Source organism: Rhopalosiphum maidis, chromosome 1 (assembly GCF_003676215.2).
Source record: "Rhopalosiphum maidis isolate BTI-1 chromosome 1, ASM367621v3, whole genome shotgun sequence".
NCBI classification, from domain to species: Eukaryota; Metazoa; Arthropoda; class Insecta; order Hemiptera; family Aphididae; genus Rhopalosiphum; species Rhopalosiphum maidis.
Window position 1 is genome coordinate 73,353,536 of NC_040877.1, and position 132,615 is coordinate 73,486,150.

At 29.4% G+C, this 132,615-nt stretch overlaps 6 protein-coding genes across 9 annotated transcripts; 1 reads left to right on the top strand and 5 right to left on the bottom strand.

Annotated features, from left to right (window-relative positions):
• Window positions 1-1,703: 1,703 nt before the first annotated feature.
• LOC113549182 lies at window positions 1,704-3,490 on the bottom strand. The gene is made up of 2 exons (XM_026950365.1): window positions 3,213-3,490; window positions 1,704-2,251 (listed from the first exon to the last, which is right to left on the bottom strand). The coding sequence occupies exons 1-2, from the start codon at window positions 3,271-3,273 to the stop codon at window positions 1,797-1,799; spliced, it is 516 nt and encodes a 171-aa protein (XP_026806166.1). The 5' UTR covers window positions 3,274-3,490; the 3' UTR covers window positions 1,704-1,796.
• An 813-nt stretch (window positions 3,491-4,303) lies between these two features.
• LOC113549530 lies at window positions 4,304-6,164 on the bottom strand. The gene is made up of 3 exons (XM_026950878.1): window positions 5,952-6,164; window positions 5,385-5,450; window positions 4,304-4,983 (listed from the first exon to the last, which is right to left on the bottom strand). The coding sequence occupies exons 2-3, from the start codon at window positions 5,437-5,439 to the stop codon at window positions 4,688-4,690; spliced, it is 351 nt and encodes a 116-aa protein (XP_026806679.1). The 5' UTR covers window positions 5,440-5,450; window positions 5,952-6,164; the 3' UTR covers window positions 4,304-4,687.
• A 2,459-nt stretch (window positions 6,165-8,623) lies between these two features.
• LOC113550163 (flocculation protein FLO11-like) lies at window positions 8,624-11,621 on the bottom strand. The gene is made up of 2 exons (XM_026951853.1): window positions 11,423-11,621; window positions 8,624-10,643 (listed from the first exon to the last, which is right to left on the bottom strand). Exons 1-2 carry the CDS (start codon window positions 11,481-11,483, stop codon window positions 8,935-8,937), a joined length of 1,770 nt encoding a protein of 589 aa, XP_026807654.1. The 5' UTR covers window positions 11,484-11,621; the 3' UTR covers window positions 8,624-8,934.
• A 237-nt stretch (window positions 11,622-11,858) lies between these two features.
• On the top strand, window positions 11,859-22,885 carry LOC113550164. 3 transcript variants are annotated; one of them, XM_026951857.1, is made up of 3 exons: window positions 11,859-12,076; window positions 13,048-13,103; window positions 22,149-22,885. In XM_026951857.1, exons 1-3 carry the CDS (start codon window positions 12,028-12,030, stop codon window positions 22,557-22,559), a joined length of 516 nt encoding a protein of 171 aa, XP_026807658.1. In that variant the 5' UTR covers window positions 11,859-12,027; the 3' UTR covers window positions 22,560-22,885. The 3 variants fall into 3 exon arrangements, with proteins under 3 accessions (XP_026807658.1, XP_026807655.1, XP_026807656.1); XM_026951854.1 differs by lacking the exons at window positions 11,859-12,076; window positions 22,149-22,885 and adding exons at window positions 12,512-12,891; window positions 18,558-20,415; XM_026951855.1 differs by lacking the exon at window positions 11,859-12,076 and adding an exon at window positions 12,513-12,891.
• Window positions 22,886-22,895: 10 nt separating this feature from the next.
• Window positions 22,896-35,092, bottom strand: LOC113550162 (serine proteinase stubble-like). Of its 2 annotated transcripts, none has more exons than XM_026951852.1 (10): window positions 34,755-35,092; window positions 29,318-29,531; window positions 28,972-29,187; window positions 28,218-28,401; window positions 26,005-26,671; window positions 25,236-25,426; window positions 24,445-24,566; window positions 24,183-24,350; window positions 23,710-23,866; window positions 22,896-23,145 (listed from the first exon to the last, which is right to left on the bottom strand). In XM_026951852.1, the coding sequence occupies exons 2-10, from the start codon at window positions 29,318-29,320 to the stop codon at window positions 22,958-22,960; spliced, it is 1,896 nt and encodes a 631-aa protein (XP_026807653.1). In that variant the 5' UTR covers window positions 29,321-29,531; window positions 34,755-35,092; the 3' UTR covers window positions 22,896-22,957. The 2 variants fall into 2 exon arrangements, with proteins under 2 accessions (XP_026807653.1, XP_026807652.1); XM_026951851.1 differs by having other exon boundaries at window positions 28,969-29,187.
• Window positions 35,093-37,754: 2,662 nt separating this feature from the next.
• LOC113547920 (dymeclin) lies at window positions 37,755-41,754 on the bottom strand. The gene is made up of 12 exons (XM_026948510.1): window positions 41,231-41,754; window positions 41,001-41,144; window positions 40,809-40,924; window positions 39,944-40,064; window positions 39,770-39,874; window positions 39,588-39,703; window positions 39,359-39,526; window positions 39,122-39,267; window positions 38,814-39,053; window positions 38,600-38,743; window positions 38,196-38,492; window positions 37,755-38,113 (listed from the first exon to the last, which is right to left on the bottom strand). The coding sequence occupies exons 1-12, from the start codon at window positions 41,365-41,367 to the stop codon at window positions 37,982-37,984; spliced, it is 1,866 nt and encodes a 621-aa protein (XP_026804311.1). The 5' UTR covers window positions 41,368-41,754; the 3' UTR covers window positions 37,755-37,981.
• Between the last annotated feature and the right edge of the window lie 90,861 nt (window positions 41,755-132,615).

Here is a 132,615-nt window from a genome sequence, read left to right on the forward strand (position 1 = left end):
TTGTACGTATATCGATGCCATTTATACATATGCGTATTTCGCTATTGTTAGTTATAATAATAATAATTACATTCGTACAGTATACCATTATATAATATTATTGGTTTGTAATGTATAAATTCGCATTTTTCTTAACAGATTTATAATTTAGAGATTATAAATTATACAATCATATTATTATACATTTAAGATATATAATTTGACACATTTCTAAACAAAATATTACGAAAAGCACTGACATTTGAAAAAATCTATTATCCCATCAATAGGTACAGTTTTATTTAAAACACAAACAACAATATATAACATAATATTGCACTACCGAGACAAAGTTTCAAAGAAATCTGTTGTACAACTCCAAACAAGCTAATAATTTAAAAACAATAATACCTAGCTATACACTTTAATAAAATATATTATTGTCCATAAGAAATTTAGAATGAAATTTAATAGTATTGTGTTATTCCTATATTAACTATACATTAATCCGTAAAACGTTTCGTGTTTCTAGAAACAAAACAGGCGTTATTTTCAGCACAATAATGTGGAAAAACCACGCGCACATAATGAATCATAATGACACTAACTGTCAAAAAATATAATTCATATGATTTTTTTTTAAGTTTATTATAAAAAAATAAAAAGATCATCAAAGTAGTTGACACGCGAGGAAAATAAAATCTAACCAAATTTTTTGCATTTGATACATAGATAAGGAAAAGTTCACCACATATTTTCTATAGTGTTTATAGTGTTTTCAATTTGTAACTCAAAAAAGTTAGAAACATTTAAATATATTACACTAATATACTAACCAAATAGCACATGCTAAGATATATGGAAATCATTAATGATTGAAACAGATTTCAAGAAGAGAGGAAGAACCCTAACGTCCCTAACTATCATTGTTTATTAGATAAACATTTAATTTAATTTATTAAAACCGATATTTAATGATTGAACACTCAATTTTTTCAAAATTTGAATTTCAAACGTTTCTAAAAAATCATATAGTGTGGTTTTATGTTGAACTTTTCTTTATTCCAATAAAAAACAGCTTACTTGTATCAGGAATTTTATATTTTAAGTTAATAACTTTTTAACTATCTACCTATAAAATTATTTGTAAATGTATGTTATTTTTATAAACATTGTAAAATGTATAACTTAAATTTCTCGTAAAGAAAAATGTGATTTTAGTTTTACGATATTTGATGAACAATAAATATTTTATTGAAAATACTAATAATAATATTTTTGAAAATTTCAATTATCTACGACTAAATATTTTCGAATAACAAAAAATAAATAAATAAAAACGATTTTGTAAAAAAAAAACTGGATTTTCGTAGTATTTTTTTGCTTTTCTGGCAATATGAGTAATAAATATTTATAATAATATTTTTTTAAATTATTTTTGAAATTACTAAAAATGTTTACTTTTAACTTACTTCAAAGTACAACATTTTAATCATAAATCAATATCAATGATGGAACAGCAAACATTCTGTACATAAAGACCAATACCTATATACATTCAACACTGACACTCAACTTAGTATCTAAAACTCAGATACCTAATCAATCATTTTATTGTATAATTTAAAACATAATATATATATATATGTCTTTATAATATAATGTTGATTACTTTCGATAGAATTTTGATAATGTGGATTTTATTCTATAATTTATTATTCAAGTAAAAATTCAGATTTGTTTATTTTTCTGTATACATTTTTTTTTCGAAATTATCTTTATCTTATCAATGTTTATTTGATGTATGTCGACATTTTTTATCGACCTTGACCTGTATTTGATCCACCTGCAGAATTGGAATTCAAGTAATGAGCTGGGTTTATCGATTGAGGTATTTGGTTCTGGTACTGGCTAAATTGACTTGGGTTGGGAATTTGATTTTGATATTGACTTAATTGACTCGGCATGTAATTTGTATAGGATGGGAATTCAGTCGATGAAGTGCTTCCGTCTCTAGCAATTATGGAAGGCTGTACCTTAGTTTCTTCCGGTTCAGGCCCAGCTGCGGTCTCTTGTTGATTTGATGTTAATAAATCTGGCTGGTATGATGTTGATGAATCTGGCTGATGTGTTGGTGTTGAAGACGATTGTGATTGAGATGTAGAGCCAAATGATCCATATCCTTGTATCTGGCTAAGAAATTCTTTAATTCTATTGATCCTAGGCTCATCTTCGTTGCTAATTTCTCTAACGAATCGATGCGTTGGTTTACCTAGGAATAAAATTTAATTCGATGGAGTTTATTAAATTAATATTTTTTAGTTATTACTAGAGAGAGAAATTCCATATATTTACATATTTTTGTGGTTAAATTTATCGTATGCTTGCTAAGTACAATTTTATTATAATATATTTTGTTAAATACAATTCACAACTGTCAACTGTTATGAACAGATTTAAAATGTTTTACACATATTATTACAAATATCAACTTTTTTAGGTTGAATAATGTCGTGTATTTTATATTTTCATATGCATATATTATATTACGGGTATATCTTGATTTTTTTTTAGTGAATAATTTTAATGATTATAGACAATCAATCATTCTAGTAAATATTTTTCGTTAACCACAGTCAACTATTTTTTAATTAAGCTGTGAATTAAGTATAAAAAAATAAGACTCATGTCTATCCAAATAGTCAGTGAGTAGTTTAGAATGTTTAGATTATAGTATTTTGCAACACAAAATATACCAAATTATATTATTATATTAATTAATTATGAAGTTCTGTTCAATTTTGTGGATATTATAATATAGCAATGGTATAACAATTATTTAATTGTAGTTTTTTTTATTTGTAGTCTATATTTAACCACATATTATACTAAATCGATGCATAAGTGCATATGTTTAAATGATACATTTTTGATGCTTATAGTCTTTGCATTAGTTATAATTTACTATTATTGGTTATATTTTATTCATTTTTTTTTTTATTATTTTTTTTTAAATATTTTAACTGTTACATCATGTAATCAAGTTATAGTGAACAATTTTATTTTTGTGAATTGAACGAAGTTTAAGATAAATAAATAAATAATGTTTGTATAGGTCAATAATTGACAGGTTTATATTTAAGGTGTAACGAATGGTTAACAGTTATTATTTTCTACTAAATATTAATCTCGATTGAACAATATAATATCTAAGCAATATGTGATATACTTACAATGGGAATGCTGGAGAAACATCGCAACTACGAACAATACGACTGAACCATTAACGATCATTTTGACTCGCTGGTACAAAAACGGGAAAAAATCTTCTTATAAAATAACACGTAGTCGTCGCCGGGGTTATAAAATGACACCAAAGATAATTCTGAATCACCGGCGGGCTACTGATGTTCGGTGGATCGCGGGGTTAATGATTTATAGAGGTGGGAACGTTTACGCCCCTTCGTAGAAATTTACATACTTCGCGGTTAACCGGTGATTAACAAAGCACAATAAAGTTGCCAAAAAAGATAGTCATTGTTGCGTACAGCCATCATATTTGCATTCGATTCCCTTGGCCGATTACTGCGCAAGGTAAATACGGTTTGTCCTCTATTCGTCTTTGCGATCGTGCGTGTCCCACCGAGTCACCAAAGTCATTAACACGCATAGGAATAACGACTATAAAATTAGGGCGATTAGACAATAATCCGCCGGAAACGGTCACATACGATTTTCAAAAAACATAAACCTCCGACCGACTATTACGGTTAGGTAGGTACTCATCTCGCCATTTGCTCTGTTCAGCACAGGAATATTCTGTGGTGTAGTATTACGTTTAAGACCTCGTCATTGCATTCGATTGGTTAGTGCATTTGTTTGAAACTGTTATGTTATCTGTATATTAACGTATTAATGGGCTATTTACTTTTTAACGTATACGAGTAAACTATCTAAAACGGTATTAATTTCTGTTTCGTCACTTAGTCGTTTTCCGATTTAGGGCCTATTATTGATTGTTGTATTACAATCATATAGTGTTAAAATATTAATTTATGATTTTGTAAAATTACATCATGTAATGATGATATTTTTCGAAAGTTTCTATAGTTACTATAATATTCTCTTAATATTAAATTCTCGTATTTACTTATCTTAATAATAATAACCGTATCATTTCAAAAAACGATCAATTTTACCTCCATTTAAATTTTACCTTATAAGAAAAACGCTAAAACTACGATATTAGTGATTTAAAATAATGATTTACTAAACCAATAAAAATCTTACAAAGTACTATGTTTCGTGGTATAATATAATTTGGTTTAAAAACATGATTAATAATCGCGTTAAAAAAAACGATTCTGAACGGTACTAAATTTGGTTAAAGCCTCATTCAACTTCAAAAAGTAAACTACTACTACTGGGTACTGAAAAAATGGAAAAATTAAGTTTCTTCGAATAGGTAGTATATAATATATACGGTCTTATATGGAATATATGGTGCATATTTAGATTCTATGTACAATCGATAAAGTGTTGTTGGATAATGTAAAATAAATTTTGTCCTCTAGTTTAGACAAAATTAAATAAAAAAATAGTACTTTTATTATTTATTTACACACAATAGGTTTTATTTCCGGGTGTTTAGTGACGTTTTTACGAAAACTAAGAAAGAATTCAATCGCGATGACAAAAATGGCCATCATCAACCTTGACAAATGTCACTAATACTACACAAACAGCTACACGTGTTTTGTTCATATGTCTCCGATGGCTGATTTGGCTCACTACCCGTAGTAACTGGTTCTGCGGTGGTTATTAGTAATTCTGATTGTGGTACGGTCGTTGACGACCCTGCAGGTTTCACTACCGGATTCTCGTGCCCAGAGTTTGACTCCGCGGTAATAGATTGCCCACCGACACCGGAAACGGACTGTATAACTTCCCTTACTCTGTCAACAGTTGGTTTCACGTTGATCCTACTATTGTCAACCGTGGTGCCTATAATTGCAGAATAATAATATTGAAAAGTTGAATGAGTTATAGGTATTGAAGTTTGGTATGTGTAAATGAGACATTATATAATGGTGGCTCTAAATTTTCATGTACTATTGTTCAACAAATAAATATGGTGCTTAATAACTATATTTTTCATGACAAATTAGTTAAGATTTATAATCATTTATCGAAGATAATTTATAATTTTTAGTATTTCAACGATTTTATTTTTATATTATTATCTATAAAATATAAGATAAAAGATAATTCATGATCATAAATATTCAACTTAATACTAGTACTATGCAAATTGAATTTTTTTATTTCAAATAAATTTAAATTTCTTAGATAAATAAATTATAAAAAAAAGTATTTATTTTAGCTTATGATGCAATCATACTTACAATGATAAAGATGGATGTAAGCTAACATAATAGCTGCAACTGATTTCATATACATTTTTAATAGATCTGAAAAATGTAATTTAAATCATAGCTTTATTAATTCGAAATGATAATCTATAAATTATAAATTGAAATTAAAAAAAAAAAAATTCATAAAAAGGCAAACTAAATAGGTTTTAAATCTGAGACAATATCATTTATATCAATTACTACCATATTGTGTATCATAAAATATAACAATAATGTGTTACATGTCAAAGTTGCACTTGATTTTACTAAAACCTGTCAATTTGGTGTGGAGTTTCACATATAAGATCCTCAAAATATTTTGAGATTATTTATTTATGTATAATTATAATGGATTTTTCATACCAAAATCTCGTAAAACCTTAAGTATCATATTTAAGTCCGAGTTCATAAAACCATTGAATGCATATAAAATAATAATCGTGGAAACATTCGTGACGAAATCAGTGAAATTTGTCAGTTAACTTGGTATTAACAGAATGTTTAAATTAGCCAAGTACAACAATAAAATATACCGCAAATAGCGATGCGAAAACTTACCTTTATTGTTGAATAAAGATTCAGGAAAACTAACTGGCGAATGTGGTTCACTTGTATTCAATATTAAATTTGATACCACTATAAACGTGTTGATTGTAGCCGAAACAAAAAAAAAAAAATGTTTTCATACGCAGTATCAAAATTCTGTATGTAGAATATAGAATATAATAATAACTAATTTCCTAAAAGAGAATTTTGAATGGACTTCTTATTTTTTCAAATTACGCGTAATAATACAGCGTCCGAATAACAAAAACAATGCGGCTCTATATGGGGGCTCCCCCTCTAGATCGGTGTGTTTCCCACTTTTACCAAATAATATTACGTACACGTAGAAACGCAACTTGTTTGGATTGCAATTGGATAATTGACGTAGGTACTGTGATATAATAATAACACCATACTGGACTACATCACAGCTATAGGGTGTTCAAAAAAAAACATAGATAATCGTAAATGGATTTTTCCGAGAATTTACATTAGCTATTCTAAATTAATTTGAAGGGGACATTTTGGATTTGATTCCATTTATATCAAAATAGCTTTTATGAACAGTTCAGCGATTAAATACAATTTATTGTCGATAAGAATGACTTTTTTTTGTATAATATTAAAGACGCTATACATTTTACTGTTTGATTATTTAGGTATAAATTATAATATAATATATAAACGATTACGATACAAATAATTTGACTCTTTTTTAATACTTCTGTGATAATAGGAAATACTTAATCGAAATTGTTCATCATTTCTAAGCTATTATTTTAAGAGATATGAAAATAATACTTGTAATCGTGTATACAGGATAGCTGCACAATTTTTTACAATTTTTTTACTTTTAAAAAAATATATTATTATTTATATTTGTAAAAATGTTTAATAGAAACAATCAACTTTAGTACTATTACTTACCTAGTTAATTATAATAAAATTATGAAAATATAGCTGGTATACGATTACATTGTAAATTATAATATATAATTTTGTGTACACATTACACACTGTAGAGATAATATACAATATATAGGCAAGCCACTATGACTATACAACAATTAGATAGTATTATGTACATAAATATTCCGACATATCACTTTAAACTATTTAGCGACTTATTGCATATAGATGACGTTTGATTACTTTAATTTATACGTTTCCCCTTAGTGTGTTTACTATTACTAGCCTGATAGAAGTCTTACTAAAAACACTTATGAAAGTTTTTATTTTGAATTCAACAAATTTTACAGTCGTTATCCTAGTGTATCTAAAATAATTTAAGTTTTAAAAATGTTTCAAACAAATACATTTATCAAAAAAATGAGATAAATCAGACATAAAAATAAGCCTCAAAAGATCAAATAGAGTCAAGTCGCGATAACTCGAAGCTGAAGGGTGATAAAAATTCGCTTCGCGATATCTAACTCGAATTTATATTAATTTATATATAAATTATATTTCTAGGGGAATAAAAAAAAAAAATCGTGTTGTCAAGTTTTTCGAGCTATCGCGACTCGACTGTACAACGACTCTGAAATAAAATATCACAATTAAAACCAAAATAACAACACAGTATGAATGTATGGCTATATTTACAAGGCTATTACAGTAAGCCACGTTCAATTTAAATTTAAATTATTTTTATACATTTTATATAATGTATAATCTGAAATTAATAAATTTTTACCAATTAAATCAAAAACTGGGTTTTTGTACCACACGAAAAACAATTTTAAATATTATACTAACAACATTAAGTGTGTCAGTCCTACATCTGAATAAAGTAGAGTTCAAATATGTTATAGCTTTACCGATATATTGATTTCTATAACACATAATAGGTTAATCGGTTAACAGTTATAACTTTACATGAAACCCTTATTAGTACAGATGAGAACTTAATTGAACAAGAAACAATGAAACCTATTGCAAAAATTCGGGTGTCTGAAAAATGAATACATAATTTCTAACTTAACAAGGAAACTGGCAGATGTGATGTACTGATGTCACTTTTACCCCTCGTATCTTTCAATAACCAAACATTTGTATGTATCTGCCAGATAACAATTATAGATATAACCTAACCTAACCTAATAGTAATGCCCTCATCGAATTTAACTAATGTGATTGATTTGTTCTTTTACCGACCATACTTTTTTTTTATTATTATAGTGAATTTCATAATTATATAGTATTCATATAAATGTATTATTTAAATTAATATTGGCCTAGTATCAAAATACTATGCATATATTTATATTTAATATTATTATAAATGTTGTTGTTTTTATAGTTATTTAAATACTAATAAATATTTAGTTCCAATTAATGAACATTTTTTTAATGGCTTAGTTCATACAATAATAATAACAATGTTATTCATTTTTTATTGTTTTTTTACGTAAATAGCCTGTGTAATATATATATATATATAAATGAAATTATCGAGTAAAAAAAAAAAGTTTCAACATTTCATTTAAAGTACAATAAATAATTGTATTAACACTACGTATCTTTAAATCTGTATTTCTCAACCAATGTTCCGCAGCACATAAGTGTGCCCCGAACTAGCTGTAGGTGTGCCATGAGTCGCGACCGTGCTACACGCGTATAGTATTACTTTATTACTATTATAGTAATCGTGTTACCTGTTCTTATTACCTAATTGGGTCAAGTCAATAGACAAATATTACATATATTTTGAGTAAGACACATTATTAATTATTAATACAATATTATAGAAACACCTTAACTATAAAACTCTATTTATTTCCAGAATTTACAATATGTAAAAAATAATATTAACGATAAACAGTAAAAAAAAAAATATGAATTGAGATATTTTTAAATTTTTTAATAAAGTTAAAATAATATTACACACATTTAATATTATAAACGCGTCGGTACATATGTTGCGGTAAATTAAATATGTCCTTAAACCTATAGGGTGCCAGCTGATTTTCTTTGACCTACACCACTATTCACTTTATGCACCAGTAGGTTTTGAATTAAAGTATTGACCAGGGTTCATCGATTGAGGAATTTGGTTCTGGTACTGGCTAAACTGACTTGGGTTCGGGAAGTTGTTCTGGTATTGACTTAATTGACTCGGCATGTAGTCTGTGTAGGATGGGAATCCGGATGAAGATGTGCTCCCTTCTTTAGCGGCTATTGCAGCTTGTGGTTCGGATGCGGCTCCGGCAGTACCAGCGGCGGCACCAGAACTACCAGAATTGGAATTGAAGTATTGGCTGAACTGACTTGGGTTAGGGATTTGGTTCTGGTACTGGCTAAACTGACTTGGGTTCGGGAAGCTGTTCTGGTATTGACTTAATTGACTCGGCATGTAGTCTGTGTAGGATGGGAATCCGGATGAAGATGTGCTCCCTTCTTTGGCGGCTATTGCAGCTTGTGGTTCGGATGCGGCTCCGGCAGTACCAGCGGCGGCACCAGAACTACCAGAATTGGAATTGAAGTATTGGCTGAACTGACTTGGATTAGGGATTTGGTTCTGGTACTGGCTAAACTGACTTGGGTTCGGGAAGCTGTTTTGGTATTGACTTAATTGACTCGGCATGTAGTCTGTGTAAGATGGGAATCCGGATGAAGATGTGCTCCCTTCTTTGGCGGCTATTGCAGCTTGTGGTTCGGATGCGGCTCCGGCAGTACCAGCGGCGGCACCAGAACTACCAGAATTGGAATTGAAGTATTGGCTGAACTGACTTGGGTTAGGGATTTGGTTCTGGTACTGGCTAAACTGACTTGGATTGGGGAAGCTGTTTTGGTATTGACTTAATTGACTCGGCATATAATCGGTGTAAGATGGGAATCCGGATGAGGATGTGCTTCCTTCTTTAGCGGCTATTGCAGCTTGTGGTTCGGATGCGGCTCCAGCAGTACCAGCAGCAGCGCCGGAACTGCTTGGTTTGGAGTTGAAATATTGGCTAAACTGACTTGGGTTCGGGAAGCTGTTCTGGTATTGACTTAATTGACTCGGCATGTAGTCTGTGTAAGATGGGAATCCGGATGAGGATGTGCTTCCTTCTTTAGCGGCTATTGCAGCTTGTGGTTCAGATGCGGCTCCGGCAGTACCAGCAGCAGCGCCGGAACTGCTTGGTTTGGAGTTGAAATATTGGCTAAACTGACTTGGGTTCGGGAAGCTGTTCTGGTATTGACTTAATTGACTCGGCATGTAGTCTGTGTAAGATGGGAATCCGGATGAGGATGTGCTTCCTTCTTTAGCGGCTATTGCAGCTTGTGGTTCGGATGCGGCTCCGGCAGTACCAGCGGCGGTACCAGAACTACCAGAATTGGAATTTAAGTATTGGCTGAATTGGCTTGGGTTGGGGAATTGATTCTGATATTGACTAAATTGACTTGGATTAGGGAAGCTGTTCTGGTATTGGCTTAATTGACTTGGCATGTAATCTGTGTATGATGGGAAACCAGATGAAGGAGTGGAGCCTTCTTTAGTTGCGACTGAAGAATGTATCTCGGATGCAGCAGATTCAGTTCCTGCAGTGGCACCTTGCTCATACGATGATGAGTCTGGCTGACTTGTTGATGATGACGGTGATTGTGATTCAGAAGATGATGATCCGTAGCCTGGAATCTTGTTTAAGTATTCTTTGATTCTAGTTGTCCAATCTTGTCCTTCTCTACCAGTTTCTCTAACATAACGATGCGTTGGTATACCTAATAATGTATAATTTATTAAATTAATGAAATAACACAATTATTAATAAGTTTATTCTATAATAATTTATTTTCTTAAACACATAAAGTAAATAAAATATATTTTTTTTTATTGAATCTGGCTTTAAATACTATAAATATAAACTCTACTATTTATAAAACATGAAAATAAAACCAAACTCGGTAGGTATGAATATAGTTAAATTTAAATTAAAACAAATTAAATATCTATCCTTAATCCAACCTAATTTACTACATAAACAGTAAGTTCTTGCTTGAATAACTATGTCTATGTTTAATTATTTTTTGAACCAAAATGTCTGTTTGGGAAAAGACGGAAAAAAAATAGTTCACGTGCTTATACTCTCCCTTAAATTTTAAAATGAGTATATTTCTTATCGAATTAAATAAAACGTATATAAACTGGCTATGTGAAGTTTATTCATAACATTTTTATTTTAGGTATTTTTGTAAAAATTGGATATTTTTTTTTTATTATTAGAATAGTTAATTAAAATTTAAAATCATTTATAGCTCGTAAATCATAATACAAGTAAATATATACGGTAAAAATAAAAATATTACTGCCATAGAATAATTTTAAAGAAAACTACATACTTTATTAAATCATTAATATATTTTTACTATTTGGCCTACCTCAACCATAATAATGTATTAACAGTTACCTATAACTAATGAAAATGAGCAAAACGTTTACCGTTAAATCAAAAGAACACGTCCTGCACCAGGATATTTTTGCGATTAATTAATGTACTTACAGTGAGATTGCTGAAGTAGCGTCGCCACTGCGAACAGGACGACTGCAATGTTCACGTGCATGTCAGATGTCTTAACCGGACTCGAATATAAATAAATCGTATTGCTCGGGACTAGTCACTGTGATGACGATTCGAATTGAGATTGTAATAATTTCGGCTCGTAGACCACTCACGACTGATGTTCGGTTGGCCGGTCGTTTTGGATTTATAAAGTAGCCAAATGCCAATGTCCGTTTCCCACTGGCGGCCCGCGAAGAATTTGCATAGTCGTCTGGGGGTTAACCGACCGGGTCCATTAACGTTGTACACAATAATAATTGGCGAAGCAGATAAGACCCGGGCGGATTTGCATTCGTTCGCCCCGGCCCCGATTGCGGTGAGGGTCGTGCGAGCGGGAAACGGTCGCAATAAATTAGAACGATTACCGTAGCCCATCACCGGAAACGCTCGTGGTCGCCGCTATCAGAAAAGCAATTTATAAGCGACTGGGCGTTTGCGACTCGCCACTGTACACGGTGTACATTACACTCCTTGCGATCCAAACGCGTATCATACTTTGCATTATTATTGTTATATTTTCGTCGTCGTATTGTACCGCAGCCGTCATGTCGCCCAAGAATTTCGCGCTGATCGTGTTGGCGTGCCTCGTCAAGGGTAAGTCCGAACAAACGCCGCGTAGGTATATCTCGAAGCAATAATAATTACAAGCGCACTATCGTATAGCTGTATAGGTATCATATATTATTATAATAACACTCCATTACGTTTACGACCGTAATTAATTAATGGTATAATATTATTGTACTACTGCAGCCCGCGACGTTACACTGATAAAATTTAAAAGCGTCCGTACGAATTTTAATTTCGATTAAAAACAATACGCGGTCACAAGCACCAAGTCCGTTTCCGAATTTCATTCACTATATTATTATTTTGTTATTATTATCTGTATCTGGATGTTTTCACTAAACTGGCGGTCAATCGTTACGACCGAACACTCGTTATCATACAGAAACCGAAGAATATTCTAATTTTATTAACTTTTTTAAGTAATTACACGCGTTTGTTTGTATTGATTACATTGCTCGATCGACCGACTAATCGTGTCAGTTAGTACACGTAGTGTTTATCACATCAACGTGTTTCTATTACTATTTAAACATTTTTTTTTTTTTAATTTTTAAATTTTAATTATTTAAAACAATACCAAAAGTTAAAATCCTGAACTTTCGACATTCGTACAACTTTGACGTGCAACACATACTAAATCATTTTAGTGATGCATTTTAAAACGTTTACGTTTAAACGTATTACATTTAAATCAATACTCGTACATTTGTTTCAATCTTAGTCGATATATTTTTTTTTATAATAATCGGTTTAAGATTATAATATTATACTCTGAAAAATGTCGAAAGTCATACTGGTTATGGCATTCATTCACGCAGTACTGTATAGTATGCAAAAAAGTAAAATATCGTCACTAAATAATAATATTTATATAATTTTAACCGCACTGAAAAGTTTTCGTTCTCGATTATTAATCATGCGTGTTTTTGCGTCGCTGTAAATAATCATATTATTTAACTATATTTTTAGATAATTATATTTTTCATTTTTTTCAGATGCTTTTCATCATGTGGATGCCGCTCCATCAATCACACGCGACGATTTAACTGCTGTAAGTATATACTCAATATTAAAATATTCTTCAGTGACTTTAATAATATGTACATTTATTGACTATTATATTTCGTTAAGTAAAACGATTTAGAGGAGGTGATTCCCCCCCTTATACGAATAATAAAAGTGTATTTAAATATTTTAAAATTTATCTATATGTACGTTGTTTGGTAAAAAATAATAACAGGTTTTGATTGTATAATTTAATATACCAACTTAAAGATTTTTAAATTTTGTGATCTATGAATTGTGTCAAATTAAGTCGTCAAATCAGTATGCCAAAAGGTAGTCCGTAGTTTACGCGTGTTTCAGTTACTCAGGTAAATATATAAGTTTAATATATATTTTATCTTTAGATTTTTTATTTATCGTATTTAAAATACTTCTAAATTTATTTTCGTTATATATATTGCTTAACTGCTTGAGCATAATTTAATATATCATGTACGTATTCATTAATTTCGGGTCCGCTAAAACACAATAGTTAATAAATATATTAATATTTTAACATATTATACAATATGCGAGACGAATAAAACTGTTTTTGATACATGTAAATCGTTATTTTCTTTTTTTGTTTCTCGAGATAATAAAAAATAAATAATATAACAATTTATGTTATTGTTTATTTTTTTACACAAAATAAATTAATTTTACCAACGTTTTGAACAGGCAAATTACCACTACTTAATATAATTGCACTAACCCATTTTTACCACCAATTATTTTTCTTCATTAACTTTTATTAATGTAAGTGATCGAATCAATTTTTAAATTAAAAAAATGTTTGAGCTACAGCATTTTAAATGTTGAAAATTATTTGTGCGAAAGATATGTGTTAAATTACTGTTATTAATCAGTTGTGTTTGAGCTGTATGAAATTAGTCTTTCATTAATGTCTTAATCTTCTCCTATAATTTTGTTTTTACTATATAACGTATGATTAAACATATTTGATAATTATATGCTTTTTAAAAGTTAATAATAATGTACATCATACAGATAAAATAAAATATAATTATGAGACTAAAAATTCTAGATAAAAATAATATTGGCGGCATTGAATAGAATTAGTTACCTATTAGAATACTATTAAATAGTTTTTAGCTATTAAGATAAATTTAAAAATGTATTAGTAGGAAGCTCAAACTTTATACATTCAGCTCAAAAATTATAGATAAATAATAATAATTTCACACGTTGCACATGTAAATATTATCCAACATTTAAAATATCATTGCTTAGCTATTTTTCAACAAAAATAAAAATAAATAAAATAGTCAATGATAAAAACAAAGAGCTGCTTTTGAAAAAATAGTAGTTATGAAAAGTAATTTTATAAAAAAAAAAACAATTCTAAAAAAATTTATACTTAGAACAACGACGAACAAAAAAATAATGATTAGGTATAATAAAAATAAAACGACTGTAATATGCTTAAGATATTGAGTGTTTTCAATTATCGTGGGACTATCTTTTAAATATTATATAATGAGGGTATTACTAAAATGTATTTTTATAATTCTGACTACAATCAAATATAATTATAGAACTATTTGAAAAAAAAAATATTGACGTTGGTTTCTAAAATTATTAGCTGCAAAAATTATTTAAATTATTTATTTGATATACTGGATAAATATATACGTACTATATAATGCATAATATTATAAACATAAATGCCAACTAAAAGCACACTATACGAGTTTCCAATAATTGTCCATTAAAGTTCATCGCTGTTTGTAGTCCAAATACCACATTAAAAGTTTATCGTAAAATACAAAGTCGTTATATTTCAAAACTAATATAATTTAAATTATAAAATATCAGAGTAAGATTGATTCAGTCAAATCCGTGTTCGAATACTGGCGAGAGAACCAATCGTATCCGTCATAGTCTTCAGTATTTACAATCAGATAAAAGATACATTTAAAATAACTATTGCAATCAAATTATCTTATTCGACAATAAATAACTTTGCTTACATAAAATTTGAGTAAAAAAAAACAATAAAAGCGTAATAATATATAATGTAATAATCATAAATTACGTTTGGCGGTGGGTGAAATAACAACAGAATGTATCATAAATTACAATGATATGTTTATATTATGTTATATCAATCGCCTATTGTTTTAAATCATATAATTAATTGCATACTAATAAAACATTATACTTGTGCCATAGTAGAAAAAAAATCATTTTCGAATACCATGGTAATTGCAAAAACGGTTTTAATTCATAATAACGCCGGTAAAATGTGACAAAAAATAATATATTAAATACCTATCAATATAATTTTGTTTTAAAATACAACGTTGGTAACTAGAGCAGAAAACATTTCTGAAAGAAAAATAAAGGAATTCATTAAAAGAATAATTAATTCTTTAATCGTTAAACATACCAATCGCTATCGTCGATCATAAGATAATATATTCTAACCGGTATTGTAACAAATGTGTATCACTCAATCATAAAAGGAACGTTCCGGAGCAGTACACATGACAAACAAGTAAAATAGCCGATTATGCATAATGCAATAGTTCTGGGTGAACGCCTACCCCAAGTACACCCAAACAGACTTACGTGTATCATATTTCACCTATCGCTGTAGTTAATTTTATCGTGTGCAATTAATATGGATGAAGGTACCTACTACGATAATCAAACGAAGTTTTTAACGAATACAAACGTAAAACGATTTGCCGTTTTATAATATGATTATATTTTGTCCTCATATTATGTATTATTTTATAGTATTTTAATACTCGGAGTATGCTCACACATTGTTTTGATTAGCAACCAACGATAACGTTTTTTTGTCTTAATGGTGTACTCTGACTACAACATTGTAAATGTAATAAGCAAGTCAAAGAAAAATATTAACTTTAACTTGAGCTAGTATTTTTAAACGCTAACTTAAGTTTTACTGATGTAAATGAGCATTGAGAACGTTAAATTATAATTCAATAGTGATTATTAAGATGAATAACAACTTAACTTACAGTTAAATAATTTGTTTTTAATTATCACCCGCATCATGCATAAAGACTTTGAAAATTTACATCAATTTTAATTTTAATTTTGTAATAAAAGAAGCTTTTACTTCACCACTTATTGTTATTACGCCGCCGTTTATCTGCAATGTTTTAGGCAATCGCTTATTTGCGTCAACTAAATTATTAATTCAGTTTGTTTGTTTATTTCTTACTTAAAATCCTAACAGCAAACAGCGTGATCGAATGAAAAATAATTTTTTATTAAATTTAAACACATTAATGATATAATATATAATCATAAAAGCAAAATATAAAGCAATGTAAAATTTGAATACAAACAAAGTGTTCAATAAGTGTGGAAAACAGTCATTACTCGTCAGACTAATATTATTGGGATTGATAAACAATAATATGGTATATTTAGTGAGGTTATTAAATATTTTACATTAAAAATGTACATCAGAGTTATCTGTTATTGATCCGTGTAGGTATTAAATTATGCATACAGTAACTAAGAGTTTCCAAACTTTTTGAACGCCTGGTATACTTAAACATGATTTTGACTTGGAGTGTTATTTTTTATATCAACGGAAATAATCTCAATAGTTATCATAATGGATAACACTGACTATAGCTCAGTATATAAATTAAAAAATTTAATGACTTGCTAAGTTTAAAAATCTAAAAATGTAATATTAATTCACCATGCAACTATGTTTAATATATTACTATAAATTTATAAATATATGTATTTTTATGTGTGTGTGTGTGTGTATGCGTGTGTATGTGTGTATGGATTTATAATTAAAACTTCTACGATCGTACGATTAATTATGCGCGAAAAATGTTTTGAATCCAATATGACGGCAGGCCGCTATTTCCGCGGATTCCGCGGTATCCGAACATCCACAAGATCTTGGTAACGCAAAAGGATTCTCACGTCAGATCCGTCTCATGTACAGCTAAAAAATAACGATAGAAACAATTTCCCGCGTTGTGCATGCAAATAATATATATATAACATTCAAAATGAATTTACCCGGTCAATTTTCAATAATATTACTTTATGACAATAAATAAAATCGTTAGATACTAATAACCAGTTATCTCGCATATACATATTTAAGTTATTACCGTTAAAGATTTGGTGCACAAAATAACTTATACCTGGAAAATATGTGCAGAATACAAAATTCCATATGATTCGGGTAAAAACAATCATTTATACTTCCAAGAGGCCATAATGTTACGCTCGTCATTGGTCGTATCCTAATTTATACGAGACATGATCGGATGATTGTCGACCGATGTAGTTCGGAACCCATGATTTCGACTAAGGTACAATTAGGTTATAATTTTTTTAAATATTAATATACACTATGTATTTTCTCTTTCAATTTATATTCGTGAGAAAAAAATAGTTTATCGCTTGTTATTGTAGATGGCTAAATATTTATGTAATTTACAATACAAATAACAACTTGAAATTAATATATAAAACGATAAAAAACAATGTTCAATAATTTTACCTGTCATCAAAAATTACTGAAATTTTATATTTGGAATTGGACGTAAAATATCAAATATTTATTTAATTGTATCTGCCACTTAATGCCACTGTGAAATCTGTAAAAATGTATTTAATAATGTCTGAATCTTATTTATTGAAATAATATCGAAAATTTATATTTTATAACCCCTTTGATGCATAAATATTATAACAAAATTAACAAAATGGATTAGGTACCTGTAGTTTTCAAGCAGTTCATAGTAGAAAATACATATTAATTATATTCTTAATTGCGTGCTTGTCAAAGAAATGTTGTTTAAATTTTGTGTATGTACACATACAACTTGTCCGTAATAGTCATAACACTCATAACATTATTTAATCATTTTTTCCCGAACGACATCGTAAATATCTTACAAAATTCGAATTTTATAAATCAAATTACGCGTAATAGAAAATATTCAACTTCGGAGTATGAATATATGTTGTCTTTTTAAAAAGTGAAAAACTTAAAAAAAAAAAAAAAAGAATAAACGTAAAAATTATAAAAAAAAATATCGGTTTTTTTTTCAAAAATTACATACAAATTATATTTTCAAAAAATTTAAAACTAATTCGAAATAATCAGTGTAAGCACTTAAATTGATCGCCTTATACATAATATTGTATGCCGTGCGTGACTGTGTCTTACAAAACAGTATACACGCATATGTAGGATCTCAAATCACACTCGTACAAATCGAAATAAACCGACCGGACAAATGTCCAACAATGTCCTACATTGCGGCACTGATACGTTTTCTAAACGCACGCGTCCCCCCCAATAACCCTCGAACACACATGGTAGGTATACTATACCACACACTTACGCACGCGCACACGCGCCCACAAACGCACAAACAAACAAACACGCACACAAACACTAGTGGTGTATTGGCCGCAGGTGTTGCCCGGTTCGCTGGCCGAGCTGTTTGACTCGGAAGCGTTCGAACGGATCTGGCGGAAGGCGGCCGCCGATCAGATGGTCAAGCGGTTTGGGGACGGCGCCGGACGTGACGACGGCGCGACGACGCGCAACATGGTCGGCGACTACATGATGTCGGACGAGTTCCACCAAGCCGTGTGCAAGGGCGGCGGCCAGGGCATGTCATCCATGGGCGGCATGATGGGCAACGCGCCGCCCCCGTGGTCGTACATGGGCACGTTCATCGGTTCCGACAAGTTCCAGCACGGTACGTGCGACATGATGTCGCAGGGAATGATCCAGTTCGGCGAGGGCATGAACGGATGGTTCCGGTCGGCCGACGCCGCCGACGCCACCGCGGCGGCCCGGGACCCGCTGCGGGCGGTCGACGCGTTCTTCCGGTCCGAGCACTACGGCAACGCCCGGCAAAAGCTGCGCGATATGTTCTCAGACGTCCGGTTCTGATCCACCGGAATTCGCCGCGGATCTACTGCAATTTAATCTTACACGATATTATTACGCAATGTATTATGATGGACCGTTGTCAATATTTATATCGTCGTCGTCGTCATCGCCGCCACCGCGACAATATTACAAAACATAACGCGTTTCGTCAATAGTTAATTTTCATACGCACTATTTTATACGTCGCACGACAATATTGTTATTATTTCGTCGATGATCGCAAACGTTATGATTTGATACACCTGTCGGTCGTTCTTTTACGACCATTTTAATGTTACACATACACACACGTGTTCACTAAAATTGGGACCAAATGTCATACATTTAATTTTTTTGTTTATATAATATTAATGCTTACAGCTTACAACTTACCGTAGCCTCGCGTAGGTCGTCTAACTTCGATCACACGAACGCGCATAAAGCGTCTAAGTCTCTGCCGTTTCTCGTACGAAACACAACATTACGTTCGCACCGTCTGCAATGATCCATGAATACTTGTAATTAAAATAAGCGCACACGTTAATTTGTTTTATTTATAATAAGTCACAACATTCAGAAACATCCAGTGATGAGTTCAGTGAGTTCAATGTTTCTAGTTAAATACCTTTTTAATTTTATTATTGTACACTTAAATATCGACAGCATTATTTTTCAATAGTTATAAAAATAGTAAAAATGCATATTTATATATTCCTGATCATATCTCAACAATCTAAATACTTGTAGAAGAATAATTTACGAAATTGACTACGTATTTCTATGGGTACGTCATATAAAATGGAATATTAGATTTAATAATGTTTCCGTGCACCTATATATTTAATAATATTTGTAAGTGATGTGTATGAATTTAGATAATTAAATTTAATCAATTAATTTACTCACGTTGAATATTTTCTTCGAAAAAATTTAGTCCGAAAATAAATAAACACGCCTAATATACATTATAATTCCTTCAACATCTAATACAGCTATATCCAATAATACAGTACAGACTCTGTCATTTTTATATTACAAACATATCGTGTTCCTATTCCAACCAGTTTATACAATATTATATTCTCAATCATCAGTGTTATTATATTTATATTGAGTAGGTATTCAAATGATATAATCTCATTAACTGAGATTCTGTATTATCATAATAAGTCCTCCTATAACAGTATATTACCATTTAACTATAACAAGACATAATGTGTAATATTATCATATATCTTATACCAATAAGGGAACATGGGGTAAAACCAACTAAAAAATGTATACCCTCAACGTTATTCAGAATCTGAAAAAATACTTTATCTATATTTGCGCAGTTATATTAAATAACTTCTTGTCTAAAATATTGAATAAGTACTTTAAATTTGAGACTTGTTTAAAAATTGTAATAAACTTGTAATACAGTGAATATTATTTATATTTATATTTTAGAAATTCAAACAGTCTTTAATATGTTATCGGTTTTGTAATAAGACCAATGCATGGTAAAACACTGGTATAGAAAATATACTTAAATAATTATGGAGAAAAATATAATAGGTATTAATTTTTTTCCCTAAAGATTTACAAAACCAAATACAAAAAACGACTGTATTTAAGCATTGTAACTATCATAATTTAAGTTTCATAAATTACCAATATATTTTAAAACGTAAATAACTTAATTAAAATTCAATAAAACCAAAATAAAAATAAATTTTAACAATAAAAGATACTTTGATCAATATTGATAGTTTTATTAAACTTAATAAAATAAATATTCAACAATGACAAAAACAAAATAACTTTTTAAGTAATATTTATGACCTTATAAAAATGTACCCACTAAAATTTACTATTACTTTTAGGAATTTATTATTGAAAATAATTAAAAACATTTACGTACGAGTTACGAATTTATACTAGGTAGATGCTATGATAATTCTTGTATAATTTTATCATAGTTATGAGTTTTGTATCTTATGTTCAAAATGTGTAAAATAATAATAATTACCTTCAAAATGTTTATTTTCGAATAACAATTCAAATCAAAACGTTTCAGTCGATGTTAACAGCGATAGCATCATGGTTTTTTCAATAAGGAATGAAATAAATAAAAAGCTAATAATTTTCTTCCATAGACTAGTGCGTGTCGCGTAATAGACAATATCGGTTTACCCCCGTTTCGGTTTTATCCCGTGTTCCCCTCAAGGTCATTGAATGCAATTTAATTATATGTATTATAATAATATCCTTTATTACAATTAATGCTTTAATGCAAGCACCTATCCGACGAAATAATTATTGTACTATTAACGGTAAAACCAAATAGTTTTTTTTTCATTGTGACAACCGTTAAATACATATTTTTATAATATATTATGCCTGTATTATTGCGGTCATCGCGATTTTGGAGCTATACAGTTCATATAGTGTCTCGTTATACTACGCATAGGTAGTGTTTTAATAACAATATACCGATGGATATCTATTATAATGAATTTTTACTAAATTATAGGCTTCTAAAAATGTCGAAATCGAAAACAGAATACTGACAAAAGACGATAACGAAAATGAAATCGACGAACCAGAGAGAACCCCGTTTGAAAACTTTATTCAAGGGTTGCACAACATTGACTCTGCAATGGAAGCTATGATCGATAACTACACAGATGGGGTCGAGCATCTGAGCGAAGAAAACGGATTGCAGGATAAAGACGCTTCGATATTCGACAAGATCAAACACGAACGCGAGGATAAATTGGCGATCGACGTCTGATAACTTTCTTGATAGTCACAATACAAGCAACGATTAAACAAATTTAATTATATATATATATATACGTCACTATAAATATTATATGTATTATGTAAAATATTCGTACTAATAATATACACACATTTTCACGAATAATCGCTTTGTACATTTTGTCGTCGACCGTGTTTAGTTCACATCTACAGAGTATAATAACATAATTATTACAATAATATAACAATAGATATAGTAAAATCATCCAAATTTCATTATTATTATTATCATAATGTGTGCAACGATTTGAGATTTTTTTTTCGTCCATTTTATCATTCGCACCGTATTATTGCAATGCCAACGTATAATATTGTTTTCAGGAAACTGCGGAAGACCTGAAGCTGAACCCGACGGTTGGCCAAATCGAAACGCCACTGATTGACGGCACGCGTTCCACCTCGACCACGGAACACGAAATGTTGGCCAAAGGTCCGCTTTCCAGTATCGTATCCGGCGGCGGCAGCGGCGAAACAACATCGACCGCGCCCGCCACCGATTTTGGGGGATCGACACTACCGTTCGGGGGCTTGCCAACCGGGATTCCCGGGACTGGGGCGCTGTCTCCGTCGACCCTGCAGGGAAACGGCGGCGGTCAGAGCCCGACGCTAATTTTAGGAGGGTTTTCCGCTATTGTCGTACCTATGCGTGGCATGAACATGGCAAACATGGCGTCGATGCTGACCGCTGGACAGCAGCTGGGTCAAATGCTGCCTAAACCCGGTGGCAGTTAAACAGTGACGCACGACCATCAACATCGTTCACAATTCGCTCGGGGCATTCGTCACACTATACCTACCTACCTATTTATTATTACTACCTACTCGTCAAACAATACTTGGATACAACAAATATTATGTTAATATTTTAACGAATAAATAAATTAAAGTAAAATGTATTTTGTTCTCTTTTTTTATTATTCTTATCATTATTATCACGCTAAAAAAATATTTTTTCAACTGTAAAAAGAGTATAAAATGTTTGCAATATAAACACAAAGTGCGCATATAATAGGAATCGGCGAAAAGCATACATAGGTACACTATAAATAATATACAAATCGCGTTCGATTGATGCACAATATACATTATAATATATCATATTATATATCATTGATTAGATGTGAACGCCATCATTGTAAGTTCTTCCTGACGAAATCCGAGTACTTGGCCACGTCCGTGAACACCACGTAATGTTTAGTGTCGCATACCCGCAGTCCGTCTTTGGCTACCGTCAGGGACACGATACCTCTTAGGTACCACCTATGGTTCTTCAAGAATACCATACCACCGCCACTGTCTCCGTTGCATACGCTTGTCCCTATATCAGATTATAATAATATTATAGAAGACGAAATACTATCGTATTTTGTATATTATAGGCACGTTTATTTGGGCTATTTTTGTAAGTGTAAGATATTTTGTATTAAGTATTATTATTAAGTATTTTACATTTTAATACGGTTGCCAAAATTCGATCTAAAAGTACTGTTTCCCTGCAGCGTCCAGACGCGGCGTCATGACGCCGTGTTGTTCCACTCTCTGACGCTGCAGGAAAATCGTAACTTAACAACGTGAAATTACTTGTATTTTCTATGTTTGGTTCAAAAAATAATAATTATCAATACATCATAGATACGAGAAATAAAAATTAAATCAAACTCTGAAGTGGGATAATATAGGTACCTAATCAATATGACCTGTTGCAATAGTTCTACTGCTGTTTATATTATATTATTATAATATGGTGATCGTTAAAATCAGTATTATTTTGACGTACAACAAAACATAGTAGATATGTGTAAATAGATATACGTGTACATGTAAATTATATCTTTATTTTATGCCTCTATTCATTTTAAACGTATAGGTTTGAATCAATTACCATTTCTGAAGCCGGCGCAAAACGTTCTATCGGAAGTAAATTCTGAATAAAATTGCGGGTAGCTCCAGAGGCACGTTTCCTGTGATACAACCGGCATCTTGGCCATTTTCAGTTCTTCGGTCGGTGTGTTGTTTTCGTCAAAGCCCCAACCGACGACCTAATCGAAGAGAAATACACAATTATAAAGAAATCGTCAAATTTAGTTTTAACTTAAAATTTAAAATACTAATGGTCCAAAAATAATAACGGTTCAATCCACGTTTATCTTATAGGGCAAACGTTAGTACCAGTGGAATTTACATAATATTTTACAGATAAAAAAATCGTACCAGTAGAATTCACACACGAAAAAGGTACAATCGATGGAATTTATTTATAATCATACATTTAATAAGTGGTGTATGGCTAGATCATCATTGTAATATAATACATATAAATATAGTTAAGTGTAGCGAAGTAAAAATTATTTTAACCGTTCCGTCTTTGTCAACGATGTCGTCCAAACTGTCAGACCTCTCTTCCCAAAGGCACACGGGGGTCACGTAGCTTGTGAATTCGGCATCCGAAGACAGCGTCAAAATAGCTATGTCTCCGAAGTATGAGCTGCTGTTGTAAGACGGGAACACCTTTATCCGGACGACCTGCGACGGAGAAAATATGAGTATATTAAATACGATAAAAACGGATAATAAAGTCTTGGCACTAGAACAAAAGTCATATTTCCGTTAGTATCACCTGTTTGATCTGGACGCCCAACTCGTCACTGTACTGAAGCTGATGGTATTTTCCGAGGTAGACGACTATTTTGGTTGAATTAAGGACTGCGTCATTTAGTTTGTGTGTTACGCAATGAGCCGCTGAAAGAATAGAAACATACATAATATTATATTATCGCATAAGAATTATTGAGTATTAAAAATGTTGTATTGTGTTCGGTAGTTTTGGACATTGAAACTTGAGAAAAAATAATACATTATATAATATATTACCTGTATAATGTGATATAACTAAAACGTGTGAAATAAAAAATCGAATACTAATATTTAAAATAATCACCTCCTAGCTCCTATATAGTATAGTACTTCCTATGATATTGCGTATATCTTATAGATATAAATTATATAGCTTACGTGAACATAGAACAACATAAATAGATGCCAATAATATTATTATATTAATTATAGTCAGCATTCACAAGTAATTTGATATCTCTATAATCATATTCGATGTTCAATAATTCGTATAAATATTTTATTGCATTTTTAATGGTTAAGCATAGGTATATAAATATGGCTTATAGTTAAGTAGCCATAATCTTTTTTTTTTTTTTTGCATAATATGTGGTAATGGTATAGACGAAAAAATTAACTGTAGAATATTCCACACTTACAAAAAAAAAAGAATTTTCCATTAAAAATATATACAATTACGGATTTACACACAATATGTTAGGGAGGAGGAGGAGTTATACACATATCACAACAATTTTACCCAAAGTAATAACCGATTCAAAGTACACAGCTTACCCGTAATGACTTTGTTCTTGGACACGAGCGACCCGCCGCAATGGTAGCTCAAGTTTATGCCTTCGATCAAATAGAGCGCCACGTGCCAGGGCCATTGTCCCCTGTACGTGGACTGTCCAGCGGTTACCAGCGGCACGGCCATCTTGACTTCGCCGCACGAGGGACCACTAGACGAAAGCGAGTTGACGGAGCTGTGAATAAATTTTAAATTTTAGACAAAGCCATTTTTAAATTATTTTAAAAAACAGATTTTCTTTTAATGAGCCGTTTAAAATAAATAGCAACCCCTAAAAAAAACTACTGAACTCAAAATACTCGTATTTTAGTTTCCATAAATTTGAAAAAGTATTAAATAATCGAAACACCTATAACAGTTACATTCAAAACTGGCTATAAAATCGTTGACTCATTATTGATGTTATAAAATCTTTGATTTCATCCTAAATTATAATACATTTTCTATAATAAAATATTATTGTATATAATTTAAAATATCTTTACCTGCAGTCGGCCTATCTTGCATTCTCTCTATAATAATTTAAATATACGGATTTGATAGCACCCGTTTTTAAGGTATTCATTATTCAATGTATCAAATTTTATCTGTTATGTAAAATTATAAATTTATTATTTCTGAAAAATTGTTAGCCCCACCCTATTTTCAGTTTTCTATATCCGAGCCTACTTATCCCCTCCGTCCTCTTCAGGACCATATACACGGCGTTTCATGCTACCACGACCGATGTCTTACCGCGATATCTTAACTAACCCTGTATAAGATCCACTGTTTCCGCTGCCGTTGATCTGTTGGTTTCCGTTGGGCTTTTGGTTGGTCTGCTGAGAGGTTGGTCTGTTATTCACTACATTCGGCCTAGTCATACTGCCACCGTCCGCGATTTCCGGTCGACCACCTCCGGTACCAACATTTGGTCGGCTATTGTGGTTCTCGTCGATGACGGTTATGATGACGGTCTTGTTTCTACTATTCTGGTTTTGCAGCAGCCCGTTTATGACACCGTTTATTTCACTGTTTGGGTCGGTGCTGCTGGCCTGCAATGTCACAGTGTTCGGTCTGTTGTTGCCGTTGCCGTTTCCATTTCCGTTGCCCTGCAGTTCATAGGGATTTCGGGGCACCGTCGTGGTTGTAGTTGTCGTTCCCCTGTTTGTTTTCCGAGTCGTGTAAGTTCCTTCGGTGGTCGTCGGACGGCCATCCTGTGGCGAATTATAGTCTAATCCTGGTCTGACAGGGTTTTCTTTGTCACGGTGATTATTGCTGACGCCGTTAACCGGATACTGGTCCTTGTCTTGATGATTGGTATTACCATTGTTTATCGGATATTCATCCGGATTGGCACCAAACTCGGGATCAGGTCTCCTGGTACTCTGTGGTGGCCTTTGCGAGGGTCGGGTTTCCTCTTCGTATCCGGAACTGTAACCTAAGACGGCAAAGAAAGGCTGTGAATAACTTATAATACTTAATAACGATCATAGTGTGATAAAAAAAAAACCGCAATCTTTTAATTTTTTTCTCCCTTACTCGACTACTCCCTACCATAAAAAAGGTCAATTGATAATAATTTTTTTTGGTCAAATTCAGAATAACAAACATAGTAAAGTACCCCGATGTTAAAGTCTACAAACACGCATAAATAAAAATATAGGTTATATAGTAAAGAATTATATAATATACTTAAATGTATTTTAAACTTGAGAAAGAATTCACCTACTACTAATGTGATTACTTTTTACATTCCTAACTAAATAACAATTTTTAATCCTAAGAAAATATCTAAAAATAGTTATACATTCCAAATGCTATATTACATGAAAGTATAATATATCTTACAATAGTTAACTTTAAACTGACTAACTCAATAGTTTTTTTTTATTATTCACCAACATTATTATTATAATTATTATTATTATAAGAAAATGGTTTTGACTTTATAAATCGATTTTAATTAAATAAACATTGTAACGTTACTTTGATTCATCTAGTATTCCTTTTATCATTTTAACTTATTTGTATGATTGTATGGTTATTTTGTGACTTATTGTTTTATGTAATATTCATACAAAATAATTACAAAAATTGAAGTTTGATATTGTTATATTGTTCTTACTATCATGGTTATTTGTTCATTTTTATTTTTGTTATAAAGAATAATTATATACGGAAATAAATTAAACGTTACAATAGGTACCTACATATTTATAGTATATTTAAAATTATACGTTTATCGATTATTGTCACCATTAATTACATTAATCACATTCGTTTTTAAAACGCCTAATTAAAAATAATTTAAATATTTATTTGGTATATTTTGTATAGATTAGTCATAAATAGAACAATGAATATTGGGTATGGACTATGTACTAAGTTTTAAACTAATATTATAATACAATAATAATTATTGTAAAAGGTGTCTAAACGAATATGTGGGTTTTAGTTATATGGACAATTCATTATTAGTGTACTTATTACACGTCATGTACAATTTCGCAGACAACAGACCACGATAGAATAGGAAACTTATTTGTTGATTTACAGTGTACATTTATATCAATTGATTCTTAAAATATATACATAGGTATAATCACGTCATCGTGTAATCATAAAATTACAACTTGTAGTTAAATACAATTTTATAATGCCCAAGGTCGCACGTTCAAATAAATATTAAAAATAACAATATTGGGATAAATCATATAATTTTCGTCAATATATTTAGACTAAAATATAAAAAGTAAAATTTCAAGATGCAAAAAAAATATTGTTTTTTTTTCACCTTAATTTATAATTTTATTTTAACTATTTTATTGTAGAGAAATCTGTTACAATATAACCTATAAACATATTTTAATATTGAGTAAAAATAGTTAATAGACCAAAATAATAAAACTATTAATTTTTCATAATTTTTATATACATAAGATACATATTACATAAATAGGTTTATAATATAAAAGGTCACTCACTGGAATCTTCAGGGCAAATTTTACGGCCATTAAGTCGAATGAACCGCAATTTTGGACTTCCTGTCGACCGGTTGAACTTGACCATGATCCTAGACAACACAGGGGGTCCGGGCTTCAGTTTTTGGTTTAAGTTCAATACAGTGAATTTTATATTGTCGTTTGTCGTTATCTCTCCCATCCACGACTGCAACCGTATAAACGTAATAATTTTTATATTATATCATTACGCTAATGATAATACTTAGATATTTGACAGTTCTTAATTACACTTCTGCTTAATATTGTAAATTCTAAAATTAAAGACCTTTAAACTAACAGTGATACAATAATATCAATTCGTGACTCAACCTATTACAGGGTTTGAATCTTAAACAAGCGCAGAGTATATAAAAATACCGGATTAAACAACGTGGCATCTTGTTTGAATTATAATATAAAAATTGTTATGTAAATTGAACAGAGTACACGAACCAGGAATTCCACTTAATGTAAATTGTAAACTCTAACTATAATTTAATTCCTATAATAGGTGCATAATTATGTAACATCAATAAATCAAACTTATCAACAATAATATTTTATAGCGAACAAAACTGCAACAATTTATATTTTTCGGTTCTCCCAACAAGCGAAGGTACTACGCTATAATATTGACGCCGAAATAAAAAATCCAACGATACACTATCTATATGACCTAACCTGTGTTATACCTATACAGTATACATATTATAATATAACTTATAAAACTTACTACCATTAAATCTGCTGGTCGGTCCAGTTCAACGTCCAGTCGGATGCCGACAAGGCTCTCGTCAGTTCGCAATGATATCTCGCCATACCACCTGTTGTTTTCCGGTTCCGGTCCTTCATAAGAGAATGTGTCCGGGCAAGGTGACGGCGGATGGGCAGCCAAAGACGAACTCACCCACAGCATCCATGCAAACGACAGTAGTCCACAGATCGGTAATGACTGATAAACAAGAGAAATGGAACGAAATAAAAAAAATAAATCATCGAAATTAATGAAGAAGTGTAAAAGTTACGTTACATTATAATATTACAATTGCTACTACCTAATTTCTGTTTATTACTTAACGTACCATTTCTTTAGACTATGTGTGTTATTTAATGCAATCTTTAATTTGCAGTATTCGGTCTCTTCTTTCAGACTGATGTATTGTTATGATAATATTGCTGATGTCAAATCGGCACCGAACTACGTTTCTGAACTTCCGGAGTTTTTGTCGTCGTTTTTGTTGCGCAGATTTTACGCATAAACATCTCACTCGATTTCTTCCTTGCTCCGATTAGGATCTAAAATAATATAAATTCTTATAAATATTGAAATATACTATTTGTTGGGACGTAGAAGTCCGAAGGATAACTACTTATATTTACATCTGCTTGTATATTATTATTTCTACTTTAATATGTATACCTAGTGGTTAAACAACAGATTTTACATTAATACCACAATAATAATTATTAAACTAACCTAATAGTTATAAATAATGAATAATAAATTATATTTTTTGGTATTTAATTGGTTCAAACGCACCCAGTAAAAATATTCATTATATAATACCGACTATAAACCTAATGATATATTTTAAAACTTATAAAAGTTCCATGAAAACTTTGGAAAGTTTTTGTAATATTGAAATTTAAATTCATTCTAAAAATTATATTAATTACCTTCTAAAAAAGTAAAAAATATACCGCTCAGTTTTCGTTTATTTTACGAATTAATTTTTTTACCCACAATAATTAACGTAATTATTTTTAATAAACGAGTTTACTATTTTAAAATACTTTGGTTTTTAACTTTTTCTAATTTTTACTTATAACGGTATTCAAAATGTAGATAATTTAACTAAAGAAACTAAAAAAATTTAATCATACAATGATTATATCCTACGCTCAATAATTTTCTATATTTTAACATTTAGTTATATAGTACAATTATTTATTAGGATTATATCGTAACTTAATGATAATTAAAAAGCATTACGTTGTTTACCTTCGAATTATCATTTATATAACTACCACACGTAGGTATACAATAAAAAACACATGGACATCATCGAATATCATACGAGCCATAGGCATGTATTCGAATGCTGTGTGTGTATTTAATGATGTAGTACATAATTTAGATATTACTTATAACCATCATTGATTATAATATTATGAATGTTTAATAATAATAATGGAACATAGCACAAACCCTTCTTAATTAATGTGATTGTATAATATTATTAATTATAATAACTTTTATATAAATTATGTACATATATTAGGTAAAAATAAATTTGATATTATCCGATCCTGAAATCATTGCTTGTATTTATGCAAGTGACTTTTTCTGAAATCTCGTAAAATTAATTTTTATTCAATCATTAACATTTTTTTATAGTTTTTTTTTTTTTTTTTTATCAAAAAACATTCCAAGATCACTGTTTAATCCCATCATCTGATAATATTAAGAACCACAGTGGTAATCAGTTTAGATTCTGTGTGGTTGTAAAAATACTCATACATTATACTATCATAATATGTAAATGTTATTTAAATTTTGTGTCGTTTATTAATAATATATATATTATACATATAAGGATACCTATTCACTGCACGCTGCTCACTTTGCTTGCCAATAAACCTTAGGTTTTACCATTGAATTAATGAATATAAAAAAAAAAACTGAAAAACCTCCTCGGATATTGAATCTCAAATACGTATTTATAGGATATTAATATTTAATAATTATATCAATACTCGAAGACATAACTGTAATTTATTTATTTTTATTTTTATTTTTACATAATTGTTATTATGATAATATATTTTTTTTCATACCATTTAAAAATAAGTTTAATATTTTTTTATATAATATATTATTTATAACTGATACATGATATACAATTATTTATTACACTGCAAGTAAACACTAAATGCAAGTACAATGACTAATTAGTAATTGGGTTAAAGTGCACTATCGTTACATTACCCAACCTTTGTAGCTACACGAATTATTTCCATGGAAATTAAAAATATTTTGCTACATTACTTCTATTAAGTTGTATATCACTGTTAGTTATATTTATTAGCTGCTTTACTCTAATAAATTCATTTGATTGGCTCTTGATTTAAATTAAAAATTAATTGTGTACGTGTGGATTTTTTGTTGTTGAATACATTTCACGTTTATCATTTTAATAGATATTACAATAGATTGTACCTTAGTACCTACTCATTAATTATTACACAATAATATTAGGTAGTTTAAATTCCAATCAAATATATAAATGAACTACGACTGTGTTATTTTACACGTAATTGTATACAGTATAAAACAAAACTCTATTCACTGATGTATGAAGATCAATCAAATCTAAGATACTTTATAATTGATAAATTTCATTAAATATTCAATCGTTAAATTTATTTGTAGTAGGTACTATATGCTATACATTAAGGTGTATGAATTTATATATTGTATTTAAATATAAGTACCTAATTATAATAATAATTTTCTAATTACCTAATAAACTTACCTAACTAAATCTACCTCTATTATGTATTTATATGAGCATGTAAACAGTTAGATAGTAGATTATTATAGCATTTACAGCTGTCAAACGTCAGAAGTAAAAGTTAGTTGGTACATAATAATAGTGGAATTAAAAATATAATTAATAATATACTGTTATACTGATATGGCTCTAACACTCCGTCGACTATTATTTACAATCATATTTATATACCCGTAAACAATAGTAACTTAACCCGGTGAAAAGATAAAATTGTATAATTTTTTCCTACCGGAGATTATCATAACAATTGTTTAATACAGTATAATATTTTGTGTTGACGCAATACTATGTCCATACTATGTAGAATTAGTGAAGTATGATTAAGAGGATCGGAAGTTATGCTTTTTGATGTCCTAAAATCATTTTATATCATAATATAACACACGCAACACAAGAGTTTATTATTATAGTGCTATTATATTTCCAATGGAAATAAAATTAAGGCCACTTAAAAACTACAATGATATCAAAAATGTATTTCAGTAATAAATCATACAAGCACGCAAAAACATTTCGTTGGGGTGCTCATAAAAAAATGTACAATAAACAATATTACATATATTTTTATTTTCGGGGGTTAACTCTCAAACTACCCTTTATATTTGTGCACATAATGTGCCAATAATAAATAATAACTATGTAAGTAGCAATCTCCACGAGTACAATTGCCTATACTCTTTATAGTAGTGACCCAATAAACATTTTTAATATACTATATTTTGATACGAATTCATCATATAAGGTCTATAGTTAGAGAACTCGGGATCAAATTTTCTTTTCAAGAGACAAGCCATTTCCAAAGTAAAGTAGCCTACACTACAATAACTATTTACATGGACCATGAGAGCACATAATATAATACATACATTTATATGTGAGTATTCGGGGAAGGAGTGATGTACACCCATGAATCCACCAATCCAACATTTAATTGCGTTGTTTAAATTTACCTACTAACGATTTTCATATACCATAACGTTTATTTAAATTTAACTATAATATAATATACAATGCAGGAGGTACATATTTTAATCGCCGATCTAAATATACAATAATATAATGTATTATTGCGTACCTAAAAATGCATGTTATAATGAGTTTCTGACTTGTGCGATCATTGTCTTATAGGATTAACCGTGTATTCGAATAATAAAAAAACTTATACCAAATCACATAAATATATTCTAAGTTACGTTTTAATAAAATCAATCTTTTATAGGATAATTAATTATTTACTTTAATGGCATCTTTAAATAAACAAAATCAAAGCTGATTGTCCTCAAACAAATGTCATCACTGAAAGTCTTGACTTGTTACAATAAACACAGATATCAATTATTTAATTTCAACATGAGATAAAAGATGAGGTATTTACTAATAATTAGGTAAATATATGTTTTTTATATGTACTAATGTACTTGTGTGTTTCCATTTTGTAGATTAATATAGAAAATAAATGACGCCACGCTCAACTATTAATTGCTGTTAGTATTATTATTATAATTTTTATTAATCAATAATATATTAATAAATATGTACGGTTTGTTATATTTTTATTAAATTTATATGGAGTACCTACCTAGAAGGTAATTAAAAAATTGTGTTTTATATACCTATTTACCATAAAAATTACCAATGTGACATATGTATATAATATAACGTATTTATTACGCGGAACTCACTAAATATACTTCAATTAATATTATGATTTGTATTAATCTTACTCAACAAGTAGCACGCGTTTTTTTTAGGTATAGGTACATAAATACATAATACTATTAATAAACATTTGAACTGTCGTAAGTTAGTGAATCGTTAGAAAAATATGTATACCTAATGGCTAATGTATACTGACTAGGACTGCAAAACGCAATGACAATTAAGTTTTCAGACTGATAATGTAATAATTATACACTAATTTCGAATACACTCAAAAGGAATGCCAATCCGTTTTATCGGTTTACCTGCATACCGATATTATTTATATATATAGGAACTGACAATACTTTAAAATAAAATATTAAGATATGTGTGTAATGGTCAAATATATATAGGTAATATACAATATAAGTGGGCACATATTATTGTGCACAATATTTCGTAAACGATGAGCAATAACGGTACGAACTATAGAAGTATAAAATGTACGTATATTTTTTGCGACTTATTTACGTTATAATTTACATTAAATCACTAAATTTGTTTAATTTTAAAACGTTTAGTACTGTAGCCATAATGACACCCTTGCAGACATACAGACAAATAAAAAAAATTAAAAATCGATTAAGGTACTGGTAGGTAATTAATACAAAAAGGGTACATACGGTATTAAGGTAGGTACATAACATTACATTAGCGTTGGAACTTAGTTAAAACTTCACATTTTATAGCAACCGTTCTACTGCTATGTTGTAAATATTATAGTCTTATAATGATGTTTAATTTTAAGAGTCCACATTGTAGATAACAGTGTTATCGGTAATAAATTGGAAAATTGTCTGTTTACATTATAATATTATCTAGTTTGATTGAAAGGAAATTTTGTTTACCCGTTCACCCGACTGCAAAACGGACGGTTTAAATTATTAATTATTCCTAGAAATGCGAATTCATAATTTATGGGTAAACGTAAATGTACTTAAATTTTACGGGATTCAATGTTTTTAGCGTTGTTGAAATATAATAACACGCTTTATTTTAAAACTAACTTTATAACTTCCACCTAGACACTCTTGTACGATTATTATTATAGCCTATAATTTATAGGTTCGACGAGGGTAGCGGAAAGTCGGAAAACATTTCCCCAAGTACAATAACGACGCTCTTCCTCACCCGAATAATACACAAGTACCCATCTACTATACGTAGACGCGACGGACTCCCGCAAAAAAACACAATGAACATCGATAATAAAATATAATAGACATATTAAGCTCATACATACCAATAGTTTTGGAAACGGGTCACGAGCACTTGGTTTTTCATCGGTGGCGTCGGAACGGCTGCCTATAATATGTATAATGATAACATTGACGAGACGACAAACTGCAACTACACGACACTATGACCGGATTTAAATCGCGTCGGACGGGTGAGCGTAAAACAGAAAACTGCGTTCGATTTATATTTATTGATACGTTTTAACCAACAGCGGTGCACACGTTTGAACTATACCTAGGTGTACCGGGATAAGAATAATGTTATTATTATAAATAACATCGGTCCGGTAATCGGTAATAGCTACGCCAACTGTGGTGGTCCGGTTGCGACTGCTCCTGACTTCTCGGCGTCCGTTTCTTTACCCGAACGATGGTCAGTGCGTGCGCGCGCGTGTGTTCGACCGCGAACTTAGGTAGGCAGGTACGTATAATATACATATTATACGTACAACAGAGCAACAACAATAATAATATTATGACGGCGTTGATGATGTTAATTATCATAAACATGGTAGTGACGATATATCAGTAAAATGTCGTTATTGTAATTATTATAATTCCGGAAACGCAATTGTCCATGGGCGGGAGCAACGGAGGCACTCATATATGGCATTAAAGGGGAAGGGAATCGTAGGTATTGAGTCCGAAAACTCGTTTTCCCCACCGAAATGTGCAACGACTGTTGTATGGGTAATTGTTTCAGGAGTCGGATCACTAAAAAAAAAAATTAAGTTTTAGTAAAATAAACTATACAGACATCGTGGTAGCGTAATGCTATACTTAATACGTCAGAGTGAATCTTAAATTATTAGTCAACATCAATTTTCTAGAAAAATTTTAACAGTTTTGGGAATATTTTAAATTTATTTTTTCAAAACCACGTGAAGCTACAAAACTATATAATATATTTTTTACATACTTACACTTTGTAAGTTTTTTTACTTTTCTGAATATCGCCAATAGCGGCAGTATGAATTTACAATTTCATACATTACAAGTATTAGTATAGTAACGAATTAGTTATACTTATAAGTATTTCAAGTATTTCAAGTTTCCATGAGCAATGTTTCAGGAGCACCCCGCAAAATGTTCACACCACTATACCGTTCGTCAATATTAGAGTCAAGGGCTATATATATATAGTATTGCTGATTCTTTATTTGTTCGACATTATATTTTCAATATTAAAATTCTCAGAAAAAAATATCTGCTTTGAACATTGTACTATGATATACAAAAAGCACTTTGTAATAATTTAAAAAGTAGTAAAAAAATATTTTATTGTAAAAATATAAATATATTGTTTGTTATGCCTTATGCATTCAAATAAAAAAATCTATATAGTATATATTTTTTTTAAAAGTTCATATAGAAAAAATTATTTATAACAGAAATGACCTTGAATAATACAAGGCTGCAATGTTAACACCACGTGTCAGTCAGACACATTTTTCCTTCTACGGTCAATTACCTATTTAGCTTTAATCCCTTTGGTAGCCAGCTAGGTAAGGTACCTACTAGGAATAGTAAAACGGACCACTGCGATAACTTAACCTTATGTAGTGAAGCCTCCCTCTTCTTATAAACCTACCAAAAATATTTTGGTTCTCGAACTTGCTGCATTACTTGTTGTTTTTGTTTATTTTGGAGTGATATACAATTTACCTAATTTTTGATCGAAGATTACCGCTATACTATCTAATAAATAATAATTCTCATGAATGTTAACGTATCATAGTCGTTGTTATTAGATGTTTAAAAAACTATATACATATTATTACCTATATTAATATATAGGTATTATATTTTGTATTATAGGAGGTAGTTTATTGTAATGTTTATTTACAATATGAAACGAGACACATCGAGTGTTTTGAGAACAAAACGTGGTCTGTATGATATAGAATATTATATTATATTTATATTATGATGAGTCATAACGGTAAATCCAAATGATTAACTCAGGTTTATTTAATTAGTTTTTTATGGTAATATATAGATAATTGTATATTATGATATATTCATTTTTTTTTTTTAGATCGTTAAGATCAGGAAACTTTAACCTTTATAGGCAGCTAGTCTTTATTTTTTTTTAAATCTAGCAGACCACATATTAGTAATTAAATGATTTAAATGCAATGTATGATACATGATTAAAAATGTATTAAAAAATACATGCTTTGCTTAAAATGACGTTTTTACTGGCTCAAATAAGTATGAGGCGTACACAGTATGTTGAAAACCCCTGATATAAATGATAACGGCTTAGAATGGTATTGGGTCATTGGCTGACAAAGATGTATAGAACATCTAAAAGTTTTTAAGTGCATTAACTATTCATAGAATAATACTTCAGTGTTTGGAAATGTGACTTTTAACTAATAAATATGGAACATCTAAAAAATCTTTTACTCATAACTGTGCTTTGAAGTGGTAGATAGGTGTATGGAAATCTTTAAAAATTAAAAATACCTAGACATGTGCTTGTGTAGTACCTGGGTACTGAGATATAAAAAGTTCGGGAACTGACATTGACTGTTGTAATATATTTAAATCATATTGTGTCTAAAAACTGAAAGACGGATACGTGCAAATAACTTTAATTCATTATTAGAGCTTAAGCAATGAAAATATTTTCTAACAAATACAATTTACTAACAATACAATTATGTACATGAAAATATTAAACACGTAAATCACATATGTAAATAATATATAAGCAATATTTATTAAGTTGCTTTGGCAAATAAAACGAGGTTAACTTCAATTCACATGATGCTTTTTTTGGTTATGAATAAACAGAAGTTTTTTTATATTTGAAACGTTGTAGGCATATAATAATTTCATAAATATTAAGAAAAATTATTCATTGATTTTTTTAGTATTTGTTAATAGAATTTGATTAAAAAGATATGGAAATATAATTATATTATATTATTATTATTATTATTATTTTATAAATACATAAAAAAGTTAACAATTATGAAAATAATTACTATAAATATATTCCAGGTAGTATAACAATGATTTAAACCACGGCTATAGACAATATTTTTATATTTTATCTAAAGCTGTGGTTTAAGTAAAGCATTTTAGTATTTATTTACCTATACATGTTACATACAAACTCTTATCACACAATAATATGTTAACAAAAAAAAAAAAAATATATATAAGTATCGATTGATAAACAAAATTAATAATAATTAAAAATTAAGATTTATATTGTCAATTAATTCAATTTATAGAGAGTTGATTCAAAGTTAATACCAGACAATATGTTCACTAATGACCAAACATATGGTCCGAAAAATTCCTCGGGTTTCTCTTCCTCCACGTATTTGAATTTAAGATCTGGGAATTTCTACAAAAATATTGTATTAGTGATAAAAATTGTTTTTCAAAAACTTATACTAATTATGGCTACAAAAATGTCATAATTTTACCTTCATAAGGTCCCTGGGCCATTGAAGGGACCAATGTTGCACTCGGGACAACATTGTATTTACATCAGATGAATTTAATAATTCTTCTTCACGTTCGAGTTTTGCTGAAAAGAATGTTATGACCATATCTATGTTCTGGATAACGTCATGGAATGCTTCATGGCTCTTCAGTGGTTCAAACACCTTGCGTTGGTAGAGAAGAGCATACACTAAATTAGGGTTGTGTATCAGTTGATTTGATAGACATGAATTTATCACTTCTAATACTATACGCAATGCTTCATCAATGGCACTCATCTAAAATAATTAGTACAGGTAAATTAGATATTATAAAATACAGTAAATTTACATTAAGTCAAATACAAATGTTGATGATGTTAAAATAAGTGTATTTAAAAACTAACATCTTGGTTTGGACATCTCAAAAAAGTTTTTGATAGCACCTCATATAAACTTAACATTCTTTGACAAACATATGGATGCAACTGATTGAATTGTGATGACATGTTTGCTAATGCCGCAAAACAATTAATGTGTAAGTATTTATCCTGAAAATAATTTTAATAAATAAGAGAAGAAGTATATTTTTTGAAAGATGACAAGAAAAAAGTTGCTTACTCTCATTTTTAGCAAATTATATTGTGCTGTTCTCGTAGTGACCAAAATAATAAGACCTCCTAGAGATATTTCAGACACCACTCTTTCTTGATACCAAATAGCACCTTTCAATATAATACTATGGACGGTTTTGTTGAAAAGTTGATCTTCTGTCAGTATCAGCAGTACAATAAGGGCCATATACATATGTTGAAATCGACTGCTCTGTGTATTGTAAATTGTTCTCAAAAGTGGAATCAACTAAACAAAATTGGTAACTCAAAATTTTTTGCTATCATTAGATAAAAGTAAAAATTATTATTTTATACCACAACTTCAATATCAGTACGAGCCAAAAGAAATGATTTAAAACTAGGGTTACAGTGTATCAAATGGTACAGTAATAAAGTCTTTTCTTCGCTTAATGGAGCATCTGGATTATCACCAAGAAATTGGTATATAACAACAAGATTATCTGAAAACATAACACACAATACAATTAACATAATTTTAGAATAATTTAGTCATAATTTAATTACTGAAATCAGTTTTAAAACAATTGTTACCAGATAGCGAAGCAATACAGGTACGATATGGATTTCCTTTTGGAGGCGGTGGTGATGTGCAGTGATTAATTAATATTAACAATACACTAATTGACAATGAACTTAATGGACTCTGATTCGTTTGGACAGGAACATTAGTACTCAGTGTCAGTATGTTCCATAAATTTGCTTTAATAATGTAAATAAAAATTAGTATTTAGAAAAATATGATTAACAATAATATTCTTACAAGCTAATCCATAGAAAATGCCACCTCCTGACAACACGGGTGGCTTAATTTGCTCTGTATACCTTTGTAGCAATGCTTTTGACAATTTTGCAGCATCAATATTTTCCATGAATATTCTTAAAAAAATATGAGACTCATTGAGTCAGATTATAATTTTAAAAATTAATTTAAAGTCAACATACCTGTATATGATGAGGCTACTAGACGGTTGAATGGTATACATTTGAATCGACAAAACAACTATAATACAATTTAAACTCTCTATGTGAATAGAATAAGTAGAATCCCTATGAAAAAAACACAGTTTATACAATTAAGAAAATACCTATTTATAAAAACATAACAAATATACTCACGTTACTTTTAATTCAGAAACAATTTTAACTAAAAGTGATAAAAACTTGAATGATGTTGTTTCATTTAAATCTTCTGGAACAGCATACTCTTTTCGATCACCTAATGCTACTTCAATTCCATCTGAAACATAAAAGAAAATTACTATCTTTAAAAAATGTTTTGTATTATAAAATTGTTAAAGCAACATTAATTTGAACATTTTATTTTAAACTGCATATTCATATATATTAGTGTATATACTATATATGAATGTGTGAATGTAGAATGTTACTGAGAGCAGTTATTTGCAAAATAAAATTATAATTTTTTATAATAATTATGGTTTATACAGATTAAATTAATTAAAATTGATAAATTTCAAAAAAATATTAGTTTATTGAATTTGTAAATGTTAAAGGATTATGCTTATATATTATGTTTTAAAATAAATTAAATTTTACTATAAGAAAAAACTGGGTAGATGTTGAAATTAATTATAACAGTATTTTTCATTAATGTTAGATTACATTGACACACAAAAATAATAACTAAGTCAATACTCCGGTTAATACATTTTAAATTATACATAAGGTTATTTTAAGCTTTAATCACTAATTGATAGTTTTTTTTTTACAAAATTGACCAACACTAGAATCAAAATTATACAAAATATATCATACTTTTATTTCTGATTAATACATAATCATTAATTTAATAAATAAGTTACCTAATTCATTAGCTAATTTCTCATAGTGTAATTAAATCCTAGGAAGTAAAATTATCAAAGCGTACAATATGAAATCTAATTATTCAATAACTACCTAAATTCAAATTGAAATAAGAAAAAAAAACGATTAGCTCAGATTATAGTATTTTTAGACTTACCGGTTTGCAATTCAAATTGATTGATAATCTCAATTTCTTTAGAGTTTTGAACAAGATATTTGAGGAAATACCGAGCAATAAACAGTCCATTGAATACTTGCCACCGTAGAATATTGCTAAAGAAATCAACACAAATATTATGTAATTCTAGGATACTTTTGACTGTTATCATGTTAAGAATATGTGGATTACTTTTCTTCGGCTTCTAGCTTTTGTAAATCGGCTTTATCCAACAGCAGTCTGATCAACGTCTTGAAATTGGATGTGTTTCTGTTGTTGACAATCAACGATTCGCAGATGCTCTTCAGGCGATCGGTCAACATCTTGTCGTCTTGACTGAAAACAATCAGACTTTTAAACAGCGATCGGAGGCACTGAGCTTGTCGATGTGATGAATTATGTAACGCGATGTCTATACTCACCTACAGGTCGGCGGGTTCAACGAGAACGTGAGGAACGTGTCCCAGAACGGGTCGTCTATTGTGATCTCCAGCTCACCGGCCAACCGCAGCAGACAGTCGTTGTCGGCCAGTTCGCCGTGACTCGATCCGGCGCCCATGATAACAACGGCTGTTGGGTGCACAGGCCTCGTAACGTCTCCGCCGCTCTGCTCCGTCAGCTAATGGCGCGCTGGTCTTGGGAGCCGTCGGGCGGCCGACAAACGCATCGGCTGGTGGTTGTGGTGCGCGAACAGACCGAAACGCAGCGTGCCCGACCGATCGGACCGGAACGAGAAATCTACGACGAAGAAGAAAATATGATGACGTTTGCGTTGGGCCCGCGAAACGGCAACGGAAACAGTAATATCAAACACGGAAAATAACACCAACAACAAAGGCTGGCGCACAAAAACACACAACACCTCTCGATCGACCCCGACTTCCCGTTCGTCGGTGTACTTTTTTTGTCTGCGGTACGCCCGCCGCATTCGTCCGCGTACGCTCTTATCTATGGCACACCGCGTGTTATCAGCACTGCTGCGACTGATAACGTCGGTGGCTCGTACGGATCGACGACAAGCGCGCGCGGCGGACCCACCGTCGCCGTACAATAATAACATTCATAACACCGTGCCACGATGGCACATTTTTGCGGTTCTTATTTCTTACTCGAGAAGTGAGCACGCGACCCGGCTCGAATGACGTCTAAAACCCGGACGCTCATAGTCGTATTATTTTGTTATGTATAATACGGTATCATAACGTACAATATTATTATATTATCATCGTCGTTATTGTTTGCTGACTTGCTGTCGTAGGTATTAAGTTGCACGACGAGGTGCGTGTAGGGCTTGTGGTGGGGTAATGGATAGATCGAAGCACGATTGCGCGTCACTTTTGAATTTTTTATCGGAAAACAAAAACGCCGGATGATTACGCATCAGTCAACGAAAAAATAAATATATTTGACGACAGGTATATCGTTAAATTACTGCATGGCGCTACGGCGGTGGAATTACGTTTTTGTTGTAAAAAGTATACCCATTTTATTATTATTTTCATACAGAATACCAAATTGACGATATGTTAATGTTATTAACTCAATAATTAGTTTGATCGAGCCTTAAATGGGTTTCATTCTCTATTTCTTTTCATATAAAAAATACGTCGAGTGGGTCTGGGTATTAGCTCTGCTGCAGGTTGATTTTTCCCTTTTGACTTCATGTATCATAACTAAATGTATAGGTGGCAGGTGCTTACTTTTTTATGTCTCAAAAATGCCGTTCTTATATTTTATATATATTTATTTTTATTAGGATACGTATGCGGTTGGTTAAAAATCTGTCCTCTCTCGTTCTGAAAATAATCACAACTCACAAACTCACAAGTATTTAGGTAGGTACCTGGGACAGCGGTGTAGTGCTATAATATCTGTACGCAGTACGCCTCCACTGTATGTAAGTAGGTATATTGTATTTTTATGATGGGTATGAGCGTTGGTGGGTGCGGGTATACAATGAGAATATAATATTATGAGTAGGTGTCATTTACGACTCGGTTATATTATTATAGTGCACATACGTAATATTGTAGCTAGGGTATAAAAATAAACAGATAGAATGGACGATTGTTATTATGGAATAATGAGCGACAGCGGTTTATATTTACTTTGTAGGAGGGGTTCTTCTACTGTGGTATATACTAGAATATACGGGGCGATTTTAGAAATACATTTTAAGAGAAGCATTGATAGGTATAATAATAACCACGAACAAGATAAATGATTGGCTGGTTCACACTTAAATAAAAAAAAATCATATTTGAACATTTACTGCCTCTACGGTGTAACTACATGGTGATTACTTATACAAATTATATAATTTAATATAGGGTGTGCAATAAACCGTGTACCGGATATCCGTCATTGTATATAAATACATTGATTGTAGTTTAATGTATTTGCTATTTTATTTACAAAAGTAGGTCATGTACATTTATAACTTATGTTATAGGTATTTTCAGTTTTGAAGACTAAAACATAATTTATTATAGGTACCTAAACCTAAGTGGCTAAGTACCTAACATAGATACGCGCCGATTGTTAATCGTAAATACTATATAAAATATAACATAATTATAAGGTCATATTTTTTATAAAATGTTTTACGTTTAGTTACTCCCGTGATTTAACATTTTAAATCTTTAATTGACAAATTGATGGAGCGTTACTTTATAAAACAAACGTAGGTATTTTTTTTTAAATTAAATAATAATTATTTTAAAATAACTTCTCACAGTAATTTGTATTGAAATAACCTACGGTTTAAAAAATAAAAACACGTATTAATATTACTACCATTAAGCTTTAGTTGGGTTATTAGTTTAAAAAAAAACTATAATAGCTCTAGCTGCTATTATAGAATAATTTTCTTAAATTTAATAATATTTAATCAACAATAAATTTGTTCAATTTTATAGCACTTACAACAATTTCATAAATGTGTATGATAACTTAGGTCTTAGGGTATAATACAGTAAATAAATGAATGAAATACACACATCGCTTTACTCACTTTTAAATATAATTATGAATTTTATTTATCCAACTTTATTATTTGAATTCAAGTCTTTTCAAAATAATGAAAATTCTTTAAAAATTTAAGGTCACAGGTGACTTCAAAATTATTTTTGGTTTTATAAATGCTTATAGAAACTCTAGATAAACGATATGCTCTTTGTATTTTTTGACTCTCGTCTATATTAAAACATACATATACATTGATATAGCAATAGGAAATAGGTAGTTGAATTTTATGAAATAAATTTAAAAAAAATAATCTCAACGTAGTATTGTTAGTATTCCATACTTACGTAATTTGTATTGAAATTTAAGAAATTATAAAACTTATATGAAAGAGTCTTGTGGTATAGCACCATTTTTATAGCTGCATCATCGCAACATTTGCCCGCGTTTTTTCAATAAAATATACTAAAGTTTATTTTATATATTATAATATAATATTAGATTCATTAATGATTATTAATATTATGTAGTATTGTATTAGGCACTTGATAGCCTTAATATATAATATAACGGGTCACTGGTGGTCGTTCATTGAAATAATATTTTACTCACACAGTCACACATATAAACAGTGAAAAAATTATATTCTGCGTGATCTTCTCCATATCTTACACGATTTGAGTGTTATCAGCTTGTGTATGAAGAAGTAATAAATGATTATGTGATTGTTTTGGAAAAATTTTTAAAAATGAAGTATTTTATACATTATATTATAATTAACTAAATTATATCGTATACCAACGCTGAACGATGGCCGATAGTTATTGACTTTTAAATTTATATTTCTACAATCATATAATGACGTGTCGAGACCAATCAATAATATTACGTATATATAGGTACGCATTATTGTATTGTTATTGAAATATATTATCTTCAATAAATTATTTATATTATATTTAACTATATTTTAGGTATATGCTCGCAAACTATACAATAATACATCTTTATATACGTAGATACATATTGGTATTTGGGACGAGTGTATTCCATGGTTGTGAATCGGCCATGCAATCGAATTTCGTTAGCTATACGTAAACATAATATTATTATTATTATATAGTAGTTCTACACTTCTATTGCTAGTTATTGCGCCTTTTCTACGTTTTTTTTTTTTTTTTTTTATTTACAATTTCGTTTCTAATGCACTATCACTATTATAAGAGTAGAGTATATAACGGGTTTTTGGATACGTGCGCGCATACAATATACATAATACTATTGTGATATGCGACGCCCTATAATGTATGTTAATCTTAGTATGAGTATATTATATATTATTATATTATTATAATGTTTGATAACGCGTATATGTATATATTTGTGTGATGGTTACGTAGACGAAATACGCGAGGTTATAATGTAAAATAAGCGCGTTCTATAAATTCAATTTTTTTTTTTATTGGCTATTTTTGTTTTATTTAGATTCTGAAATGGGAGAGCGCTATATTGTATTGGTTTTAATATGACATGATATTTTCATCTCTTATTTCGTTCGTACGTCAACTTGTGTCTCGGGCTGTAATGAAAAAAAAACACCATATTATGTGGCTTCCCCCCCCAAGATTTGTAAACTGATCGAATGCTTCAGATGGTACTATTTAGACAAGTCATATTTTTTTAACCCCGCAAAGGTTTTTCATAAAACCACGAAAGACTGTCACGAAAACAGAATATACCTACGACGAAAAAAGACTTAGTCAAATAATATTTAAACTCTATACAAGGACATTCGAGCGCCAGCTGTTGAGTTGTATAGTATACATTTACAACCATATTCGTTGAAATAATATTATATTGCTTTTGGATTAAGTCACACAGTGATCTCACTGTTTTTTGATTGATGTTTTGAACACACAAATGTTCAACTCAGAATGATAATTTTATTGAAAATACATGAAACGTAAAATTTCTAAGCGTTCAGATAGTTGGTTCATTTGGAACGAACGAAACGATTATACGAACGTACCTATCGCTTGAAGTATAATGTAATTAAGTAGGTATTTAAAAATATTGAGACAGATCCTATACATAAAACTTATTAGATTTCTATTATTTTTCAAAATGTTTTCACTTGGGCGTTACATTATAATATATTTATGTATATAAGTGAGAGACTATGTGAATTAAAGTGTATATATTTTATTAATTAGATTTATAGGAATAGGAGATAGGACTACGGGCATACAGTCGTTGTATATACGTTATTAAAATAGATAAGTAGAGTTAGGTACTTGATATCTATTCTATGGTGTTGATGTGGCGAACTATTGATTATGGCAGCCTTTGTCTAGTCATTTGCCTTTTCTCAAGTATAACTAAGTAAGTATAGGCATATTGATTACCTACATATTATGTTCGAATCGATTAATACTATCGATTTACCGCATTGGGGTGCATAAACTCTCGTAACCCGAATGTTGGTCTTCTGGGTTCTTGGACGGCGGAATAAAATAATAATTATTCCCGTTGTATCGTGAATATAGATGATTAGAATTACATCATAAACTAAGCGATTGGATATGAAGTTCGGTCGTTAAATTGACTAATATATACCTTATATCTAAATACTTTGTATCTATATACATATATTTACAGAGAGAGTTCACGAGCGGAGACCGCTTAAGTCACCACTTAATGTACGCGCGCATTATTATTTTTTTAACGATAGTGCGTTAGTATAATACTGACGTAACAACGTAGTGTCGTCTTAGTTTTTGGATTTCTTGGCTGACAATGCTAACATGAATCGTGAAAAATATATGGTAAAAAAAATGGGTCGCGAGTCAAAATTATCAATAGGAACCTTTTTATATAAATATTATATTACAAAAAAAGTGATTACGAAAAATTATACTTTTAATTTAAAATTTTAGTATAAATAATATATTCATTTGCCTGTGATGATTGTTTTTTTTTTTTTTTAGGCTTATAAGTAAGTATCATATGGCATATACCTATATTATGCTATTGTTATTCTAAATTGCGGAATGTTTAACAAAGGTCTACCGTGAATTTTAATAACTGATTATTGACAGCAATATTTCATGAAAAAAATAACTGTGGAAATCAATGTGTGTTGTATGTACTTTGTTTACCTACTACCTATCTAATAACTATATAACATAAGTATGAGAATTATGTATCTAGTAAATATTAATTTATTTAAAAACCACATTAAAAAATTGTATCAATGTATGAATGCGCTTATAACCACCTTAATACTATAATTATTATCGGTATATAATGGGTTAGAAGACGCTAGATATCAATCATCTAATGCCATTTTATTTCAATGTAAATATTATCCAATTTTATAAAAGTCGACATACAAATATTGATTCACAATAAGTAATAACGAGATTGTTTAAAACATATTTTTCAGATTCTACTGTGTTAATGGCTACAGTTAATACTCGTAAAACAGTACTGTAACAATTATCGTTAATGCATTAACTGTAAAATAAGCTAATTGGTAGGTGTAAATGTGTAATAACTTACTTTGAGTGATAATTTAAACATATACATTTTTACGGATTTTTATCGAAAATAATAACATTTAGGTACTATTGATATTGATTTTACATATACAATTATACAAAACTAAAATTTTGGTTAACATCTTTATTTATAATATATAACACTAAAAATTACACAACACATTATGAATGTACAACTTTGTTTAAATATTGCTATTGCCTAATAACTATTAAGTATAACAAACCGTTATATTACAGGCTGATTAATTAAAATTTATTACAATATTAAAGAATCTATATTATAAGAACTAAAAGAACTTCTACCTCGAAAATCGATTAGTATTTCAGTTACAAGTTTTAAAAAATATATATAAATAAGGCTACCGTCGTGAGTATTACAGTTTATGGTTTCATTAAACTTTGAATGCAAAATCAAATGCATTTCGGTGTTTGACAATAATTATTCATCGTAGTCATCACCAAACGCGTTTTAACTGAAGTTCATTTCGACAGCCGTGCGCATTATTATTTCTTTGACTGTAACATAAATAATGGTGAAAAAGTTTCAGCTGTTTGAACTTTTTTACCTTCAACAAAAATTATTTATCTTCTCTTAATTTATTATCTACTTAGAAAAGAGTGAAATAGAATAATACAGCCAGTCTAATATTATAAACTAAAATATGTTTCAGACTAAAATTTAAAAACGTACTATCCCGACCGAAGTCTGAAAATTTAGTCACCACAGTTACTGTTGTATAGTATTACTAATAGGTAGGTACTGGACTTAACAACATCGTTTATTTTCATAGAACTCAAAATACAAAATATACAAAATATATTAAAACAAACCAATTTTATGTATTACCTTTATATGACGTATAATAACTATAATATAACATAATAAAATTATACCATATGTATATAACTGCAGTTCGGTTTGTTATTAAAGCTATCATTCACCACGTTAAACCACCTGAAACACGCTTATTTCGAACTATGCCTGTACGATATGCTGCAATTAAAATATTATTGGCACAAGTGCACAACATAAGTACCTACACGACTAGCCAGAAAACAAAGGAACGCATACATGTATACGTAATAGTATTATTATTAATACTATACATAGGTATAAATATTATGTTCATCAAATCATATTCATCAGGTAAAATCACTTATTTCAACTCTCGCGGGTCATCGAAAACAATAATCCGACAGCGTCGAGTCTCGAAATATCATAATACAGTACTTCGATACGGGTATCCACTTATCCTGCAAGCACAGTATAATAAAATAATGTATTATTATTGTTGTTTGTGGAATAGGAGTCTACTCGCGTTAAATCTTTTGTTCAAGATGGATATATATATATAATATCTACCTTGCTTTTGTGCTTTGCTATTACACGAGCCAAATTCGAAACGATATAGGTATAAACGGTCGGAAATAATAAAACTATTATCGTTATTATATCGTATTGTTCTATTATATATAATGAGCTGTAATCATTTTATTATACTAAACATATTATATTGTATAGTATAATTTGGAAGTGCACCCAGAACTTTGAATGACTTTTTCGTCAGAGGTGCTTGACACGGGACTGCGATGGTTTACAAGGTTTACAAGACTTCCAAGTACCTATAATATAATATTAATACAAGCTATAGTGATATGTACATATATGTGGCTATATGTCTTGCAGATTTAAGTCTGTCTAAACACAATATATATACATGCATTATTTATGTATTATTATAGGTATAAACATATGTATGTAACAAAGTTTGTCGCTCTCACCCCTCAACCACTGACACACAAAATTTCATTATTATGCGATATTATGACGTAGCAATTTGACATGTGTGTATTTTAAAGCTGCACATAGGAAATATTCATAATTATTGATTTATATCGTTTTTAATTTGTTGACAAATAGTATAAAATGTTTCATCAGTATGCCCAATACATATTATTGCTCATCCTTCATATTCTTCGTTTAATAATGCATATATTATTTCAACAATGATTTTTGGAAATATTTTAGTGTACACTATGGCGTATAGCAGGGGTGGTAAAAATATATTAATTTATATGTGTACGTGATACACTTATAACTTATAAGTATTATTTAATTTCACAGTTTTACACAATACGTATTTTAATACATATAAAATATGCTACTCGATATCAGTGTATATATTGTGTATACCTAATCTCGTTTTCATAGTTATTTATTGCCTTTTTCTAAATCTAACTTTTTATATTCGTGGGTTGAACAAATTTACAAAAAAAAGATATTTTATTTGTTTTCTAAAAAAAATCCAAAACTTCGAGAAAATGCGAAGGGATAAGTCGCGATCGATCTGTTGGCCATCCCTGATGTATAGTCACTACACGTTTAAAAATTTTGTACAAATTTTGATTAAGATACATTAATATTTAAAAAAAAAAACGCACAATAAAAGAAGGATGGTTTTTATTTGAAAAAAAAAGTATGTACCGTCATAGGATACTTGTTAAAATATGGTATAAATAAGTATTTGAATATATAGTATTTATAGTTAGTAGCTTGGTATTATACTAGAAATTAAAAAAAAAAAAACATCATAATTCGAATAAATTCATAAAAAAAATTAAAAATTGGGTATTAGCATGATTGGTGAATCAAAATGTATGTGTATTATACAGTTATATAAATTGATTATATTTTCATTCAAGTAGTTACATAACTTATCACTTATGCACGAATAGTATATAAAAAAAACGGGCACCTATTATTATATATACCTAAAAACACATTTATGATCACCATAATTCTAATATTATTTAAATATTTTATATTGTACCTTGTGAAACCTTGTTAAAAAATATTTATAACGTAATTAGTTGAAGGACGGTTAATCGATAATTATTTTCTGATCATAATTAAGACTTCCTTTAACTGATTGTCATGAAAGGTTTACAATGCACACGAGTGGCTCTGCAGTAAAATGTATCATATTACTGATGTTCTAAAATGGTAATTATGTTCAAATAATCGATTGTGCTGTGCAGATTAAATAATACTCAACATCAAAAAGCATTACAGAATATCTGAATTTAGATAATACACACCGGAGGCGCTCCCTATTTTTTGTGCCTCATATACATTATACAAGTGTGGTTAAATTTGATAACCGTTTTTCTATAGTTGAGCTCATAATAACAATATTAATAGTTGATTTTGTAACGTTTCAGTTAGCTACCAACTCTAACCTAATAATTTCTAATTTATTTTTTGCTAGTAAACTAGACGATAATGTATTTTGTTTCATAGTAAATACAAAATGATTTACCAGGTTGGCACATTCCCATTTTATCCTTCAATAGTGCATCTATTTGAATTTTGACTTTCCGAATTGTTCTGTGTACTTAAAGATCACATTTCCAAATACTTACATTTTTTATGCCATTTAAGGAGTGTCATGTGATAACACAAACTTATTTTTCAAAGAGAAAATCACTTTTTACTGTAAAATATCAGTGTAAGTATATAAATCGAATTTCAAACGAGTAATTTTTGGATATTATATTATAAAACTCTATACTTGTAGTATACTAAGTGATAATAGTGATAACAGTCCATACGATAATATATTTAAAGATATTATTCAATATAATGGTTATGATAATTTAAAAATTATAGTAAAAAAAGTCTATTCTTATCTGAAAAAAAAAAATGTTTATTGTAACGCCATTACAAGATTTTCCTTCTTATAGATTATGTACAATATTTAAGTGCCCTCAAATCGTGGTCCTTAGTATGCTTACAAAACTCAAAAAAATAAAAATTTGTGTTAGTACATCATTTAAGGATAAATAGAGGGTGGATCACTCTGTATATTATAATATTATACGACTACATATAATATAATATATTTTTTTTATCGGATTGTGAGTTCCTACCTGCGTTCATTGTTAGTGTTTACTATCGGGAGCGTGTGCGTGCACCTCGTTCATGATATGAAACGCAGAGTCTTTATCGGTCGTAAAAACAAACAATACATAGGTTGTATACATACATGGGTATATACTTCTTAGTATAGTATACAGATTATAATGAAAAACCGATAATGTTAAAGCATATTACAGCGAATTTTGTCGGATATATGAATAACGCGTGTATGTATTATTACTGCATGATATACGAGACTGGTGCACTTAACTCCACTACATAGGTAAAATAAAAGTGACTATGACGTAGGTGTATAGTATTACGATATTATTAATAATTTACCTAAAATATTATGTAATTCACACCTCGGGAGCTTCTCGAAGTACTGAAGCGTTTCCTTAATATAATATACGGTACTATTATAACATGCGATGTTATTGGTACACGAGCAGTAGGTACGAATGGTTTCGTCTTGGAAACTTTTTTTTATCAGACTTCTCACGGCGAACTGGAAAAATATTGTTTATTATGTAGCGTCCTGGTATGAGGATGTATACAATATGCATAGAGTGATTTTATTTTTTAATAATGAATTTGTTCAAGTTCTGATTTTATAGCACCTACCTATATGATATATACTAAAAAATGTATTTTCTAATACCTTCTCGTTTGAATTGTAATATTTTAAATAATCGACATTTTTAATTAGAGCATCTACTGAAAACTATTTATACAGTAACAAATCTAACTGGTTCTCATTTGAAATAAATTGATTTATACAACCACAGTCTACAACACTACAGAAAACTATTTTAAGTGTACAATAAGTTTAATTTTTAAAATATAGTATTTAAGTGAACGTGTCAATTTAATAATTCAAAAACCACAAATTGAATATATTTATTATTATGATTACGTTATACCCGCATGTGTTTTCTCTGTCTTACTAATGTAGATCAGAGCATATTTTTGTTCAGCAGAACACATTTTGTGATGTTAGCTTTAGTTTAGAGTAAATTTACCTATTATTTAATTTAAATGTAAGAATATTATCTAGAAAATGTCAAATGATAATATCAATAAAAGCACATGAGATTTTTTAGATAATATTCTTACCTTTAAATTTGATAATAGGTAAATTTACTCTAATATTAAAGCTGACATCACAAAATGTGTCTGCTGAACGAAAATTTGCTGTGATCTATATTAGTGAGACAGAGACAACACATGCGGGTATAAAGTCCTCTTAAGTGGAGTGGAAGTGCTTGGTGAATCTGAAAGAAAACCAAGGAGGGGTCAATAGGAGCAATTTTATAAATTCTATTTACCATGAACATTTAATTATTTTTCCATTGAAAATTGTCCATTTTTATTTTATTGCAATAAAGCCATCACGGCTTCTGCGGTGTAACATTTTATCTACAACCGATTATTTATTTGATTTTGAACACCAATGACACAATACACGTACAAAGATACCTGCTATAAATGCTATGATATTCTAAAATCAAAGCTGATTACTGAATTCTACAGTTTTTATGATAATATCAGACACCAAGTCATCTATTTTTTAATTAATATGATGTGCCTGCTATGTACAATGGTTTTTTTACCACTCCTCGCTACTTGCCGTTAGTGCGTCGTCGTAACGTGCACAACAAAATAATTTTCTTTTTTTAATATGTATTATTGCTATTTACTATAATACTATAATAATATATTGACACTTTGTCAAGTTTGCGATAACGCATTTGTTATCGTGTACGGAAATCACGTACGACGTACCCAGCAGAACCTTTACACTATATATTTTAATAAAGAAACAAAATATTACTACTGCAGGTAAATATTATATAATAATTTTAATAATCCGAATTAGTATTTACACTATAATAGTTACACATTTAAGAATTGGAACTGTACTGCTAAAATTAATAAAAATCTTTTTAAAAATACGTTTTTATTTGTAATATTATGTTTCATTTTAATTATCAGTGGTGTAAATGCATCGTTATCAAAGTACCTATCGATAAAAATAGTGCATAATTTTCACCATGACCACTGTTTTAAAAATATATTTTTTTTCTAGAAACTAATAAATGGGTGAAAAAAGAAAAACAATACCTATCGGTTATTACCACTCACCACTCACCAATTCATCAGTATGGCTGATTTCTGTATACAACTTATTTTCATGTCGACTAATAACGAGACAATTTCTATGCCTAGCTATTATTATTAGTTTATTTTTTCGTTTATGTATATGTATATTGACATATTGCCACTTCCGTTTAGGACCTCTGTATCCGCCCTTGCAGTAAATAACCCATCGATATATCATTGTTGAGTAATGGTTACATATTTGCATTTTCAATAGGTTAACAGTTTTCGTTTATTTTTATTTGGCGTACTATAATAACATATTATACAAGTTCTACGACTTTAAAATTGTTTACACCTTGGAATTTGGATATTCATTATTTATTATAAATAAAATGTTTTTCGATTCTAGTTTAAAATGTATTTTGTAATGTTTGTAAGTGTTTTGAGTTGTACAAGCTATTCGAAAAAAAATGTGGTTTATAATTTTAATAGGTTACACGGAAAAAAAATAACTACGAAAGCCATATATACATGTATAATATTATATTATATTATATATTATCTATATGATTATTTGAACTCTTATAATGATGTTAACATAGCAACGAAATAAAAACAATAAATTAGAATTACTATAATAATATAAATAGTTTCTTGAACCATTTATGTTTACTTAAACGGCTATCCTTAGTTAAAATAGTTAAATAGTGATTACTATAAAAAAATATTATTGATATTACTATATTAGTATAACTATTGTATTCTATATATTGGTTGAATTACCTTGTTACCTATTTTGTTACTTAAACTTAAATAAGCGAGTACTTACTATCTGTACTATTTCTAATAGTAAAAATTATACGATAAAACATGAAAATCGCAAAAAAACAACATCAACGATGAAGTCCAACACTAGTAACACAGTACCTATGCAGCGCTTTATTAATTTTGATTACAATAATATTTATTTCATCAACTGATGATCGTAATCATTATTCATATTTTGAATTTAGCTGTTTAAGTGGTTTTTTGAGTTTTTTCGTCTAATAAAAGTATTTTTGTTTTCGATAAAAATACCGATGACCGTGTAATGGCGGTTAATTCATTGAACTTCCAAGGTGGTAAATAATTTCTTTGCGTATTCTATTTTCCGTAAGTTGCGATTTTATAATTTATTTTATAAACCAAATCAGACTTCGCCGTGAGCTGTGAGTATCACGATATGACAGCATTCAACGTCAAACTGGATGAGTAGAGCTGTAGTTGAAGGGATCGTTCAAATATTAAATAAATTGTGTTTATTACATCTACTTTATTATGTATAGAATATAAACTAAAATGTCTAATTCACTTTTAAAAATGAGAATGGATGACAATGCACATGAATTATTTGATGTTTAAATAAAAAATATTGAATTTTTAAATGTAGAATACATAATATCATAATAATATGATAATAGTATCATAAAGTATCCACTGCAGTAAAATATGTCATAAAAAGTTTTCTATATCATGTCCACTTGTTTATTTTAGAATATTGAGAGTTCTATTATTCGAGGTATAATAATTGCGATTGAAAATAAAAATATCTAAAAGGTATAAAAACACTAGTTCATTTCCATTCTAACCTAAATATAAGAATAGTTTTTTTTAATCTTGTTCACACATTGTCTCATTATAAGCATGGTCGGGTGGCTATAAATTAATACTTTTCGTTTTATACACCAATAAAATAAAGTGGGTTTATCCAATATCATATCATAATATTATATTGTTATTATATTTTATACCATCCTATTTATTAATTGGTGATTGTAATAGTATTTGAAAATGTTTCCTCTCGGAGAAAAAAAATAATCAATTGCATAATTTATTCAAAGCACAGTTTTAATTGAATTAATTTATATAAAAAATAATGCTTAGTGGTAACTAAGTGAGTGCTGAAAGTGATATCCACCTTGATAACGCCGACAAACTCATTTAATAATTTATTTTGTGATAATTCAAAATTTTACTACCTGCTGGCCGCTTATATCGTGTGACAACGTTGTAAATATTATGTGTGAACTTTTTTTAAAGTTGACGATATTATTGATGTTTTTTTGATTTAAATAATAAAAACATATGATCTAAATCTAAAAACGTAGAAACATAATAATGTAATGTGTAACGTGAAATAATAATATGATTAATTTTTATAATTTAAAAAAATATTGGCAAAAAACTTTACGTTCAATGTACCTAATACTATTTAAAATAGTATTATTTTTTTTAAATTAATATAAAATAAAATAATTAAAAGGTATACACCTTTATATACCTGTATAGTATATATAGTAACTATTAACTCAAAACAGGCAGTCGTTCTTGAACGCCCCCCCCTTCTCCCAACTCAACCATCTAAATGCTTATACTAATATTTACCAAAGTTGTTAAATTTTTTTTTTAATGAAAACAATTTTTTTAATAATAGCCAATAATATAATATTTTTACGGTTTTGTAAGATCAAAACATAGCACGCACGTCAACAATGGTATGTTGGATTCAACTATACACTTCAAAGATGCAAAACAAATAAACCGCCAGTGTATATTATAATAACAAGTATTGAAATTATTTTTCCATAATGAAATAATGATTTAATCGTCTTTATTATAATAAAATAATAGTGTTCATAATGTGTTCTGGTTTTCCGTCGAGATACGGCCATTCTTTTTTTCGATTTTTTTTTTTTTTTGATCAAGTGAATTAAATTTAGTTTTTTTAACAATACGTAAAATGTAAATATCTATTTACAATATCATTAGATAATACTCAGCTAGTAGAACTAGTAGGTATATTATTATATAAACGCACGAAATGTAGGAACGGATAAATTATAAAATTTAACGTAAAAAATTACAATGCTAGGAAAATTTGAATTGTCTTTAATTTAATAATATATAATATATATTGCACTTTAGTAAAATAATAGGAATTTGCGGTTGATAATAAATTAAACAAATTATAAATAAGCGACGCGATGAAAATGTTAATTGGAATTGGCACACGTGTGTTTGATACACAATTACGTATTTTTACTGTAAAATATTATAATAAATAATACTACTATTAGCTGTGGCATATTATAACGCTTTGACGTCAACATTCACGGCAGGTAATAATAATTATATGCGTTTGCGGTCCATGATAATAACAATAAATTATTACGTTTCGTTTTATTAGTAAAAACTAAATATATAATAAAAGCTGAACAATTTTAATGGGATTTGAATTTAATACACGTCTACATGACGTGGTGTGTTTTTAAATTAAGATACCTATAATATGCACAACGTTAGAAAATTAAAATACAAATTCATAACTTTAATAATATTATTATAAGTCATTATACAATATACAGTCATTCATAATATTTCGCTGTTTCAAATGTTTTGATTATCGATAATCATGTTACACGGCGTGTATACCTATGTCCGTGAAGTTAGCCGTAAATTTTAAATATGTTTTTTTCAGTAGCAAGTCATATTTAGTAAATATAAGTAAACATAAATAAGGTTCAGCAATATTTACTTATGCATAAAAATTGAATATATAAATAGCCTAACTTTTTAAAATCCGAGATCTGTTATTTCTCAGAGTTAAAATATCGTGAGCGATTTGCAAGTATTTGTGTGCAAAAATTCAATATTTTTAAGCTACCTCTCTATTAAACACCAATCCCTAAACATAAAATTAACCGTATTTCATTTAGATTTTAACTTTGACTGTGACAAAATAAAAAACCCGTTAATGAATCATATGTCTAACAAATTCATAAAGCTCCAAGTTCACATTTCTAAGAATATATAGGTACTTATATTATTATTTGAGTTTAAAGTTTACAACTATAGAGTTCAATTAGTTCATGGTGTATGTAAAATATTCCATCTCAATAAAATATAAGTATTTAAATATGATTTTATTTCATAGTGATGACTGATGAGTAATATGTGACCTTTATATCAAAACAATTGACATTTTTATAAAGTATTAAATGTCTTAGACTACTCCATTCACAACATATATATCCATTTACGCGTCATAATCCTTCCACGTAATCGTCGTCGTAAGTTGAAATTAGTTGGAAAATATTATGTATCACGATCTCTTTTAGTATTTTATATATCTGTATGTAATTATACTCATTCCATAGATCAACATTAAAATTCCACCAATGGATCGCTTCTTTAATCAAACGCACCATATATATTAAAATCGTATCATAAATCAAAATATATTCTTATTGTTTAGATGATATTTTATGACTAAGTGTTAATTGAAAAAAAATATTTTTAATAATAAATAACATTTTAATAACAATAATAACTATAATACTATATCATTATTAAGTATTAACTATTAAACATCATCGATAAAGTATATGAAACATCTATCTACATATCAAAAAAAAAAAAATTATTATTTTCAACAGTATACATTATATATATATATAATAATACAATAATATTTTGAAATTATCCTGAAACAGTCGTATTGTATTTTTTGCAGTTTTCGATTTGATCAACAGATGGCTCTACGCTTATCACGTTCTAACGATGAAACTGACTATATCATATGTTTATTTTTCGCAAACAGTAGGTATAATCATTTATCCTTTGATATGCACTGGTGGTGTCAAAACAGTTTTAAATGGATAGTATGATAATAAGAAATACATATTATTATATGACATCAATAATAATATTGTGACGATAAAACGAAATATATGAAACGTATGACTTGGAATAAAAAAAAACCCACATATTATGCGGTCTATTATTGTATCAAAACTTTGAACTTTGATGTACCGTGTAAGGATAAGGATTTAACGGCGAAAATAACGCACAAAAGAAATCGATCAACACCATGACCAGTCAATGGTAAAAGCACTGCCGAAGTATTTTGCTCGCGGCCAAATCCATATTACATAAATAATAATGTTTTTAAAAACAACAGACGAAACAAGTAACGACCGTAATTTTAATGAGAACGTTCGCAATGTTGTTACAAACACGAATTACACGTAACAATACGCGAATAAAAGTTTATAATATCCGAGCGAGCTAACCTAGACCGGGGATCGGAACCGACACACATTTTAACGAAATCGGTTTCGATTTTGTGAAAGCTATTTGTATTTTTGTCGTGGTTTGGCATGTGTAAAGGCTTGGCAAACGGTATTTACAATTTTTTTTTCTGTCAATGCCTTGTAAATACAGTAATCAAAAATAGTCGAACGTTGCATTCGGGTATTTGGCGTACAGCAAAACTATTTTCCAGCAGCAATCTTGTACGTTTTAGTATTATAATATTATGTATTGTATAATACTAAGGCTATCACTAAATAGTAAAACATTATACATTTTACGAATTACAAAAATCCGCACTACACTGTTGAATAATAATTATTGTTAAAATATAACATAATACGTGTTGATCTCGTGTTGGTTACGGGTTTAGCATTCAAACGACCGGAAATGCAATAGTAAGCTGACAAATTCTGCGCACATTTCGATTTACACTTGTATTTCGTGTGTAGGCGGCGTGTGCGCGTGTGTGTTTGTGCGGGTGGGTATATATACGTCTACAGAGAGTAAACGCGGAATGTGTAAAAAATAAGTAAGTATCTAGCTTAGTATAGTAGCTTTTATTCATTTATTTTTTTCTTTCAATAATATGTGAACAAGCGTTTATACTATCTCACTTTTTCTCTTATACACACAAACACGTATACATACAATATGGTATATAACTATGTATAACGCGATACACGCGAATTGCGTTACTCGCCGACACACATCGTGTAATTTAAAAGTTATAGTCAATAATATTGTGTTAGTGACGAGCGGGATTTAAAACCTTTATTTTGCGTCTTGTTACAGCTGTTTTATTAAATTTTTAACTCTTTAGGTTGGTGCACGTAGAACACAAATATTATTTTTTAATTTTAAATTTTAAATAATTCCAACCTTGTACATGTTGTAATAACTAGAAATAAACTTGTTGTACAAAAATTGTTTAAATAAAAATGTATCTAAGTAAATTTTCAGTGGGAAAAAAAATCGGTTCTCATTCAAAATAAAAGTTAGTTATTGTACAGTCTATACCAAAAGGGTTAAAACTTTGAAATGTTTTCAAAATGTGTATTTCAGTACTCCGTTTAATCTTCCAAAATCCCTATTTCAATCCCATATCATCCGGCTCAAACATTTAGTGATACCTCTTATAATAGCATGAACACATTATATATATTATATTGTATTATATAATACACATATCTCTATATAAGTACGTTCTACACAATCGAATCGTACATACCTGTATATATACTGAAATTTTAACGAGCAATATCGTATTTACATAATATTATGTTATGACGTGTGTAAGTGTAACACAATGGAATATTAATAATGTATGCATTTAGCGCGAGTCTCGGCGGTGCATGAAAAATAAAATAAAAAACGTGTCGTTTATTGTTTTGATTGGTACTAACTAAACCGTAAGAGAGCTATATACCTACCTTATTTTACCTGTGTGTGATATTGTATATTTTGTATTCTTACTGTACATAATATTAGTTTGTTAATAATACATCAACTTGTTATATCAGAATCACTCTGTATAAATGTAATTATCTTAGATTTAAACAAAAATTATGTTTTTACATTGCGTTTTCGTATCGATTTAGCTCTGAAGAAGAAATATTGGTCCTCAACCCCTTTCTGTATAAAAAACAATTATTTTTCAATTAATTAGCAAATAAATATAGGCAATATATTAATCAGTAGTTAAATGCAAACTATTTACCGGAAAAAATTATTTAAATTGCTGTTGCGGGGGGGGGGAGGGAGCAAAAGCTAAGGACATGAGGGAAACATATCAAACACTTTGCTCAGATAATAATTAACGTCATACGTTTGAATAAATCATCCTACTGTATTATATATTATGTTTTTGTGTCACAATGTGATTGTACTGTGATTTTTAATTGCATTGTAAGGATTACGTTGAATCTAATATAACGTAACGTCTGTAGTGTTAAACTTTCCCTAAAACACTATTTTCATAATTATATCCAGATGTCTCTAGAGCGAGTGATAATTACGTTTTAATAATCGATTGGTACCATGCGCGTATCAAAGAATTTGATAATAATATTATTAAAAATGTATAATGACAGAACGCTGTGCAGACGTTGATAAATAATTCCTAAGATGCAAGTTTAATGAATGAATTAAATAATATGGCTGCAATGTCTTTTTGAATTGTAGTAATACATCAATAATTACTCATTGACAATATTCAATCACTCATTTATTTGGCTGGACTGGAAAAACTTGGCTGTAACTAAACTTGCTACGTCTCGCTTCAAGTGTTTTTTGTATTTTTACCTAACCCGAGAAAAAATTTCAAAATCACACTTATTTAAAAATTTATCAACCAGCTATTACATAATAAATCATAAAATATTGTATGTCAAGATGTTACTGGATAATAACATTAATGAACAATAACATATATAATACATAAATTCTCTCTCGATTATATTATTGAAATACCTAAAGCTAAAATAAGCTAGAATAAAAAAAAGGTAAACCATATTTTAAAATAATTTCTATAATAATAATTTTTACTTTCACGTAAAAATTATCTTTAACGTCATGTCATAATGTGTAAACACGATGAATAAAAATATGAATATAACATCTTGTTCAAAGTCCAGGACTTTACGCAGAGATATTGAGTGTTCTCATTTTCTCAATTATTGCTTACACACTGTGTACAATATAAGGTTCATACAATAATATAAAGATGACAATTATCTAATTTATTTGTTTATTTAAATTTAGAACCTGAATACGTTTTGTACTTTTGTTACTAGGGATAATAATATATTGAAAATAAAAAGACTTAGGTATGGTTTCTTCATAATCTCAAATAATTGATAAAAAAAATAACTTTATCGCTCCAAGCAGAATCTAAAATTGTATTATACACGTACTTAGTATTCGATTATCGAGAGAGGGGTGTATAAGTTAATATTGGCCATTCAAGAATAATGTTGGTGATAATTAGGCTACTCCAATCGTGTAATCCCAGCTAAGTCCCTGCATTACACAGGGATAACAATTTATTATTATAATAATTAACTAGCATTTGTAGGTAAATGCAAAAATAAATATCTATTTTTTTGTTACAACGTGGTCTGAGAATAATTAAAAATGTATATCCTTGCTTTAAAAAACTCAAGTACTCTATATCTCCATTTTTAAGGAGTTCTATATAGGCTCAAGAAGACCTAACCAATCGGTTCGATGATGCGATTTTTATACTGATATTTTAAATCGGATTTAGACATTTAATTTGGATTCTACAAATTAAATATTTTATTTGTTTATCTTAACAAGAAAAATTTAATTATAAATATTCGTAAATAAAAAGTCAAATTTTGATAAATACCTATAGTAAATCTAAATTTGTTAAAAAAAAAATAGGACAGAAAAAAGAAAATATGAAAGATCTAAAATCTGTTTTCTATATCTTTACTCTGTAAATAGTTTGATTACGTTGAAATTTATAAACAAGAAAATCAATCGTTTTGAATTGAATAAAATAAAATTTATAAAATTTATAATTTAACTGAAGAATAATAGATGATACAATATAATGTAAATATTGGACTTAAGTTCAAATATTGTAATGTACCATATAAGCCAGTTTGTTTTATATCATACTTACAATAATTACAGTGTAAGATATCGGTTATTATCATTAAAAAATAAATAGCTGTAATAAAATGACAATATCGATGATTTAATTATTATAAAATAATATATTGCACTATCCGATACCCGGCGTCAAGAGAATACTGACTATACATACACAACATGCACAGCATACACAATATACAAATGGATATTTTACTCGTCCTACGAGGTCTCTTGGGAAAACTACTTGGGCATATACTCTAAAAATAAATTATATTTAAGACATTTAAATTTTATATTTCGTAGGCCACACTGTCAACAAAAACAAATTATAAGATCAGTTATCTTGATGATTAGCAATAATTATTATTGTTTTTTACTTTTCAATTGTAAACTCTTATATAATACTTAATTTGATCGATTGCTACATGTGAAGAAATTTTACTCTGCTATCGCTACCAGTGACTAAAAAACATTAAATTTGTATGTACGATTATAGTGTAAATACTGTAAATTATACACATAATTACATATATAAACTGGACACTGTGATGATCGAACTTATTGAATATATTTTATTGTATTCTTATTCTGAAATTCATACTTGGTTAATAATAATAATAATAAAATAATTACGAACTCAATCGAGAGAAATATGATCATGATCGCACATAGGCAATCTAAATATTATATCCTAACTTTTTTTTTTTAGTAATAAATCTCAAGCTCTTTTTTTATGTATTTTTAGAGTAATACCTTATTTAATTTAGTTTATTATCCACTTTCAGTATTTTTTTTAAATTTTACTTTAATAAACTATACAGCAACGCAACATTTTGTTAACGAAATAATAAAAAATATCTTTAAACGCAAGAAGGTTAGGTTAGGTTTTATATACACTAAGAAATATGAATATAATTATATGTGTTATTTTATTCTCCTATACAATAATAAATATTTTGTTGTTTTTTTTTTCAGCTTAAGAATATTAATTATAAGTATACCACTTACTATGGTTTGATGGATATTTTTGAAAAATACATATTATTTTCGATATTTTTTAAGTTCAAATTTATATATATATTTAATATTTTTATAATGTATATATTAACCAATTTATAATTGGTTTGTGTTTTATTCGAATACCATTTATAATTTTAACTACCTATGATAAAAATATCGTATTAAAATGTGCATTTCAGATAAAATTTATACTCATTATTTAAAACTAAATATTTAATTGTTACGTCATATTATCTAAATACGGTATATAGGTATAATAAGGTGCAAGAATTTCAAGCTTCCAAGTTTATAAACCTTTACTGTGTCATATTTTTGAGAAAAAAGTCAATGAGAGTATTTTCCAGTCGACTATATGAGAGATAAGCTTGTTAACACACCTCCATTAATGTGTACGTCAACAATTTAAATAATGAAATAATTTTAAATTTTAACTAATAATATAATAATTTTTTATATCAGTTATTTTTAATAATGTTTTTTTTTTATTTACTCATAATATACTTAATCCATTTAAAAAAATTGAAAAATTCTCTCTCATATAAATTAAAATTTATGGCTAGACTTGCTCTGTTGTTGGCAAAGTTAGGTTAGGCGAGCTTAAGAATATTGCGTTTTTATCGTCATGTGTTGTTATAAGGGTAAGTCTGATCTCACACATTTGACGTAATAGACATAAATGTATTATAATAATAATTGAAGTCATCTCAAAGTATTTACACAACCCTATAATTTATTATGATATAGATTATACATAAATATAATTATCTGCCACGATTGTATACTTAACCGTAAGAACTTTTCAATTCTTATTATAAAATCCGTTGCATATTAAGACATGTCATTTATTTCTATAGTCAAGTGATATAAATATATTATAATCAGAAAATTTATTTTGATAACTAATTTTGTTATTATATCATATGTTATGTTAAATTAAATGAGGTTATGTCAAAATATAGAAAGTAATATGCTGATCATTGACGTAATTTGCGAACTAATTTCCAAGAAATTATTTTAATACTATTATTGAACCACGTGAATAACTGTCTGAAATGGAAAACATTGATTACGATAATAATAATAAGATATAATATTATGTGGTGTTTATAATTGTACTTTCGATCAAACTGACGAGTCAGATGTAGAGAAACCGCCAGTCCATATGCACTACGATTAAAAACGTACTGAAAGGTATACTTCTGCATATCTTCAATCGTGATATGCACGAAAAAGTCGTTCTTCCATAGGCCAGATTTATTGTGTTGCCGGTCCACAAGGATACCAGCGAAGTAATTACAATAAGACTGGTTACAATAATAAAAACGACGTGCCTGTTACGACGAAACAGATAAGTTGTGTAACAATAAAAGTCACAGAAGTACTTTTAAAAACATATAATAAGTGATAATTAATAATAAATCATAATAATATAATAATAATACGTTTTTTTTTTAATTTAAAAAAAAATGCCTACATCTCGTTTCAATAAATAATATAACATGTGATTACCGTGAATACCTAGTTCATATCGACAATTGTTGGGAATTTGGTTCGTTAATAATTGAGGAATAAGATTGTTTCTCATAGTAACGTCACATCTTATTGTAAAATATTATCCGCTATCATATAAAATAAGTTATAGCTAATGGTGTTGCGGATTATATGGTATATCTTTTATACAGTTTTAAACATAGAAAATTATGCGAAGTAATAAGTAAAGTAGGTATAATTTGTTAGATACGAGGACAGTCTGTTTTGTGAATAACAATAAGTTGTTAAACTTTAATAAAAATAATAAAAACTTATGAAAGCTTAGTAGTATTATACTTGCGTAATATGCGTCAATTAAAATGTATAAGCGTCTTTGAGCAAATAACAGTTTTTTTTTATTCTTATACTTATTTATATTTGCCATAGTCCATTGCTGCTATAAATTACAAATATCAATACACACATTCATATTATTATTCATGTGTACTTATATATGGACAATGTTTCATGTTTGGCTAGCCGTAATCTCGACTGATGACGTTATTTCGGACATCAGCTACCGATTATTAACACTATTCAACTACGTGTTGATGATGATATGATTTAATAACATAAACCATACACAAATAATTTTAAGATTTAATTATATTTAATTCTTAAAGATATGAACATGAGTCATTGACGTACAAATGTAATAATAAATAATAAATATACATATAAAAAGTTTATTAAGTATTACAAATATATGAATATGGGAGTAATAATTTGGCTTAGGTTAGGTTCATGACGAACCCAGGTATGCATGCAGATACCTAGGCTCGTCATGAATCTTGATAATTTGATTAAACTTTTGCAGATTTACAGACCACCGATGGTAATATATACATTTGTAGATAATTATATCACCATTTAGTTACTTAGATGATCGATCAACAAAATGCCGAAATATTAAATACTACATTTCTATTCTCACAGAAACTGACCTTCTATTTAAAAAAATATAGTTTTAGGTAAATCTTATGATGAGCGTGTAATGTGTAAATTATTAATAAAATAGCTTATCATATTGTCATAAATTGACAAATAATAAAATTGTTTATTATTGTTTATGGTTAGGTTAGGTATAGGATATTACAAAATAAATGCAAATATGACCTAAACATTTTTAAAAAAAATGCCAGAAAAAAATTTAAAACCCCTAAAAATATATCATGATAAATTACACTATTTTTAATTAATTTTATCAATTTAATGTTTATATTAAGTAATAAAATACGCCAATATTTTCGTGTTTTCTGGGGAAAATGTTCTTATATTTCTGTGTTATCGAATTTTAATGAACGAATATCGAATCGTGAAATTCGCATAAATCATATACGAAATATAAAGCCATAATTTTACGTTTAATTAGTTTAAATTGGTTTAAAAAAATGGCTTTAAATTACAAAAGAAAAAAAATTATCTAAAAGTGTGAAAATTCAATAAAATTAAAATTAAATTAATTAAAGATTATAGTATACAACTGAAACACATTTATAGCTTGAAAAACATTATTTAAAACGTCAAAAAAGGCATCGGCTTCGAAGCTCTAATTATAATGAGCTATAAATATAAATTAAAATACTAATACATAATATTAAAATTTAATCGTTGCTTGTATAATATAAGTTATTTTAATTGTATATATTTGATATTCAGATAATATTCTGATAATATTAATTTGAACAGCTAATATTATGATTATTCACTGATAATAGTAGCTGAAGTTTAAAATAGTAAAATGTTATCATTAGCCTAAAGCTGTGGATAGATTTACCATGTTTAGACACACGTCAGATAACGTCTGTGAGACTGCACGTAACATATTACACAAAGTCAATTTGAAACACATAAGATGCATAGGTACAAATAGTAACTTAACTAGTTTAAAGTTATTATGTCATAAGTTAGTAAATCATTGTGTTACTCTATAATTACTAAGTTATTGACGTTTAAATTCAAAATTTTGAACTCAGACTACACTAAAAAATTAGTAACCAATTCGTAATAATTTGTAACCACAAAATCAGAATTTGTAACCTAAGTCTTAACCCTGAATTTGGGGTTTCCTTTCTCTAGATTCGTATACCTATTTGGGAATTGTCCTGATCATAACAATGAAAAATTGTGTAATCATTAGGGTTAATGGTTGTCAATATAATATTCTAACATCTGAGGTGATGAGTAAGTACACTTAAATTATAAACCTAAATAATAATATATTATCAATTGCGTATTCTATAAACTTACCTCAAATTTTAAAACTGGCATAAGCATATGTGATAAGTAATAATATTACGACGGGCAAGGTTCTTTCGATATTAATTATCAGACTATGGTTGTATTTAAACGTCTTGTTTTTGTTATAAGAAGCACTATTTAGGGTGGCTAAAAAATGGTATATGAACGTCAAAAATTAGCACAAATATTCATCTACACTAATGTTGTAATCATACAATATATTTTTTGACATAATACTTAAAACCTTGAATGAAGGATGTCAATATATATATTATGATTACGGATTACTTACGAATTGGTAAATCTAGCATATTGAGTTGGCTGATTTTGCACGGAGATATGCAAGACCATTTTTGTGACGTCATATTATTTTCTATATTATAATATTATATATTACTATACATGTCCATGGTATTACTTATATATTTTGCTGATATCGTGAGAAACCAAAATTTTTCTGGCTAAATACTTCCCAAATCTCACGTGTTACACTGTATTTTTATCATTTTTTTTTTCATTCGTACCAGTACCGTTCGTTCATAGAAAGTCCTGTAACATGTCAAAATAATATTTTCAATTAGATTAATAATAATTCTATAATCAATGTAAAATTGTTCATGGCATGAAAAACGTTGCATATAATAAAAAAAGCATTATATTTAGTAATATTTCATAAAATATTTTAAAATTCTAATAGAAACAGTTCCGAATTAAATACGCATAGGCTATTGGTAAATGTTTTAAGTAACAATTTCGAAAACGATAAATTATGAATACTTAAGTAGATTATCATAAATATAGCATTTAATATTTTTATCATACAATTAAATATCTACGAAATACAAAAATGAAGCATTGGTTTGTGAGTACACTATTTTTTTTATATTTACTAAATACATTTCGTGAAATATTTATCGATATTGCTGCATTAAATTTTCAAGCATTATGAGCGAGCTATTTTTTTTTATATATTAATAGAAAACATGTAGATATATTATGTTATAAGCCTATAAATGGTTTTTTAAAAAAAAAGAATTGTATCATGTATGTATAGAAAATGTTTATATAAATATTTGGTGAAAATTTAAAGTATTTGGGATTATTCGTTTTTAAGTTACAATTAATAAACAATATCGATTTTGTCAAATACTGGTTTTGCGTGAAAATTCACGTTTTCCCTCAATTTTTTTTAAAAAGGTTTTCCGGTCATTTTGAAAAGTACTGATAAATTTTACCTTTAATTTATTAATTTTCAATTTAAAGTACAAACTAGATACAATTGTCTACCAGGACCTCCATATTCAATAATTGAAGCAGCATTAACCTAACCTGATGACTGACAGAAAAAAAATAACACAATCATCATTGTAATAAAATCAATAAATCATTGTTCCGCTCAGAATCCAAAAATATTTATTACAGAAATGTCTACTATCATAATTTTACTGTAATAACATATTTTTTGTGGCTGAAAAAATACGTAACTATACTGTAATATTGTTATAATAATGTCGTATGAAATACGAATCAAAATAAATCTACAATCGATTTTAGAATAGGATTGATATTTAACAGAATGTTTTGTAATATTGTAATAATGAGAAAATGCTGGGTGGATTAAGTGATATCAAGAAAGAGTATTTGCCATGTTGTTAATTTAAAGATCTTTCTAAATTGTTTTTCTTCAAACTCTAATAAATATTACAATCGTAGCTTAAATATAAAACCTTCAATATTTGTTACTGCATGCTTACCACCGTAAAAACCAATATAAATTATGGTTGGTAGTCGATTTATGTTTGTATCAATTATTATAAAATATGCAAGGGCCATGGCAGGAATATTGTGGTGTGTGTGTCACATTTTACACATGCCAATTGCATTGCCTTTGCATGTCAGTTGAGGACTCTATTGAATGAATAACGAACGTGTACATCGTTATTGGCTCGTTCTCTATCAGTAAGTTGATAATTCGTGTATTAGCCTCGAGCACCGCTTTCCTGATTTGCGTGAAATTTACAGTTCAACATATAAAGATAATAAGTTAAATCCATACGCGTTTTATTCTACACTTGATTAATTATGTCAAGTTAATATTGACTTTTAGATTATTAGTGGAGAAATTAAAATGTATTATCATTTAAAATAATGTGTTTTTTTTTTTTTTGACAAAATCAATTTGGTTTTTGTGCTGTAATTCAAAAATGATTATTTTAAAATTTTAATTAATGGTTATACAAAAATTTTCAACATTTTAAATATATCTACAGATATTTATAGGCTTTTGTAGTCTTAAATCTTTATTAGTATTTATTCGACTTATGTGTGTTCAATTTTTTTTTTGTATATCATTATACAATCTTGAAAATTTAACAATCCACCACAAGTTATCCTTATAAGAATTTTTAAATAAAGTTGATCATAATGTCACATTTGTTTTTTTTTTATAAATGATTAATTTTCAAATGTTAACGAAATTCGTCAATTTTTTATACACAGATCATTGCATTTAATTCATTTAATTCAAAAATAATGAAAATTAAACTCACAGATTCAATAATAAATAGGAAATTCTGCTCTAAAAATTTCAACAAAATATGTAAAACTGTGAAAAATAAATTTCACATAATTAATTAATATTTATATTTATAACTTGACAGCCATCAGGTATAAATAAATGCATTATTTGTGAAATATCAAACAAAAATTAAATATAAAAATGTAAATATCTATACGTTAATAAAAAAAAAATTTTCTGATAGAATTTATGCAAAATAAGCTGTTATATTATAATATATAATAATAGTATGATAAACATAATATCGGTATAAAATGGGGATCTAACGGTTTTACGAAATTCGAAAATACAAGAAGTACAAATAACAACAAAAGTATGCATTGGATAATTTATTTACACTAAATTTAAAATATTGAAAGACCAATTTCATATGTATATTTATAAAATAATAAAATGACTTGAAAATATTTTGTAATTCACTTACTTTCAATTATTGTTTCATTGATAATTAAATAAATAACTATATGATTAGCACCACGTAGGCGTGTATAACGTATAATAGGTATGCATTTTTTTTTTAATAGCATTGAAGGATTATTTTGTGTTTGTTTTTAAACTAAAACGTTACAGCTCCCAGAAATTGAATCGTATTGTATAGCGCAAAATTAAACTTAATAAAGTACATAATGATTTTAATTTGAATAATTTTTAACGTTAATACGGAGGAAAAGTTTCCGCAGTACAGAAAAATCTTTGTTAAGAGGTTTGGGGCGTAGTTCAAAATTTAGTTTCAGTTCAACAAAATTGTAATACATAAAATACGAGTTAAAAGTTCGTACTTAGTGGTGAAACTTACCGTCATGTTTTTATTTCTCAGGATTCTGTTTCATTATTCAAGAATTCAAGATACCTAATAAAATTATATATTAATTTTTAAAAATAGAATTTTAAATTCTGGTTAATTAATACACAATTTGAAAAAAAATTTCTAAGTAGAAATAATGTAAAATATTTTAAAGTAAAATTCAAAAATAATTTAAGGTTGTTAAATTCAATTTTTTTTTTATTTTCATAAGTTTGATATGAAAATAATTTTATCAATACAATTTTCAACATTAGTAAATAATTCAAAAACTGGGCAGAACACAAATTTTGGTAAATCAAGGCACTTGTACAGAGGCGTTCTCGCTCGGGATTTTTTTTGTGGGAGGGGAGATATGAACATTTATTAAAAAGTGAGCCCCTCTCTTATAAAAAAACATCATACATTATATTATATTATATTACATTGATTGACGTACGCAAAAAAAAGTTTTGGGTTTTTTTTTTTAAATCAGTTATTGAAAAGTAGAATTTTTTTTAGTTAAAATATATTTTTTAAATACAAACATTGATATAGCAAAATTAACATTAAAATTGAATAAGTAAATAACCATACAAAAACCCAAGTATTTCGGGGGGGATGTTTGAAATCCCAAAACACCCCCTTTTTACCTTCCTGATAACATATTATATTTTTGAATTTTTGATTAAAATATTGCATTTACGAAATTATATCAATTTTTCTTGATCTTATACGATCTGTAACCGTGCGTGGTCACTGATCTGTAATTTTGTAATCTGTAAACGAATCAATGTATATATTGTTACAACGAATATTGTGTAAAATTATAACTAATCAAAAAATGTTTTAATTAAATTTATTAATTTGATTATTATCACTATATATCAGTTAAATATGAAAAAAATACTTTAAAACTTAAAATAATAATAATAAAGGCTAGAGATCTATCTGTCATACCCTCCTTCCCCCGTAGGAACGCCCGCATACATTTGTCTTAATTCGGTCTCCTTATCGGTACTTTCGCTGTGCTGGAACGATGGTACAACCGTCCATCGAGTCGATTTCACGAAAAAATTTAATTACAAAATAATGTACATAAACATGAATATTACAAAAATGTAAATATGTACATACTATTTGTCACCACAAATGTACTTATACCATAAATATGATAATATTGTATAGGGATTTTAATTACCATAATTGACGTGTAATAACTGAGTGCCATTATTTTTTTTCGTTTTGTTTGTTTGGGTATTGTGTTTTTTTTGTTACACCGAACGTTTGTCAAAACGGCCATAGGGATAGCGTGGTATATAACTGTGTCAGAGATCATTTGGAGGTAATAATAATTTCGTAATGGATATCACATACACGCATACACTCACAGGTCCATATAATATAGGAGTCGGATAACGATATAATCCGGTAACAAAAATGGTCGGAAAATTAATTGAATTAAATAAAACGTTTCACGGGGTGTGACGAAGCGGGGTAACGGTGTGTTACGACGGAATGCGAGGTGTGTGTGCGGAGAGAACGTGGGAGGAAAAAGGCGACGACCGTTGTTCGGGCCGTTTTTAATCCCACCCTAATCGGATTGCGCTCAAAACCGCCGAAATCCCATCCCGTCCAAGTCTGATAATCCACGAGCCATCGTCGCCGGCACAGTATATATATCGCGCACACAGTACACTTATTATATATACATACAGACTTATATAACTATAGTATCGTTCACCGTCGCACCGATAGGTACTCATCATTCCGGTTAGCTGGTATATACAACCGACCTCCGCGAGTCGAAAACCAAATGAGCAGAATTCGATTTTTTGGCGTTTATCATAGTAATATATACACTCGAAGCTTAGCAGTAACCAGTTAAAAGTCAAAAAATTAATAATATAAGTTACTTTTTTGATAACTTTCGACTTGACAAAAAAAAAATGTTTTATACTAAAATTAAATATAAGTTGTTTCTTGTAATAATATTAACCTAACTTGGTTATTTTTGTATAATTTAAAATAATTCTAAATAGTTATTTGCCTATATATTTTTCTAAAAAATAAATATAAGTATACTGAACATAATATTATGTTAACTGTTTGTAAACTATTGCCTTAAAAAGCATTTATTAAATACAACACTGCAGTGCCAATAAGAGTTCAAGTAAAGCGAATGCTTAGTACATATGACCAATTTCTTAGTTGGAATAGAAGGTTTAAAGAGGAACACAATATTGAATAAACTGAGAATAAAATTGAATAAAGACTTATATTGTACTAATTTGACGATATTGTGTATTTATGTCACATATTATAACAATATAACATAACTATAATAGTTGGTATAAAAAAATAATTAAGTTTTGTGTAAAATGTATTTATTTTCGAGTTAGTACAAAATATGGAAGGTAAGTAATAAAAATGTACTTTAAACTTAAGATATTTAATACTGTCTAACTGTATTGTTTTCGTCGTAGAAAAATTATCAATTATAAAATATGGCGTTCATCGCTTGGTGTATTTTGGCTTAAGTGTTAAAACTTCACAAGAAAATGGGTTTATACCCAGTTTCGGTGTACCTCTACTCGCAAAAAATAACAATATCCAAATATAAACAACACCGATTTTTAACACGTTCAAATTAAAGGATTCGAAGACATTTTTTTTTTTTTTTTGAAACATAATCGCTATAAAACAGGGAAGATAGCACACAGATGTAATTTTTTTTCTTCGTTTAATTTTCCGGGAACAGGTATCCATATAATTTAGTTTACAGCTTGCTCTAAGGTGTGATATATTTATTTAAATTAAACCTATTTGAGGATTTGGTATGTGGTTAGTTACAGAGTTAACCAAAAATAAAAATAAAATCATTTGAAGTTAATCACTGTATAACAGTATTGCAGACAATGAACTTAATATTTTTTTAAATTTTTACACAGAAAACATTAACATTTCTAGTATAAATAATGTATCCTCCTTTATCGACTATATATCACTCCTTAAAAAGTTGTCTATCATCTGCTTGTGAAAATATCGTAAAAATTAATTTAGTTGTGATTTCAAAAATTAGTCCAGACATATATTATTTACTATACAAGTATACACTTAAATTGTATATTTGCACACTTTTATAGATTTTCCTAAATATGTAATTTAACGCTGTAATTATTAAAATTCGTTTATATTTTGAAATAACTCAAACTTAAATTAGTTAAATATTTTTAAGATAATATTTAAATTAATAAAATAAATAAAAAAAAAAGTTAACTTGTCAGGCTTGTCGTGATACATTAACACACAGTATTTTAACGTTTGATGTATCGTCGTCACAAATAATAATTGTTATCCATATTGCATAATATTATTATACCGTCATATTATTAGCTATTCGCGTTGGAACATCATTCATCGAATGAATTATTTAATTGAACATTGTTACGATTATTTTTATCACTACGAGGTTTACGTTCTGACCAATTACGCGGCTGAATTGCGATTAAAACGGTTCGGTAAATATTATTGGTAGAGTAATTTGATTAAAATAGTATAATTAAGTCGGTGAAAAAGTTTAAATTCAAATTGTCGGGTGAATTAGTCTGGCTCTCGAGTATCAATCCACAAACATGGATATCCGGTATTTTATGATATATACATAAATATGTACGTATATTTATAGTAAACAACAACGTGCATACCAACATCATGGGACTTAGAGCAGGTACAGCGGGCCGGGCTTTGATCATTTGGCTGGTGAAGTGGACAGTGGGTCTAAATCGCTTTAACTCTGACCCTACTCCCACTCACCGTCACGAACTTTTGACCTGGACGTCCGTTCAAACTGTGTGTTGATTATTCGTATGTAAAGTTGAATTTAATACTGCTCCTCAAATCGCAGGACACCCGTCATATTGTGTGCTGTCTATGGTAGAATAGTTCTTTATTTTACATTAATATGAATACGGTAGACACTAGACAGCCTTTAATAAAATATATGTGATAATTGAACGCGGTGTGTTGGTGTGTGTATGATGTGGGAAGAGCGTAGTCGCTCATTGTGTAATTAGACAAACTTAACTTAAATAATAGGAGACTATCAGTGGCGTAGCCTCGGGTGGGAGGGGGGGCAGTGGGCCATGTCCCCCTATAGTCTTTATCGACTTGATATAAAAATGAACTGTTATTGATAATTGTTTTTTAGTATTTTGGGTTTGTCCGCCCCTCCGTTTTGGAATCCCGGTGACCACCGCATTTTCTCGGTTGTGTTATCAACAATTGCAATCATCATGCTATCTGTATAGGTTTTTCTTAACATTTTTAAAACGAACGCAGACCCAGCCATATATATATATATTATTCAATATGAATACTGTTATAATACTCAAAAGTTCTATACACGAATCAGTGCGCGCAAGGTATGGTAATTTTTTTGTTGACGATTCTTCTCCTGTCTCCCAGTCTTCGAAACGATGTCTAAAAACAGTAAACAGAAAAGAAGTGTTACCCGCGAGCATCCATCCGAAACAAAATCCACGACGAACCGCGAGTTTAGTGTGATACTTATAACGATATTATTATTATGTTTTGTACACACCGGTGTGACGACGCACGTCGCACATCGTCGAAGTCTTTGTTGACGCATACATTATGAACGCGTGCGGATCTCCGCGCGGACGAATGTTTAATTCAGCGTGCCAAACGAGAGTGACGGTGAAACGTCACACGTGTGCACACTACATTTCATATTATTATACATTTCGATTAGTTTGTTTTCGTTTTTGACCCGCGAGAATAATATTTCCACTCGGTTTTAACACACCGTGAAACCGCGTTCGCACGGTGTGCTTCGCGACATTATGATGGCTGCAAGCACCGACAACTATTACAATACGACTTATACTAGCACATAGACGCTGTAATACCGATGTACACCGAATGATCAATCATTCGTTTCAAACAGTCCTCTGTTACTGGTCGTACCTATATCGTAATAATTATAAGCGAAGGGAATTAAAGCTTATTGATCTGTTTGTCGTGATAAAATTATTTATTTTCAACGACGACATAATAAATTGTTTCATTATCGCACTAGACCTTTCGTGTCATCTGATAAGCGTTCGACAGTATCACGAACCGTTTTTACCAGTATTTTTCTAAGCACAACCGTTTACCTGACCTCACCGCACCAGTCGTTTACGGTAAATGGTTCTGTATCACCGTAGATAATAATACATTTCTGCAGTCCGATCTCAAGCGTAGACATCATATTTTATTAAAAATAATGATGTCCATCAAATTGTTGATATCTAATTATTGTTATTTTAGTTTGATATTATATTGATCAACTATCATGCATCTTACATTTAAAGGTAAAAAAAAAACTTTTGTTCTATCACTCCATTCGCTTTATCTATTTTAAAATTAGAAGAAACGTTTCTTTATTACTTTTGATTTATTAATTCAGTCATCGTACGTATTTTTATTTCACGTGACATATCGTATTACTTATTATATAATCGTATACAAACTCTAGCCCTGCTTATAAATGGAATTTCTTAACGCCGACTCGACTCAACCGATTCGGGTTAATATTTTTTCATCGACTCCCCCACCTTTGAACAATAACAATAATAATAATAATAATAAGAAGAAGAATAAGAATAGTATGATGTGTAATAACAATAATAATAAAGTATAACGATTGGCGGTTTCGACGAACGAATCTCGTTGTGCTAATGTATACCTATACATATATTGTATTCCGAATGCACGCGAAAATCCATCGGGGAAATCGTCGACGTCGTATTAGTTTAAAAAACGGAAATCCCTATTTATATATATATATATATACATTACATCAATGTTATTGTTCGCGAGCGTTTTCCCAGAGGCTCGGCGGCACGCACACCGCCGCAGTGGCCGCGTATCAGGTTATTTTATTAAGGGTTTTTAGTTTTATTATATTTTTTTTCGCCCGCAATTCTCTTCGGCGGGTCCGCTGCGTATGTGCGCGCGAATAAAAATAAGGGACGGAAAGGTTTATTGGCCGTTATTCGCTAGAGACCAAAGTCCCCCGTACCGAGTGCGCTGCTGCACGGACCGACCACGACCCGTGCCTAAGTGTATTCGACGTTTACATACTGTGCGCTTACATACGCGTGTTATGTGATGTGTGTGTGTGTGTGTGTGAAGTATGTGAGCACACGATGGTATATTATAAAAATTATATCTTTGAATTTAAGTGATGAATTAGCTCGAGGGTGAATTATATTTTTAGGGGGATTTTCGTTTTTAATTGTTTGTGTGAATAAGGTTTTTTATTTTTTAAGAGTAAAAATTTCAAAATTAAAAAAGTAAATTTAAGGATAATAAAAATTATCACAACTTAAAAATTTTCACGCATGGCACTGTCTATATTTATTTAAGGGTTCACTATGGAAATTTTAATATAACTCGATACATAACAATTTCTTTTACTAATTTTTTGAACTTTGCGTTTTTTATATTATCAACACGATTTAGCCACTCCCCGTCACCACAGTGAAGACATGAAGTTATACCTGTAAAATATTATTTATTTACTAAGCTATGTAAATAATGGTTATGTTTTCTATGTAACTTTTAAATTACATTCTTAATCTTATTTCCGTCCGTTATTAATAATAATCATAACTAAACTGATATTTGAACATCGATTTATCTAATTGTAACCAAATTTTATCAATAAACTTGAAATCGTTAAACGTTTTCCGTTTTATTAATTCTTTACCGTCAATTAATATAAAAACTATTCAGTGCTTACTACATTATATCATAGTTTCGACGAGTGATGTGAAGATAATAATAAAAATCATCCGACTGGCAAGTGATTGCTATACTATATTCGCTATATCCACATATTATTATGAGAACCATATGTCGTATTTTGATAGTCAACAAGTCAACTATTATATATTTTATTAGTTTTTCGACATAATACTTTAAGGAATTATTCTAAGACGTAATTTTATTTTTTTGATATGAAAATTAAAAATTATTTAAAAATTACAGAAATAAACTTTGAGTTAAATTATACTACGAAAAAATATATTATGTTAAGCAATTTATGGGAGGCTAAAGCCTTTTGTAGCCCTTCATACGTAGTTAAGGTTACTTTCAGGAAATAATAATAATAACAAAAAAAATCATACCAGCACAAAGCACTATTAATACACAAACTAAATGTTTGAATTGTTATTTCAAATGAAAATGTCAATTCGTACTATCATACGAATTTTACTCTTTTCAAATGTAAACGATAAAATATCTTTAGTTGTTCAACAAGCATGATTTTTGTTTAAAATGAGTGTTTTTCAAAAAATTTAGAAAAGTGCTTTAAAAATTGCTAAATATTATAAAAATATTTTACAGTGTGATTATTTGCTAATGATGTAGGAATAAATCGTTAAATGATAAATCTTCATTCCTCACTCAATGGGTAGTTACTTTTTGTGTTATTTTAATCTCATGATAAATTTACAATAGTCGTTGTCAATTTTGAGTGCATTATAATACCTGAAATATTGACAACATATCGATGAAAAAAAAAATGAAATGAGTTACTGATTTCTTTCGTATTATACAGTTTTTATTCGCGTTATCAACAAAATTACGAAAAACGTAGTGTATGCGAAACCAGTACCTGCTTAAATATATTGTTATGTTGCGATGCGATTTTATCGATATCCTCCCTATCGAAATATTATAGTCGTTATTATACATATTCGTAGATTTCAAAACGTCAGATTAGCTGGTTGTGTTATAAAATTGAAATAACCTTCAATAAAATATCATCTGTACCGCGGTAAAACATCGTTTATTTTATTGTAAACAGTAAAAATAAATACATAAATGTATATTGCGTTTATGCATGTGACTACCGGTAAAGAGTCTTAAACATTTTTTATTAAAATAAATAATAATATTATCAATACCGTCATTGCTTTTATTGTGAGTGTATAATAATAATAATAATAATAATAATAATAATACCTAAATTATTATATTTTTATCGATTATTTTCATTTTGCGTAACATATAACCTCGGACATTTGGATTTATCGTGTGTAGTGTGTACATGCATAAAAAACGTTACGCGATGCGCTTTGCGGCCATATATATTTATGTGTGTGTGTGTGTGTGTGTGTGTGTGGATATATAATACGGCCCGTCGCAGCAAAGAACATTAAATAGCTATTCCGAAACCACTTAAGGAATTGGCACACGAGTACATGTAAATGCACTAGGAGAACACCAATTTTATGGCGTACCGCGAGGGCTAATGCGCAATATTATTTATCATCTCTTCCGTACTACATAATATATATGGACGCATTAAACGGTCCATGTAGTATAATAATATGTATCTCGTCCGAAGTCCGCAAAACGGCTAGCCCGCGCCAATGACGCACGTGATGGATTAGATTAATGTATTATAGCGTATTATAATTTCGGGGAATCGTCATGTTGTACGACCTCCCGATACGATCGACGTACACACTCATATACATACTTAGGCGATTTTTGCAATATTTTAGGTACGCTACAAAACACACATGTTTTATTATCTCACCGATAAGCCCGAGGTTAGCTGGCGCCGCGATGTGCAATTACAGTTGCACTATTGACAATATTTCAATATTATACGCTACACGCGCACCGTGCACTATATTGAACGTCTGTAACCAAACCTAACGCAGCACTTGTGTCACTTGATAGCACGTAAAGGGATTTTTTCAGTGCCACGTCTGCAGCGTTAAAATTATATGGGTAATATATATATATATTTAAACTGTAATATGTGTTATATTATTATTATGTCCGTTTATTTATTGCGCGTATGAAAAAACAACCGACCTGTTTCGGGGTCGATAATTAATTAAAAATCCAAATATAATTTTCAAACATACCATGAAATAAAAATAAACTGTTTGCTCCACAATGTATGTATGTATGCGTATGTGTGTTTGAAGTTACAGACTGTTTAAATATTCAAGGATTTCGACGTTTAACAATGGTTATAATGTTAAAAATTACATTCATTTTCGGAATCCAAATAGAATTTTAAAAGTTTAAAAAAATATAATATGGCGGTAGGTATTTTCCCATTTCATTATTATAAATTCGCGATGTTTTTTGCTCGGAGAAACTATAAACTAAATTAGTTTGATGTTAATAGTTATTTTATTTTTTAAATAATAGTTTTTAAATCAGCTTGCGTACCCAGACGGTGCTGTATTGTTTTCTTCGTGTGATGTATAATTTATCGTTTCGATATAGGTTAATGGGTGAAAAAAAACAATCGTTTTATCACGACCGTTACAGTGGGGGTGGTACTGAACTTACGACGGTGGTATAATCATATACCATATACCAGTAATATTATACCTATACACACACGAAATGTAAACGTTTCAATACATTATTATTCTCTCGAGATTGATTCATGAGCGGGCCGGCAGGGAGGAACTGTGTCAGCCAATATTGTAGCAAGTGAAAAACGATCAAAATAATATAAATGGGTAGTAGCGATGATATTATACAGGTGCACGCAGATGATTTTTTACATCTGGAACGAGAAGAAGATAGTCGAAACGCGAGATTAATTAAACAACATAATACTGTTATATTATGGTCGGCTTTATCCTCCCCCCATTTACAAAACTGGTGTAAATCGCAATCACGAATCCGAAATCCCTATTTTAAATTTATTTGTACCGATATCACTAAGAAAATGTGTATATTATTATGGGCAACTCGCTGTAAATATACGCTAGCTTAAAAATTTACGATAAAACGATTTACAGAATTGCTGACTTCACAATATCATCATCTATATTATGTACCAATATGTAATTTGTATTCTTACAAAAATTTACAAATTATACATAAAAAAATAACATAATAATATTATTAACAGCGCTGTAACATATCAAGGTACTTACTCGTAAACTTGGACAGTTATACATCTAAGACAACTGCAGTATCTAGATCAGTGGTTCCCATTTGGTATGAAGCCATGGACCCCTATCCAAAACTTAAATTGGTCCGGGAACCTTTTATTTGAGAATACTTACTTTTAAATTTTGTTTAATTATGAAAATGATATAATATATTTATAATAAATTAATTGTAGACTTTTTTCGCGATAATCGAGTTTCAATAGTGATAGTTGAAAGTACTTGGAATTTCAAACCACTACAAATTTAATAATTCCATTAAAATAAAATTAAATATCATTTCAGTGTTAAACAACCACGGACTTACTACTACGGACCTACTTGAACACTAAGGCCTTATCAGGAAGGGTCCACTTAGGAATTATTGAAGAAACAAAAAACAAGGTTTATATATACAGGACACGATACGACAATATTTTTAGGAAAAATAAAAGACAGCAAGGCTAAAGAAGATGCGTGTAGAGACGAGATTAGTACTCTTGATTGTTCTTTCGTAAGTTATTATCCAACAATTATTAGAGTTTTTAATTTATTGATTCCTACACTATCGATTTTAAACAATATTTTGTTGATTAGTTATAATTATTTAAAAATATGTTATTTCTTCATCTATACTAGTTTATAATTAATAAACAACTAACTCATCGTTCGATTAGAAGTATAGAAATCCCTAAAAAATAATTTTGCTTCAAAATATAAAATTGAATATGTCATTGAAAAAATAAGAAATTAAAAAAATTACTGTAATTTATTAATATCACAAAATATTTTTCCTCTATCAAACCGTTAGTATTTATTATATAAATAGTCACCATGATCTTTACAGTCGTTATATATTTACACAACAATAAATGCAATAGATTTTGGTGTTTAATTTTAATCATAATGTCTTTATGTAAAAGTGTTAATTAATATTTGTTTTAATTAAGTTCACAAATTTAATTTAAAAATATTTAGATTATAATACAAAGTAAATCTTTATAGTAATTTATTTGAAAAAATGCATGCGAGCACATTTTTATTTTATATTATCCTTAGATATTTTATCTTAATTAAAACTGGTATTTTGGAAATTGCTAACTAACTGTAATCGATAATCATATCAATTTTTTTTTATATACATATTATATGAGACATTCGAATAAAAGAATCTAAATTGATTCTGTATTTTAAAAGTATATTAAATATTAATTCCTAAGCACACAATTTGTAGTAATATGTTTGGGCTTGATCGTAAGGTATAAAATATGTATTAATATAAAAATATGTGTGATTAAAATATATGGTTTTCTACTGATCACCTTAAGTTTCCGAAGAAAAAAAAATTAAGGGGATTTCATACCGACCGTTTTTAAGGAGTTGAGTATAGGCAATATTTAGACAATTTGTAAATACGTGTGTGTGGTGTGTAGTTTGTAGTAAATGATCATTAGTGTTAGTGACTTCCCTGTCCATCTATCGTTCCACCACCGATTACCGACGTGCAGCGTGTCGCGTCTAATATTATTTTTATTGTCTTCATCAACACGAGCACTCTAATGACTAGGGCTCGGATTTATAATATGTAAATACATATTTTTTCTGTGACTTAATAAATTAATTTGGGTGAGTGATAAATTAGTTTATCAGGGATTTCCAATAAAATTAACTATATTTTATTTTACATATTTCTCAATAATTCCATTTATTCCTACATATTTTTACAATTTGTTCATTTACGATTTTTTAATAATTATTTATTATATACGATTGTATTTTTCAATACAATTTCCCATATTTCCAAAAGTACAAAATAGTAACAAAATAATATCAATTATTGAACTTAATCTACGGTAGCTATAACTTACTCCTTCAGACATAGTCAAAATGCAATACTATCCAATAACATCAGTGGAAGCCAAAAGATCATTTAGTCGGTATAAGGCAATTTTACAACCAAATCGAAGATCTTTTGAATTTCAAAATTTCAAAATGGCTATTATCATAAATTGTAATCAAGATAATTAAAATTTTATTAGCTTTTTTTATTTATATTTTATAATTTGTAACACCTTTTTTTTTTAAATAATTTGACTATTTAAAATATAATTTGTTTCATTAGATAGTCATATGGATATATTATATAATTAAATGTTAATAAATAAATCATATTTTAGCACATATTTATGTACATATTTTGCTAACGTAAATACATATTTTGGTTTCATAAATACATATAAATCCGAGCCCTACTAATGACTATTTAAAACTGTGCCGGTATATTATCGTTATTACTTATTCCGCTTTTACGTATTGGTCATACTAATAACTATCAATAATTAATATTTATGCATTATTTATTATAATACTAAAAAACTCACAAAATTAATTGTAATAAAATCAAATGATTGTGACTCGACAGTACTTTTTCTATCATGAGATTATAATATATATATATTTATATTTTGTTATAAAGTGTACAATGTAAAATTATTTTGTTTACATATTATTATGTATTTGTATTGAAGATTTTTATAATAGAAATATTAATAATATTAATGTATTTTTTATGCAATTTTGTATAATGAAAAATGGACTAAGATAAACGAATCTAACTCTGTAGATGTATGTACTACAGATTTTCAAAATATAATTATGAAGGCCATAAAAGAATCCTTAACAACTAAAAATATAAACTCTAAAAATAAAAGATTGAAAGAACGGATGTCCAAAGGTCTGTTATGCTCAGTACGTCACAAAAAATATATCTCAATGAAGTGCAAAAAAAAACCCCAAACAATGTAAGTCTTGCGTCACACTATAAAAAATATAAAAATACATTTACAAAACTTTTGAGGGTTGCAAATTTAAAGAAGTGTCGTATAATCCAAAATTAACGTTGAAACTGATCAATGAGATCATGCGTAGCAATCCAAAAAACAATGATAAAATCAAAACTGTAATAGTGAACGACAAAATATTGAATGTAGATGATAATCCTAAAGAAGTGTCTAATGTGTTTAATAATTACTTTACAGACGTTGGTAAAAATTTAGCACAAAAATTCAATAAAACACATAATCTGGTATTAAATAAATCCAACAATAATATACTATGTTCCTTCGATAAGATTTTTCTAGAAAAAATTGATGTATCAGAATTAAGAATAATTATTCAAAACATTAAAGATGACACTGCTGCTGGTTATGATAAGAAAACAGTTAAAATTTTTAAAAGTATTTTTGAATTCATTATTACTCCACTGGTCTATATTTTCAATTTGAGTATAGAAAATGGTATTTTCCCGGATAAGTTTAAAATTGCAATTATAATGCCTCTATTCAAGATTGGCGACCGTAAAACTATAGGTAATTATAAACCTATATCAATGTTAACCAATTTCTCTAAAATATTTGAAAAAATAATTAAAACAAGGCTGATTTCTCTTACCTTGAAAAAAATAACTTATTATCTAAAAGCCAATACGGATTTCGACCAGCACTAAGCACTAAAAATGCCTTATATAACGCCACTCAATTTTTATATGAATCTCTGGATAAAGGGTTTAAAAACGATTGCTGTTTTCATTAACTTAACAAAGGCCTTCGATACTATTCAACATGATATCTTATTAAGAATTCTACCAAATTTCAGAATAAATAATCAAAGTCTCTTCTGGTTTAAGAGCTACCTTTCTAACAGAAAACAAATGGTGAAATTAAATGATGTAAAAAGCAACACAAATTATATCGAATGTGATGTCCCACAGGGTAGTGTTATAGGTCCCATTTTGTTCATATTATACATTAATGCAGTTTGTGATTTAAACATTGATGGCAAATTAGTGACCTACGCAGATGATACCTGTCTGTTATTTTCGGATAAATGCTGGGAAGGGGTATTCGTCAAAGCAACGAAAGGTCTACAATTAACGTATAAATGCATAAGTGAACTGGGCTTAACTATGAATTCAGACAAAACTACATACATGAAGTTTTCAATAAATAAGATTGCCAATGACAACTTCCCTCTAATAATTCATAATTGCCAAAATCAATTGATTTGCAATATTAAAAACTATAAGCAAATTAATGAAGTTTCAAAAATTCGCTATCTGTGTGTTATTTTTAACAATAATTCGAGGTGGAATTTCCATATCCATAATTTAGTAGGAAAACTGCGATACTCCTTGCACAAATTCATTTTACTAAAAGATATCTTACTAGTAGAAACTTCACGTACAATTTATTTTGCGTTCTATCAGTCCATCTGTCAATATAGCCTTTTGGTATGGGGAGGTGTAAAAGAAAATGTTTTAAAAATTCTTCAAACTAATCAAAATAATATATTAAGAATAATACTAAATCGAATATCTTTAGTAGGCTTAACTTAAGTGAATTACATACAATTAGGTGCTCTTCCAATAAAATACCAATACAAAAAGTATGTAATTTTATTATAACAATATCAGACATTTAAGAGATCATATAGCCTATAATTTGTCAGTAAAATATTCGAAAAAATCTTTTGGTCGATCTTTTGTTGATTATTTAGGTTCTACCTATTTTAATCAGATGCAGACTTTATATAAAAAAAATATTCATGGAGGTCTAGTTAATGAGAAAAAAGTCGTCTATAAATGGATATTCGCAGAATTAATTACTCCATAAATAAGAGTTTGCATTTCAGGGATTTCAACTGGTCTGTCTAATATGACTGATTTTGTATTCTTATTCTTATTTTATCTTATATTTATTTATATTTTATTTTATATATACTTATTGTGAATTTTTTTTCTTTGGCGAAAAAGTATACCTATCCAAATTTATTATTTTTGGTTATTTTATTCTAATGTTGCTATTTTAAATTACTGTTATTATTATTATTATTATTATTATTATCATTATTACAACTATTGTTAACTCTCTACTCCGTCACAAGCTTAGGCTTAAAGGAGTAGATATATGTCTTTATATATACGATTTATTGTACATATAGAGAAAAAAAATAAAAAAATAATGTTTATACAAATACGAAAATTTATTTTGTTATTTATTATAATTTGGTTTAAAATTATTTTAACTGTTTTTTGCTTTGTTCATTCATTTTCCGTTTCGCTTCCAGTATATTGATTGGATTTCGAATAGGCATTGATCTTGGGTGTCTTGGGTCTACAAACTCTGATAAGGTCACATATCATAAATATTTTATTTAAGTGAAACATTTAAATTCAGCTTACCCTATACTACCATCCTCACACCCACTGCGTGCAGTTTTGGCGAAATTCCCCGGTAACGCGACAAAACGTGGCTTGTTGCTCGTAACGGAAAGCCCGCCGTGGCGCAACGCGTTACGTAACGATACGCAGCGTCGTGCCGCCGTCTGACTTTCGGAGTTTCGGACGCACTGACATCACCGCTCGCGTCGCTTCAGGTGCACACGGAATAGGTAGGAACGATAAGGTCTCATAGCCGCCGGCCAGTTACACCGCGTGGAGAAGATCTACTATATCTTCTCTACATCGTGCCACAGAACATTAATAGATCGCCGCTGTCACACACACCTGTTAATGCCGCCGTCCAAATGACGATAACCGATCTATGCTAAAAAGTGATAACCGGACACGCACAAAAATAATAACACGCTGACCTACATTCGTACGTAAACAAACATTAACAATCGGTAAACGGAAATATCGATAAAACGCGAACCCCGTTCTGTTTAAAATATTTCTAACGACTCCCACCCCATAACGATCACACCGGAAACACAATCGGACAAGTATGTCGGGGAAACTGTTGAACGAGTTGACCGCTATGGAATTGCGGTACGCATGTAGACAACGTGGGCAACGGACGGGGGGCGCAAAAGACGCACTCGAAATCCGATTAGCACAACATTTCGCGGATTTGGGCGTACAGACAAACGCCGTCCGGTTTCAGCCAATGGATATCCCTAGGCCAACTGGAAATGATGATGCGGACACAAGCCAGGCGTATACCGCCGGACAAACCGAGTCATTAACGGATGAACCCGCGACAACACATCAGCCGCGAAATACACCAAACCCACCACTCACAAGCAACCATCAAAACGCCGCGGATCTGACGCAGACTGTGCGCGACAGTACACAGGGGGTACGGCAAGCGGCACAGAGCTCGCCGAATCAATCCAGCTTGGAATTGCGTCTGTCCACGCCCGAGGACTGCGTGGTCCGTTTTTGTGACGATCACCGTCGCATAGCTGAGACAATGCGGTGCCACCGCCGACCCACCCACCCACAGCGCGTTATGTCATTAGGTCAGAGCCGGAACACGCCGGACTCGTCACAAACCAATAACACACGCCAATACACACACACGAACGCGTCGAACACCTCGGAATACGGAGCTAGTCTTTCCGCGGCACGAGAACCACCGGGACGCGCGGCGCGCAGACAGATCGGTACGGTTCGAAACGTATCAACTGCGCACCACACGTCCACCCAACCCCCACCAATCACCCACGCGTCGCAAGAATCGATCTTAATACCGTATGAGGATTTACGCACAGCTCGCTGCCGGAATTTTACGGAACAACACCCGAAGACCCGGTACGGTACATACATAATTCGAAATCGACCCTATACCAAATACGCATTAATCGGTCGGGTTGGACAACAGGGTTCCCTATGACCAACTTAATTTAAACTTATACATAATACACGAAGATTCCGAATACACAAATGCCATAATTTTTTAACGGAAACTCAGTAGGAAAAAGGTAGGGACATCCAATAAAAATTGTACAACAACAGACATTATCACAGAACCTGATTCTCCGCGTAAATTTAACAACATAATAATAAACACAGTTTTTCCCTATTTTAATATTATAGGAAAAAATGTAGACCATTTCTTACACTCGCTACCTCGACGACCTTCATTGCGCGGATTGCCGGACCATCAACGCACCCACGTCAGAGGTACAGAAAGACAGTTTCGAAGCAAGTATATGATATGGTAATGTAAAGCAAGTCGCCGGAGAAAGTAAATGATGTCAGTGAAGAATTATATCAATAATATATACCAATAAAAATTATAATATTACTAGCTGTTTTTAATATTTAGAAGCATATTTCACTGAGTTTTTTGGAATGAATTAAGATTCATATAGATTTCAATTAATTTTGGAACATCACGTATTTATAAATTTAATGATTAGGCAATCCATGTTAAGTGTATTTTGTACCATATAAACAATAATCATTATACTTTGTTAATCACCTTATTTCAAGCCATAAGGTACCGATTTTTAACATAATATTTTTTTTTTTTACACTTAAAATAATTTTGATTAAATATATAATAAACAATTCTTAAAGCGATTTCCATACAATGTGTTCCGGGTGGGAAGTGACCGGCCGGCGTCTTATGAAAGTATACCTAAAATTATGAAGAAATGCTCATTAAAGATGGGGTCTAACGTTTTTATTTTTTAAGTTATGGACTAATTAACTTTTTTAAAATAAAACCAAACCTACCACACATTTTTATATGTTTCTCCAAAACTTTTCAACATTTTAACATAATTCTTTTTTTATTTTAAAGCAATTTAATTATTTTATCAACACCAGAATTATATGCAAATTATTATTATCTTAATTTTACGAAATATACGCTATTAATGGTTATACTATCTTAATTTTTTTAGATTCGAATACCGGTCATTAAAACAAAGAACTAGTAACAAAAAGTGTTTAATTTAGAGTTCGAGTTTGTTTACAGTCAGGTGGGGAACTTTGAAAATCTGATTAACTAATTAAATAAACATAACATTTATTTCTTTGTTATTTATTTTTGTATGAAACTACATTATTATTATTTTGTGTTTTTTTTCGTTAGTTAGGTTCCATTTTGTTTTTAAAAAATAAACTAATAATTATTTAATTACTTATATCACTTCTGGTGAGTTTATGCATCATGTTTAGCAAAATTGTAAATAGCCAATAATTACGATCCCAAAGATTGTTTATATTTAGCTGCGTATAATGCTGCAATTACGGAAGACATGAAAACCAAATTTATAAGGTATTCTAGGTATTATTCAGTAAAATAATACACAAATAAAAAAAGCCCTTGTTAAATATTGAATTATTTGGAGTAATACGAGATTTATTTTCAAAAATACCAACTTTTAATAAAAAATGTTCACTTTTTCAAGTTAATAATAATAATTTGTATAATTCTGGTGTAATTGAGTATGTTGGTTGATAGAATAATGAAATAGCTTTAAAATAAAAAAAGAATTATAATATTCTATAATAATTTTGGAGAAATATAAAAAAATGTGTAGTAGGTTTGGTTTTATTTTAAAAAAGTTGATTAGTCCATAACTTAAAAAATAAAAACGTTAGACCCCATCTTTAATGAGCATTTCTTCATAATTTTAGATATACTTTCATAAGACGCCGGCCGGTCACTTCCCACCCGGAACACATTGTATGGAAATCGCTTTAAGAATTGTTTATCATATATTTAATCAAAATTATAATAAATGTAAAAAATATATATAATGTTAAAAATCGGTCCCTTATGGCTTAAAATAAGGTGTTTAACAAAATATAATGATAATTGTTTATATGGTACACGATACACTTAACATCGATTTCCTAATCATTGAATTATTAAATACGTCATGTTCCAAAATTAATTGAAATTTATATGAATCCTAATTCATTCCAAAAAACTCAGTGAAATATGCTTCTAAGTATTTAAAAAGCTCGTAATATTATAATTTTTATTGGTTCGATGTAGGAATGTATAAAAGAGTTATATTTGTTGTAAAGAAGTGAGTGGTAAGGCCTGACACGTATGAGATATGCATATAATATACAGAATGATTCTTTTATCAAACAACACTCATTATTTCAAAAAGTATTAATGTTTTTGAAAATATTTTTTTACATAGTTTCAAGTTGTTAAAATCCAACGTTTTTATTAAAAATTTATATTTTTTATCCCTATAATTTTTTAAGTTTTTTATTTTTTTGAATAACAACATAGTGTATTAATTTCATATTCCAGAGCAGAATAATTTTTTGAGTATTTTTATACATAAAATTCGAATTTAGGGTCAGTGGTTTATGAGTTATACTTATTTAAAGTTTAGACAAGCAAAGTAGTGGACAAACATTTTGCGAGGTTACCACGTATCACTCCACTCCGCGCAACTAAACTTTAAATAAGTATAACTCATAAACTACTCGCCCTAAATTCAATTTTTATGTATAAAAATACTCAAAAAATTATTCTGTTTTGGAATATGAAATTAAAAATCTATGTTGTCTTTCAAAAAAGTAAAAAACTTAAAAAATTAAAAGGATAAAAATATTTAAAAATATAAATTTTTAATAAAAACGTTGTTTTTTAACAACTTTTTGAAATAATGAGTGTTGTTTGATAAAATACTCACCCTGTATAAATATTTTTTTAAATTTATGATTTCAAGGCCGTCTCTGAAGGGAGGGGATCCAAGGAGTCCGGAGTCCGGATAATGAAAAATCATTTCAAATATTTTTAGTAACAACACTAACAAGCAATTATAGTTAAATCTAAATTAATTAAAATAATAACATATATATTCCATATAAATTGCTATTTATTAATAAATAATTGACTTACTTATTATTTGATGCTAACAATTTTCAAATTGGAGTAGTTATAATAAACAATACTTTTAATTTATACCTGTATTGATCGCAAAATATTTTCATTTAATTTTCACTTCAACTGGTAATAATCATATGGATGTTCACACAAAGCAAAACAAAATTGGCCTAGTCAAGCAAAAGAAATGCTTAAAATGTTATTGAGAAATGTAAACTTCATATAAAAGAAATAAATGCAATTCTACCCAATTATCCAAAATTTGTTTACACTTTGGCTCATTGATTGTCTGATTTACATTTTTTAGAGTCCTTTTTTATTAGTTTTTTAATTAATACACGCTCTTTAATACGTTTTTCTATTAATTCTGGACATAAAGTCTGTAAAAAACATGAATATTAAATTTAGTAATGTAAGTATCATTTTTTTAATTTTTTTTTAGAACAGGTACCAACCTCAAATAGGCGCTCATTATTAAAATTGGATTCTTTTTTCTTTTTCAATTTTTTTAACTGTTCTTGATGACAAACCAATTCCTTATCAGTCATCAATTTAGCTTTTAATAACTCGTCCTTATTATAATTGTCCTTCTTTTTCAAAAATAATTTGTTTTTTAATCTAAAAATAAACATTTACAATTTACATAGACAGTAGACACATAGTTGTTACTTGTTTATAGTTATAGTGTATACTAGGTATTAATTTGTAACTTTTGGTTACACGGTTACACCTAATTATTAGCAATATTCGGCAATATTAGTAATATAAATTATAAGCTACAGTAATTACGCTAAATTTTTATTTTCAATTGACAGTATTTGTATTTGACGTTTTGCATCTCTAATATCTTCTAAATGATTTTTTCGATCGTATACATATTCGTCCCGAATTTGTTCATTTAATTTTTTCAATTCATCGTTGTTTTTATTAGCAGTGTTTAATTCTTCTTGTAATTTATAGATTTTTTCTTGAAACTAAAATATAATATACTCTTATGAGCTAATTACCTATAGTATTATTATTTATATAAATTATTAGCAAATAATTATTTTCAATGCAAAAACATTGACCAGTACTGGCAGTACTAAAATGTTATTAAGTTCATTAGATTGTAATTTATAATAACTCGTAATATGTGATCATAAGAAAATGGTCTTACCCCTTCAATAGAAGTTCTTATTTTGTCTAATTCAGCTTGTTGTATTTTTTCAAATTGATTATTATGAGATAATTGTGTATTGTAATTTTTTTTGTCTTGTTCTAATGCATATTTTTCATTACGAAGTTCTTCGTATCTTTGCTCCGCAATGTGTATAATTTCATCTTTTCTCTCATTTTCTGAAAAATTAAAAATAAAACTATAACTGGCATCATTATGTCTTAATATGTTAGACAAAGTATTAATAACAAGCCAACAAGGTAATACGTGCCTTTTATCACACATTCTTTTTTAGAAATTGCTTCATGTACTCTTTTGCTCATCATTTTGCACATTGTAGTTCTTGTATTACATTTTGAATTAGTTTCATCGATAACCACCTGTTAAAAAACACATGGTTTTATTATTATTCATTGTAACTAATGACTAATTCTCAACCAACTAATTAAATTTTAGAAATAACCACGGAATTAATTTTTAAATATTTATAGTTTATAGGATTTTGATTTATATTTATAGATACCCTAAGTTTTTCAATTGTTGAACCTTTAAGACAAATGTCCATTTTATCATAACGGTTTTCTAATGCTTGATCTTCAAGCACTTTGGTCGCCTTTTTTAATTTCTTTTCAAGTATGTTTTTATCATATTTACACTTATTCAGTGCTTCTTTATACATCGTTAGATCATCATCATATTTTTTTTTGCAGTCTTTTATAAATCTATTGAACAAAACATTCACAAAACAATTTTATTGTAATTTATGATGTATCAAAATAAAATGTATACTTGTTGATCTTGTGTTCAAAAACAATTATTTTGTTTTTGTAGTTTCTTTCTGTTAATGAAGCTGAAAAAATATAATAACATTTTGCTCAAAAATTAAAACAATCATGTACACAGATTTTTTTCTATCATATAGGACTTAAATTTAAATGTTAAAAACTGAATTAAATGTCCATGTGTACTCCGGCCCACGAGAGTCCGACCGTAAACCGCGCAGTGAATAGATACAGACGCGGGCGAGATCTGCTGGCCGAATTTTCTCCCACCATGGCGCCATTCCTAATACTTGGCAACGTGTATACAGCGGCGATCGTTGTCGACCAGTTTCCAATCGGTATGGTTCAGTTATGGGAGGGGGCCGATGTACAGCGACGAACAAGTTTTTTCGGTCGGACTCTCGTGGGCCGAAGTATAGTTATATCATATTCATATACAATATTTTTTAATTTTAGTTTAAGTTATCATGTTTTAGGACAGTAAATTTTATTAGAATATTTTGTATTTAGGTATATTTTAAATTATGTATATACAGTATCATTATTCTATTTTTCACACATAGGATATAGCTATATAAATAAATCCATAAATTTAAAAAAAATATATATACATATTAGGTTTTAAATTACAAATTCTACAAGAAACATTGGAAAAATATTCACAATAATTTTTTAATATTTCATTTGTGAAGCCATTAAAAATTTATTTTCGGCTTACTTACCTATCAAATTTAGTTATTGGGTTTAATATGAAATTTACCGCATTTAATTTCCGGTTCCTTTCCCTTGTTTTTTTTATCTTCCTTTACAACTAGATCTTTACTTAACTGGAACTGTAAAGTAAAATCAGTAATAAGTACTTAAATATATAAAAATAAAAAATTCAGTGGCGCCGCGTATATCGTACACTGCATACGCGTTTGTATATTGTTCCGCATAAATCTGTGTTGGTATGTTACTCCAACCAAATAGTAATAATAAATATTTCATTTTACACCATTAAACGTGTAATGAAAATCTCTACATTTATCTAACTATTTTTAAATAAAACAATACATCTTAGCCTTGTCGCTCAAATTCCAACAATTATAATTATTAATTAAATATTACTCTCCGGCTATCGGATAGTCGGTGCCCGGTGACCATTAGTCTACACCAGTGTTTCTCAAACTTTGGTACGCGTACTCCTTGTGGCCAACATGTATTTAAGTGTTGAATTTTTTTTAAAAAGGGTACCCAAAAAAACTTAGTGATAAAAAGGGGTACAATGTTTATGAAAGTTTCCCTGGTCTACACCGTTATCGTGTTATCGAAGTGTTAATAAATATCAATACATACGATGACACTAAAGCCATCTACTATCAACAAAACTAAACAGAGTAAATCAAGACAATAAACATTTAGTTTATCTACATCTAAAAACAGCCCTACCAAAAATCGTGTATAGAGTGTATCAAGTGACATATTTATCTATATATTTGAAGATACCCACTTACCGTTACTTACGTGAACTATATCCAAATGAAACTACTCATACTACTCAACTACCGATAATCCAGAATCTAAGAAAACTAAATCAACGGATAACAGATTTTCGCCGCTCGCTACAGAGAATGATAATAATGAAAATACACACAATTCTCATGAAAATGTAAATAAAACCACTAATGGTTCAGAAAATACTACAAAACCACCAACTCATACCACCGATATTAGTCCTAGGTATACTGGACATTGTCGAATTTCGCAACCAATTTTTTAAGCTGATTGGTCCCCAATATTTCTCCTTCAAATCGTCAACAAACGATTTAAAAATACAAACTACCAAACCAGACTCATATCGTGAATGAATCATTATTTAAAAGATAATAATACTCAATACCATACATACCAACCCCAAGAGAATAAAACCTTTAAGGATAATAATCTGGAACCAATGAGATAGATAACAACTATTGGAGGGCGGACTCTGTTCCGAAAAACGAGTTGTCGCGTTGAGCGTTACCCCCACCACCGAATAGCAAAAACCCGTAGTTTATACACGCAACGATGCAACACTATAGAAATAGGATGATTCGGTCACTTGAGTGATTCAAATTTAATTTTTTTGAAATATGACACATTTTACTGAACTATTAAATTTAATAAATTTTTATAATTAAAATTACACAGCAGTACAGCATTAATGTTGTGACCTGGTTATAATTGGAGCGTTCCGGCGTACCTTACGAATAATTTGTTAAAGAGAACGCTTTTTAACCACATTTAGCGGTAGAGTGACTGAGTTCCAAATTTAACCTCTGGTCCCTTGTGTATAACTTAATATAAGTAGTTCATACTAGAATATGTACTTTTAAAAAAGAATCACTCTGTAAAAAGTATATACATTATACATATCTATATGCAAGAAATGAATCAATTGATTTTAAGATAATATGTAGGTAGTTTATGGTGAAGTGATTGCAGTTAATTACAAAAAATCATAAAAATAAAAAATCATATTGTGATATTAGTATAGTACAGTAATTTTTTTAATTTCTACTTTTTTCTATGACATATTCAATTTCATATTTTAAAGCAAAATTATTTTTCAGGAATTTTTATACTTCCAATCGAACGATGAGCTAGTTGTTTATTAATTATAAACTAGTATAGATGAAGAAATAACATATTTTTAAATAATTATAACTAATCAACAAAATATTGTTTAAAATCGATAGTATAGGAATTAATAAATTAAAAACTCTAATAATTGTTGGATAATAACTTACGAAAGGACAATCAAGGGTACTGATCTCGTCTCTACATGCATCTTCTTTAGCAATGCTGTCTTTTATTTTTCCTAATAATATAGTCGTATCGTGTCCTGTATATATAAACCTTGTTTTTTGTTTCTTCAATATTTCCTAAAACACATATCATAGGTATTTTATTTTATGCAATAAAAGTTCTAAAATTTAAATTTTTTTTATTTTTTTTTTTTTTTGTTTTATTACAACTTGTTCTAATAATTTCTTTTTCTCTTCTCTTTCTACTACTAGCTTATCTAAATGTACATCTAGTTTGTGCTTTAATGATTCCAGTTCATTTATATCATATTCTTTCATTTTTAATTCATTTATTAATTGATCCTAAATAAAAAAAATAATTAATTATATTATTTATATGATTAACAATTAAAATTAAAATAAAATAATTACTATTTCTTTTTGCATTTCTTTTTTTTCAAATACTGTCCTTGCATATTTAGTTTTTGCTTCTGACACCTCCATATTCTTATTTTTCATTGCTTCATCAAAACCTTTAAGCATTTTTCCAACACCTTCGGATTTTATCTGTGAATATTAGATTAAAAAATACATATTTCATTTACATATTAAATAAAGTACACATTTCGTTAATTATAGATATTTGGAAATTTGAATACTAAATTATTTAACTTACTAAAGCCTTTTCCAATTCAAACCCTAATATTCGAATGTCTCTTTCTAGTTCTTTATTCTTTATTTCTTTGCAACGTTGTTCGCTTGCGTGATGATGTATTTGAGTTTTATATCCTTTAATCTCGTTCTAAAATATTGTACTCATGTAATTATTGTATTTTTTTTTAAATATTAAACTTACTTCGAGATTTTTTATGTAAGATTTTGTTTTATTATCGTTAGCTACAATTTCGTTTTTATCCTTTATAGCTTTTTTTTCTCTACGAGTTAATTTCTCGATAACTTTTTCTAGATTTCTTATAGCCTAAAAAAAAAATACTTAATATTTACTCGTCGTGGTTATAATTTATACGTGAGTTGTGTTATATTATTACTATTAAACTTTTATTGTCCTCTACAGTTTCTTCAGATATATTTTTTATCATTTCTTCATTTTTTTCGGTCATGATTTTTAGGTCATATGATAATTTTTTGTTAGCTATAAATAATTCGTGATTATATTTATTTAATTCAATTATTTCTCTTTGATAAGTTGTCATTTTAGCTGCATCCTGTTTAAAATAAATAATTAATATAGTCATTATAAAGTCATCTATATGTGCGTTTTTAAACTAAATTGCGGTTACGTTTATAATAATTTTTGCAATTGAATTTTATAAATACAAATTATAATAAATTCCTCGTTCCTACTTTTCTAGTACTTAATTTAATTTAAACCCTGAGGCACGCTCAGTGTTTACCGTCTTTTTTTTTAATACTATCCAAGGATAGTAATTTAAATGGGCTAACATTAAAGAGTGATGGGTAATCGGGTATTATAGCCGCCCCAGAAGTGAGAAATGGTAATGGTTGAATAATTATTAATTTACACTTTAATTCAAATATTGTATTACATACAATCTTAAAAGTTACAATTTATACATAACATAAAGCGTATGAATGATTTAATGCAGTTATTTTCGAGCTTTAAATTGGGAAAAATTTGTACCAGTTGAACCAACTTTGGCCACTTCGGGTCAGAACTTAGTAGGTGTGCTTTTAACAACAATGAATTTCTTGCGGTATTAACATAAATAACGATCGCTGATACATCATAGTAATATAACGTACAATAGGAGTGCTACGACGTAGAAATATACATTTAAATATAAAATGGAAGGAAGATATCCATTGCACCGGGTCAGACGCTAGTAGTAATACAAGTATACAACAATAATTAAACTAAAACCATTGATTACTAAAGGGGTAATCATAACACCGCAGATGACGCTGGTAGTCATACAAATAATAAACAATAAGGACTAAGGAGTCACACCATTTGAACTGGTAAGGCAACCAGCATTACCAACATACATTAGTACATTGTAGGCCTATAATCGGTAACGACGATAGGAGAGCATTTCTGGGGAATGCTAGCGGAATTATAGCGGTTGAGAAACCCGCGCGTGTGGGCTGAGCGTCATCCGGACGTCACATTGTGATAAGATCATCGCACATGCGGCCCTGAATCCTGAAATGCGTAATAGCGTGAGAATATAATGGCTCATATGATAAGCTAGAAGAGACATGCAAAGCAGAACGAAGGAAACCTATTACTATGAAAGGGAGCCCTGGAGAGGACTACGGCAGACGTGATATTACCATAGTTAGCGCAAGTTAGCCAGTCTATATCAGAATCATTCAATCGGCATGATTGAATCCAATGGCATATTTGGACTTAGTTTAATTTTCAATAAAAAAAAACACTGAAATATTTTTATCATTATATTTTACCGACACGATTACATCTCAATTAATCAACGCTTAGTCGATTGGCCCACTACAACATTAATACATATATGTAAGAAATATTATAGAAGTATCTACAAAACAATATTTTGTAGAGTATAACTATAAAGCTACTATCGGAATTAATATTAAAAATATTACTTACTTTGGTTAATTTAATTAATTTATTATTTTCTTTTTCCATGATAGTTCTTTCTTTTTTTAACACTCGAACTTCATCTTCGAGTTCCTTACATTTATATTTAAATTCGTCAAGTTCTATTTTATTTTTCTCTAATTCTTCCTCCAGTAGCCTAGGCTCATAATATACGTCAGGTGATCTATAATATTGTATAAAATGTAAAATTAATTTTATTCTAAAAAAAAAACATAATACCGCTCCTTGCAAACATTTTCAAGTAAATAACAAGCTGTGTATAATAAGTATATATGTAGATTAAAGTTTTGAATGTTTTTACACAATATAGTACTTACAATTATGTACATACATATTATATTGTATTTATACATGAATATAATTTTATTGAGAAAAAGGACTTACGGCTCAATCCAATCAGGAAAAGGCATAGAGAATAATTCTTCCTCCATATTTTATTATTAATCAACTTTAGGTAAGCAGTAAGTTCGATTATATAACGATTCGATTTAACAATTCGATATAACAATTCGGTATGACAATTTGATATAACAAATTATTTCGGATATTTATTTTCAAACATAAAGCATAGCCATAGATACGAGTGATACGATATTGAGTTCTTACGCAGTTATAATAATTGTAATAAAATATTTTAAATATTATATATTGTGTAAGTAAATTAAAAAAATAATGAAATAATAGTGTAATCACAATTTTTAATATAGTATAATAAATATTTTCTACTTGCAAATATTATTTAAGATTGAAATATACATATATTTACAGTCATTATTTAAAAAACCAAATGCGATATATGTCATACCTATCTAGTTGATAATTCTGGACACGTATTTAAATTAATAGATAAAATAATTGAAATAATGCTTTAATTAGGCCAAGCCAAGATATATCTAGTCACTATGTATAGTCGAAATTTGTCAAGAAACAGAAAGAATTGTCTATACTTACTATGATTTTAAAAAATCTAAATCAATTTAAAATCAAATATAAAATCAAAAATTGTTTATGCAATAAAAATCAATATATATCAAAAACCAAATATTTTTAAAGAGCTTAATAATCGCATTGTCTAGATCAACGACTATATAATTCTCATTCAGATCAAATAATATGTATCACGGTATTAACATAATTAGATCTAAGATTTCACCATGAAAATTAACAAATGAAAAAAAATATTATCTCAATCAGAAAAAAATTTACAAAACTTATTTTACTTATAAATGATTAATATGTAGCTATAATTATTATATAGTTTATTTTTTTTTGAAATGCCAATAAAAAATGCTTACGAAATATGTTAACATCGCGAAAATTTGCAAGGAATTTTTTAAAATGAAAATTCATAAAATTGTTGTGACTAAGGTTAAAAAATCCAATGCAAGTTTCTCCATAACTTTTCCTTCAATAACTGTAAAAAAAAATTCTAGCATTAATAAAGAAAAAATTTATGAGCGTATGAAATTTAATTTTTTACGAAATCACGTAAAATTATGATTATATTATTTAAATATAGATAATAATATAATATATTCTAGACTGACAAATCATCTCCGTTCAGATGTTCAGAATCATTTTTCGTATACAATGATACTTAGCATTACATTCAAATTTAACACATCCATTATAGTGACCTACTCTGTTACTCGGCTACTCACCACCTCTACTATACGGTTGTATGACACTGTACGGTCATTCGGAAAAAATGAAAACCGCGGACAGTTTGTACTATTTCCGGTGAAAAAAAAATGTTGAGAGACATGAAATGTTAGACATAATAAAATCTGTTATTACAAAACACAGATACTTAATAATGTTAACATCCATAAATAATAATAATAATAATCAGGGCTAGGATTTTTATGTAATAAAAAATTATAAAATATGCATTTTATTTACTAAAATATGCATTTAAATTGTTATAAGACAAACACAAAAATATAATTACCTACAAAAAAAATATTTATTTATTGAAATACATAAGTGACTGACTGTTTGTCTTTATATAATAATTTAGAAATAAAATGTATAATTCACATTCAATAGTTGAAATATTTTTAATTTTGTGTTTGAAAAGTAGGAAAATTTATGTTTGACAAAAAAACCAAGTTTTATACTTTAATCGGCAGGGCTAGAATTAAATACGAAATATTGATATTAAATTATAAATATTAATTACGAAATATACTACAAATAATATGCATTTTTTGCATTAATATTAATTGTATTCAATTTATGCAATAATATGCATTTTATCCAAAATATGCAAAAACATACAAATATAAACACCACACCGTACAAAACGTCCACGATCGGATTTCACAAATTTATTATCACCGTACAAAGTGTTAGCGATATGCAACTCAAACAAGAGATAGTACAAACTGTTCGTTTACCCCACTATACAGCAGAGCGATACCCACTTGCACACCCTTTTTTTAAATTTAACTCATTTCCAAATAATATGTATTGTATTTACTTTGATAATCATATTATGTATAATCTTTTTGGAGATATTATTTTTTTATGGCGGAATTTCACATAAGTTAAATATATATTAAATATATTTAATCAATGATTAAATGCATCTTATTTTAGATTGCTGGTATACCAAACATTCTTGGTGCAATTTATGGGTACCAGGGTCAGATTTAGTGGGTCGTGGGATGTAACAACCCCCCCCCCCTACAATTTTGTAGAGAATTGGTGCAAAACATGATCGACCAAATTATTGTAGCCGATGAATTAACACACGAAACAAAAATGGCAGCAGACGACGGGCAACTGGTAGATGAAATACATATGGCGGCAATCGGCCATGTGCTTGAAGGTCTGTGTAGGGGCATCATCTTCGGGTGACACCACCATCCAGGAGGGCGCAGATGGCGACAAGAACCCGAAAAAGCCGGACGGATCGACAAAAGAAAAATGCGTTTCCCGCTGCCGGTGGCGTTTGGCCGCGGCGTGGAAACGCGTCAAGCGCGCTGTTTATTGCGCGAGTGTTGCGTCCGTCCTGCATAGCGGCGGCGGCGGCGAATGTGATCGGGCCCCTAGACCGGTACTGCATATGACAGGACGACAGCGACGAAGGACGAGCGGGACACGAGAAGGCGGTAAGTCACCTGTGCACATTTCACCATTACACTTGCGGCGCAAACGGGTTCGCGGTCGTCGTAAGTATCCGTCACTCGGTCAACCCTCTGGCGGTGGTGCGGGCGCTCGGACGCTAAGGTCGCGTGGAGCCGTAAACTGTCGTTCCCGTGGCCGAGGCCGTCGGACCTCGCACGCCGCTGTGGTAGACGCGTCGCGAGCCCAAGTAAACGCGTCCGCGGCACTCGTTTGCCCGCAAGACCGATCGGAAGAATTGTGCGCAGGTGGCCAGTGACCTTTTAACACCGAATTCGCTATCTAGTATCCCTCCCGCCCTCATCAACGTTTATTGTATCGTCGTCCTGTCAGATGCTTTTTTATTTATATTATTATTGTTTATGTACAAATATATTAAATAACTGTTTTCCATACATATATTGTTTTTTATTTAAATATTGTTTTATTCCCTGATTTTCAAGACGTGCTTAGAATGGGGCTAGGTAAATCGAGACCGAAATACCGTTTTTGTGGTAAACAGAGTCCCGGATTTGAAAAGGTATAAGGGCAAATTATCGAGTCCCTGGTTATAATAAGTTTAGTTTCCAAAACAGCACATTTTCCTTCTCACTTTTACAGACTTAGTACTATCTATTATGTATATAACTGGCGTGGTTAAAAATGTTCTTTTTTGTTTTTAATATCTAACCTATGAGTGACTGTTTATTGTATAATACGGGTGTTTTCGCCGAGATAGCTCGTACGTAATACCGTCTGCTGTCCAGACTCGCGATGTGTTGAGGACTAACGGGGAAATATGCAACTACTTATATATATATGTATAAAAAACCATGTATGAGGTAATAATAAAAATTATAATAAGACCCAAAATGGGTATAAAACTAAAAGAAATTATGGACTTAACTAAAGGGCGCCCTTAAAAAAAGTACAGACAAATAATATTTCTATATATACATATATGAAAAATAAATCACATGGTATCACCAGAGGTAATATGATACTCGGTAAGCATACAAAAAAAATATATATATATAAGTTACTGGCCTGGGGAGCAGAACTCGCTGATGTTGTCCAATCACTGATGCTGTAAATGAGATGGCGACGTCTGGACGGCGGCACACAGAACACGCACAACGCGGAAATAGAAATATACAAATATATATATGGAGCCGGTGGGTCGACAAAACGGCAACACACGGCGATGAAGTTTCTAAACTTAAACACGAGGTTTGTGTGATGACGATACACAGGTCATGCACACGCGGAAATGCATCACCGGCGGCTCCACAAAGCGGCCGCACACGGCGATGAAGTGAATGAGCTTAAACCACGAGGTCTGTGTATTAGCGTCGCCAAAGGCACGTACACGCAAAAATGTACAACCGACGGCTCGAAAAAACGAGGCGGAGACTGCGATAAGCCCGACAAAGCGGCAAGCACAGCGACGAAAGTTAAACGCTTAAAAGCAGCAATAGTGTATGCTAGCGGTGCAACAGCACATACACAAGGCCAAAAATCGGTGACTCACAAAACCACGAGGTCTGTAAAAACTTGGTGAACGGTGCGAGACGGACGCCTATCTGGCTCGACCGTTGGAAAAAGACAACTTGGGTGACAGCCGTAACGAGCTTGGAGACATTAGATCTTGGGTGTCTGCGGTTCAACACCTTCAGGTGGGGATGGCTGCTTGACTGATACTCCGCGCCGATCACGCGACTTGTAAAGCCTTTGGCGATTAATTGATTCGGCGGGAAATCAATCGGGTTCGAACAACGGGAACAAAAAAAAAAAAAAAAATATGCATTAACGCAAATATTTAATACAGATGTGACGATCTGTGTTCGCAAAAACGCAACACACCAAACACTTACGTACTGTCCGAATGGTTCCAGACTTGTATAGGCCACAGAACAAGACCACCAAGGTTGAATTTGGTTTGTGCATACCAGAGCTTGAGCTAAGGAAATGTTAGAGCTGTGAATATGTATGAATAAAATCACTCTTTAATAATACGAGTACAAGCAATATAATGTGCAGGCAACATAAAATTATGTAAAAATCAAAAAATTTGGATACCATTTGGACGCATTTCCTAATCGCGCAAGTCTGCCCGGGGTGGGTCTTGCTACGACGGAGGAAAGACAGTGAATGTCAATGCTGGTCGTTTCGCTGGGCCTTTTATACCTGGTTCATTAGCGATTACACAGGACCGGTCTCGTGTTTTGTAAAAGATAACAAGAAACCGTCGAAACCCCAATAGTGCAATTGTTAATGAACGCGCAATTTAAATAAAATTTATTATAAAAATAAGATAATTAAAATAATAATAAAAATAGTAATATTAATAATAATAATAAGAAGAAGAAAAAGAATGATAATAAAAGGAAAAGAAGAATATAGAACCTTCCACGTGCATTCCCGTCACACCATACGGAAAAATCCCCCCTCGAACAAAAAATTAAAAGTTTAAATATTAAACGATTATATACTATTATGTACAATGTAATCAATAAATTTACAAATGTATTATATATATTTTCATTTTATTATTTCAATTATATTAAGTTAATATAAAAATATAATTTAATAATTTGTCATAATACTATTGCTAATACAAGATCCACTACTATAAATATTAAAAAAGTAGGCAAGTGGTTATCGCTCTGCTGTATAGTAGAGATGAATAATAGGTCACTGATCACTATAATGGATGTGTTAAATTTGAATGCAATGATGACAGGTATCGTTGTGAACGAAAAACGATTCTGAACGGAGATGATTAAATTTTGTCAGTCAATGATAATTAGTATGATATATTATACTATTACTTATATTTAAATTGTAATATATCGTTAATTTACGTAATTTCGTAAACAATAAAAAATTTCATACGGTCATAAAATTTTTACTATATCGAAGCTGAAATTTTTTTTTACAGTTACTTGAAGGAAAACTTATGGATAACCTTGTATTAGGTTTTTTAACCTTAGTATAAGTCACAAAGATTTTATGAATTTTCAACTTCAAAATTCCTTGCAAATTTTTGTGATTTTGATATATTTTGTAAATATTTAAACTTAAAATGCTTATATACAAAAATTGTGACTAACGACTTTTGATTTTTTTTTTACTACGATAAGTAAGATTTATAATAAACCTTGTATTACATTTTAAAGATTTTTTGGAAAACCAAATTTTTGTTATCGGAATTTCAAGAAAAAAAATTTAGAAAAATCAAAATTTTCAATGGCTCATAAATAGTTTAAAAAAATTTTAAATATTTTGTAAATTTAATCGTAAATAGATAAAACTAACATAATTATTTGGTGAATATTTCAAGTATTTGCAATGGTTTTTTTTTAAGTTACAGCAAAATCAAAAAATCGATTTTGTCAAAAAGTGGTTATGCCTAAAAATTCCCGTTTTTCTGTTATTTTTTCAGGGTTTTTCCTGACGCTATTGAAAACTACTAGAAATTTTTTACTTTTGACCCCCCAAAGTATTAATTAAATTCAATTTTACTTTTCAAAAAGGGGCTGAAGTCAAAATTCAAAGCATTATTACTATTCCAAAATGAGATGACAGACACAAAAAAATAAAAAAAAACACACATCATTGTAAAATCAATACATTTATCACTCCGTTCGGAATCTAAAATGAGTAAAAGTGTTTGTGTTTCAATATGGGACGTATGAGATTCTAGACTTACAAGCTTATTGACAAATAATGTTGATAATTTCAATATGAGATTGCCAGAGATATAAAAACACAAGATTTTACTCATGAAAATTTTTTTTGAAAATTCAAGTTGATTTATTTGGAAGATCTTGTTATATATTTGTTTAAACACTCTCTTATTGTTAATTTTGACGTGAAACATCTTATGGCGTGGTACGAAGTGAGGCCGACTATTGGCGTGGCGATGTACCGTTCATGGCGCATCTTCGGTACACTTAGACCTCAACTCGTAGTGAAACGATACATAATCAAATACTAAATATTTATAGGAAAATAAACGAAATTCTAGTTTAATCCGTAAATTTAAGCTTGATTTAAAAATATGAAAAACGTAAAAACACACTTCTATTATTGTATTATAAATTTAAATTTATAATAAATAAGTCAAGTTAATAATAATAAAAAAAAAAATTAACATAAACCAACAAAATAAAAATTTGAAAAAATGATTTACTACTATATTATTGTAAATTATTATGAATAAAAATGTTTATTAGTAATTAAATTAATTAATTAAACGACTTACGGGATTTTAATGGTTTGAAAATTTCATCCGTAATCCGTATATATTTGTAAATCTAAAAATACAACTTTAATTCAGAAAAACAATTGACCTTGAAGCCAAAAAGATAGCTAGTATCTACCCAGATGGCATATTAACATCTAAGATGATTTTTAAAATATAATTTACAATAAATTATCACTACATTAATTAATAGTTTAGCTTATAATAAATACATTATAGCTTATGACAGTTTATACATTTGCGATTGATACAAATATGAATTGAGTAGCTTATCAAAATAAATGGTATGCAATAAAAAACTGAATTCCGGTTAAAAATTATAGACCTATTATGATGGATACACAGTAAACATTGAGTACTTAGATCAGTGAAAAAATTCTAAAATATTTGATAATATAATTATATTCGATCCAGAGTATGAGATGGCGGAAGGAGTGAAAATAGCAAGTAACACGTTTACTAATAGTTCTATTTATATTTGTTAAAATTAAATGTAGAAAAATATTATATACTTAAGTCTATCGTGGTTGGAAATCGATTATTTTTAATTTCAAATTATTTATTACGTAGTTGTATTCCAAGTTAGTATTTAAAATCCAAAAAAATCAACATAATATTATGGCAAAAAAAAGTACAATTATTCTAATTTGTTGCAATTTTTAACGTATGAAATACTAGATTGTTAATATTTCAAGCATAGGCTGGGCATATTTTTGATTTTTTTTTTTTTTTTAGTAAAATATTTTATAGGCGCGTGCCATTAATTGAAAATTCTGACATTTATTTACCAATACGTCACTGCGCAAGAAAGAACTAAGGTAAACTCGGGCGATACACTGCAGCAGTTAAGGACCAGCGAAACGGCGAGTCGGCGATCGTATTATATATGAATATTGCATCGAAATGAAACGTCGGGGAATCCCGCATGGCCGATAAAAGCACACGCGTGTGCATGGACGATTAAAAATTCAAAACGATATTGTCCACTATTTATGTATTTGCGTCATTATAACGCGATATTTTGCATACCAGTGATATCGTAATGTGTACACATACGTTGAAGTTGTAACAACGGCGTTAGTGCTTTTTTCGCGATGTGTACCAAGTTATTTTATTTTTTTCCTGCAAAACTATTCAAACTTTACTTATAACCTCTATAATAAAATGGAAGAAAATACATTTTAAAATTTAAACAAGTATTTCCCATTGTAATATTTCTTCATATTCGGCCAGTTACCATTATGTCGCCTTAAATTTTTATAACAATAAAAGAAGTGTTCATTCTTATTCATCTGTTTCAGATGTTATAATTAATAAATTAGTCCAGAAAATTATATGACAACGATTAGTAATATAAAACAATTATTTGACAATTACGGCCGCTCAACGGTTCCAATGTACCACCACGAGTGGGGAGAAATATATTTCGTATTTCGAAATGAAAGAGCTATTTGTTCAACTTACAATACTTACTTTTACATAAACATCTCGAACAAATGCATTTCGTTTTCAAACACGAAATCTAAGTACCTAATATGAATTTTTGTTTCGAATTGTTCGAAGGTCACATTTTTATTCAAAACAACGCTTATGTTATAATAATATAATACGTCCCCCGACTAACAAGTAATTTTTAATCAAATACGTATAAATCATATATTTGTATTCGATGGGATACGATGGACAGGATGGTGTAAAATATATGTGAGTGTGTATATCATTTTTATATACCTATAAGTGTATTAAAAATAGCTGATAAATATGATGAAGTAATTAACTATATAATTTAATGTTTTTTTTTATTATTTAATTTACATTAATTATCATGTTATATTTAATCTGATAAATAACAACCTTTGTACTCTTATGTACCAATTTACTCCGTTAAGGCTATCGAATGTATTCGAATGGGGTTTTCACTGTTTCCTTGTAGCTTATTGGCTGTCTGGCATAGTTTTATTTATAGTTTATACTGAACTTCTATCATCAAAAAATTCAACGATGCAATAGAATTACACCTGTGACGCCATCTGTTTGGTGTTAAGATCGACAGCCATTTTCAATAAAACCCACTCACTAGACCGTGCAAAAACTCTATGTTGTATATATTTGTTGTTATTTTTTTTTTTCAAGGATAAAAAACACTATATGAACTGAAATACATCAAAGCAGGCCATATATAGGCAAATCAATCAAATTTGTCCATACATTTAATAAAACATAACAGTTTATCGGTGCAAATTCAAATATAAGATAATGGTGAGGATAAAAGAGGAGACAAATAATTTTTGACAACATTTCACTAAAGAAAATGTATGTAGATGTTATTATGTCATAGGTGCATTAATATTATTAATATTATAATTGTGTTGTATTTATTTTAATTTTTTTATTTTTTTCAGACATTTTGAAAATATGTATTTGCAACAACACTTTAGGTTCACGATTGTCACGATTAACGGTGCAAAGTTTGGATCACAAACAATTACACGCAGTACTCGGGGATATGCAATTATTCGGACTTTATTTAGTATAGGATTTAGACATTTTTCGGTATGTTTTTATGCGGATGGCGATTGGAAGGCGGACTAATCTGTAATAATACGTGCTTCTGTCTCATCTAAAAGGCCAAAATGCCTGTTCACGCCGCTTCTACAATTAATATCAAAATACTAGCGGTGGCGGCTCACGCGTTATCCGCACGTGTCTCCGTGACAGAGCAAACGATTTTATACGTTACATAATTTTGTTGAGTTTTCACTGTATCACATTTAATAAGACGAAAATGACAACATACGTAACTCGACTAATTCGACTGTTTTAATTGGGATACCTACTCGTACGCGTGAGTACGCAAAAGCAACAGTTCGGAACACGACAACAGTGGGCGCGATGTAGTGTTTTTGTTAAAAATATACTTTTTCGCAATATATTTTAGAGAAATATGACGTTGTACGAGAATAAGTCGTTTATCGTCCGTGTCGAATTTTCAATTCTTTTCTGACTTCACGCAGGTTACTCAGTAGAAAAATCGTTCACAGCAAACCACCATAATATGCTTCGCACGCGATGTCCTCAAAATCTGTTGCGTTTGACTGCTACAGGTTGGATCAGAAAACAGTCTAGTGTTTACGATTATTTTTCACTCATTAAGTACCAATGCTTCTATGTATTATATACCCCATATTATAGTGTCTACTTGAGATAATATGGTACCAAAGTCAGTTAATGTTATTCGTATTCATAAGTAAGACAATATTAAACGACTCACGGGTTTACTAAATTTAAGTACATTTAACCGTTTATTTTTTACTGAGAAAATTTAATTTTAATTAAATACCTCAATGAATGCACTTATAAATACATTTACTAAGTTTCATAAAAAAAAAAAAAAAAAAATTAAATTAAACGGATCATAAGCAACTCGTTAATAAGTAAATGAAACTAAAAATGATTATATATATATAAATAAATTTAATTAAATTTAAAAATCTTTATTTCGATTTTGTGTGATTAATAGATTTTAAATTATGTGGATTAATTGGATGATAGTGGCTTATAATTTTGTAATTTAAAATTGTATAATTATTAATTACTATATGACTTTATGGTTGTAAATTAAATATTTAATAAAACAATGGAATATTAATCAGTAATATAAATGAAAATCTGCTTATTTAAATACCACTTTACAAAAATGTTATCGGTAATCTCTAAATATAATAAATTATAATGTTCTAAAGAAATCATAGTGTAGATGTTGTGTAGATTTTTGTTTGTATTAAATTATTATAATAATATATTTGTTATTAATATTTAACACTTAATATCGATATATTTAGATTCCGAACGGAGCGATTTTATTAATAAATAATAATTCAAAATATAATATAGTATGAGTATACTATATTTATATTCTATAGAAATATAGTTTAGCATAATAATAATCATAGAACATAATGTTGTATAATGATATTCATGTCCATTGTCCGGCGCGTTGTGTAGGCAATTTCTGTACATCAGCTCTGTACGTGCATTAGGCGATTAGGACGATAATATTAACCTACGCAGTTATTCACCAGCGAATTAAATACAAAACTAAAATATTATATTATTTTCGTTACCCTGATATGTTAACTAATCGAGTGAACACGCCTAATTACTGTTTGCAATAACAAACGACGGCAAGTAATTCGTGGTTTTCAAAATGGCATGGTCGTCTTAGTAATACCCGCAGGGGAGTATTAAAAAAAAGATAATTCTTAAATTGCATTTGATCCAATAATTTTATTGGAGCTATAAATATAAATGTTTTATTTAAAAATTACATATGTGTTCGGTATGAATCGATTCAGTATTACTCAACTTAACAATATTTAAAAATAAACGTAAACAAAATGTTGTCGATAATTTTTTGATGCGTGAGTAATGCAAAATAAAAATACGTATATATTGTTTAGATTTAAAAGTATATCAAATATTAGTACAATATTTCTGCCGTCTCTGTGTGATCACTAGTAGACCATCAAGTAGTTCACAAATGGTTATAAATAGAGTGAAAGTGGCCATGATTTAATAGTGCAAGAAAATTATATATTTTATAAAGCAAAATATTTAAATTAAAAGTTAAGTGGCGTTGTAATAACATCGATTATTTTTGGGAGTGCAATTTGAACATTACCCTTTTTAAAACTTCAGTGAAATTCGAACATTACCTCTTTTTTAAGACCATATACAATTATTGTTTTAACCTTACTCATTAATTAATCATCTATATTCTCTCTCTCTATATATATGTTCATGATAATAACGAACTATTGTTAGTAGTAGGTAATTGGTGTCTATACCGTTGAAAACTAAAATAGTATTTGTTAAAACTATAAGACTAGCAGTACTTTAATTTTTATAACTAATTAATTTCCGGAAAATATAAATTCCCCGTCTTGTAGTCACGATGGCGCGAGTCGGTAGTTAAAATTTTCAAAATACGTTCGTTGGTTGAATTACAATATATTGAACTACGGAAGCGGTGATAATCACTTAATCAGTTTAAAAAAAAAAAAAAACATAAATAAAGCGGTTGACCTTACAAACAGCACCATTTAAATATGATATGATATCCACGATGACTGTTGTATTTTATACAGAGAGGTTCACAAAATAAGTTCAGTTTTGCTGTTGTAGGTCGTATGGAATAAGTTGTTTGTAAAGATGGCAATAAGTATTTCGTGAAATAAGACAGTTTCCCCGAAGAGAACGAGTTGTTCCGGTGGTATGTAGCTTGCACATAATTGATGTAAGGATACGGTCGAAGAGGGTGGCGATAAGTTTCTATTAGGGAGAATAATTTCAAAGCTCATTTTCCAAATCACGACGTATTGAGATAGTCAGCATGCTTGAAATGCTCGAATATATTACTTCTAAAAATAGTAAACATCGTTCTGTAAAAACCTTTGTAGCATTTGCTATATTTTTAAAAAAAACTATTAATAAAATAACATAACTCATTTTGCGTATACTTACCCGTCTCATATAATACGATATGATATTACGCCGGAAAAGTTATACTTTGATGTTGTCACGATTGTCGGCGAAGCGATGGTTTAATATATCGTAACGTCACGATTCACAGAGAGTCATACTATTATATTACACATAATTATAACCATACGCGTGTAAGACGTTTTGTCGTTCAAACGCCCGCTGATATCCATTCGTGGAATACGACTAGACGACGACATCAATTTAATAACATTAATGTTTGAACGTCGTAAGGTTTAACATTGTTAGTAAATAATAATAGTAACGAATACGTTTTGTTTATTGTGTCAACTGTTTGCTGAAATTTTAATTAATTGAATTAATATACATATACATTATAATAAAGACACGGCGGATGAATCGTCGCGTATCTTGTAGTACGCTGTCTGCGGTCACATCGTGACGATTGCTTTTGACGGTAAATCGCTAATATACGGCTGCCGCGATAGAATACTTTATAGAAATCGTAACGCTACTATACTCGATACGTGCAGTGGCGTGATTTTTTTTGGCGGGACAGCCGGGGGAGGGTTACCCTCCAGTGATTTCAGATGATTTAGCAAAACAAGAACCGAAAGCTTGATCTTATTTTATAATTTGACTATATTTATGCATATTAATATGTAATATAATAAACTTTTCACCCACCACCGAAAATAAGTTGTAAATACTCCACTGCGGGTTTCGCGACAATTTATTATATAACATGTACGTCAAAGTCGGTACTGTTGACTGGGCGGTTCCACACACATGAGCAAGGAGGGTTTATAACGTATATAATATTATTATGTGTGAGATGTAAAATACAATATCATAACTCGGGTTTAGTGTGTGTAGTATACACGTAATGGGGAATCTAATATTATAAATGGAATTATTATTATTATTATTATTATTATTATTGTTGTTGTGTTGTTGTTATTGTGTTTTAGTTGTAAGGCGCCCGTCAAACGTTTGCTCTAACCCCTCGGAGCACCGGTTAATTTGTAATCATTTCAAACTCCGCGGTGGAGGGGATATTGCTCGTAATTAAATTCGACTGGATTCAAAGATTTTAATGGTAACCTGACGTAACACACGACGACGGCGATATGCCTTTGAGTTTGACGTTTTGTTTGACCGGATCGATCCACTAGCTACGTACAGCGTACGGCGTTGGCAGTGCTTTCGCCGATACACGTGCACGTCAACCGTATGGTAAATATAATAGCTTGGAGTCTTTATTATTATGATATTGTGTCCATGTATTGTTACGCAAGATTACGTGGGTGCTGAACGTTTTTCTCGTTCGTATTCTGAGAGGTGGTCGAACAGAGTTTCCGCCTCCATAGGTAGAAAACAAACACTGTGCGCGGGATGTGATCGAAGGATGATAAAATAAAACCCAGCTCAAATGCACGATTTGAAAAAAAAAAAGTCATAATAATAATAATTCCAGCTTTTGAGGGTTGAAAAAGGTTACTCGATTCAGATTTCCCAATAGTATTGAAAAATAGGTACCAGATTTCGAAAAAAAAATCTTGACTGGTCTGAAACACGCCTAAACCGAACTTTTTCGGATGCCGCGATTTGCGTATCTGTATGGTGATCGGTGGGACCTGAACAACCTAATCCACGCTTGATCAAAGTCCGCTGTATACAATGTTATGCCTAAACACTACTTCTATTAAAATCGTTTTGAACCACAGAAATATTTTGAACTCCTAGTGGTAACGAATTGACTACTTCAGGCGCAATTAGTATATATATTTTTATACAAAAAAGGGGGTCGATCCGATACTATTCCTATCAAGAAACATATTTCCAATAAATATGTTTGTATTTCAACATGCATTTAAATATTATAAAATAAATTATGACACTACACATTGATTATTATTTTTTAGGGAAATAAAACGAAAACCAGCAGAATGAAACCATGGTTCCCAGAAGATGTTCTGCTTTAATCTTCATCGTCATCTAAATTAATTTTTTACGTTCGCGCATTCATATTCGTAATATTTTTCGTGGTTTATAATGAATATTTTTTTCATTTTGAATTAATTAATTAATTTAAATGTCATTGTAAGAACATAAATATATGTTGAAGCAATTATATTAGTAATAATAATAAATATTTATCGATTTTTACTAAAGTCAGTAAACAAAAAAAAAAAAAAACTATGATGCTTATGAGGATGAGGGGAGGGTTAGTGAACTGAATCCATCTCCTTCAATGTACCACTATTAAATCACCTGCAATGATTTGACGTGAAAATAATATTCAAACGATATAACTATCATTGGAGGATCAGTGCCGGGTAGAAAAATCCAACAAGTTTTTCAATTTCTTTAGTCCAAAACCCATTAAAATGTTTTAGAACAAATATAATGTAATATCAAAATATGGTCTGGCCCTCCGAGTTATAGTCAGTAAATTAGCGGTTCTGGCCAAGTTCGGAGAGACAGTTCATGGTAAGTGTATGTGTTGGTATAGTTCGAGTGTTTTTCGTACATTATAAACTAAATAAAAACAAAATAATTTGAAATATAGGTATATTTTGTAACGTAGGTATATAATATATGCAACGTATATTTACGTCACGGGTATTTAAATTTAATTACAATCTAGTCGTGATAGCTCGAACCTCGATAACTCGAAAAGCTTGACAACTCGAATTTTTTTTTTATTCCCCTAGAAATATAAATTAATATAAATTCGAGTTAAATATCTCAAAAAACACATATCTCGAAGCGAATTTTTATCTCCCTTCAACATCGAGTTATCGCGACTCGACTAATAGTTTACATGGTCGAATAATTGAACAGTTGACATGACATAAAGAGATGAATGCATATTGATATACATGTTAAATAAAAGCACAAAACATAATTGATATAGCAGCCGGGGCATCGTTTATGATTGGAGCTGTTCGGTTATTCTATTTAATTCCGGTAACGCGCACAGTATATGTACACGACACTGCGCAGCAAAACCAATTAGAATGGAAATCGTAAAACGGCAGGGATTTTTACGATGTTATAAGTGTATCCACAAAGCCAGCCACTACTATAACTTATCAGCGTCTTTTCTATCTGTATCTCATCAACCGCATTTAACACGATCCGCCATCGCGCGACCGCACTAAATAAAACGACTGAATTTTATATTTTTCCAGAATACTATTTTAATAGTTAGTATAAAATATATTTTCAAACGATTTCGAAGAGACACACGCGAGATTTAATGTTTGTAAAAATGCTATCACATTTACACTTTATACGTGTTTTCTAGAGCGTATTTCGACTCTGTATACCCCCCCTACCCCCACCCCGTATGACGCACATACACACACAAACCTAGTTCTTTTTAATGGTTAGGAAAACACACACACCAGAGTTTTGTGCGGATGAACTTTTGAAAAACGTATATACACGTGTACACTATTATATTAATACTCCGTATTTTTTGTCTAACGCAAAAATATTATATCAAAAGAATCCGGCAACGCGGACGCAATTTTAAATCGTATAAAAAGACACGTTTAGTTCGGTCACTGGAAACGGTAACACGGTAAGAATAAGAAAAAAAAAATAGGGGAACGCGCGCTTGACAAAACTAAAACTATTTGATGTAGGAAATTGTAACGAACATTGTACGTCGAAACGTGGATTGCGTGATTTCTGAAAAAGAAAAATAAACGACGATGACGTAAAGCGTTCAATTAAAAGCGTAAAAATATCAAACTGAAGTTTTTCGCATGATATAAATTATTTTTTATCACGGCAAATATAAATTATTATCATTATTTAACAACGTAGTAATGACGAGCGGCGCAATACAACTTAACACCCTTGAAATTGGTTTCGACTGAAATCCGCGACCATATTATATCGTAATAACGATAATAAATATAATTGCAATTAATAATCGTTACAATATAAAAATAATTATTGTAACAATATACTACCACTGTCTTAAAAATTATTAACGATTTCGGATATATATACAGTATTATATTTTAAATTATTTTAATTCATAACAAATTATATATATATATATTTTTAAACGTTTTTGGTATTACAGTGGTTTTTTTTTTTTTTTTGTAAGTATATTTCCTTATTGAATGAAAATATTTATTTTTAGTTTTAATGATTCAAAATAGTGTTTCGTGAATTTTCATGTTTAAAAATCAAATTTCAAACGAAAAGTTACAAGCACCTAGAAATTAGAATTTAATGCATTAAAAATCCTTAATTAAATCATAGTATCATCTATAGAATACCATAATATGGTATACACTATATTGTATATTAAACAATTTGCATAATAGTAATAATATGTTATATAAAATATCATACGCTAAAATATATAATAAAATATCATAATATAGGTATACTAAAAATTAAATAGCGTTAAGTAAAATATAAATGTATTAGTAAGTGGTAAGATTAATGAAAATAGATAAATTTACGTTAAAGTGCTAGTATTAAAATATAAAAATAATATTAACTAAAAATTAATATGTTTTAAAATTCATAAATGGTTATGCGTTAAAAATTAAACGAAGATAAATCATTATGATAATTGTATAAACTATATCATTTTTATTTTTTTATTCATTTATGTTAAAACAAATTGTATTAAATTTTCATTATTTTCATTTATTTTTTTTTCTGTTATCAAAAAGACAAAAACCATTATACACAATACCAAAATGAAATGTTTTTTTCTTTTTTCTAAAAAATAGGTATTTTGGCCATTCCCTTTTCCCAACACCACCAAATCAAATCATACTCCGTAATTTTGTTTAACCATCAATGATGTTATTATATTCACTCGTATTATTTAATAAATATAGTTTGGAACAAATTCAATGAATATTATCGAATAATATTATTATATTTGATTGATATTTATTGATTTTATATTTCCATTTCTAGTTGTTGTTAAAATATCAACATTGATCTTACGCCTGAAACGGTCGGACGGTTTTCGAAATATTCGTCTTGACCTACCTGCCATCACAATATATTATGTAATATGATAAGCAATAACTTCAATATAATATATGTACATAATCAAAACTCAACTTGGTGCCATGTCACGATAATTATGTACACGCGACGGTACGGTCGTCAAATATATAATATATATATAAATGTATTATACGCATTAAATACTCGTAACACGTCGAATTTTAATAAGTCATCATTTGCAGACGACATGGATTAAATTACCATTATACGTTTTGCATAATCCCGGGAAAATCAGCACATTTCTGCCGCTCGCCGGACAATGCGCTAAATTATTATATTAAAATATTATATCTACGCGTTTTACAGTTTTCAATTTGAATTCATAATCGTAAAAATACACACGACGATCCGCAGTTTATTATAAAACCTCAGCAGGTTGGGTAGTAACTGTACGAAACCTGTACAAAAACATGCAATACGTCAACTCTCACTTATAGATAACTAGCTATATGTGCCCGACTTTGATACCAGAAAAATAATTAACAACAAATATAATATGGCCCTTAGTGTATTCGGTCTGAGTGTGGTTTAATTCACAATCAAATAAGTGTAACTAAATGTCTGACCTTGATGTATTTCAGCACGGTGAATACAGCACAGGGTTTTACACGGTAAAGTGAGTGGGTTTTATTGAAAATGAAATTTGAAAAGACGTACGTTTCCCCACATATCAATTTTCGTAAATTTCTTTTTCGATCTTAACACTAGACAGATGGCGCATCAGGTGTAATTCTATTGCATCGCTAAACTTACCGATGATAGAAGTTCGGCAAAAAGTACAAACTATAAACTATAAACAGGCGTGAACGCAGGAAAAAATTTCGGAGTGGGTGGTTTGAAAAAATGTACATAAATATCATACTATTAATTTGTATTTAAAAACCTAAACACCCCAGCCCCCACCCTACTGCGTTCGCGCCTAGCTATAAATAAAACTATGCCAGACAGCCAATAAGCTACAAGCTAACAGTGAAAACCCCATTCGAATATATTCAATAGCCTTAACGGAGTATAATAGTATAGTATCTATGCAAAAACAAAATCTCATTTATAAGTAGTAGGTATGGAGATAATTAACTGTTAAACGTGTATAAATCATACACATAGGTTATAATTAACAAGTTTAGATATTGCACGATAATTAATGTAAATTAATCGACCAATAATCATAACCATTGGAATTCACTTCCATTATTGAATATATTTTAATTTATTGTAAGAAATGTATATAATTTATCAAGTAGATTACCGATTTTTCAAACTCTAGACGATCGATCTTCGTTTGAGTTTTGTAGGTTAGGACCTAAAAATCTCCATAGAAATAATTTAACATAAAGATTTTTAAAAGTTATCGTCTATTTTACTATTTAAAAAAATAATAACTTAATAAAATTCACACAATTATAAATGATCTACATTTAATTGTTACCGATAAGTATTGAATGTATTCATCTTATTTTGTATTGATATGGTGTACCACTTCATTGAAAGCTAATACAAACTTAAAGATTAATATGCATAATATTAAAGACAATAACATGTCATACATATTTCAATCAATCGTTAAAAACTCGCAGGCGGCTCTTGGTATTAGTATAACCTTCGAAGTATTCAAAATTTTATAAAATACCGCCCTGTCAACCGTTACGGCTGTCAACACTAAACACTTAAATTATATTTATTATTATTTCATAATTCATAAATAAAATCATTTTAGTTATGGTGAATAATGTCAATAACACTTATTCTTATAGGTGGTATTTTTATAATGCAGAGATACGGCGCGTTCATTTTTTCGACCGTGCGGAAAACGGTGCATGCGAAGTTATGGATTCACAAAATATTTTTATAAACTGCAATACTGCAGTTTTTATTAAATATGTATTGGCTATACAAACGGATTCTTACATACGAATGAATTCTGCCAATAATAATGAAAGTAATATAATTAAAAGTAGAACTCGACAAAAAACTAATATGCAATTTATAAATAAACAAATATTATTATATAATGACAGCCAAATTGATAGATACGATTTTGTAAAAATTTAGCTTCATTTAATAATATTTAATTTTAACTGTATTAAGTACGTTTAATTTTATACCAAGGACGACGATGTTTATTGTATGTATTGATTATTATTTATTATTAATTTTATTAGATGATTAGTTTTAAAATAATTGATATAAATCTTAGTGATACATCGTTTAGATTATGCTGTTTCCGGTATTACTTATCTGATATTATTTTTATTTAATTTTTATAACATACAATTTATTTAAATAAAAATAAAAAACTAATGTGCGGAGTTAGGGTGTTAAAAACAAACCTTGTATGCGGATTTAAGGTGATATATTATAAAATGGCCACAATGCACGGGCAGTTACCGGTTATCATCGAAATAATATTAATAATTGTTTTAAAAATCATAAATACATCTGAAATTGTACAGGAATATTTTCTATGGGTTTTCTGATTTTAAAGGCTTTCTAGAAATTTTCTTGAGATCATACCGGAGATTCAATAGTCCCGTAAACCCTTGTATTAAAGTATTTTGTCCAGTCAGGGGTCTTTGAGCTTTACAAACGCTTGTTTTTCGCAGAACATGTTGGAAATAATTTTTGATGTACCAATCATATCATACTATTATAAGCATATTAAATATACGCGATGTTATATAATTTTAGTATAAATGTATAATGTAGTATGTACTTATCTTGTTCTTGTATGCTATTTCGATATGATATATTTGTCAAAACACGAATTTGACTTTATATTGATGTATATAATATCATTATTCTAATATTATTATGGATTGAGTTTCAAAATTACTTTTGTAATTATATTTACCCATACATTTTTCGCATCGTACATAAATAATCATACAACTTGTAAGAAAATAGTGATATTTTCAATGTAATTTTTTATAATAATTAATTTGAAAAGTAATAAATAATGTCGTAGCGATACGTACATAATATAAAATATATAATACAACGTCTATTATTTTAATTTGTTATTCATATCATGGTATATAAGTTTAGGAAATATTCTTGGTTCCAAAATCGATTATAATATTCATTTCGGTTTATTATTATTATTTTTGTGAAATTTAAATATTCCATGATAAAAAAATACTATAAAAGTCTGGTACACCACTAAACACAAGATATAGGCTTTTGTTTACGTGCACAAAGATAGCATTAGTGTTTTATAATGAACAAATTAACCAAAAAAATATTTTCGAAATATTTATATTTTTCAAGATAATGAGTGTTTACTGTGTTAAAAAAATCACCCTCTAATAAATATTTATATTACTATCGAAACTTTTAGATTCTGTTTGTATACAAAGTGTTTGATCATTCACCAAACTATTTAGCTAATTAGATACTCATTAAGTCTAGTTTTGTGATTTTTATATTTTTCGTTTTTACAAAGTTTCATAAACGTACAACAATTGTTTTTTTTTTTTCTAATTGTTGGTTTTACTTAATGCATATAAGTTCACATAGCTCAATTTGTTTAAACTGTTAAAATGTTTAAAATTTGTTTATCGAAATGAAAGAGCTATTTTTTCAACTTACGATACTTACTTTTACATCAACATCTCGAAAAAAATGTATTTTTCTTTCAAACACGAAATCTAAGTAAAATGAATTTTTGTTTTGAATTATTCGAAGGTCACATTTTTATCCAAACCAACGTTTATGCTATAATAATATAATACGTCCCCCGACTAACATGTAATTTTTATCAAAGACCTATAAATCATGTATTTGTATTCGATGGGATACGATGGACAGGACAGTGTAAAATATATGTGAGTGTGTATATTATATTTATATACCTATAGGTGTATTAGAAATAGCTGATAATTAATATGATGAAGTAACTAACTATATTATTTATTGATTTTTTTAGTATTTAAGGTATGCAAACCAAAATGTTCTAACTCTTTTTCATTATCTTATTAGTGTTATTTTTGTCATAGTTTGTTGATTGAATGATATCCGGGTTAATTTACACCAAACTCCAAAAACCCTAAGAACAGCTCTATCAAAATAATTATTTTATAAAAGTTGTGTATACCATAAATATTACTTATAAATGTGTATTTTAAACCCTCATTACCCTCAAAAACAAAAATTTTGATTTATTTGTCCTAATTAGTGTAGATATATTAACAAAAATTAATTTTGAATTAAATTAAGTCCTTCTAAAGACTGTCTCAGACTGTAAAAATGTGTAAAATAAAAAAAAGAAAGATTATTGCTTGTAGAACGAGTGTTTTAAATTTGTAAGCCTTGAAAATACATATAATAATGCCACATTTTAAAGTTGAGACAAAAACGTTTTTATCTATTAATAGATATCAGTAAACATGTTTTTCCCAGTCCCTTCATTTTTTTTGAATTTTGCGTATAAGTTCTGAAAATGATCGCACAAATTCACAATAATTCCACGCTACTATCGAAAAAAACATATATTTCGCGTTTCGAGGAAACTTGATGTCCACCATGTCTGCTGGTGGAGAAATGCACGCAAATAATACGCACGATTAAACTAATCGTGAAACAAATCTTAAAAATGTATGAATATCGGGTTCAACGAAATTCCCGTTCTAAATCTAAAAATAAAGTCTGCTATATTATCTTAAATTATATGTTCATGGCGGTTACTTAAACGACGAAGATGCACTCAAACATTACGCATACTATATTATGATGATTAGCTGCGCTTGTCGCGTCACGCGTAACGTTTTTCGGCATTTGAAACGGTTCAAAACGGCGGAATTTAAACACAACCCACTATTATAACACTTTAAAACTATGATATAGTTTACATAACATCGTTGACATCGGAATCTCTTTGATTTCGGCGGATACGCACGACAATATAATATATTTACTGACGCTACGGTACTTATAATATTATTATATAATACACATACACCCGGTGCGTCTCTCCCCCGTCCGAGCGGTGAGAAACCGTCGGAAAACTTTTAAAACTTTATATTTTATTCGACCGTTTTCAGCAGGAACGCGCGCACTAGGCAAGCGACTGTAGTGTGAGAGAGCGAGAAAAAACTTTTCACCTCGTAAACGTGGTCCGAATTAAAATGAGCCTCGCGCGTAATTATATATATTATTTAATATTTATACGTCGTCGCCGTGCCCAAAACATGCCGAGGGCTTTTAAGAGCCTGGGGGGGGGGGGGTGAGGAGAGAAAAAAGCAGAAGAAATTAAGAGCATCGGTGTCCGTCTGCAACACATATAATAATTATTATTATTACTACAACAGTCGCATATATTGAAATTTCTATTGCGCACCCGTCACTATTGCCGGCTCCGACTGGCTCACTAACGGGTTCGTGGGAATAAAAATATATGTATAACAATAGAAATAAAGTTTCTCGGAGCAAACGAAAAAAAAAATACAAACGGAAATTTACTCAACAAATTACACTGCGCACATAATCCGACGACGGTGGACCCTCGAAGTGCAGGCCGCGTGCCCGCAATTATAATAATGGTTTTTACGAAAAACAAAAAAAGGACTAGGTTTCCCATCGGTTAAGTGACAATGAGTATCCTCAAATAGTGTGTTCACTTCACATGATATTAAAAAGTAAATTAACACTTACTATGAATTCACGTTCAGCAGTTCCAATTTTGTATTATTTATTTAATACATTTATGAATTTAGTTAGGTTCGTAGTCATTATATTATAATGAATAATTTATCAATTATTTAACTCAGAGGTAAGAAGACTATCATTTTTTTTATTAATCGATATTTTTTTTTAACATTAATGAGTAAATAAGTAAAATATTACAATTTAAAAATGCTCACAGTCTTATGAGTGTGCGTTTGACGATTTTATTGTATAAGTGAACTGGAAAACTACATGATGGCAGGCTGAGAGGACTGTAACTGCCCAAATATTTAGGAAATTTTTAAAAATGAAATGTATTTTATGTATTTATATTACAAAGTGATTTACCCCATTATTAACATTATTATTAGCTGTTGTCATTTTTTATTTCTAAACAAAATGGATTAAAATTTTTACCGATAAGCGAGGGATTCTGGCACTTTTAGCTTTATCCTAGTGTTTATCAATGTGTGTGTCATGAAAATAACAACTTTTTTTATTTAGGCCTATAAAAAATTATTAAAAAACATTTTTAAATATAACAATTATTTGATATTTAAATTATTTAAAAAAATAAAAAAAGTATTGTATACGTATTTCAGTATTTTAATGACGGTTGGTTTGTTTTTTTTCAGTACCAAAAAGAACTTGTTATTGAAGATTACACAATTTTGTAATTCTGTGTAACTTATTTAAGCAGCAAATAGAAATGTGCAAACTACCATATTTCATATTAATATGTCATATTATAATTACTGGTTGTACATTTTTTAATTTTTCAAATAAAAGACGATTAAGACCTATATTATTATTATTATTTTCAAGTTTATTATGATATTTATATTATTTAAGCTTTATAATGCATGTAATATACCAAAATAATATTAACTAAGTAAAACGTTTAAGACATTTTTTACCCATTAAAATATTAGATTTATTTTCGATTTACGTTGATCAAGTTTTTTTACCAAAGCTCATTAGGATTTGAAGTTTTTATTTTTTGTAGGCTTTAAGCTAACCCCGGAAAGAGAACCCAATAAAACCGATTTAAGCACTGCCATGCACACTAGAAACACTTATGGATTCCTGATGGCTAGCAAAGACTCCGCCTAACCCTTGAAATTGATCTCTCCATTAAGTGCATCATAGCAAACTACTTTAAATATATTCAAGATCGGATCGATAAAGATAATTCAACAATTTTCACGTAACACTTGGATCTAATTACAAAAAAAAAAAAAATTAAGATTTAATTAATTTCCTCAAAAAAAAAAACTAATTTATATAACCCTATATATATAAAAAAAAAACAATCTATCCTAAAAATAATACTTGTAAAATATACACACAAATTCAAATTAAAATGTACATTTAAGAAATATATATATATATCATAATGTAACTAATGGCTTGTGCTGCAGTAGTTGGTAATTTAGATCAATAAAAAAAAAAAAAAAAAAACAGATAAATTCTATAATATTTACTTTATTTTTTTACAAACGTTAGCAATACACCTCGAACAGCGACGATGTACAATTTCATCTCAACGCAACGCTTTATAGTTATCTAGTATCGCGCAGACAGAGAAAATAACTAACAGTTATTCATTTGGGGTAATTATAGCTATGGGTATCAAAGATCGTTATAGTGCGAAAACCGGTGCGATTGACTAAAAAACGGAGGTATAAGACGTAAGACGTACGAGACGAAAACAAGAAAAAACAAAAAAAAAACGCAAACGATGTTTTGAGCTTTTCGCATGACAGCCGCGGGCTACGATACGATGCATATTTTTGCCCTTCAATATCGAAGAGGATTATATTATATTATTTTCGTGAACGGAGTGTTGGATAAAAACATCTGCTGCCCCGAAGCGCTGAAATCCAGCTACATCGGATACACGCTGTCGGTATATTATGATCGTCGTACGAGATACGCTAAAAATAATATTGTTTAGGTAATCGTTAATAACCTACCGTTAATATTATTATAATATTATTATTATCATCGCAGTCATTGCCGACGTCGTTATTTATCATTTTCGAACGGAATGTGTTTTAGAGGACAAGACGGCACGATCGGTACGTATAATAATAATCATAGCTCTCATATTATTATTATTATTATTATTATTATCATCATCATCACCATCATCATCATCATCGTTGTATTTTTATTGTTATATTTTGTCTCGTGCCGAAACATAGTATACGATCGTCAGTTTACTCGCACCAAAGTATTTCGAGTATACGCGCGCGTACGGAGTTCATAATAAACAATAAATTGCAAACATTGTCCGCGTACACGATATTGTTATATATACCTTGATCGGGGAGCGTGCAGAGAGCGATGAGAGGCGTCTGAAAAATGCGAGAAAAACTTTGTCGAAGAATTTTCGCTATTCACTGCGTGTGTTCTAATACACAACCCGACAAATTGAGAAAACTATTTTCGCGTCGGCTGTAGGTGTATACATATACACACGACGGAGGTATTTGGCTACTTGTTGTAACTTGTATAATAAACGCAATAACAGGTAGTGCGTGTCGAAGTGCTTTCAGTTATTGTTATCGCATAAACTAACGTCATATTTGAAAATTGTAAGTGAGCGAATATATAAGTATGAATGTATATTTTCGTTTTCTCTGATGTTTTTCGTCTACTTGCAGCTGCCTTGTCCACGACTAATATTTTCCAAAACAAATCTCTACAGGTCGATTAATCTAATCTATACGCGGCCACTCCATCATTTTCTACGACACTAATTTTAGTGTATTTAAAAACTTTCGAGAGTGGAACAAAATATTTGCAGTATGTACCTGTATAAAAATACTATATTTTAGAAAACTGAAATTTACCTTTTACAATTTTCTTTTTTTAGTAAGAACCCGTTTTTTAACAACCCATATATCTGATTTTTGTGTTTCTACAATCACTGAAATATCATAACTATATATATTTCTCAAATTTATTAGATGCATTTTAAATTATATATTAAAAACCCATGCTATATACATACCTATTCTCAGTAATTTTCCTACAATTCTCAAGCGGCAATAGTTTCGAAAAAAAATTATTTAATATAATTGAACACATTAATACCACAACCCCTGTTATTTATTTTATTCCAAATTAAAGCTGGATAGTTTTAATGAAAAACAAATATCCGTATCAGTTATAAACACTTATATAGGATATAATGTGAATTTGTGTCTGAATTGTTTCTTATTAAACATCAAAGTCACAGCATACAGTGATAAATATTGTATGTACAGAATGCGTGTACAATATTTTAAAATTGATAAATTTCAATAAGTATACATAAATTTAATTTGCAATACATACCAATAGGGAATTATCGATCGTTAAAATAAATATAAGACGACTTAACAAAAAATTGTAAGTTAAAATTGTTAATTATACTGCATAGATAATACAAATGTAATGATTGTCCGTGATGATTAATTTTGTTTAGTTTTATTCCTATTAATTAAAAATACAGTTCTTTGAATTATTAATACATATAAAATACTGACTAATAAAGGGACAAACGCAAAATGCTTAAAGTTTTTAATGATCAGATAGATAATCAGCATTTTTTCCAATGAATATAAAAACACATTATACCATCATCGTTCAGATGGTGTATGATGTAGACTAGTAATCGGGATTTACGGTTGTGGATATATTTAAGCGGGATTAGTGAAGTTACATACTATTAGATACAATTTAATTTATAATATTTTGTATACACATGTAAGTACTCATATTAAATACGAGCCGTTTAATTTATTTAAAAACCGATAAACGCAATAATAATTCAACTGGTAATTCGGTTTAAGCCAAACAATTTGTGTTACCTCGTCTACCCCACGAGCAGAACTAGGTTCGTGATTCGATATAAAATGATTTATCGGGTGAAAAGAAAAATCGGAAGAAAAAAAGACGACCGTAGTGGAAGACTTCGAGCAGCGGTAAATCTCGAAATCCCTGGCAGCCGACGATAACGTTATCCAGCCCACCTCGGACGGAGTAGCATTAACTATTATATGACATCACAATAAGTACCTATCTATATATTATTATATACCAGCAAACGCTACTCGTGTGTTCCCAACCTTTCGAGAACTCTTTCACCGCAGTAAAAAAAAAAAAAACTCAGAAAAGAGGATTACGCGATTTTGCGGCAGTGCTCGTGAACTGTGGAACGACGTTACGCAATGGTTATGAAATTTGCGAACGCTGCCTCGGGGGCATTATTTTAGCTTTTGGTTAGGAGAGAAAATTTGCTGACTTGAAATAAACCACTTGTCTTATGTATTAATAGCTATAGGAAAATAATTGTCTGTGATACAAAACGGATAACAACCATTAATTGATTAGCATTTACGGTTCATTAATCAAAAACCGTCACACAACTACGACTTCAGGTATTTTTGATGCTCTACAATAGGTAAAAAATACTATAAAATGTCATATTCGTCTAAATTTTGTTTTCTTCAAAAATAGTTTTCGTATCCGTAATTAACGTATATTGATGATACTTGATAAATTAATTTGAAACAATTTATATTTACATACGGGCGAGGAGAAAATGTAAACAATAAACATATATTTATTAGTTTTGCCATTACCTATATCGATTATATTTAACAAGGAAATACAGACAATCAATATCTAATATGATAAAAATAATAACAATAAATTTAATTAACGGATATAAATTTCAATTTAATTTGTGCATAGGTAATGATTATGTATGTGTTTTAATCAAACTAATTTAAAATATTATGCAGTTATCAATAATAATAACTTACCTATTTCGGCCAAGGCAGTATTAAAAAATGTGCTGAATTATTTTAAATTATAGATAATAATATTGATACTTTTCACTACTGACGAAAGATCTTATTGGTGATACTTGAGAAACTAATCAGAAGCTTAGGTTAGGAAAAAATATAATTTTCTCTTAAACTAATAATATGGTATGTATAATTTAACATATATTATGTGATTATACGCAATAACATCATAAATAGATAATAAAATATTAATATAATATTTGGGTGAAGATTGGTTTTTCTTGCAAATAATAGTTTTTTTCGTCTTAAATTATCGATGAAAACTCGTACAACAAGTTTTGAAAGAAATCTGCATTAATTTTAAATATAATATTGTTTTCTAACGATATTTAAAAAATTGCTTGAGGAGCTTAATTCAATTCAATTCTTTAGGATGTAGCATTTGTTTTCTAGTCTACCTTCACATAAAATAACGCCTCGGCTCTGGCTATAATAGTATTATATAAAAAAAAAAAAAAAAATTAATACAATTTAATACAATTTTTAATTGCATAATGTGGCAAACGAACTATATACAAAAACATATCATAAACAAGAATAATCGTATACGATAAGTATGAATATATTTTTTTACAAAAATTAAAGTTATTATAAAACATCATTTTTAAAATGATATGTTTTATTAATATTACCTTAGGTTTTATAATTCTTTGAACGGTTGCATATACGTTTAGTTGAATATTTCTATGTGGAATATTTTTCTGAGATCTTTAACAAACAAAAATCTTATTTTTAAAGAGTGTCATATAGTAAGAAGGACAGAAGGGCAGCGTTGAGATGTGAAGTGTCACACTCGCTTAATTCGTCTAAAGTTCAAAAAATTATTTCCAGAAGTGTTGATAATATTTGATGAAATTTGTATCGCATAATTACAATATCCGTTAAAATTACACAACGGTTGTACATTTAAACAACAGTCATCATCTACGTGCCGTGCCTAAACCCTTTCGATGACGATCGTTACGACTGCAACTCGTGACAAAGATGACTCGTACAGATCTGCGGTAAAAAACCACGATTTCCATGTCCGCGTGTGAAAGAATGATTTTCAAATTTACGGCACGAACTCACCACCTTTCGCGCCCAAACAAAAGTCGACTCTACCGCGACCATTGAATCTTAACTTGTATTTGCATAGCAAAATGTCAACCATCTTAAAACACTGAACACGTCTCGCGCGGATGTCTGATAATTCTATTAATCTTGTAAAGAAATGGGAGCAAAAAACTCAAATAGAGAAAAAAGGTAGTTATCGCGTTTCGTTCTCTTTCTTTCGCTCAGTCTCAGTCTCTATCGTTTTAGATCAATTATTAAATAAATTATACAGACATTTAAATTACGTCGTTCGAATTCTACAGGATGCGTGCAAAATTGTATAAGCTATTTGAATGGCGCAATACGCGGTCACGATATTGTTACTATTATATCCCAAAAAGTTCCCAGTTAAATATACAATAGTAGGTAGTAATAAAAATGTATTATTAATGACGTTTGACTCGGAACCTGAATACTCCGAGTGAAACTGCTATATAAGGAAAAATTAATCAACTTTTGATAAAAAATAAATAAATATATATAAGTATATGTACCTGTGTACATAAATTACAATAATATTATAATGTAATTTATATACTTTTGTCATCGGTTTCGCTTACATTTTAAATGACCGAGACGCTTTAGTTATATCGATGCTCGCCTCGAACGTACATTACCTTTTATGTTTTATGCAATAAATATTAACGATAATAATCAGTAATCTTGGGTTGAAAAAGTTTGCGTTTTCATTAAATTGTTTATTCGTATTTTTTTTTCTTCTCTAAAAGTAATAATAAAAAAATATTAATATTTAAATTGCGATAAATTTCTGGTTGAGAAAATGATTGAGTTTTAATAATGCAACGGTTATTACAGATTACAGTGAACTACGCATATTCATGCGGTGCATGAAAAACAAATTAATTTAAATAAGACCGCTTAAAATTATTTGACACTACGTGCAGTTCCAAAATATCGTAATAATATAATTATTTTATATTAGAAGTTTACTGATATCAATATGGTCATAATTATTAGTGTTCTGTTCTATCTTCTATGGTACCCCTAGCGCCATCCAATTCCCATCACATCAAATTTACTTATTGTCTATTTTACGCATTATATATTAATTCATGCAGATTGTAAATTTTCATATTTTAAGTAAAAAAAAAGATCTCTTAGTGTCGTACGTTGTGGGAAGTGAACAACGTTACGTCGGTTGCTTTTCGATGGAAAACAAATTTAAATCCTAAAATTCGATTTATAAACAAATCAGATACAATAACGAGTTCCGATTAATATCTGATGACATATTTTGTGCAGGTCATTTTCATTAATTTAACATACTAGGTATATTGAGCTGCCGATTTAATTTTTAAACCGATAAATTATTATTGCACTCTAAAATACTAGTTTAAATTATAATGTGAAACATTAGAACTAAAATCATATTTTTATAATTGCTGTACCAAAACCGGGAAACTTTCTGCTTCTAGGAGTCGAACTAAAAACGAGAAAATCTTAAATATTCCAATCAATGGACAAGGTACTAACACCGACTTCCGTCAGGTTGAGCTCTACATCGTATGGGCGGGATTCGTATTCACTATGCAAACGTAATATCAGTTTACATTCAGGTCGGAGTGTGACTTTTGTGAGATTTTCGATTTTCGAGTTTCAAGCGCACGATAACAACAACGAAAACGACGACAACGATAGTAATTAAGTGTAACCACGCGTAGTAAAATATAATATACGGCTACTGTTCTATACACACACACACATATATATATATATATTATTGTATCATATTATTATTATACACTGCAACGGAGTTGTTAAATTTTGGGACAAATGTTTCCGTTTCGGGTTTGGCACGAAACGGTGTTTATGGTTTTTGGCAGAAGGGCAAACGGAAAAAAAAATTAACGGATTCCGTATATACATATATATTATATTATGTATATTGTCTATATACATACCTAATATAAAATATGTATACGCGTGTAAATGTATTACGCTCTCCCTCGAACATTACTCGAGTTTTCATCCGATAATCTGCTGACAAGTGTTTTTATTTTATTTTTTTACATATTTTTAAACGGTTTTACATTATGCGAAATCATTTTTTTTCGCGCACATTCTCCCCCATTCCCTCCAGTTACCATCAACGTCGTCGGTTCGCTCTCTCTCACTCGATGTCTCTACCTTTCTCCTCGCGTCCTATCGCTCGCTCGCTTTATCTCTATCTAACCCTCTTGGGTTTTTTTTCTAATTCTGTTTGAGCGGTTCCGGTGGCGGTACCGCACTCCGACGACGATCGCCCCCGAGAATTAATTAAGCGCGAAAGTTAAACGGAGCATCGCCGCGAAACGTTGACAACGCGGTTTAATGAACGGTCCTCCTCAACCCCGTTAATGAATCATCAGCTAAACCCGCACTTGAACCAGACACATGACAGTCCGCCCTTCACCCTCCCCCACTACATACATACACACACGTGCGCCAAATCTACTCCCACCAGACTCCGTTGTATCTATTATACACACAGGGCACTGCCGTATGTGACTACTTTACTTAGCATATACCGTCTGTTTTGTTCGCGTTGAAAAATATGCGCGCACGAGTGTCCGCTGACACTTCAGTCGTACTATATTATAACCTATGATATTACATTAAGCACGTCGGTTTAAGGACTCCGTTTACTCGCCGTTTTGTTGTAAACAAAGAGTTACCGCGCTCTGCATTCATTCATTCATTCGTTCAGTCTTTCCCCATCTTTTTCACTATAGCTCTTGGCCGTGATTTATATCATGTTAATTATTTTAATGCGATACGCACTTGAATCGAAACTTGAAGAGACGATCGGCCAAGGACAAGAATACAAGATGTGTGTGTGTGTATGGGAGGTAGTATGATTTGAAATTTTATCAAAGGAACGGGGAACCGCTCATGACTATTAAACTTTTAACAGACTGAGTCGGAATGTTGTTTATACAGACTTAGCGAACACCGAACTTGCTTATTTTTATATATTTTTATACATATTATGTGTTTCAATAAAAATTTAAATTTTAAGTATTTTTGATTAGCATATGAGTGATTTGTCATTGCTATTTACGGTTGCAGCCAGTTAAAGTTCCTATAGTCGCCTTTTTTAAAAATAAAACGATTGAAAATTAAATTTGTTTATTAGATTTTTTAATTCGATATGTGAATTTGATAAATTTTTAAATTAGACAAAACACATTTGTTTTCTTTGACGACCGATTACCTACATTTAAAAAGATGTCCATGTTGCACCAAATAATGAAATAAACGGAGTTTTTTTTTTCCTTTTTTTAAAATATTTAAACATTTGTAAATAAGTACAAAATAAAATCATAATTTTTGTAAAAATTTGAAATTCCTGTATGAAATATGTTATTTACTTAAATCAACAAATTTATATTAAAATAGTCAATAAGTTGTGATAAATTCTAACCGTCTACCAATATATATATATATATGTGTGTGTGTGTATATATATTTAATATTATATTCATTCAATTTTTTTTTTTAAATCGCGATTTATACTTATATTTTTCCCTAAATTTTGATTTTTGATATTGTGACGATTAACTAGCATAATATATTTTAATAAATATGTTTCTGTTTTTATTTCTTGTAATTTATTATTGAAAAGTATTTTATATTCAGATGAGTTGATCTGTACACAGAAAAATCCCAAAAAAAATCATCTGGGATGAGCTAATAATAGATGACTGTTTTACAACCTCCTATTTCCGTGCAGAATTAATCGCTGTCTGAGTTAACAGTTACTATTTTTGATATCCATATGTCGAAATGATCCAAAAAAATAATCTTTTTTTGATCATGTAACTATTATATAAGAACATATTTTTATATAGGACATCATAGTTTTAAAATCAAAATCTATTGTTATAATATATTAAAAACACACGATGTGTACGTTCAATTTTAAAAAAGAAAATTTTTAAAATAAGTCATTATTGAGTACTTTATAATAATATACTAGTTCGTCTCTGGACAGATATACATAAACATTAAATAATGCACATTTCCACCAGCGTCTTATAATTTTTTTGGATTTTAATTTTCATCCTTAATACTTGTGTTAATTCAAAAATGAAAAAAAATGTAAAAGGTAAGTACTATAAATGTCCATCAAGATAAACACTCTTCTACAGTGAATTAACGCGTATTTTAACGTTTTTGTTATTGTTATCTTATCTCCGAATAATAATACCATGATCGAATTGTTGTTCTTCTATAGTCATCTATTAAAAACCATTAGAAAATTCGCATTTCGAATGATTTGAGATTGGATATTTAATTTTGAAGACAACGGTTCAATACAGGACATAACAGCATTTTCCATCTCGATTGTCTTACTTATCTCAAATTATATACAAAGTTCAAACGCCTCGGTAAAATAGCTTTCAGTTTGAGAATTTCTAAAAATGTTTTAACGTGGGATTCGATTTTTCGCAATAGAAACACAATAATAATTCAAACTATATATACTATTATTATTAGTATTATAGTACTATTTATAGTGTAGTATACTGCCATGATTACGTCGTAACTCTTAAATAACACATTTATTACTATTAGTTTAACACTAATGTTATTGGTTTCGTGACGAATTAAAATATTATTGTCCTCCTTTAGTTTTTATCATTTACTCCACGCAAATTTTCCAGATCACGCAACTATATAGATATTAAATACTTAAAGTTATATCTGTTATAAGTATAACAGTGAAGTAGCAAACCAACAATATTTGTTTAAAAATTCTAAACAAAAAATGAAGATCACGGATTTAAAATGAATTATGATAAAGTACAGTAAAACTAAAACTATTTCTTAAAATGTTAATATATTTTAAGTAAATAATAATTTATCTTAAAAAAAATAGCATGTTTATATATTATATTAATATACCTACGTTGTCCATGGCAGATTTCCAATTTCAGAGGTGTTTTGTACTGCAGTAACGATGATAATTATTTCGTCGCCGAACTTAACCTAAATTTATGTATAATGAGTTTTTCTTTGAATTCGTTGTTTTTATTTTTCGGTTGATTAAAAACAAACTCATAATAATTACCGAAGTCTTAAAGATGATAATATATTTATAATATACAGAGTAATTCAACAAGGACGTCTACTACCTTTTTTTTTTAATAATAGAATTTTTCGAAATTTAATTTTTAGAATATTAAATACACTGAAGACCATATTTTTAAATACTTTAAATTTTTCCTACCATTAAATGATGATCATGTGGTGATATAATTTTCTGTTTTCCAAATGACAATCCCACTTTTTTCTCTAAATTGTTTGGCAAGTAATTGTTGTTGAATTTTAATGTACGTATCTAAATCAAATTCCAACGAATGATTTTAAAATTATAAAACTTTAAATATAAAGTTTAATAGTCAATACTATAGGTATGTCTACAGCCCGAGCGTTAGCAATCGGTAGATTACTTATATTTACGAAATAGATTAAATAGGAAATTCGGCGCCCGGTGATTTAAAAACTTAGAGTAATAATATTAATCTAACAACATATTTATAGTAAAAATGGTCAAAGTTTATTATATTATAATATAGTATAATATTTGAAAAATAAAACCTGCCCAATAATTTAAAGGAAAAAGTAAGCTTATAACTAAATTTTTAAAGAATAAAAAAAGGGTTGAGCTTTCTTGATACATCAAATTGTGTATATCTGTATTTTAATAAAGAGAAAAGAAAAAATAAATTTAAATAGTTAATGATTTCTAAAGATCTGAATAAGGAGTAAAGATCTGGGAGATTCATCGCTACACTTATACGTGCTGGAGAGTATATCTGTTTAGCAAATTAATATA

Bases quoted from the DNA above. Each gene is read 5' to 3' on its own strand.
- LOC113549182 (XM_026950365.1), bottom strand. From the start codon at position 3,273: ATGATCGTTAATGGTTCAGTCGTATTGTTCGTAGTTGCGATGTTTCTC. The intron at 2,252-3,212 runs GTAAGTATATCA...TTTTATTCCTAG, and splicing joins GTTTCTCCAGCATTCCCATT to GTAAACCAACGCATCGATTC.
- LOC113549530 (XM_026950878.1), bottom strand. From the start codon at position 5,439: ATGTATATGAAATCAGTTGCAGCTATTATGTTAGCTTACATCCATCTT. The intron at 4,984-5,384 runs GTAAGTATGATT...CTGCAATTATAG, and splicing joins TTACATCCATCTTTATCATT to GCACCACGGTTGACAATAGT.
- LOC113550163 (XM_026951853.1), bottom strand. From the start codon at position 11,483: ATGCACGTGAACATTGCAGTCGTCCTGTTCGCAGTGGCGACGCTACTT. The intron at 10,644-11,422 runs GTAAGTACATTA...ATACATTATTAG, and splicing joins GCTACTTCAGCAATCTCACT to GTATACCAACGCATCGTTAT.
- LOC113550164 (XM_026951854.1), top strand. From the start codon at position 12,831: ATGTCGAAAGTCATACTGGTTATGGCATTCATTCACGCAGTACTGTAT. The intron at 12,892-13,047 runs GTAAAATATCGT...CATTTTTTTCAG, and splicing joins ACTGTATAGTATGCAAAAAA to ATGCTTTTCATCATGTGGAT. The intron at 13,104-18,557 runs GTAAGTATATAC...TATTGGCCGCAG, and splicing joins CACGCGACGATTTAACTGCT to GTGTTGCCCGGTTCGCTGGC.
- LOC113550162 (XM_026951851.1), bottom strand. The intron at 28,402-28,968 runs GTAAGTTTTATA...ATACGGTTGCAG, and splicing joins GACCAGCAGATTTAATGGTA to TCGTGGATGGGAGAGATAAC. The intron at 24,351-24,444 runs GTGATACTAACG...TCTCCGTCGCAG, and splicing joins TGGGCGTCCAGATCAAACAG to GTCGTCCGGATAAAGGTGTT.
- LOC113547920 (XM_026948510.1), bottom strand. From the start codon at position 41,367: ATGGGCGCCGGATCGAGTCACGGCGAACTGGCCGACAACGACTGTCTG. The intron at 38,744-38,813 runs GTAAGCAACTTT...AATTATTTTCAG, and splicing joins ATAATTTGCTAAAAATGAGA to GATAAATACTTACACATTAA. The intron at 38,114-38,195 runs GTAAAATTATGA...ATATTTTTGTAG, and splicing joins GGCCCAGGGACCTTATGAAG to AAATTCCCAGATCTTAAATT.